Source organism: Elephas maximus, chromosome 13 (genome assembly GCF_024166365.1).
Source record: "Elephas maximus indicus isolate mEleMax1 chromosome 13, mEleMax1 primary haplotype, whole genome shotgun sequence".
Classification (NCBI taxonomy): Eukaryota; Metazoa; Chordata; class Mammalia; order Proboscidea; family Elephantidae; genus Elephas; species Elephas maximus.
The window spans coordinates 76,356,329-76,478,224 of record NC_064831.1 but is presented as its reverse complement, the minus strand read 5'-3'; the positions used below and the strand labels follow the sequence as shown (position 1 = coordinate 76,478,224).

Below are 121,896 nucleotides of genomic sequence, written 5' to 3'. Positions count from 1 at the left end.
GTTTCTGGGGTTGTAAATCTTTATGGAAGCAGATTGCCACATCTTTCTCCCACGGAGCAGCTGGTGAGTTTGAACCTCCGACCTTTTTGGTTAGCAGCCAGCGCTTTAAAAACTGAACTACCAGGGCTCCTAAAGGAAGACAAATCCAAACCAAGCCCGTTTGCTGTCAAGTGGATTTCCACATATAGCGACCCTATAAGACAGAGTACAACTGCCCCATAGAGTTTCCAAGGAGCGCCTGGCGGATTCGGACGGGTAACCTTTCGGCTAGTAGCTGAGCTCTTAATCACTGCACCACCAATGGGGAGATAACCCACTGCCCTCGAGTCCATTACGACTCAGCGACCCTACAGAACAGAGTACAACTGCCGCATAGAGTTTCCAAGGAGCGCCTGGTGGATTCGAACTGCCGAGCTTTTAGTCACCAGCCGTAGCTCTTAACCACTACGCCAGCAGGGCAGGGAAGGAGCTCGATCTAGCAAGACAGGGCGTGGGGAGAACCGTGCACGTCACCCGGCGTGTGCGGACTCTGTGGTCCAGAACGCGAGTCCCACCAGGTCTCACCTCCCTCCGACTGAGTGGGAACGTCCGCGAACTCCCGACAGCTCCCCCCGCGCCATTAGCCTTAATGGTACACCCCGACAGCGGAAGCGAGACACAGGGGTGGGACCTGTTGTCCAGGGCGACGGAAGTTCGGCGGCGTTGCGTTGAGCGGGCTGTTTGGAAGTTGGTGGCGGCGGTGAGGTAGAGGTGACCGTGCAGAGGGGCTTGGTGCGTCACCCCGGCGGGGGGACTGGGCGCCGGGGAGGGAGTGGGTCTGTGGGAACCAGAGAGCTCCTGTTCTGACCTGACATTCTGGTATTTTCCGTGGTCTGGAAGGGTAGCCATGCCCCACTGTCTCCCGCCGCGCGCGCCTTGACTTTCACGGGTCCCTCCTCCCGGGGCGTGTTGCCACATCGGCACGTCCTCTTCGGTTTCCCGCCTCCAGCAAGGTTCAGCTCTTAAGCCTAAGACGTTTCTTTCAACCCGGTTTCGCGTTCGTAGCTCGCCCCTAGTCCGCATCATAGGCTGCCTTGTTTTGTAATTTCTGTAATTGTGTTCCCTTCTTGATCTCCGACAGGCATTTCACTTCAGTGGTGCCTCGCTATTCTCAGGTTTTACGGAGCTTGCGCTCTGGGGCCTCTTGACAAATAATCTGGGCGCACGGGAACGTCGCAGCCACCTAACCCATTGCCCATTGCCACCTACCTGCTTGTTAATCACCTCTGGCTTTAGGACGAATATAGCAAATGAATGATGAATTGATTTCAGCATATACCCTTCCGAAACTGTCCCTTCTGGCTGGCGTCTCTCTTTTGGTCAGTATGCCCCGTCTGCATTCTCTCTTGCCACCCGGGGCCCTAACCTGCGGGTAGTAGATGAAACCAAAAACCAAACCCAGTGCCATTGAGTTGATTCCGACTCATAGCGACCCTATAGGGTAGAACTGCCCCATAGAGTTTCCAAGGAGCGCCTGGCGGATTTGAACTGCTGACCCTTTGGTTAGCAGCCATAGCACTTAACCACTGTGCCACCAGGGTTTCCTGCGGGTAGTAGATAAAAGCATGGAGTCTGGAGCTGGACAGATTTCGATTTCAGTCCTGTGTCTGCTACTTACTAGTCTAACCTTGAGAAAGTTTCTTAATCTCTCTAAATCCCAAAAGTTCTTCATCAGAAATGGGGCTTAATAATACCTACCTTTTGAGGTTGGTGTGAGGATTAAATTAATGAATGTGAAGTGCCAGACTCAGGGTCTTGCCCCTTGTAGGGGTCCAACAGTTCATTTGTCCAACAAGTATTTATTGGACCCCTGTTGTGAACTAGATACTGTGCTGAGTGCTGAGGACTCAGTGGTGAACAAAATCAGACATGCCCCTGCCCTCATGGAGTTTTTAGTCTAGAGGGAGATATTAGTCATTAATAATCGCAAGTAAATGGAATCTTAAAAGTGTAGTGACAGTATGTGAGGGAGCACCAGTAAGGCTCACAATATGCCATTAGAGAATGTGATGGGGGGAGGGTTTAACCTAGACTGAGCAGCTTCTAAAGAAGTGTGGATTGAACTGAGCTCTGAAGGATTTGTAGGAATTAACAATAAAAGATTGGGGGCAGAAGATGGAAGGAAGAACATCTATTTAAATTTCAGAGAGGAAATCATGTGAAAGGGCCTGTGGCAGGAGGAACATAAGTTTGAAAGACTGAAGACAATTCAGTGTGGTTGGAGTATAGAGTGATAAAGGGGAGCCGGAAGCAAGATGAAACTGGGGAGCTGGCATGGGACAGCCCCTGCAGCATGTTTTTAACCTGACTTCAGGATTTTGGATTGATAAGAGAGCAATAGAAAGGCATTGAAGAGTTTTAAGATGAGAATGAGGGTGGATGGAGGGCCTATCACATAACCTGGTTTGTGTTTCAAAGAGATCACTAGTTACTGTCTAGAGGGAGGCAAGCAGGGCCTCCAACCAGCTCTTCTGGTTGGAACCCCTGCTGAGAATTTGCATTTCTTACAAAATCCCTGCTGAGAATTTGCGGTTCCACCCCAGATATACTGAATCAGAGTCTACCTTTTAACAAGATAGACAGGTGACTCTGACATATAACTTCCAGGGAACTTACTAGAAATGCAAATTCTCAGTAGGGGTTTGAACTGGGATGAGCTGGTTTGAAGCCCTGGAGACAAGCTAGGAAGCTGTTGCAGTCGTTCAGGTGAGAGATGGTGGTGGATTTGGAATGTTGTGGCTGGCAGTAGTGGAGATGGCGAGAGGTATACAGATTGAGAGATGTTTAGGGGGTAGCATTGACAGGCCTGGGAGGAGTGGATGTGGAGGATGAAGGCGAAGCATATTGCCCAGCTTTCTGACCTGAGCAGCCAGGTGGGGAGCACAGGAGAAGGTGGAGGAGCAGGAGCACGTTCTTTTCCACCGGTTTGCATTTCCCCCTCCTATTCCCATAGCTAGTAAATTAATAAATCCTGTTTGTCTAATATGCCTTTGGTTCATTCCTTCCTTCCCATTCCCCAGTCACCACAGGCCTGTCACTACCACTAAAATAGCCCTCTAATTGGTCTCACAGTCTAGGCTCTTTCTCCTTACCCCTTCCTGCTTTAATCGGCACAATGATGCCAGATTCATTTTCCACAAACACTGTTTCAGTCTTGTCGGATTCTCTTTTGCTTAAAAAAGTTCTGGTGGCTCTTTATTATTTACAGAATAAAATATTAATTCCTTAGCATGACATTTAAGATCGTTACATTTATCCCCAGCCTATTTGTCTTTCCTAGTCTCTCTGCTCCTACTTGAACTCCCTACCTCAGCCAATCTACTCATGTTCCTCAAATAAGTTTTTTTTTTTAGTTAAATCATGTTTTTGACCAGTTTTAGGTTTAAAGAAAAAGTGTGCAGAAATCTCAGAGTTCCCACATGCCCCCCTCTGCACATTGTTTCTCCTGTTAACATCTTGTATTCCTATGGTATATTTGTTACAGTTAATAAACCAATATTGATATATGATTAACTAAAGTCCATAGTTTACATTAGGTGCGCTCTGTGCTGTATATGGTCCTATAGATTTTAACAAATGCTTAATGTCGTTTGTTCACCATTACAGTATCATACAGAATAGTTTCACTGTCCAAGAAAATGCACTGTCCACCTATTCATCCCTTCCTTGGCCCCATGACATCCCCCTAACCACTGATATTTTCACCGTCTGTATCGTTTCGCCTTTTCCAGAATGTCATATCATTGGACTTGTACAGTCTGTAGCTTTTTTGCGTGGGCTTCTTTCACATTGTTGTTAGTTGCCGTCCAGTCCATTCAGACTCATGGTGGCCCCATGTGTGCAGAGTGAAACTGTTCCATAGGGTTTTCAAGGATGTGAGCTTTCAGAAGCAGATCGACAGGCCTGTCTTCCGAGACTCCCCTGAGTGGGTTTGAACTGCCACCTTTTTGGCTAGGAGTCAAGCTCTTAACTGTTTGTGCCATTCAGGGACTCCTTTCCCTTAGCAGTATGCATTTAAGGTTCCTCCCTGTCTTTTCATGGCTTCAGAACTCATTTCTTTTAATTGATGAATAATACTCCATTGTATGGATATACCACTGTTTGTTTATCCCCCAAGTAAATTTTTCAGATTCTCTTATGATTGCCTTTGTTCCTTTACAATAATGTATAATATATACCATCTGGTTGGTTGTCTTGACTGGCTAAATTTAATCTCTAAATTCTAGTTCAAGCTTTCCTCTGTGGGAATCCTTTTGTGACATTTGAGCATACAATTATTTCTTTATTCATATGAACTTCTCTCCTTTTTTAACCCATTTAATTGGCACTTAGCCTTTACTAGGCTGTTGATTCATTCATTTGTCAAATATTACTTTGTTGTATGTTTTTAATAAAGGACATATTCTTGTATATATGTTTATAATAATTGCATTATAATGTATATTTGATCTACTGTTAAATGACTACCTTCTTCTAGGCATTGTGTTGGATAGATGCTAAAAAAACCAACCCAAACCAAAAACCCCATTTCTGTCCAGTTGATTCCCACTCATAGTGACCCTATAAGACAGAGTAGAACTGCCCCCATAGGGTTTCCAAAGCTATAATCTTTATGGAAGCAGACTGCCAGCCACATCTTTCTCCCGCAGGGTGGCTGGTGGATTCAAACCCCCAAACTTTTTGCTTAGCAGTGGAGCACTTAACCAGTGTGCCACCAGGGCTCCTTAAAAAAAACAAATATGATAAAAATGTGGACCAAATTAAGAAATCACTTGATTAGAATACAGGTTCATAATAAGATGAGTAACCAGGTAATTCTTGAGGTTGTTCTGGTTAGGATAAAAATTACCTACTCATACTTGTTAGTACTCTTTAACCTTTTGAGCATCCACTGTTTACCTTGTCTATAACCTGTTGCCATTGAGTCCGTTTTGATTCATTGTGACCCTGTGGGTCAGGATAGAACTGCCCCATAGGGTTTCCAAGGCTATAATCTTTGCAGAAGCAGATTGCCACATCTTTCTCCTGTGGAGCAGCTGGTGGGTTCAAACCACTGACCGTTTGGTTAGCGGCTGAGCACTTTAACCACTGCACCACCATGGCTCTTTAACCTTGCCTATACTAGGTGTGAAATAAATACTCAGTGAACAGATAGGGGAGGAAAAAATATCAACCTGTTGACTTCTGAAGTTTCATTCAGCTCTGACCTTTTTGCCTTACAGTTCCCTGAAATGAGCAACAATGGATCAGAAAATTATATCTCTAGCTGCAGAAAAAACAGCAGACAAACTGCAGAAATTTCTTCAAAGCCTGAAAGAAGATGATGTGAGTACTAGGAAGCATGTTCTGCTAAAAGGAAATGTAGACACTTGTGCCTACCTAGTTATCTCCGTGACATCTCTACTGGGATCTTGAGCAGTGGTTCTTGGCCCCAAGCAAAACCTGAATCAGTAACTAGAGGTGAATGAAACCCAGCAATCTGTTTTAACAAGTCCTCTGGGTGATTTACATGTTGCTTAATCCCAGATTTTCCGCATGTTAATAGATGGTGCTGCCATCTACCCAGTTAATTGCGTAAGCCAGAAATTTGGGAGTCCTTGATTTTTTCTTTTCCTTCATCACCACTTCCCCTTCTCTTCCAAACCATTAGGAAGTCCTGTTGATTCTACCTCTGAAATATATCTTGAATCTTTCTAGTTTTCTTTATTTGTCTTGCTCTCACTTTGACCTAGGCCACCAGACTCTAATTTGAACACTGCATCAGTCTAACAGATATCTTTGTTTCACTCTTAAAACCCCCACAACCCATTCTCTACACAGGAGCAAATGTGACTTTTTTTTTTTTTATGATGTTTTACTGTGTTTTTTTGGTGAAGGTTTACATAGCAGTTTAGGCTCCCATTCAACAATTTCTACACAGATTGTTCAGTGACATTGTTTACAGTCTTCACAATGCATGAACGTTCTCGTTATTTCTGCTCCGGTTGTTCTGTTTACATTAATCTGGTTTCCTTGTCCCCTTATCTTCTTATCTGTGTTTTGAAGTAATCATTGGTCATTGGAAACCCTGGTGGCGTAGTGGATAAGAGCTACAGCTGCTAACCAAAAGGTTGGCATTTCAAATCCACCAGGCGCTCATTGAAACTATGGGGTAGTTCTGCCCTGTCCTATAGGGTCGGTGTAGGTTGGAATTGACTCAACTACAATGGGTTTGGTTTTTTGGTTTGGTTTATTGTCCATTTGGTATTATATAGATGATTTTTTAAAAGGAGCATGGTACTCACAGGTGATATTTTTTATTTTGTGAGCCAATGTGTTATTTAGCTAAAAGGTGACCTCAGGGTTTGGATCATGGTTTAAAGAATATCTCAGAGCACTAATCTTGGAGAGTCCTCCAGTTTCAACCAGTTTAGTAAGTCTGTATTTTATAAGAATTTGAGGTTCAGGTCTACATTTTTCTCCCATTCTATCAGAATCCATCTGTTGTGGTCCTGATCAGAACAGTCATTAGTGGTAGCCGGGTACCATCTAGTTCTGGTCTCAGGGTACATGAGGCTGTGGTTCCTGAAGACTATTAGTCTGGTAGACGAGTTTCTGCTTTGAGTCCTTGGGTTCATTTTTTTATTTCAGGGGATTAGAGACCAATAGTTGTGTCTTAAATGGCCTCTCCCAAGCTTTGAAGACCTCAGACGCTACTCACCAGCAAGAACGACTTTTAAAAAAAGACACACACCTAGTGTATCACTCCCTTGCTTTTCTCTTTAATAACTCCTGTTGCACTTAGACTAAACTCCAAACTTCCTGTCACGGCCTACAAGATTCTTTATAATCTGGTCCTTGCCCATCTCTCCAAACTCATCTTGTGCTGCTTTTTTGCTTACAGCTGCCTAGTCATATTGGTCTTTTTTTTCAGGCCCTCAAACATGGTGAGCTTTTTGCCCTCTCTTGGCCTTTGATGATAACTCTATCTGGAATGTCCTTCCCTCCTCCCTTTTATATAACTAGCTCTTTCACATTCTCCATAAATGTCTCTGTTTAAATGTCACCTACCTCAGAGAAGCTTTCCCTGACTACCTTAGCTGAAGTTGTTTCCCTTTCCTCAGTTGTCTATCTCAGCCTCTTTCTTTTCTTTACAAATATTTCTTTTCAGATTTTTTGTTCTGTCACTCTTTCCCTTCCTGCCCTGTTGTAGACTCTGTGAGTTAAATTGCCGTGTTTACCTTGTTCACCCGTGTATCCCTCCCTGGTGCGTAGGAAAAAGAACAGGCTCAAAAAATATTTGTTGAATGAGTGTGTAGACTCAAGAACATAGCACAATGCCCAGTGCTGATTAAGTGCTCAGTAAATGTTTGTAAAATGAATATATGCATAGATTTCAGTCCCAAGAACGCAGCATCAGATTAAGACCTACCCTGCTTTATCTAAAAGAGCTTTATGCTATTTGTGATACTTGGAGTCTGAGTGATATGAACCTGAGAGATGAATGCTTTTTCACGTTGGGAGCTTAGGGTCATCAGGGTAGAGGAGATGGGGCTGGTTGTTGGCAGAGACTTACAGCTTTTACTTTCTTTAATCACAGCTGACTAATCTTCTTCAGAATCAAGCAGTGAAAGGAAAAGCTGCTGGAGCACTCCTGAGAGGCATCTTCAAAGGTAATAATAATTAATGCCACTGCTGTGTCCCTAGGTTCCTTGGTAGATTTGTTTAGTGTTGGCACATATTGCTACTTTTCTTACTATTTGAAGCTGCACAGGGACATTTTTGTGGGATTCTACAGAATGAACAAAAGCAGCAATCTCTTGTCTTGTGGACTTAAATGATTTTGCTAAAGGGAGTTGAAGTGGCTCTCTGAGATTGTACTGCTGGTTTGGGGGCTTGTAAAGGCTGCACTTTTGGTAAAACTCACTTTGGTTTACTTGTGCTTTTAAAACTGTGGAGAAGAGGACATCAATGTTTAGTACTTAAATCTGTGCTTAACAAGTGGCTAGGGAGCTGTAGAGTTTAATGAAATAGAATATCTTGGGCTCCTTATATAGAGATTCTTAGTACCAGGCAGGGCATATTTGCTTCCATATCTTGAATAAGGGCCAGCTCCACATCATTACGGATTGTGACTCACAGTGATTTTATAAACTGGTGGGATAAAATTCTACAAAGCAAAAATTAAAAGTGATTTCAGATGCTTAGGTTATTTTAACATGGTTTATTTTTCTTCCGCCAAGTAAATTGGGTCTCTGCTGCAAGCAAGGCTACAAAAACACATCTATCTCACTATTTCTGAAAGAATGTTCAAAACTGGTTGTGTCAACTTTTATGAAAACTTATTAGTAAATGGCTTTTGTGTAGAAATATCAAACAAAAAAGAAAATGAAAGGAAATCAGAAGCAGCTGCCTATCCTACCAGTTGAAAGAAGGGTACTTTCTTTCTTGGACAGACAAACCTGGGACAAATTATCATGGCGCCCACTTCTACGACTAACCTTATTTTTACCTTATTAAAAAACATAGACATGCAAAGCCTGCTTTAAAAGTAGCATCTTTTAAGTATATATGTCATCAAGTACTTGTGGAAATTATTTCCTAATCATTTTAATCCTTTTAAATTGTGGATGTATATGACCAATAGTTAACTAATGATGACAATTTAAAAATTTTTGAGATATAATTCATATACCATAAAATTCACCCTCTGAAAGTATACAATTGTTTTTAATAATTTATTTAAAATCATTTAATAATTTATGTACCATAATAGTCACACTTTTTACAACAGCATTATTGAGCTTTAATTGACATACCATACAGCACCCACTTAAAATGTGCAAGTCAGTCTCTTTTAGTATATTCACAGAGTTGTTCATTCATCAACACAATAAATGTTAGAACATTTTTCATTACCCTCAAAAGAAATCCCTTGTCCCTTAGCCATTACCTCCAGCCCCTCAGCTGCCCCAGCCCTAGGAAACCACTAACCTGCTTTCTGGCTCTATAGATTTGCCTGCTTTGGACATTTCATAAGAGCAGAATCATAAGACATGGAATCAGCTATTCCTTTATGACTGACTTCTTTCACATAGCATACCGTTATCAGAGTTCATCCATGTTGTAGCGTGTATCAATACTTAGTTTTTTTATTGTTGAATAACACTTCATTTTATGAATATGTTGTTGCTGTTGTTAGGTGTCATTGAGCTAGTTCTGACTCAGCGACCCTGTGTACAACAGAACAAAACACTGTCCGGTCCTGTGCCATCCTCACAATCGAATTGTTGGTATGTTTCAGCCCATTGTTGCAGCCACTGTGTCAGTCCATCTCGTTGAAGGGCTTCCTCTTCTTCAAGGACCCTCTACTTTACGAAGCATGATGTCCTTCTCCAGGGACTGGTCCCTCCTGATAACATGTCCAAAGTACATGAGACAAAATCTCACCATTCTGGTTTCCGAGAAGCACCCTGGCTGTACTTCTTCCAAGACAAGACTTGTACGTTCTTCTGGCAGTCTGTGGTATATTCGCTATTCTCTGCCAACACCATAATTCAAAGGCAGTGGTTCTTCAGTCGTCCTTATTCATTGTCCAGCTTTCACATGCATATGAGGTGATTGAAAATATCACGGCTTGGGTCAGGCACACTTCAGTCCTCAGAGTGACATCTTTGCTTTGCAAAACTTTAAGTACATCTCTGCAGCAGATTTGCTTAACACATGCATCGCTTGATTTCTTGACTGCTGCTTCCATGGGCGTTGATTGTGGATTCAAGTCAAATGAAATCCTTTACAATGTCATTCTTTGCTCCGTTTGTCATGATGTTGCTTATTGGTCCAGTTTTGAGGATTTTTGTTTTCTTTATGTTGAACTGTAAGTTATAGTGAAGGCTGTAGTCTTTGACCTTCATCAGTAAGTACTTCAGGTCCCCTTCACTTTCAGGAAGCAAGGTCGTTTCATCTGCATAACGCAGGTTGTTAATGAGCCTTTCTCCAGTCCTGATTCTGAGTTGTTCACATAGTGGAGCTTCTTGGATTATTTGCTCAGCATTCAGATTGAATAAGTATGGTAAAAGAATAAAACCCTGACGCACACCTTTCCTGATTTTAAACCCTTGTTCTGTTCGAACAACTGCGTGTTGGTCTATGTACAGGTTCCACAGGAGTACAATCAAGTTTCTGGAATTCCTATTTCTTTGCAGTGTTCCCCATAATTTGTTAGTATCCACACAGTCGAATGCCTTTGCACAGTCAATAATACACAGGTAAACATCTTTCTGGTATTCTCTGCTTTCAGCCGTGATCCATCTGACATCAGTAATGATATCGCTCATTTCATGTCCTCTCTGAATCCAGCTCGAATTTCTGGCAGTTCCTTGTCGATGCAACCGTTTTTTATTTATCTTCAGCAAAATTTTACTCGCGTGTGGTATTGATGATATTGTTCAATAGTTTCTTCATTGTTTTGGATCACCTTTCTTTGGAATGGGCACAAATGTGGATCTCTTCCAGTCAGTTGGAGCTGTCTTCCATATTTCTTGGCATAGACAAGTGACAATCTCCTGTGCTGCATCCATTTTTTGAAACATCTCTATTGGTATTCTGTTAATTCCTGGGTCCTTGTTTTTCACCAGTGCCTTCAGTGCAGCTTGGCCTTCTTTTTTTGGTACCATTGGTTCTAGATCATATGCTGCCTCCTGAAATGGTTGAATGTCAGCTGATTCTTCTCGGTACAGCGACTCTATTCTCTCCATCTTCTGTTGATGCCTCGTGTGTCGTTCAGTATCTTGCCCATAGGATCCTTCAGTATTGCAGCTCAAGGTTTGAATTTTTTCTTCAGTTCTTTCAGCTTGAGAAATGCCGAGCTTGTTCTTCCCTTTTGGTTTTCTCACTCCAGGTCTTTGCACATGTAATAGTTTACTTTGTCTTCAGAAGCCGCCCTTTGAAGTCTTCCGTTGAGACCTCTTACTACATCATTTCGTCCATTTGCTTTAGCTACTCTATGATGAAGAGCAAGTTTCAGAGTCTCTTCTGACATCCATTTTGGTCTTTGCTTTACTGTCTTTTTAATGACTTTTTGCCTTCTTCGTGTATGATGTCCTGATGTCATCCCACAACTTGTCTGGTCTTCTTCGGTCGTTAGTGTTCAATTTATGAATATACCACATTTTATTTATTCATTCATGAGTTTATGGACATTTAGGTTTTTCCTACTTTTTGACTATTATGAATAATGCTTCTAGGAGCATCATTTTTTTTTCCATGGATAAGGTTTTATGTAGTCGTACGTTTTTATTTTTCTTGGGTACATACTTAGAACTAGAATTGTTGACTGAATGATGTGACTCTGTTTAACTGTTGAGGAACTGCTAGACTGTTTTCCAAAGCAGTTGCACCATTTTACATTTCCATCAACATTGTATGAGGATTCCAATTTTTCCACACATTCACTTACGCTTGTTACCATCTGTCCTTCTGATTCTAGCCATGCTAGTTGATGCGAAGTCCTATCTTGTTGCAACTTTAATTTACATTTCCCTGATGGCTAATGATGTTGAACATTTTTTCGTGTGCTTACCGGCTATTTCTGTGGCTTCTTCAGAGAAGTACCATTCAGATCTTTTGCCCTTTTAAAAAAATTGTGTTATCTTTTTATTGTTGAGTTGTAATAGTTCCTTATATATCCTAGATGTTGTTGTTGTTTGTTGTTAGGTGCTGTCGAGTTGACTCCGACTCATAGCTACCCTGCGTACGACAGAACGAAACACTGCCTGGTCCTGTGCCATCCTCACAGTCATTGTTATGCTTGAGACCGTTGTTGCAGCCACTGTGTCAATCATCTTGTTGAGGGTCTTCCTCTTTTGCGCAGGCCCTCTGCTTTACCAAGCATGATGTCCTTCTCCAGGGACTGATCCCTCCTGATAATATGTCCAAAGTATGTGAGACAAGGTCTTGCAGTCCTTGCTTCTAAGGAGCGTTCTGACTGTACTTCTCTCGAGACAGATCTGTTCGTTCTTTTAGCAGTCTGTGGTATATTTGATATTCTTTGCCAACACCATGATTTAAAGGCATCAGTTTTTCTCTGGTCTTCCTTATTCATTGTCCAGCTTTTCCATGCATATGAGGCAATTGAAAATACTGTGGTTTGAGTCACCTGCACTTTAGTTTTCAAGGTGGTATCTTTGCTTTTTAATACTTTAAAGAGGTCCTTTGCAGCAGATTTACCCAATGCAATGCGTCTTTTGATTTCTTGACTGCTGCTTCCATGAGTGTTGATTGTGGATCCAAGTAAAATGAAATCCTTTACAACTTCAATCTTTTCTCCCTTTATCATGGTGTTGCTCATTGGACCAGTTGTGAGGATTTTTGTTTTCTTTATGTTGAGATGCAGTCCATACTGAAGGCTGTGGTCTTTGATCTTCTTCAGTAAGTGCTTCAAGTCCTCTTCACTTTCAGCAAGCAACATTGTGTCATCTGCATAACTCAGGTTGTTAATGAGTCTTCCTCCAATGTTGATGCCCCTTTCTTCTTCCCGAATTACCTGCTTAGCATACAGATTGAATAAGTATGGTGAAAGGATATAACACTGACGTACACCTTCCCTGACTTTAAACCATGCAGTATCCCTTTGTTCTGTTCGAACAACTGCCTCTTGATCTATGTACAGGTTCCTCGTGAGAGCAATTAAGTGTTCTGGAATTCCAGTTCTTTGGGATGTTATTCATATAAACCACTTATTAGGGATATGATTCGTAAATATTTTCTTCCATTCTGTGGGTTAACTTTTCGCTTTTTTAATGATGTCCTTTGAAGCACAAAACTTTTTATTATGTCTAATTTATCTGTTACTTCCTTTGTTGCTTGTGCTTTTGGTGTCATATCTAAGAAACCTTTGCCGAATCAAAGGTTGTGAGGATTTACACTTAGGTTTTCTTCTAAAATTTTTATAGCTTTAGCTCTTACGTTTAGGTTTTTAATCCATGTTTCAGTTACTTTTATATATGATATGAGGTAAAGGCCTAACTTCATTCTTTCCCCATTGAATTGGCTTTTTGTACCCTTGTTGGAAATCAGTTGACCATAGATGTATAGGTTTATTTCTGGACTCTCAGTTCCATATCCTTAATCTGTGTATCTATCCTTATGCTAGTACCATACAGTCTTAATTACTGTAGCTTCGTAGTAAGTTTTGAAACAGAGAAATGTGAGTCCTCCAACTTTTTTTTTTTAACTTTGTTTTGGATACTCTGGGTCCCTGGTGTTTTGCTGAGTCACAATCAACTCAGTGGCAACAAGGTTCCTTTTTTTTTTTCCGTATGAAGTTTAAGATCGGCTTGGCAGTTTCTGTAAAGAAGTCAGCTGGGATTTTGATAAGGATTGCGCTGAATTTGTATATCAATTTGAGAAGTATTGCTATCTTAATATAAATTGTCCAACCCATGAACATGGGTTGTCTTTCTGTTTATTTAGGCATCTTTAATTTCAACAATGTTTATAATTTTTGGATTATAAGTCTTACACTTCTTTTGTTAAGTTTATTCCTAAATATTTTTTTCTTTTTGATGCTATCATAAATGGAATTGTTTTCTTAATTTCATTTTCATATTGTTCACTGCTAGTGTATAGAAATACAATAGATTTTTTTATATTGCTTTTGTATCCTGCAACCTTGCTGTATCTGACATTAGCTCTAATAGTTTGTGTATATGGGTTTCTTTGGATTTTCTATGTGCAAGATTATGCCATCTATCTTAGTTATTTAGTGCTGCTATAACAAAAGTACCACAAGTGGATGGCTTTAACAAACAAATTTATTGTCTCACTTCAATTCTAGAAGTCTGAATTCAGGATCCTAGCTCCAGGGGAAGGCTTTCTCTCTCTGTCAGCTCTGGGGAAGGTCCTTGTCAAGGTCTTTGTCATCAGTTTTCCCCTGATCGAGGAGCTTCTCATTGCAGGGACCCTGGTCCATAGGACATGCTCTGCTCCTGGTACTTCTTTCTTAGTGTCATGAGGCCCTTCTTTATGCTCAAAACTCTCTTTTATATCTCAGAAGAGATTGACTCATGATACACCCTAATCCTGTAGATTGAGTACTGCCTCAGTAACATAACTACCTCTAATCCTGCTCTTTAACATCATGGAGGTTAGGATTTACAATACATAGGATAATCACATCAGATCACAAAATGGAGGACAATTGCACAATAGTGGAAATCGTAGCCTAGCCAAGTTGACACACATTTTTGGAGGACACAATTCAATCCATAATACCATCTGTGAATAGATACTGTTTTCTTGCCTAATTGCTCTGGCTAGGACTTCCAGTACAATACTTAGTACCAGTAGTGAGAGTGGGCATCTTTGTCTTGGCTCTAATCCTAAGAGGAAAGCTTTTAGTCTTTCTCCATTGAATATGATGGTAGTTGTTGGGTGTTTCCTAAGTGTGTTTTATCATATTGAGGAATTTCCCTTTCTAGTCCTACTTTGTTGAGTGTTTTTATCATGAAAGGTGTTGGATTTTGTCAGCTTTTGTCAGATGCCTTTTTTTGCATTGATTGTGGTTCTTTTCCTTTGTTCTATTAATATAGTGTATTACATTGATTGATTTTTTAATACTGGACCATTCCTGGAATAAATCCCACTTGATCATGATGTATAATCCTTTTAATATACTGTTGGATTTGGATTGCTAGTGTTTTGTTGAGGATTTTTGCATTTATATTCAGGAGGGATGGAAACGTTGGTGGCGTAGTGGCTAAGTGCTACAGCTGCTAACCAAAGGGTTGGCAGTTCAAATCCGCCAGGTGCTCCTTGGAAACTCTATAGGGCAGTTCTGCTCTGTCCTATAGGGTCGCTATGAGTCGGAATTGACTCGACGGCACTGGGTTGTTTTTTTTTTTTTTTGTATTCAGAAGGGTTATCAGTCTGTAGTTTTCTTGTGGTGTCTTTGTCTGGCTTTGGTATCAGGGTAATGCTAACCTCATAGCATCAGTTAGGAAGTATTCCCTCCACTTCTATTTTTTTTTTTGGAAGAGTTTAAGAAGGATTGGTGTCACTTCTATAAATGTTTGATAGCATTCTCATGAATCCTTCTGGTCCAGGACTTTTTTGCTAGGAGGTTTTTGATTATGGATTCAGTTTTTCACTTGTTACGTGTCTGTTGAGATTTTCTGTTTCTTCTTGAGTCAGTGTAGATTATGTTGTATGTTTTGAGGAATTTCCATATGGCATATAGTTGTTCATGGTATTCTCTCTTGATCCTTTTTATTTCTGTAGGGTCAGCTGTAATGTTCCTACTTCCATTTCTGATTTTAGATATTTACATCTTCTCTCTCTTTTTCTTTGCAATCTAGTTAAAGATTTGTCCATTTTATTTATCTTTGCAAAAAACCAACTTCTGGTTTTATTGATTTCTGCTCTAATCTTTGTTATTTCCTTCCTTTTGATAGCTTTGGACATAGTTTGCTCTTCCTTTTCTAGTTCTTCAAATTCTGCAGTTATTGATCTGAGATCTTCTTTTTTAATGTAGGTTTTTACTGCTGTAAATTTCTGAGCACTGCCTTTGTCACATGCCATAAGGTTCGAGATGTTGTGCTTTTATTTTCATTTGACTCTAAGTGTTTTCTGATTTCTTTCTTGATCACTTCTTTGATACATTGGTTATTTAATAGTGTGTTTAATTTCCACATATTTGTTTATTTTGCAGTTTAACTTTTATCATCGATTTCTAGTTTCATTCTGTTGTGGTCAGAGAAGATACTTTATATCTTCTAATCTTTTACAATTTCCAATGTTTTAAAGTTTATTAAGACTTGTTTTGTGACCTAGCACATGGTCTGTCTTGGAATGATTCATATGCACTGAAGAAGAGTGAGTATTTGTTGTTGGATGGAGTATTCTAAATACATTTGTTAGGTCTAGTTGGTTTATAGTGTTCAAATCCTCTACTTCTTTTTTGGTCTTCTTTGTATATGTTCAGTCTGTTATCCTTTATAGGTGACATTTCCCTTCTGTCTTGCTGTTTCAAGATTCTGTCATTATCTTTGATTTTCAAGAGTTTGATTATAATATGTCTCAGTTTGAATCTCTTTGGGTTTGTTCTACTCTGAGTTCATTGAGCTTCTTGTATGTGTAGATTCATGTCCTTCATCAAATTTTGAAAGTTTTCTGCCATTATTCCTTTAAATATTCTTTCCCTTCCTCTCTCTCTTTTCCTCCTGGGAGTCCCATGATGAGCATGTTAGTTCGCATGGTGGTATACCACATACCATTAGGCTTTGCTCAGCTTTCTTGATCCTTTTCTCTTTTTGCTCTTCAGACTCAGCAGTTTCAATTGCCTTACCTTTTTTTTAATGGCTTAAAACAACACATGGTTCGGTTACCTTATCTTCTAATTTGCTGATTTCTTTCTTCTGCCAGCTCAAATCTGCTGTTGAACACCCCCAGAAAGTTTTGTATTTAAATTATTTTACTTTTCAACTCCAGTATTTCTGTTTGGTTCATTTTTATAGTGTCCGTCTCTTTATTAATATTCTCATTTTGCTCATGTGTCATTTTCCTGATTTCCTTCAGTTTTCTTTGTCCACCTTTTCCTTTAGATGTTTGAGCATATTTAATATTATTGTTTTAAAATCTTCTAAGCTATTAGGAGCTGTGGTGGCTCAGTGGTTAAGCACTCAGCTGCTAACTGAAAGGTCAGCAGTTGTAACCCACCAGCTGCTCCACCAGAGAAAGACATGGCACTCTTCTTCCATAAAGATTACAACCACAGAAGCCCTATGGGGCAGTGCTACTCTGTCCTGTAGAGTCAGTGTGAGTTGGAGTTGACTAGACAGCAACAGTTTTTAATCTGTCTGTTATCCAGATTTCCATAAAGGTAATTTCTCTTCCCTCGACTTGTTCTTTTGAATGGGCCATCGTTTCCAGTTTCTTTGCATGCCTTGTGTTTTTTTTTCCCTTGAAGCCGTAATACTAGAATTTTCCAATGTGTTAGCTTTCTTAATTGCCTGTATACATTTTTATTTTAGAGACCACTGATTCCTGCAAAACAATTTCAGACAGGCACAACACAGCCTTTAGTCTTTGGTCACTATTCCCTCCCCTGCTCTGTGAGCACTCTGATTCAGGCCAGGGGAAGGTTTAGGCCTTTGGGCAGCCCCCAGACAGGTCAGAACCGACACACTGTACAGTCTGCCACCAAAATCTGCCCTATTCACTCCAAAGCCAGAGATCAGGGCCTCTTCTTTGTGAATGTGTAAGCTGTGGTTCGCTTCTGCTGCAGCCACCTGGCTGCCCTGTCAGGAGGAAGTCGGGGGGGTAGAGTAGGGAAATGAGTTTTTCTGTTATTTAAAAGTTGTTTTTTTCTTGTTTCAGAGTGCAGTTAATTTCTGTAATCCTCCACCTACTTTTCAGAGTTCTTACAGAATTGAGATTACAGATTTCTTGGTGCTCATGTGGGATGATTGGGATCTTAAACCTGCTCATAATGCCATTTTTCCCAGAATCTAAGTTTTACTTCTTTTTCAATCTCAGTAACTTTTATTTATTTTCCTAATCCTCTGGCTGGAACCTCTAGTACAATGTTGAATAGAAGTGGCTAGGGGGACATCCTTGTCTTATTCCTGATTTTACAGGCAAAAAGCTAAGTACCATGCTAGTTGTGTGTGTTTTACCTTCTATTCCTAGTTTCTTGAGTGTTTTTATCATGAAAGAGTATTGAATTTTATGAAATGTTTTATTCTGCATCTACTGAGATGATTGGAAACGCTGGTGGTGTAGTGGTTAAGTGCTACGGCTGCTAACCAAAGGGTCAGCAGTTCGAATCCGCCAGGCGCTCCCTGGAAACTCTGTGGGGCAGTTCTATAGGGTCGCTATTCCGACTTGAGGGCAGCGGGTTTGTTTTTTTTGGTACTGAGATGATCATGTGGTTTGTTTTGCATTTTTTCTATTTATATTATGTATTACCTTGATTGATTGCATACATTGAATCAACTTTGTACTCCTGGCATAAATCCCACTTGGACATGGCATATAGTCATTTTTGTATGTTGCTGGATTCGGTTTAAGGAGCCCTGGTGGTGCAGTGGTTAAAGCACTCAGCTGCTAACCAAAAGGTTGGCAGTTCAAACCCACCAGCCCTTGACGGGAGAAAGATGTGGGAGTCTGCTTCCATGAAGAGTTATAGCCTTGGAAACCTTACGGGGAAGTTCTACTCTGCCTTCTAGGGTTGTTGTGAGTCAGAATTGACTCGATGGCAGTGGGTTTTAGCTCTTGGGATTCGGTTTGCTAGTATTTTGTTGAGAATTTTTGCATTTATATTCACGAGGGATATTGGTTTGTAGTTTTCTTATGATATCTTTATCTAGTTTTGGTATGAGGGTAACACTGGTCTCATGGAATGAGTTGGGAAGTATTGCTTCCTCTTCTATATTTTGGAAGATTTTGTGAAACACTGACATTGACTCTTCTTGAAATGTTCGGTGAATTCACCAGTGAAGACATCAGGTCCTGGGCTTTTCTTTATACGAAGCGTTTTAATTACTAATCAGTCTCTTTACTTCTTTTTATTTTATTTAGTTATTTATTTTTAATAATTTTTATTGTGCTTTAAGTGAAAGTTTACAAATCAAGTCAGTCTGTCACATATAAGCTTATATACACGTTACTCCATACTCCACTTATTCTCCCCCTAATGAGTCAGCCCACTCCCTCCTTCCAGTCTCTCCTTTTGTGACCCTTTTGCCAGTTTCTAACCCTCTCTACACTCCCATCTCCCTTCAGACAGGAGATGCCAACACAGTCTCAAGTGTCCACCTGATACAAGTAGCTCACTCTTCGTCAGCATCTCTCTCCAACCCATTGTCCAGTCCCTTCCAAGTCTGATGAGTTGTCTTCGGGAATGGTTCCTGTCCTGGGCCAACAGAAGGCTTGGGGACCATGACCGCCGGGATTCTTCTAGTCTCAGTCAGACCATTAAGTCTGGTCTTTTCATGAGAATTTGGGGTCTGCATCCCACCGTTCTCCTGCTCCCTCAGGGGTTCTCTGTTGTGCACTAATCAGTCTCTTTACTTCTTATAGGTTTGTTCAGATATTTCTTCCTGAGTCAGTTTTTTTTTTTTAATTAACTTTTATTGAGCTTCAAGTGAACGTTTACAAATCAAGTCAGACTGTCACATATAAGTTTATATACACCTTACTCCATTCTCCCACTTGCTCTCCCCCTAATGAGTCAGCCCTTCCAGTCTCTCCTTTTGTGACAATTTTGCCAGCTTCCAACTCTCTCTATCCTCCCATCCTCCCTCCGGACAGGAGTTGCCAACACAGTCTCAAGTGTCCACCTGATATCATTAGCTCACTCTTCATCAGCATCTCTCTCCTACCCACTATCCACTCCCTTTCATGACTGCCGCGTTGTCTTCGGGAATGGTTCCTGTCCTGTGCCGACAGAAGGTTTGGGGACAATGACTGCCGGGATTCCTCTAGTCTCAGTCAGACCATTAAGTATGGTCTTTTTGTGAGAATTTGGGGTCTGCATCCCACTGATCTCCTGCTCCCTCAGGGGTTCTCTGATGTGCTCCCTGCCAGGGCAGTCATCGGTTGTAGCCGGGCACCATCTAGTTCTTCTGGTCTCAGGATGATGTAAGTCTCTAGTTCATGCGGCCCTTTCTGTCTCTTGGGCTCTTAGTTATCGTGTGACCTTGGTATTCTTCATTCTGCTTTGATCCAGGTGGGTTGAGACCAATTGATGCACCTTAGATGGCCGCTTGTTAGCATTTAAGACCCCAGACGCCACATTTCAAAGTGGGATGCAGAATGTTTTCATAATAGAATTATTTTGCCAATTGACTTAGAAGTCCCCTTAAGCCATGTCCCCCAAACCCCCGCCCTTGCTCCGTTGACCTTTGAAGTATTCATTTTATCCCGGAAACTTCTTTGCTTTTGGTCCAGTCCATTTGAGCTGACCTTCTGTGTATTGAGTATTGTCCTTCCCTTCACCTAAAGCAGTTCTTATCTACTAATTAATCAGTAAAAAACCCTCTCCCACCCACCCTCCCTCCCCCCTCGTAACCACAAAAGTATGTGTTCTTCTCAGTTTATACTGTTTCTCAAGATCTTATAATAGTGGTCTTATACAATATTTGTCCTTTTACCTCTGACTCATTTCGCTCAGCATAATGCCTTCCAGGTTCCTCCATGTTATGAAATGTTTCACAGATTCGTCACTGTTCTTTATCGATGCGTAGTATTCCGTTGTGTGAATATACCACAATTTATTTAACCATTCATCCGTTGTTGGACACCTTGGTTGCTTCCAGCTTTTTGCTATTGTAAACAGAGCTGCAATAAACATGGGTGTGCATATATCTGTTTGTGTGAAGGCTCTTGTTTCTCTAGGGTATATTCCGAGGAGTGGGATTTCTGGGTTGTATGGTAGTTCTATTTCTAACTGTTTAAGATAACGCCAGATAGATTTCCAGAGTGGTTGTACCATTTACATTCCCACCAGCAGTGTATAAGAGTTCCAATCTCTCCGCAGCCTCTCCAACATTTATTATTTTGTGTTTTTTGGATTAATGCCAGCCTTGTTGGAGTGAGATGGAATCTCATCGTAGTTTTAATCTGCATTTCTCTGATGGCTAATGATCGAGAGCATGTTAGCTGCCTGAATATCTTCTTTAGTGAAGTGTGTGTTCATATCCTTTGTCCACTTCTTGATTGGGTTGTTTGTCTTTTTGTGGTTGAGTTTTGACAGAATCGTATAGATTTTAGAGATCAGGCGCTGGTCGGAGATGTCATAGCTGAAAATTCTTTCCCAGTCTGTAGGTGTTCTTTTTACTCTTTTGGTGTAGTCTTTAGATGAGCATAGGTGTTTGATTTTTAGGAGCTCCCAGTTATCTGGTTTCTCTTTGTCATTTTTGGTAATGTTTTGTATTCTGTTTATGCCTTGTATTAGGGCTCCTAACGTTGTCCCTATTTTTTCTTCCATGATCTTTCTCGTTTTAGTCTTTATGTTTAGGTCTTTGATCCACTTGGAGTTAGTTTTTGTGCATGGTGTGAGGTATGGGTCCTGTTTCATTTTTCTGCAAATGGATATCCAGTTATGCCAGCACCATTTGTTAAAAAGACTGTCTTTTCCCCAGTTAACTGACACTGGGCCTTTGTCAAATATCAGCTGCTCATATGTGGATGGATTTATATCTGGGTTCTCAATTCTGTTCCACTGGTCTATGTGTCTGTTGTTGTACCAGTACCAGGCTGTTTTGACTACTGTGGCTGTATAATAGGTTCTGAAATCAGGTAGAGTGAGGCCTCCCACTTTGTTCTTCTTTTTCAGTAATGCTTTGCTTATCCGGGGGTTCTTTCCCTTCCATATGAAATTGGTGATTTGTTTCTCTATCACCTTAAAAAATGACATTGGAATTTGGATCGGAAGTGCATTGTATGTATAGATGGCTTTTGGTAGAATAGACATTTTTACTATGTTAAGTCTTCCTATCCATGAGCAAGGTATGTTTTTCCACTTAAGTATGTCCTTTTTAATTTCTTGTAGTAGTGCTTTGTAGACTTCTTTGTATAGGTCTTTTACATCCTTGGTAAGATTTATTCCTAAGTATTTTATCTTCTTGGGGGCTACTGTGAATGGTATTCATTTGGTTATTTCCTCTTTGATGTTCTTTTTGTTGATGTAGAGGAATCCAAGTGATTTTTGTATGTTTATCTTATAACCTGAGACTCTGCCGAACTCTTCTATTAGTTTCAGTAGTTTTCTGGAGGATTCGTTGGGGTTTTCTGTGTATAAGATTATGTCATCTGCAAATAGAGATCATTTTACTTCCTCTTTGCCAATCCGGATGCCCTTTATTTCTTTGTCTTGCCTAATTGCTCTGGCTAGGACTTCTAGCACGATGTTGAATAAGAGCAGTGATAAAGGGCACCTTTGTCTGGTTCCCGTTCTCAAGGGAAATGCTTTCAGGTTCTCTCCATCTAGAGTGATGCTGGCTGTTGGCTTTGCATAGATGCCCTTTATTATGTTGAGGAATTTTCCTTCAATTCCTATTTTGGTGAGAGTTTTTATCATAAATGGGTGTTGGACTTTGTCAAATGCCTTTTCTGCATCAATTGATAAGATCATGTGGTTTTTGTCTTTTGTTTTATTAATATGGTAGATTACATTAATGGTTTTTCTAATAAACCAGCCTTGCATACCTGGTATAAACCGCACTTGGTCATGGTGAATTATTTTTTTGATATGTTGTTGAATTCTATTGGCTAGAATTTTGTTGAGGATTTTTGCATCTATGTTCATGAGGGATTTAGGTCTGTAATTTTCTTTCTTTGTGATGTCTTTACCTGGTTTTGGTATCAGGGAGTTGGTGGCTTCATAGAATGAGTTGGGTAGTATTCCCTCATTTTCTATGCTTTGAAGTGCCTTTAGTAGTAGTGGTGTTAACTCTTCTCTGAAAGTTTGGTAGAACTCTGCAGTGAAGCCGTCCGGGCCAGGGCTTTTTTTTGTTGGGAGTTTTTTGATTACTGTTTCAATCTCTTTTTTTGTTATGGGTCTATTTAGTTGTTCTACTTCTGATTGTGTTAGTTTAGGTAGGTAGTGTTTTTCCAGGAATTCATCCATTTCTTCGAGGTTTGCAAATTTGTTAGAGTACAATTTTTCGTAATAATCTGATATGATTATTTTAATTTCAGTTGGGTCTGTTGTGATGTGGCCCTTCTCGTTTCTTATTCGGGTTATTTGTTTCCTTTCCTGTATTTCTTTAGTCAGTCTAGCCAATGGTTTATCAATTTTGTTAATTTTTTCAAAGAACCAGCTTTTGGCTTTGTTAATTCTTTCAATTGTTTTTCTGTTCTCTAATTCATTTAGTTCAGCTCTAATTTTTATTATTTGTTTTCTTCTAGTGTCTGATGGATTCTTTTGTTGCTCACTTTCTATTTGTTCAAGTTGTAGGGACAGTTCTCTGATTTTGGCTCTTTCTTCTTTTTGTATGTGTGCATTTATCGATATAAATTGGCCTCTGAGCACTGCTTTTGCTGTGTCCCAGAGGTTTTGATAGGAGGTATTTTCATTCTCGTTGCATTCTATGAATTTCCTTATTCCCTCCTTGATGTCTTCTATAACCCAGTCTTTTTTCAGGAGGGTATTGTTCAGTTTCCAAGTATTTGATTTCTTTTCCCTAGTTTTTCTGTTATTAATTTCTAGTTTTATTACCTTGTGGTCTGAGAAGATGCTTTGTAATATTTCGATGTTTTGGATTCTGCAAAGGTTTATTTTATGACCTAATTTGTGGTCTGTTCTAGAGAATGTTCCATGTGCGCTAGAAAAAAAAGTATACTTTGCAGCAGTTGGGTGGAAAGTTCTGTATAAATCAATGAGGTCAAGTTGGTTGATTGTTGTAGTTAGGTCTTCCGTGTCTCTGTTGAGCTTCTTACTGGATGTCCTGTCCTTCTCCGAAAGTGGTGTGTTGAAGTCTCCTACTATAATTGTGGAGGTGTCTATCTCACTTTTCAGTTCTGTTAAAATTTGATTTATGTATCTTGCAGCCCTGTCATTGGATGCATAAATATTCAATGTGGTTATATCTTCCTGGTCAATTGTCCCTTTTATCATTGTGTAGTGTCCTTCTTTATCCTTTGTGGTGGATTTAAGTTTAAAGTCTATTCTGTCAGAAATTAATATTGCTACTCCTCTTCTTTTTTGCTTATTGTTTGCTTGATGTATTTTTTTCCATCCTTTGAGTTTTAGTTTGTTTGTGTCTCTAAGTCTAAGGTGTGTCTCTTGTAGGCAGCATATAGACGGATCGTGTTTCTTTATCCAGTCCGAGACTCTCTGTCTCTTTATTGGTGCATTTAGTCCATGTACATTCAGCGTAATTATAGATAAGTAAGTGTTTAATGTTGTCATTTTGATGCCTTTTTATCTGTGTTGTTGACAGTTTCATTTTTCCAGTTACTGTTTTGTGCTGAGATGTTTTTCTTTGTAAATTTTCATAGTATTTGACTTTATGTTTGCTAAGTCGTTACGTTTTTCTTGGTTTTTATTTTGAGTTATGGAGTTGTTATACCTCTTTGTGGTTACCTTAATATTTACCCCTATTTTTCTAAGTAAAAACCTAACTTGTATTGTCCTATATCACCTTGCATCCCTCTCCATATGGCAGTTCTATGCCACCTGTATTTAGTCCCTCTTTTTGATTATTGTGATCTTTTACATATTGACTTCAATGATTCCCTATTTTGAGCTTTTTTTTTTTTTTTACTTAATCTAAATTTGTTTTTGCTATTTCCCTATTTGAGTTGATATCAGGATATTCTGTTTTGTGACCTTGTGTTGTGCTGGTATCTGATATTATTGGTGTTCTGACCAAACAATATCCTTTAGTATTTCTTGTAGCTTTGGTTTGGTTTTGGCAAATTCTCTAAGCTTGTGTTTATCTGTAAATATCTTAATTTCGCCTTCATAGTTCAGAGAGAGTTTTGCTGGATATATGATCCTTGGCTGGCAGTTTTTCTCCTTCAGTGCTCTGTATATGTCATCCCATTGCCTTCTTGCCTGCATGGTTTCTGCTGAGTAGTCTGAACTTATTGATTCTCCCTTGAAGGAGACCTTTCTTTTATCCCTGGCAGCTTTTAAAATTTTCTCTTTATCTTTGGTTTTGGCAAGTTTGATGATAATATGTCTTGGTGTTTTTCTTTTTGGATCATTCTTAAATTGGGTTCGATGAGCATCTTGGATAGATATCCTTTCGTCTTTCATGACGTCAGGGGAGTTTTCTGTCAGCAGATCTTCGACTATTTTCTCTGTTTTCTGTCCTCCCTCCCTGTTCTGGGACTCCAATCACATGCAAATTATCCTTCTTGATAGAGTCCCACATGATTCTTAGGGTTTCTTCATTTTTTTAAATTCTTTTATCTGATTTTTTGGTGGTGTTAATTACCTGGTCCTCCAGATGTCCCAGTCTGCATTCTAATTGCTCGAGTCTGCTCCTCTGACTTCCTATTGCGTTGTCTAATTCTGTAATTTTATTGTTAATCTTTTGGATTTCTGCATGCTGTCTCTCTGTGGATTCTTGCAACTTATTAATTTTTCCACTATGTTCTTGAATAATCTTTTTGAGTTCTTCAACTGTTTTATCAGTGTGTTCCTTGGCTTTTTCTGCATTTTGCCTTATTTCATTTCTGAGGTCATCCCTGATGTCTTGAAGCATTCTGTAAATTCGTTTTTTATATTCTGTATCTGATAATTTCAGGATTGTATCTTCATTTGGGAAAGATTTTGATTCTTTTGTTTCGGGGGTTGTAGAAGCTGCCATGGTCTGCTTTTTTATGTGGTTTGATATCGACTGCTGTCTGCGAGCCATCACTAAGATATTGTTGTGATTTATTCTATATTTGCTCACTGAGTCTTACCTTGTTTTGTTTTCTTTCAATATACGTGGATGGGCTACTAGATTGTGCTGTCTTGATTGTTGTAGCCCTTGACTTACTTATGACCTATTACCAGCTGGTTTGGGCTGTTGCCAGATATATATGCCTGAGTCTATTCGCTATTCTTGTGTAGAATCTGATTTTGGGTCATCAAGTGTGTGCTGCACCCTAACACCTATCCACCTTGAGAAGTAGTGGTGATAGTTGTGTGCACCAGATTCTATTAGCAGCTAGGGTTCACACTCCAAGGCGGGCAGGATGCTGACAGGCTTCCCCCAAGTGTCAGTGAGGTAGGTGTGTCTCTGTTCCTAAAGCATCTTGATGAGAGGTCTCTGCAGCTGTACCTTAGGCCCCCAATGCAAGTACCTCTACAGATTGGTAGGTGTCACCCTCCTTAGACCCCTAAGGCAAGAGGCTAGGTGGTCTGGGGGGAGCTTCAGCCCTCAGTTCCCTGTTGTGGGTCAGTTAGGGCTCTGTTGAATAAGCAGAGATATCAGACCTGGGAAACTTGCTTTTCCAGTAAATCCACTAAAAAAAATGCAGTCAGATCCCTGTCAGAAATGCCTTTGCATTATAATAGCCACCTTGTTCCCTGTAGGGATGAAAGTCCGAGATATGGATCATATATGCTTGGCTGGAGCTGGTTCTGTGTTTTTAGTCCAATTAGGGAAGGATTTTTGGTTCCTGGGTTTTTTGTGGTTGCTTCTCTCAGGCTGGAAGAATGGGTTAGGAAAAGACCCAAAAAAAGAAAAAAAAAAAGGGAAAAGAAAAGCCGCGGAGCCGGAGCCGTTCTCCCTCTGGCTCAGGAAATTCCAATGTTAATGAAGCCGCCTGGGAAGGGAAGGGGAGGGTTCAGAAAAACAGGAGAGAGTAGCACCCCGGGATATAGCCAAAGTTGTTTATCTTGCTTGGGATGACTATTTTATCTGAGATTCCTGAGGGGCGTGTCGCCTATGTGTGCTGGCTGGGTAGAGTTTGCCCCCGAGGGTCTGGCCCACAGAAGCCGCGGTCAGTTCCTCTGCTGCCAGTCCAAAGCCCAGCGTCAAGGTTCCCCTGCTGGAACGCTGCATTCCCGGCTCCAAAATCAGTCACTGCCTCCCGGGGAGTTCTCATCCCGCCAGCTGCGTCGCCACGCAGCCTCCGCGGACGGGCTGGGCCCCCTCCCGGGGTTAGTTCAGGGGAGTAGGGCTGCGCCCCGTGTTTGCACCGTGAGAGGATGCCGTGCTCAGCTCTCCCCTGCGCCCAGTCCTAAGCCCGGCGCCAAGGTTACCTGACTGGGACGCTGGCTCCAGGCTCTGAAAACAATCGCTGCTTCCCCGTAGTTGTTCGTTCTCCGTCTCTGTCACTCAGGTCAACTCTTTAAATCTGTGTTTGTTGTTCAGGGTTCGTAGATTGCCGTTTATGTGATCGATTCACTTGTTTTTCAGAGTCTTTGTTGCAAGAGGGATCCGAGGTAGTGTCTACCTAGTCAGCCATCTTGGCCCGCCAATCCTGAGTCAGTTTTTTATAGTTTGTATCTTTCTAGAAACTTGTCAATTTTATCTAGGTTGTCTGATTTACTGACATACAGTTGTCTATAGTATTCTCTTATAATCCTTTTTATTTGTCCAAGGTTGATAGTAAGGTCCTTCTTTTATATCTGGTTTTAGTAACTTAAGTCTTCTCTCTTGTACATCAGATATGAGAAAAAAGAGTAACAAACCAAAAGTACATGTACTGTCTTTTATATTTTCGTATGTAGTTATCTTTCCTGGCACTCTTTTTTTTTTCTTATCTGAATTCAAGTTATTGTGTAGTGTCTTTTCATTTCAGTTTGAAGGAGTCTCTTTAGTGTTAGGGATGCACTCTCTCAGTTTTTGTTCATCTAGGAGTGCCTTAATGTCTCCTTCATTTTTGAAGGATGGTTTTGCTAGAATTCTTTGACTGTGTCATCCTGTTTCCTTCTGGCCTCCATGGTTTTTGCTAAGAAATAAACTGTTTTGAGAATCCCTTGTGTGTGACAAGTTGCTTCTCTCATGCTGCATTCAAGATTCTCTCTTTGTGTTTGTGTTTTGACAGTTTGATTACGGTGTAGGATCTTTTTGAGTTTATCCTACTTGGAGTTCATTGAACTTCTTGAATGTGTAGATTCATGAAATATAGAAAATTTTAGGCCATTATTTCTTCAAATATTTTTTCTGCTGCCTTTTCTCTTTCCTACTAGGACTCCCTTCACGTGTATGTTGGTATGTGTGATGGTATCCCACATGTCTCTGAGGCTCTGTTTATTTTTCCTTACTCTTTTCTTTCTTTCCCTCACACTAGATAATCTCAATTGACCTATCATGTTTGCTCATTCTTTTTTCTTCCAGGCCAAATCTGCTGTTGAGTTCTTCTTGTGAGGTTTTCAGTTATTATACTTTTCAACTCCAGAATTTCTATTTTTTTTAATTGTGATAAAATATATAACAAAAAGTTAACATTGTAACTTTTTTTATAATTTTTATTGTGCTTTAAGTGAAAGTTTACAAATCAAGTCAGTCTCTCACATAAAAACTTATATACGCCTTGCTACATACTCCCAATTACTCTCCCCCCCCCTTTTTTTTTTAATGAGACAGCCCACTCTCTCCCTCCACTCTGTCTTTTCGTGTCCATTTCACCAGCTTCTAACCCACTCTACCTTCTCATCTACCCTCCAAGCAGGAGATGCCAACATAGTCTCAAGTGTCCACCTGATCCAAGAAGCTCACTCCTCACCAGCATCCCTCTCCAACCCATTGTCCAATCCAATCCATGTCTGAAGAGTTGGCTTCGGGAATGGTTCCTGTCCTGGGGCAACAGAAGGCCTGGGGGCCATGATCACCGGGGTCCTTCCAGCCTCAGTCAGACCATTAAGTCTGGTCTTTTTATGAGAATTTGGGGTCTGCATCCCACTGTTCTCCTTCTCCCTCTGGGGTTCTATGTTGTGTTCCCTGTCAGGGCAGTCATCGGTTATAGCCAGGCACCATCTAGTTCTTCTGGTCTCAGGATGATGTAGTCTCTGGTTCATGTGGCCCTTTCTGTCTCTTGGGCCCGTAATCGCCTTGTGTCCTTGGTGTTCTTCATTCTCCTTTGATCCAGGTGGGTTGAGACCAATTGATGCATCTTATTAGATGGCTGCTTGCTAGCGTTTAAGACCCCAGACGCCACTCTTCAAAGTGGGATGCAGAGTGTTTTCTTAATAGATTTTATTATGCCAATTGACTTAGATGTCCCCTGAAATCATAGTTCCCAAGCCCCTGACCCTGCTTCACTGGCCTTCGAAGGATTCAGTTTATTCAGGAAACTTCTTTGCTTTTGGTTTAGTCCAGTTGTGCTGACCTCCCTTGTGTTGTGTTGTCTTTCCCTTCACCTAAAGTAGTTCTAATCCACCATCTAATTAGTGAATACCCCTCTCCCACCCTCCCTCCTCTCGTAACCACAAAAGAATGTTTTCTTCTCAGTTTAAACTGTTTCTCAAGTTCTTATAATAGTGGTCTTATACAATATTTGTCCTTTTGCAACTGACTAATTTCACTCAGCGTAATGCCTTCCAGGTTCCTCCATGTTATGAAACGTTTCACAGATTCCTCACTGTTCTTTATTGATGCGTAGTATTCCATTGTGTGAATATACCATAATTTATTTATCCATTCATCCGTTGATGGGCACCTTGGTTGCTTCCATCTTTTTGCTATTGTAAGCAGTGCTGCAGTAAACATGGGTGTGCATATGTATGTTCGTGTAAAGGCTCTTATTTCTCTAGGATATATTCAGAGGAGTGGGATTGCTGGATCGTATGGTAGTTCTATTTCTAGCTTTTTAAGGAAGCACCAAATCGATTTCCAAAGTGCTTGTACCATTTGACATTCCCACCAGCAGTGTATAAGTGTTCCAATCTCTCCACAGCCTCTCCAACATTTATTATTTTGTGTGTTTTGGATTAATGCCAGCCTCGTTGGAGTGAGATGAAATCTCATTGTAGTTTTGATCTGCATTTCTCTAATGGCTAATGATGGTGACCATTTCCTCATGTCTCTGTTAGCTACCTGAATGTCTTCTTTATTGAAGTGTCTATTCATCTCTTTTGCCCATTTTTTATTTGGGTTATTTGTATTTTTGTAGTTGAGTTTTTGCAGTATCATGTAGATTTTAGAGATCAGGTGCTGATCAGAAATGTCATAGCTAAAAACTTTTTCCCAGTCTGTAGGTAGTCTTTTTACTCTTTTGGTGAAGTCTTTGGATGCGCATAGGTGTTTGATTTTTAGGAGCTCCCAGTTATCTAGTTTTTCTTCTGCATTCTTAATAATGTTTTGTATACTGTTTATGCCATGTATTAGGGCTCCTAACGTTGTCCCTATTTTTTCTTCCTTGACCCTTATCGTTTTAGATTTTATATTTAGGTCTTTGATCCATTTTGAGTTAGTTTTTGTGCATGGGGCGAGGTATCGGTCCTTTTTCATTTTTTTGCAGATGGATATCCGGTTATGCCAGCACCATTTGTTAAAAAGACTTATCTTTTCCCCATTTAACTGTTTTGGGGCCTTTGTCAAATATCAACTGCTCATATGTGGATGAATTTATGTCTGGGTTCTCAATTCTGTTCCATTGGTCTATGTATCTGTTGTTGTACCAGTACCAGGCTGTTTTGACTACAGTAGTGGAATAATATGTTCTAAAATAAGGTAGTGTGAGGCCTCCTACTTTGTTCTTCTTTTTCTGTAATGCTTTACTTATTCAGGGCCTCTTTCCCTTCCATATGAAGTTGGTGATTTGTTTCTCATCTCATTAAAGAATGTCGTTGGGATTTGGATCAGAATTGCATTAAATGTATAGATCGCTTTTGGTAGAATAGACATTTTTATAATGTTAAGTTTTCCTATGAGTAAGGTATGTTTTTCCACTTATATAAGACTCTTTTGGTTTCTTGCAGAAGTGTACTGTAGTTTTCTTTGTATAAGTCTTTTACATCTGTGGTAAGATTTATTCCTAAGTATTTTATCTTCTTGGGGGCTACTGTAAATGGCATTGATTTGGTGATTTCCTCTTCGATGTTCTTTTTGTTGGTGTAGAGGAATTCAACTGATTTTTGTATGTTCATCTTGTATCGTGATACCCTGCTGAACTTTTCTATTAGTTTCAGTAGTTTTCTGGAGGATTCCTTAGGGTTTTCTGTGTATAAGATCATGTCATCTGCAAATAGAGATAATTTTACTTCTTCGTTGCCAATCTGGATGCCCTTTATTTCTTTATCTAGCCTAATTGCTCTGGCTAGGACTTCCAGCACAATGTTGAATGAGAGTGGTGATAAAGGGCATCCTTGTCTGGTTCCCGATCTCAATGGGAATGCTTTCAGACTCTCTCCATTTAGGGTGATGTTGGCTGTTGGCTTTAATAAATGCCCTCTATTATGTTGAGGAATTTTCCTTCTATTCCTGTTTTGCTGAGAGTTTTTATCATGAATGGGTGTTGAACTTTGTCAAATGCCTTTTCTGCATCAATTGATAAAATCTTGTGATTCTTGTCTTTTGTTTTATTTATGTGGTGGGGTACATTAATTGTTTTTCTAATGTTGAACCATCCCTGCATACCTGGTATGAATCCCACTTGGTCATGGTGAATTATTTTTTTGATATGTTGTTGAATTCTATTGGCTAGAATTTGTTGAGGATATTTGCATGTAAGTTCATGAGGGATATGGGTCTGTGATTTTCTTTTCTTGTGGTGTCTTTACCTGGTTTTGGTATCGGGGATATGGTGGCTTCGTAGAATAAGTTTGGTAGTATTCCGTCCTTTTCTGTGCTCTGAAATACCTTTAGTAGTAGTGGTGTTAACTCTTCCCTGAAAGTTTGGTAGAGCTCTGTGGTGAAGCCTTCCGGACCAGGGCTTTTTTTTGTTGGGAGTTTTTGATTACCTTTTAATCTCTTTTTTTGTTATGGGTCTATTTAGTTGTTCTACCTCTGTTTGTGTTAGTTTAGGTAGGTAGTGTGTTTCTAGGAATTCATCCATTTCTTCTAGATTTTCAAATTTGTTAGAGTACAATTTTTCATAGCAATCTGATATGATTCTTTTAATTTCAGTTGGGTCTGTTGTAATATCGCCCATCTCATTTCTTATTCAGGTTATTTGCTTCCTCTCTTGTTTTTCTTTTGTCAGTTTGGCCAGTGGTTTATCAATTTTGTTGATTTTTTTAAAAAACCAGGTTTTGGTCTTGTTAATTCTTACAATTGTTTTTCTGTTTTCTATTTCATTTAGTTCAGGTCTAATTTTTATTATTTGTTTTCTTCTGGTGCCTGTGGGTTTCTTTTGTTGCTCTCTTTCTATTTGTTCAAGTTGTAGGGATAATTCTTTGATTTTGGCCCTTTCTTTTTGGATGTCTGCATTTATTGATATAAATTGGCCTTTGAGTACCGCTTTTGCTGTGTCCCAGAGGTTCTGATACGAAGTGTTTTCATTCTCATTGGATTCTCTGAATTTCTTTATTCCATCATTAATGTCTTCTATAATCCAGCCTTTTTTGAGCAGGGTATTATTCAGCTTCCAAGTGTTTGATTTCTTTTCCCTGTTTTTCCTGTTATTGATTTCCACTTTTATGGCCTTATGGTCAGAGAAGATGCTTTGTAATATTTCAATGTTTCAGATTTTGCTAAGGCTTGCTTTATGACCTAATATGTGGTCTGTTCTAGAGAATGTTCCATGTGCACTAGAAAAGAAAGTATACTTGGTTGCTGTTGGGTGGAGTGTTCTGTATATGTCTACGAGGTCAAGTTGGTTGACTGTGGCATTTAGATCTTATGTGTCTTTATTGAGCTTCTTTCTGGATGTCCTGTCCTTCCATGAAAGTGGTGTGTTGAAGTCTCCTACTATTATTGTGGAGCTGTCTATCTCACTTTTCAATGCTGATAGAGTTTGTTTTATGTATCTTGCAGCCCTGTCTTTGGGTGCATAAATATTTAATATGGTTATATCTTCTTGGTGTACTGTCCCTTTAATCATTATATAGTGTCCTTCCTTATCCTTTCTGATGGATTTAACTTTAAAGTCTATTTTGTCAGAAATTAATATTGCCACTCCTGCTCTTTTTTGCTTGTTGTTTGCTTGATATATTTTTTCCATCCTTTGAGTTTTTGTTTGTTTGTGTCTCTAAGTCTAAGGTGTGTTTCTTTTAGGCAGCATATAGACGGATCTTGTTTTTTTAATCCATTCTGCCACTCTCTGTCTCTTTATTGGTGCATTTAGTCCATTTACATTCAGGGTAATTGTGGATAGGTATGAATTTAGTGCTATCATTTTGATGTCTTTTTTTGTGTGTTGTTGGCAGTTTCTTTTTCCCACTTAATTTTATGTGCTGAGTGGATTATATATTGTCCTTTCCTCATATTTGTTGTTGATTTTGTTTCTGTTGAGTCTCTATTTTTTTTTCTTGTATTTTATTTTGATGAGTAGGATAGTTTGTCTCCTTTGTGGTTACCTTATTATTTACCCCTATTTTTCTAAATTTAAAACTAACTTTTATTTCCTTGTATTGCTGTATCTTCCTCTTCATATGGAAGGTGTATGATTACATTTCTTAGTCCCTCTTTATTATTCTAATGTTGTCTTCTTTTATATAATAACATTGCTGTTACCCTGTTTTGAGCTTTTTTTAAAATAATCTTGCTTTGTTTTTTTGGATTTCCCTGTCTGGGTTGAGTTCTGGTTGCTCTGCCCAGTGCTCTACTCTTGGGTTGATACCTGATATTATTGATTTTCTAACCAAAGAACTCCCTTTAGTATTTCTTGTAGTTTTGGTTTGGTTTTTACGAATTCCCTAAACATGTGTTCATCTGGAAATGTCTTAATTTCACCTTCATATTTAAGAGACAGTTTTGCTTCATACATGATTCTTGGCAGGCAGTTTTTTTCCTTCAGTTTTTTAAATATGTCATCCCATTCCCTTCTTGCCTGCATAGTTTCTGCCGAGTAGTCCGAGCTTATTCTTATTGGCTCTACTTTGTAGGTGACTTTTCATTTATCCCTCGCTGCTCTCTTTATCTTTGGTTTTGGCATGTTTGATTATAATACGTCTTGGTGACTTTCTTTTAAGATCTACCTTATGTGGAGTTCGATGAGCATCTTGGATAGATATCTTCTCATCTTTCATGACACCAGGGAAGTTTTCTGCCAACATCTTCAACAATTCTCTCTGTATTTTCTGTTATCCCTCCCTGTTCTGGTACTCCAATCACTCATAGGTTATTTCTCTTGATAGAGTCCCACATGATTCTTAAGGTTTCTTCATTTTTTTTAATTCTTTTCTCTGATTTTTCTTCAAGTATATTAGTGCCAAGTGATTTATTTTCGAGTTGAGAAATTCTAGCTTCCACTTGCTCAGTTCTGCTCCTCTGACTTTCTATTTTGTCTAATTCTGTAATTTTATTGTTAATCTTCTGAATTTCTGATTGCTGTCTATGGATTTTTCCAGCTTATTAAACTTTTCATTAGGTTCCTGAATAGTCTTTCTAATTTCTTCAGTTTCTTAATATGTGTGTTCCTTGGCTTGTTCTGTGTATTGTCTCATTTCCTTCCTGATGTCTTGAAGGGATCTGTATGTTAAACTTTTGTATTCTGCATCTGGTAATTCCAGGAATGCACTTTCATCTAGAAGATCCCTGGATTCTTTGTTTTGAGAGCCTGTTGAGGTGATCATTGTCTGTTTGTTTATGTGACTCAGTACTGACTGTTGTCTCCGAGCCATCTATAAGTTATTGTATTAGTTTATGCTTGCTTACTGTGTCGTAGCTTCTTTCTTTGTTTTGGTTTGGTATACCCCATGGGTTGCTTGAATGAGCTAGCTTGATTATTTTCGCCTTTGGAGCTCTGATGTCCTGTCCCCAGATGGCTAGAGCTGTTATCAGGTATATCAGTCTAGGAGCCCATTCAGTTTTCTTGTATGAACTCAGCTCATGTTTCCAGGTGGCTGATCATCAAGTGTGTGGTACAGGCTCTGTCCTGTAGTCTTAGAGGAGTAGGGGTGATTGGCATATATACCGGTATCTGATCGCAGCAGAGGGTTATGCTCTGAACAAGGCAGGGGACTGAGAACCAATCCCCAAATGTCTCTGAGGAAAGCTCGTCCCTGTTCCCTAGGGCGTGCAGGTGGGTGGGTTCTGCAGATGGACTATGGGCACCCAAAGTTTTTGGTTGTAAGGACTGGGAGATACTAGTTATCTTTGCACCCCTGTCGTGGGTGGCTGGGTGACCTGAGTGGAGCTACCAGTCCTTAGGTCCCTGATGTGGGTAGGTGAGGACCTTGTTTAATAGGCAAAGCAATGTCAAACATCAAACACCCACCTCTCCACTGCACAACTGAAATGGTTGGAGTCTGCCAACAAGGGCCTGTTCTCCCGAAATAGGCCCACACAGGTCCATGCAGAAGGGAAAGGTGCTCAAAGTCCACGGACGGTTTATGCCTGGACAGGAGCTGCTTCTGTCCTGAGCTCCCACGGTAAAAGGAGCTAGCAAATTATCTTTTCCCCCAAATGCAAGTTTTTTCTCTCCCCAAGGCCAAGAGGATGGCTCTAGGTGCTCAACAGTGCCTATTTCAGGCCCAGGGAATTCGGCCGCTGAAGCCGGTTTGTGGGTAGGGGGGGCGCATGAAAATATACACAAGCACTTAGCTTTTTCCGTGAGCGCCCTTCTCCTCAGGTTCCAGCGGTGTGAGTAGGCTGTGTGGCTGGCTTCTGCTGGAGGAGACTGCGGCCGAATGCTAGTACCAGCCCGCCGCCGCAGCCACTCCAGGAATGGTGCCTGAGGCCTCCTCGCGATTCAGGTCCGGTAACTCCTTTCAGCTTCTGAACGGTCTCTTCCTCCCCCGCCCTTCAGTTCGTTTTCTGAGATTGCCTTTGAAGGTCAGGGCTCCCAGCTTGTCACAAATATACTTGTTGCACTTGTTTTTTCAGGTCTTTGTTGTAAAGAGGGCTCGCCGGAAGCGTCTTGTCTATTCCGCCATCTTGGCTCCGACTCCTGTAACTGCTTTGAAGTGTACAATTCAGTGACATTAATTACATTCACCATGTTGTGCCATCATCACCATTATCTATTTTCAAATTTTTTTCATCTCCCTAAACAGAAACTCAGTACCCTTTAAGCATTAACTCCCCATTTTTCTTTCTCTCCAGTTCCTGATAATCACAAATAGACTTTTCTTTCTATGTATTTGCCTATGCCAGATATTTTATGTAAGTGAAATCATACTATGTTTGTCTTCTTGTGTTTGACCAGTTGCACACATCATGTTTTCAAGATTCATCCGTGTTGTAGCATGTATAACTTCATTTTTCTTAATAGTTGAATAATATTCCATTGTATTGACATGTCAAATTTTATTTACTCATTCAGTTGTTACTGGTCACTTGGGTTGTTGCCACCTTTTGGGTATTGTGAATAGTGCTGCAGTGAACACTGGTGTATGGGTATCTATTTAAGTCCCTACTTTCAAGTCTTTTTGGGCATATACTTAGGAGTGGAATTGCTGGGTCATATGTTAGTTCTAGGAGCCCTGGTAACACAGTGGTTAAGAGCTGTGGCTGCTAACCAAAAGGTTAGCAGTTTGACTCCACCAGCCACTCCTTGGAAACCCTATGGGGCAGTTCTGCTTTGTCCTGTAGGGTTGCTATGAGTTGGAATAGACTTGACAGTAGTGGTTTTTTTTTTGGTTTTGGAATGTTAGTTCTATGTTTCACTCTTTGAGGAGCCACGAAATGTTTTCTACAGTAGCTACACCATTTTACATTCCTACAGCAATAGATGAGTGTTCTCATTTTTTCATATGCTCATCAACACTTGTTATTTTCTGTTGTTTTTTTTTTTTTTGGTAATAGTCATCCTAGTAGGTGTGAAGTAGTATCTTACTGTGATTTTGATTTGCATTGTTCTAACGACATTGAGTATCTTTCATGTACTTATACCCGTTTGTGTGACTTTGGAGGAAGGGCTATCCAAGTCCTTTGTCCATTTTTTTAATTGCGTTGTCTGTCTTGTTGTTGATTTGTAAAAGTTGTTTATATTTTCTAGATACTAGACCCATATTCAATATATGCTCATCAAATATTTTCTTCTATTCTGTAGGTTATCACTTTCTTGGTAAAGTCCTTTGATGGACAGAAGTTTTTAATTTTGATGAAATTCAGTTTATTTGTTTTTAGTTTTGTTGCTCATGCTTTTCCTATCTAAGAACCCATTACCAAAAATTAAGTGCCAAAATTTACCACTGTGTCACTTTCTGAGAGTTTTGTGGTTTTAGCTCTTATATTTAGGTCATTGATCTGTTTTGAGTTAATTTTCGTACATGGTGTGATGTATCAGTCCAACTTCATTCTTTTGCACATGGAGATCCAGTTGTCCCAGTGCCATTTATTGAAGAGATTATTCTATTTGTATATTTTTAATAATTTCTCTTTATTTGGTGAGACATCAATCTCATGCTTTCCTTTAGTTCATCAGACATGGTGCTCTTTTGTTCTTTGAACGTATTTAAAATAGCCAATTTAATGTCCTTCTTTAGTGCGCCAATGTCTGGGCTTCCTCAGGAACAGTTTCTATTGACTGCTTTTTTTTTTTTTTTTTTCTATGTGTGAGCTGTAGTCTTGTTTCTACAGATCTTGTGATTTTCTTAAATATTGGACATTTTAAATGATATAATGTTGTAACTCTGGAAATTAGATCTCTCTCATGGTTTGTTGTTATTATTCCGTTGTTATTGCTGTTGGTTTTTGTGGTGATAGTCCTAAACTAATTTTGTAAAGTCTATTGTTTTGTTGCATGTGGCCACTGATTCTCTACTTAGATTAGTGATCAGCTAATAATTGGACAGAGAGTTCCTTAAATGCCTGGAACTAATAAGCTTCCCAGCATTTGCTAAGGGGCTCTTGTGTGTTGGGGACTCTTTTAGTTGTCTAGTGCTGCTGTACAGAAATACCACAAGTGAATGGCTTTAACAAACAAATGTATTCTCTCACAGTTTAGAAGGCTAGAAGTCCGAATTCAGGGTGCTAGCTGTAGGGAAGGGCTTTCTTTCTCTGTCACTGCTGGAGGAAGGTTCTTGTCTCCTTTCAACATCTGTGAGCCTGGTGTTCCTTGGAAATCTGTGTGTATCTTGGCATCAACCCTTCCCTGGGTCTAGGAGGTTTTCAGCACAGGGACCCCAGGTTTAAAGGACACCCTCTACTCCTGGCTCTTCTTTCTTGGTGGTAGTAGGTCCCTCTCTTCTCCTTTCTCCTTTTATCTCTTACAAGATAAAAGGTATGATTCAAACAAAGGTATGACTTGAATAAGGGTGGGAACTTAAGATATACCTCATCCTAATCCCACCTCATAGAGGTTCCAGGATTTATAGCACGTAATTACATCAGATCACAAAATGGAGGATGACTACATCATTGCATAACCACCAACGTATATCATTACATAACTGCCAAATCAGTGAGAATCATGACCTAACCAAGTTGACACATATTTTAAAAATTCAGCCCGTAACAGGGACACAACTTTAGTACTCCGGCACAGTTTACAATTCTGCTTTAGCCTTCGCTTCCTGCTGATGCAGTTTTAAGGTCAACCCAAGGTGAAAGCTTAGAGTCTTCTCAGTTCTTTCCTGGGCACACACAGGCCTAAGTGTGTACGTGGCTTTCTAGATTACCAGGAGTAAGTTGGAGCTTTTCAAAGTCCCCTATGCACATATTCCCCAGTTTTTCCTTTTAAGTTTTTTGGTTTAGTCTGTTGTTTGCCCCGTTGTTTATTGCCACCTCAGGCAGCTGCAGTATTAATCATTTGCAGCTGATTCTTTAGACAACTGCCGCTGGGGAAAAGGATATTAGCATTGGCCAAGTTCTGAGTGATGACAAATAGAAACAAGCCTTACAAGTGAGTTTCAAGGGAACAGCCAGACAGGTCAAATAATGACAGCTACCTGAGAATTGTACTTTGGAGGAGCTCCAATCCTATTTTATTCCCTGCAAAGGCTCCTAGGCTTCTGGTTTTCAGTGTGATTGTAGGGCTACTGATTTTCAAGACTACCGCTGGGGTGTAGAGAAAGGTTAGACTAGCGCAAGTTAAAATCCCCCGAAGCTCACTGTTCTTAACCAAGATTCATTTGTTTTAGTTGTTTATTTCTTTTTTGAAAAAAACTCCCTGGATTGTTGCAAGTTTTTAGTTAATTTCCAGAGTTATGAAAAAGTTGATTTTGACTATTTTTACCATTTTTCTCATCGCCTTTATAGAGGAGAGGGTTTTCGGAGGTCCTCACTCTGCAATTCATGCTGACTTCACTCAGTGATGACATTTTGAAATGACTGTATGTTAAAGAAATTTAATTTGGGTTGTTGTTGTGTGCCATCAAGTCAATTTTGACTCAGCAACCCCATGTGACAGAGTAGAGCTGCCCTATAGGGTTTTCTTGTCTGTGATCTTTATGGAAACAGATTGCCAGGCCTTTTGCCCGCAGAGCCGCTGAGTGGGTTCAAATTGCCAACCTTTTGGTCAGCAGCCAGACGCTTAACCATTTGTGCCACCAGGCTTTTCCTCCTCTTGCACTATGTAATTCTTAAAACAAAGTAATGAATTAGGAGTAAAAAGAAAACATTTCGGTGCCTTTACTCTCACTAAATTAGGTACTTTTTCAAAGCGCGTAGACACTGCTGTGATAAATAACTATAAAAAAACCAAACTCACTTTGAGTCCATGCCGGCTCATAGTGATCCTGTAGGGCAGAATAGAACTGCCCCATAGGGTTTCCAAGGCTGTAAATCTTTATGGAAGCGATTGCCACATCTTTCTCCTGCAGAGCAGCTGGTGGGTTAGAACTGCTGACCTTTCGGTTAGCAGCCGAGTGCTTTAACCACTGTGCCACCAGGGCTCCTTGATAAACACTATAAACTAAATCAAATACAAACCCGTTGCCGTTGAGTCAATTCTGACTTGTAGCAACCCTACAGAACAGAGTAGAACTGCCCCACAGGGTTTCCAAGAAGCGCCTGGTGGATTTGAACTGCTGACCTTTTGGTTAGCAGCTTTAGCACTTAACCACTTCGCCACCACTATAGTAATTAGTAATTTGAGAATTCTGTTTCTATATTATCCAGATCCCTGGTGCTGCAGTGGTTAAGAGCTACAGCTGCTAACCAAAAGGTCAGCAGTTTGAATCCACTAGCTGCCCCTTGGAAACCCTGTGAGGCAGTTTTACTCTGTCCTGTAGAGTCGCTATGAGTCGATATTGACTCGACGGCAATGGGTTTGGTTTCTATATTAAACTACAAACGTATTTGTTTTTCCTAATTGCCCTTCAACCTTATAAGACTTCTTTTTTTCTGTACCACCTGTTTAAAACAATAAGGTTCCCCCTGCTCTGAGGAAGCTGGAGCCCTTAGGAGACATAAGATATACACATTTTGTATCCAGTTGGTGGAATCAGGGGATTTGCAGAAAGAAGTAGCATCTGAGATCATAGGATTACTGATGCTGGAGGTAAGATAGAAGAGAAAAATTTGGGAAAGTGGATTTTTGGGGTTTATAATTTGTTGAGGAAAGGAAAACTTACCTGTGCAAAGCCTAGTATAGTTTGAGTAAGAACTATTATTTAAAAACAAAAACTTGATGGATGGACCATAAACCACCTAGATGTTACATTAGGTTTCTGGTATCATGGACATAAATCTCTTTGAAGAGTTGGCATATTTGAAAACATTAAGAAACCAGTGGAGGCTTATGACCTTTAAGTCCTTTACAGTTTGAGTATGTACCAGCAGAATGATTCCATGAGTCCCTTAAAGGACCAGTTCTGGGTTTCAACATTAATTCTGTTAATTCAGGAAGAGAGCTTATTTCTTGGGAAGAGATATCAAATGTCTGGATTTCTGCTTAACATTTTTTCCATGAACTTTCAGGCTCACAATTTTCCGGGACCATTTTTGGTTGAATTAGTCAATGAGTTTATTGATGCTGTCAGAGAGGGCAGCCTAGTGAATGGAAAATCTTTGGAGTTGTTACCCATTATTCTCACTGCCCTTGCTGCCAAAAAGGAAAATCTGACTGATGGGAAAGGTAATTTTCTTATAATTTTCAGATACTTTCACTATTCACTTAATCAAATTTATTTCTCAGTTTATTTTGCATTTTTAGGTGAACTGAGTGGGGAAGAATATAAGAAGCAGTTGATTAACACCCTCTGTTCTGGCAGGTGAGTCTTTCTCATTCACGTATAGAGCTTTCTCAGGACCACAAGTGGCCAAAGACAGAGCTACCATTTATTTCAGGAATTTATATCTGTGAAATTTTTTCAGTCTGTTTTATTGTTTGTAATGTGCCACTATAAGACCATTTAATCTGTGATGAATTTTGAGGGATACCCTGGTGGCGTGGTGGTTAAGAGCTTTGACTGCTAACCAAAAGGCTGGCAGTTGGAATCCACCAGGTGCTCCTTGGAAACTCTATGGGGCAGTTCCGCTCTGTCGTATAGGGGTACTATGAATTGGAATTGACTCGACGGCAAGGTTTTTTTTTTTTTTTTTTTTTTAATTTTTGAGAAAGAGGGTATTTACTATATTCTGTGATCTAAGACATAGAGTTTCTGTTTACCTGACTCTGTCCATCTTAACAAAGCAATTTAGTCCTTTAAGCATTATTTGGAGTCCCAATATCCTTAATTTTCCAGGTCAGGAAAGTCACCCTTTTATATGTATGCATATCTATCTCTCTACCTCTCCCTCTCTCTGGATATGCATATATATTTTTTTAACTGGAGTGGTGTGGTGGTAGATATGCAAGTGGTTTTGGTATCCTTTAACCAATAATTGTATTTCTGGGAATCTACCCTAAGAAAAACATACATGAACATGTTCCACCCAGAAATTTGTAAGCAACTTAAGCATATAATGATAAACGCAAAACCAAACCCACTGCCGTCTAGTCGATTCCGCCTCGTAGTGACCCTATAGGACAGAGTAGAACTGCCCTATAGAGTTTCCAAGGAGCGCCTGGCAGATTTGAACTGCCAGCCTCTTGGTTAGCAGCTGTAGCACTTAACCACTATGCAACCAGGGTTTCCCATATAATGATAGAAACATGTAAATTATAGTATATAAGCTATGTAAGTTAAGGTAGAGCCACTCCATGAAATTTGTAGCCATTAAAAATGAAAAGCATTAAGACATACATAGATGAAATATCCTTATTATATAGTCAGTGAAATAGAGAATACTGAATTATAAAATTCTTTTTTAACTTAGTATTCCTATTTCACTGCCTATATAATGAGAATGTTTCATCTTCCATATATGTCTTCATACATATCATTTTTAAGGTTACACTTGGGTATATTTCAAAGAATACTCAAGATTATCTAAACCAGAGATTACCTCTGTTTATGGTTTTGAGATTTCTCCCATCAGTAATTTTAGGAAAAAAAAAAAAATTTTTTTTTTTATCAGCATGTGTATATTTATCCATTTATTTGTTTTTAATTACACAAAAGGGTTTATTCAGTATTCAATACACATTGCAGTGTACTTTCTATTTTTTATTTAACACATCCGTTCATACCTGTTGGCATCAAGTTGATTCCAACTCATAGTGACTCTATAGGAAAGAGTAGAACTGCCCCATAGGGTTTCCAAAGCTCTAATCTTTATGCAGGCAAACTGCTACATCTTTTTCCCGTGAATTGACTGGTGGGTTCAAACCGCTGACCTTTCGGTTAGCGGCTGAGCACTTAAACCACTGCACCACCAGGGCTCCTTCATCTGTTCATATCAGCATATAAAACTCTACATCATTCTTTTTAATGCTTCTGTAGTAGACTGTTGTATTACTTGGCTAATCTTCAGTTGTTGGATTCTTTGGTTGTTTCCAATTCTTGCTATTACAAAAAATGTTGTAGTGAACATCCTTACATATCTAGATCCTTGTACAAACACGTACATGGGGTCTGTTTCTAGTAGTGAGTTGGGCGGGTCTGTGGTTATGTACATTTTTAAAGTTGATAGATATTGCCAGCTTGTCTCTCCAGAAGGGTTAGCCCAGTGTGCAGTCCCTGCGGTAGTATGTGAAGGGTATTTGTTTCCCCACAATTTCACCAGCATTGGGTATCATCAGACTGTTTTATTTTGCCAGTCTGATAGGTAAAAACTGCTATTTTTTTTGTTTGTTTTAAATGCCAATCCTTTTATTTTATTTCCTACTGATGCAAAATCAGTAGCCTATATTTTTAAATTTATTAAAATTTGATTTATTTTTAAACAAATGAAAATGAAATAAACTTCCATATTTTTTGTCATTTTCTTTAACCAGATGGGATCAGCAATATGTGATCCAGCTCACGTCCATGTTCAAGTAAGCATCATTATTCCTTTTACTGTTTATATCCTGCTTTGCGAACTTGCCTGTTCAAAATTGAAACATAGCAAGCTCAGCCCCACACTTCCATAAGTAAGAGTATTGCTGCCTTGTTCTGCTACAGGCTTTCCCCCCCTTTTTGGCTTTAGTTATTTAAAGTGTAACTTTATGGTTTGTTTCCATCGTCACTTTCTTGAGGTAAGGTTATTTGTCCCCTTAAAGGGCCTTTGTTAGAAATCAAAAGGGACAGTTTTCATATGCTAGTATCTCCTTTATTCATTGCTCCCAAATTTTATTTCTGTAAAAAATTTTAATGAAATATTAACCATTGTGAATCCCAAGTTATATTTCTAAAAACAGGACAATTACGCTCTGACTATAGCCTTTATAATCTTTGGTCCGCAGGGATGTCCCTCTGTCTGCAGAAGAGGTGGAATTTGTGACGGAGAAAGTGTTGAAGATGTTCCCCAAATTGAACCTTCAAGAAATACCACCTTTGGTCTACCAGCTTCTGATTCTGTCCTCAAAGGTATAAATAGAAAATTATTTCTCTTTAATTGTAGAGGAATGACCAGTTAGGGCCTTTCAGCTTATTCATACCCTTGGTTTACATACTAGGGTATAGGTGCTTTATAGATGGATAGTAAGATGATCTAGTGAAAAGGTCATGCTCCTCAGCCAAGGAAAATAAACATTTTCTCTTGTGCTACCACGTCTTCTTCTGGTAGCAAAAGGGATAAAGATCTCAGAAAAGGTGGAATGTAGGCCCTTTGAAGTCTGACACGAAGATTTTTAAACCCCAGTTTGAACATGAAAGCATTCTGTACATTCTTAGTGTGACTCTAGGCGATAGTTGTTTATCTATTTAAATTTGTACTTGAGAATCTTTTAAGCTGAAAGTACTTTAAATTCTATTTGGTTATCTTGCCGTTCTTGGAGAGACTTTACCTATTTTGTATTTTTTTCAGGGAAGCAGAAAGAGGGTTTTGGAAGGAATCATAGCCTTCTTCAACGAGCTAGATAAACAGCACAATGAAGAACAGAGTGGTGATGAGTGAGTAATAGAGTGTAAAAATAAAGATGACCTTTACAAATTCATCTTATCATTGCATGTTTTAGTTATTTTGTTGTTATCTTCCTTTTCACCTCCTACCTTCATTTCAGCACAGAACTCCCTACTTATTTCCTAACTACTCAGGTATAAAGTTAACAGTATAACCTCTTCAGCTCTTTTATCTGCCCCTTTCTGGGTATATAACAATAACTGTTCCGGAAATTGCAAGCTAAAAAGCTGTTTATTAAGTGTCTATTCTGTACCAAAATTACGGTGTTGGCAAAGGTTATTGAATATACCATGGACTGCCAGAAGAATGAACAAATCAGCCTTGGAAGAAGTACAGCCAGAACACTCATTAGAAACAAGGATAGTGAGACTCTATCTCACATACTTTGGACATGTTATCAGGAGGGACCAGTTCCTGGAGAAGGACATCGTGCTTGGTAGAGGGTCAGCGAAAAAGAGGAAGACCCTCAACGAGATGGATTGACACAGTGGCTGCAACAATGGGCTCAAGCATAACAACGATTATGAGGGTGGCACAGGACAGGGCAGTGTTTCGTTCTGTCACACATGGGGTCACTGTGAGTCCGAATTGACTTGACGGCGCCTAACAACAACAGCTCTCTGCCAGGAACTATTTGGCCTTGAGGAAACAGTGATGAACCGGTCAGACAAGGTCCCTGCTCTCATGGAGCTTAAATTAGTGAGAAGACCAAACCAAAAACCAAACCCACTGCCGTCGAGTCGATTCCAACTCATAGCGACCCTATAGGACAGAGTAGAACTGCCCCATAGAGTGTCCAAGGAGCTCCTGGCAGATTCGAACTGCTGTCTCTTGGTTAGCAGCTGTAGCGCTTAACCACTACACCACCAGGGTTTTCTTAGTGAGAAGAGAACAGAAAAATAAAGAAATAACAAAGTATTACAGCGGAAGGTGCTATGCAAATAATTTAAATGGATTATGTGGTAGTGACAGCATAGTTACTTTAGATTGAGTGATCAGGGGAAACCGCTCTGAGAAGATGCTATTTTAACTGAGATGAGGATGAAAAGAAAGAGCCACAATACATAGATGAGAGGTCATTCCAGGTTAGGGAACAGTATAAAGGCAGGACACAAGTACGACATGTCTGAGAAAGGAAGAAGACTGTAGCTGGAGTGTAGTAGGAGAGAGTATGGTAGTCCAAGACAAAAACAGACATGTATGTAGGGCTAGATCACCTAGGACTTTATAAATGAGGTTAAAGATATGGAAAGCTAATGGCAGTCTGTAAACAATCTTGTGAAACCTGATTGATGTGTAAAGGTTATTTTGCCTGTTGTATGGCCAATGAATTGGGAGGGGGAAGCAAGAGTAGGAGAGGGAGACCAGTTACAAGGATATTCTAATAATCCAAGTTATAGGTGATGCTGACTTGGATTAGGGTGGCAGTAGGAAAATGAAGAGAAGTGGGTAATCTGGAATATCTTTCGGAGATAGAGACAACAGGATCTGCTGACAGAGTGGAAATGGTGGGGGTGGGCTAGTAAAAGCAAGCATTTGTAGTAGTGTTTACTTGTGCCAGGTGCTATTCTAAGCACTTTAAACCTCAGAGCAACCCTATTTTATCTGTATGTATGGGTAAGGGAACCGAGGCACAGAGAGGTTAAGGACTCTCCCAAGGTTGTACAGCCAGTCTGAATCCAGGGAATCCAGGCCATTTGACTGCAGAAGCTATTAACCCTGGTGAAACCTACTGCGTCTACTCTAGAATGGCTCCTACTTACTTGGCTTGAGCAGTTAAGAAGGTGGTCCCGTATAATGAGGTAGGAAAGACTGAGAGAGTAGCAGATTTTGGGGGGAAATAATAAGCTCAATTTTGAGCACGTTAAGTTTGAGATGTATGTTGACATCCCATATGGAGGTGTTGAGCAGGCAATCTGTAATTGTGATTGGATGGGGACACCAGGGAGGAGTGTGGAGAGAAGAGAAAGGCGCCAAAGAGCGAGTTCAGAGGCATTCCACATTTAAAGGTTGAGCAGTGGAAGAGGACAAGCCATTAGGAAAAACCGAGAAGAGGCCAGTGACACCCCTGGGAGCCCAAAGAAGAAAGTATTTCAAGAAAGAAGTGGTCATCTCTGTTGAATCTGCTGAGACATTAATTAAAATGGGCCTTGATTATTGGTTTTGGCAACATAGAGGTTGACCCTTACAAGAACAGTCTTAGTGACTTGGGAGTTAGGGAGGGACGGAGCCTGATTGAATTGGATTGGACTGGGAAGAGAGTATGAGGTAAAGTAGTGAAAATAATGACTATAGAATATCTCCTTGCTGCCTGCCTTCAATGGTTATGTGAGTTCAGCCTGACTTGGTCTATTTGTTCACCTGAGCACCCTCACTGTTGTCTCTTGACCAAAACTACAGCGCATATTTTTCTGTTGAATTGTTTAGGCTATTGGATCTTCTTACCGTACCATCAGGTGAACTTCGTCATGTGGAAGGCACCATTATTCTACATATTGTGTTTGCCATCAAATTGGACCGGGACTTAGGCAGAGAACTCCTGAAACACTTAAAGGTAGCACTAAGCTCTTAAGGTCATCCAGCATCTTTTTGTGAAACATGGGAATGTTGGACTTCTATATGCCAGTTAATGACAAGAGGGGGACTGTTCAACAGGAAACTTCAAAATCGAATCTTATCTGTCACTATTTTACGTAGCCTTGAACCTTGACCTCTACTTTCCCATTTACGAATTGAGGATATTGCTTATTTCTAATAGTATGTCATGGGGTTTTGTGAAGCTAAGTCATTCATCATTGAACATTTGTGAGGTCGTTAAATAAAAATCAGAAGTATTTTGAACACTTTTAAAGAAAAGTAGTGTACAGATAAAGGACCTGTTTTTTCCCCTAACTTCTTATTTAGAAATTTTAAATCACAGAAAAGTTAAAATACAAGCACAGTGAATACTTGTATACCCCTCACCTAGATTCATGAATTATTAACACTTTGCTACATTTATTTATCTCACTTTCTCTCTCACATACACGTTTTTTCACCTGCCCTTTTTCTTCCCTGAAAGTTGCAGAAATCATGACATTTCAACTCCTGAATGTCGACATGCATCTCCTAAAAATAAGGATGTATTACCATAATACCTTTATCATCCTTAGGAAAATTAATAATTCCACAATACTACCTAATTTATAGTCCATACTCAAATCTCCCCAGTTGTCCCCAAAATGTCTTTTATTGCTGTTTTTTCTCCTGGTCCAGGATCTAATCAGACTTCATGCATTACATTTGGTTATTATCTCTCACTAGTATCTTTTAATTGGTTTTTTTTAATTGAATTTTTTGAAGGGTCCAGGCAAGTTGTCTTGTGAAACGTCCCATACCCTTGGATTTGTCCGATTGTTTCCTCGTGATTAGATTCAGGTTAAACCTTTCTGGCATGTTACTTGATAAGTGATGGGTACTTTCTAACATAGAGGTCGGCAAACTTTCTGTAAAGGGCCAGATACTAAATATTTTAGACTTTGCAGATCATACAGTCTGTCACAAGAACTCAACTCTACGGTTGTGGCAAGAGAACAGCCACAGACAGGATGTAAACAGATGAGCGTAGCTGTGTTCCAATAAGAGTCTATTTGTGGTGCAAACTGTTAATGTGCTCGGCAGGTAACCAGAAGGTTGGAGGTTAGAGTCCACCCAGAAGTGCCTTGGAAGAAAGGCCTGGTGATCCACATCTAAAAAATCAGCTATCAATAACCCTGTGGAGCGCAGTTCTACTCTGACACACATGGGGTGCCCATGAGTCAGAACCAGCTGTAACTGGTTTGGTATTCCAGTAAAACTATGTTTATAATCATTGAGATTTGAATTTTATGTAGTTTTCATGGGTTGCGAAGTATTTTTATTTCAATTTTTTTCCCAACAACTTAAAAATGTGGAAACTAGGCAATGGGCTGGATTTGGAGCGTGGACTATAATAGTTTGCCAAGTCCTGTTCTAGTGCATTACACCAGGAGGAGCATAATATCAGGCTACCCTATACTTCCATTGATTTGTAAAGATGTTTGTAAATAATTAGAAAATAATCCATGGGATCATAATTTGAGGTCACGTGGGAGTCCTTTTCCCCAGCAGCCTTTCACTCAGTGGTTTTCCCCATCTGTTAATGATTCTTGCCTAAATCAGTAATTATGATCAGAGTTGCAAAATGATAGGATTAAAATTATAGTTTTTAAATTCTATCATTTCTTCTACATTTATCTGGAATTCTCTAAAAAGTGCTCCCCTTCCCTCTATTTTTTTGAATATCATTATATACCCATGGACCCCCTTCTCCCCCCACCCATGTGGACCTTTATGAATTCAATGTACTTATTATTTATTACTGTCATTATTTGTTTTGAGGCTCAAAGTGACCCCAATTTGGCCAGTTGTATCCTTCAAGTTGGCTTGTGTGTCCTTTTGGCTGACACAATTTGTCTCTGAGCACATTCGTGGCAGAAGCTGTCTGAGACCTCGTACTCTCCTTGTCCCATCCTGGGAACAGCCATTTCTCCAAGGAGCCCTGGTCCCTTTTGTGGGAAAGATCATGATCTGGGAGCTCCTCTGTCTTCTGTGTTTCTGTTCATTCTTCTTTTTCCTTAGGTTCCTAGTAACTATTTTATTGGTCTTTTCAGAGAATCAACTTTGAATTTTTTGATCCACGCTAATATTTTGTTTCTGTTTGTTGGTTTCCTTTTTCATTAATTTTTAAATTTTATATTTATTTACTTGTTACTCTGGCGTCATTTCCTCTAGACCTCAAGGACATATGTTACAATTTACATACCAAAAACTTCACCCATTCTAAGTGTACAAGTCGGTGATTTTTCATATGTTTTACCTAGTTGTGCAGCCATCACCACGATCAAGTTTTACAACATCTTCTTCGCCCTGTAGCATCCTTCTTGCCCTTTTACTGTTAAACTCTATTCCCACCCCACGCCCAAACAATCACTCATCTGTTTTCTGTGCATAGATTTACCTTTTCTAGACATTTTATATAAGTGAAATTGTATGATATATGGTCTTTTGTATATGGCTTCTCTCACTTAGCATAATGTTTTTGAGAAATTCAGCTATGTTGTAGCATGTAGTATTTCATTCTTTTTTATTGTTCAGTAGTAGCTATTGTATGGATCCATCAATTTTATTTGAGTATTCATCAGTTAATGGATAGTTGTTTCTACTTTTTGGCTATTACCATGCAGGTCTTTGTATGGACATATGTTTCTCATTTCTCTTGGTTAGATACCTACAGTGGAATTGCTGGGCCATGTGTAAATTTCTGTTTAAGTTTTGAAGAAACTGCCAAACTTTTCCAAAGTGGCTATGTCATTTTACACTTCCACCAGCAATGGATGAGAGTTCCTGTTTCTCCACATCCTTGTTCGCATTTGCTATCGTCTGTCTTTTTTATTATAAACCATTCTAACCCAAGCCCATTGCCACTGAGTCGATTCTGACTCATGGTGACCCTGTAGAACAAAGTAGAACCGCCCTGTAGTGTTTCCAAGGGTATAATCTTTATGGAAGCAGACTACCACGTCGTTCTCCTGTGAAGCAGCTGGTGGGTTCAAACCACCAACCTTTCGGTCAGCAGCTGAGCACCTAACCCCTGTGCCACCAGGGCTCCTTATATCCATTCTATTGAGTGTGAAATAGTACCTCATTGAGGTTTTAATTTGCATTCCTCTAACGACTAATGGTAATTGAATATCTTTTTATGTGCTTATTATTATTTGACTCTCTTCTTTGATGAAATGATCTATTCAAATCTTTTGCCCATTTTTTGATTGTGTTGTTTGTCTTATTGAATTGACTTGTCAGAATTTTTTTGTATATTCTGGCACGTCATTTATTAGGTATGTAATTAGCAAATAAATATTTTTTCCCAGTCTGTGGATTGTTAATTTTTTTAATAGTATCTTTTGAAGCACAAGTTTTCAATTTTGATGAGGTTCAATTTATCGATTTTTTTTCCTTTTATATATTATGCTTTTGATGTTATATCTAAGAAATCTTTGCCTAACCCATGGTCTTGAAGGTTTTCTACTGTATTTTCTTCTGAAAGTTTTATAATTTTAGCTCTTACATTTAGGTCTCTTATCCATTCTCCAGGACCTATTTTTCAGTAGGCTATATTATACTTTTAAGATGTAAGTAATGACTCTTTTCTGTTTTATCTACTCTAGACAGGGCAGCAAGATCCCAATAAGAACTTATGTCCCTTCACCATTGCCCTCCTGCTCTCTGTAACAAGAATACGAAGATTTGAGGAACAGGTATTTATTAAGGACTTTTTGGTTCCTTCTGTAGTTGGTAAAAAGGAGTTCAAGAACCTCTTTCTGTTATTATCCTTTCCTAAACAACTCTACCCCGTCCTGTCAGCAGCAAGTTCTTCTGTAAACATATAGCCGCACACTCTTCCCTGGGGGCTGCTGGAAGACTTCTTCAGGTACTTGGTTTATGCCTCCATTTCCTACTCCCTGTAAGCCGGCTATGTGGTGGCGATAAGTGCTTAAAGCACGTCACGCAGCCAAAGTAGCAAGAACGGGAAGTTCAGCTGTCTCTTCACCAGCAGATAACAAAGTTTAGCTGGATAAAACTGCAACAGTGTTACTATATTTAGCTGTCTAAAAAATACGTCCCCTGAGCAAGTTGAAATTAATTAATGAGAATAAGTTAGTGGCAAGGATGAAAATATAAAAATCTTTGCCCTTTTTTCTCATGTGTTTCCTGGTTGTGGGTTGTTTTCTCTTTTAAAGAAGGCTTGTCTTCAGCACAACTTTTAAGTTCCCATTGAAAGTCATAATTTTAGAAACATACTTATTTAGTGAAACAGTTGTCATAGGAATATGAGTGAGTGGCAGTAAGTGGGAACAGTTATAGGATTAAAATACAATAGCATGAGCTATCATTTTTGCTTCATTCTACTATTTCTCTAATTATCGTAGGTGTTTGACCTCTTAAAGACTTCAGTTGTGAAGAGCTTTAAGGATCTTCACCTGCTCCAAGGCTCAAAATTTCTTCAGAATCTAGTCTCTCATAAATCTTGTGTTTCAGCCATGATCCTGGAAGTGGTAAAGAATAGGTGAGTTGGTGAACCATACCCCTGTAGATTTGTAAGGTATTTACTGTTAGAAAATGCAGTGGGGTACCAGATTTACGGCCTGTTCTGGATTGAATTATGTCCCCCACAAATGTGTTGTAAATCCTAACCTCTGTGCCTGCGGTTATAATCCCATTTGTGAATGGGTTGTCTTTGTTATGTTAACGAGGCGGGATTAGTATAGTATCTTGAGTCAGTCTCTTTTGAGATATGAAAGAGATTAGGACAAACAAGCAAGCTGAGATGAGGGAAGAGAGATGCCAAGTCACGTGAAGATTGCCCAGGAGCAGAAGCTCAGAAGAGACAAGGACCTTCCTCCAGAGCCAACAGAGTAAAAAATCCTTCCTCTAGAGCCAGCACTCTGACTTTGGACTTCTAGCCTCCTGACTGTGAGAAAGTAAATTTCTGTTTGTTAAAGCCTTCTACTTGTGGTATTTCTGTTATAGAAGCACTGAGTAACTAAGACATGGCCCATCTGAGAAAATTGATGACTACAGATTTTGGCTTCACTTATCAAGGTTTAATCCCTTAAAACTTTACAAGCAAGCTTTTCTTGTGTGGAAAGATCCTTGAATCTTAGGGCCTGATTTCTCAGCCACCTCCATGACAAGAATACAAAACCGAAGTAGGTACCTTTGCTCCTCCCATGATATGACAACTCTTTATTGGCCCAAGTAATTGGCATTGTTTAGGTGAGTAAAAGACATTAAGGGTTTTGTATACTTTAACTACTGGAGTTTGAGGCTGATGTTGGAATTGAACTATTTAGTCAGCAGTTATAGTCAAATACTCCTAATGGTTATATTTTAGACAAATCCAGTTATAACCACTTGGAAAAAACTGATAACCATCCTGTATAATTATAATTACAGGATACACATTAGCTGTTGTAACAATCTTTACTCTGTCATGTTTTGTCTGTGGACTAAATATATTTTAATGTATTGTAATTTAAGTCATAAATTAAGATGGGCCTCATTTCAGATCTGGGCATTCTGGTAAGATTTGAATTTACATGAGTTTAGCACATATGGCAAATTTGAAACTAGAACTGATTATTTCTGGGTTTCTTACCCTTTGATTGGCTTTGAAAGCCCCTTATCTTCTCTGTATCTGGTTAATCTTTTTTCCTAAGAGTTCTTAAAGGGAATAAGGGACTGTTGAGGCTGCTGAATTAGGGAGACGAGGACAAAATGCACAAATATTGGCAAGAACCACACTAAATAAGCACTTCAACAGTAGTGCTTGTGGCCTAAGCCTAAGCAAAAAGGCAGACCATGGGCTCATGGGCATCATGAACAATACTGTATTTTTCCATGGTGTGCTGCATTCAGCTATACTGATGTACTTTCTGTTTACCTACAGGTGCTTGGTAGGACAAAGCATTAATGTACTCAGAAAAATACCACCCATGAACCAGTGCAGCTTCCAAGCTACAGTAACTTCATATATGAGCTTTTTCATGTTATGCATAGACATAAAAAAAAAAAAGACATATGCCCTCCAAAATGAGAACCTTGGCACACACTTTAGTTTTCTTCTTTCTTGCCTCCTTCTGTGATAAGAATGTTATTAATAGACAACACTTATTTAGACTTCATAATAAGTTATGCTGATTTCTTTGCTCACCTCTATCTTTTGAACCCCATGTTTTTCTCTTGGAAATACGCCACAAATTAATAATGTTATATTTTTTTCAGTAGTTCTTTCTGATGTGGTTTGTGGCTAGTAAACTTTCTGAGTCTTTGATATCCACAAATGTCTTTAGTTTGCCCTTCTACCTGAATAATAGTTTGACTGGATTATGAAATTTTAAGTTCATAATCGTTTTTTCTTGTCATTTTTTCCCCCACTGTCTTTTGCATCTAGAATTGTTGATAAGAATTTGATGGTTCTCTGATTCTTTGCATTGTTGTAGATGATCTGTTACTTTATCCTGGAAGCTTTCTAAGATTTTCATTTTATCCTTGGTGTTCTGAAATTTAACACAGTTCATAAAAATTTTTTTTTTATAGTTATGTAAATTCTTCTTGCATTCATCCAGTCTGGCACTTGGTAGGCCCTTTCACTGCAAGAATTCATGTCTTTCCTAAGTTCTGAAATGTCTTTCTTCCGTTGATTTCTTTGAATAATCCCTCCCTTTTTTCTTTCTGTTCTTCCTTATTAGATGTTGTGTTTTTTGATCTGTATGCCGTGTCTTAATTTTTCTTTGAAGCTTTTTATATTTTTGCCTTTTTGTGAAAAGTTCTATGCAAATCCCTTAACTCTTTCAAATTTTTCATTTACTCTCCAGCTGTGTTCATTTTGTTCTTAACACTGATCCACTGTTTTTCATTTCAGCAATCAGGTTTTTCATTTCTAAAATTTCCAATTGTTCTTTTATAACAACAACAAAAAAAATGTGTTTTTGTTTCATGCTATATATCTTCTCTTATCCCTCTGAGGTTATTCATTGTTGTTGTTAGGTGCTGTCGAGTCAGTTCCAACTCATAGCTACCCTACATACCACAGAATGAAACCTTGCCCGGTCCTGCACTGTCCTTACAATGGTTGAGTCCACTGTTGCAGGTACTGTGTCAGTCTGTCTCCTTGAGAGTTTTGCTCTTTTTCGCTGACCCTCTACTTTACCAAGCGCATTGTCTTTCTCCAGGGACTGATCCCTCCTGATAACATGTCGAAAGTCTATGAGACAAAGTTTGCCATTCTTCCTTCTAAGGAACATTCTGGCTGTACTTCTTCCAAGACAGATTTGTTCTTCTGGTAGTCCATAATGCATTCAATATTCTTTGCCAGCACCACAGTTCAAAGGTGTCAGTTCTTCTTCAGTCTTCTTTATTCATTGTCTAGCTTTCGCATGCATGTGAGGCATTTGAAAACACCGCGGGCTTGGGTTAGGCGCACCTTAGTCCTCAAAGTAATATCTTTGCTTTTTAACACTTTAAAGAGGTCTTTTGCAGCAGATTTGCCCAGTGCAATACATCTTTTGATTTCTTGACTGCTGCTTCCATGGGTTTTGACTGTGGATCCAAGTAAGATGAAATCCTTGACAACTTCAGCCTTTTCTTTGTTTATCGTGATGTTGCTTATTGGTCCAATTGTGAGGATTTTTGTTTTCTTTATGTTGCGGTGTAACCCATATTGAAGGCTGTAGTGTTTGATCTTCATCCCCTCTTCGCTTTCAGCAAGCAAGGTCGTGTCATTTACATAATGCAGGTTGTTAATGAGTCTTCCTCCAATCCTGATGTCATGTTCTTCTTCATATAGTCTAGCTTCTCAGATTATCTGCTCAGCATACAGATTGAATAAGTGTTGTGAAAGGATACAACCCTGACTCACACCTTTTCTGATTTTAAACCACACAGTATCACTTTGTTGTGTTTGAATGACTGCCTCTTGGTCTATGTACAGATTCCACTTGAGCACAATTAAGTGTTCTGGAATTCTCATTCTTCATAATGTTATTCAAAATTTTTATAATCCACACAGCCGAATGCCTTTGCATAGTCAATAAAACACAGGTAAACATCTTTCTGGTATTCTCAGCTTTCAGCCAAGATCCATCTGATGTCAGCAATGATATCCCTCATTCTACATCTGAATCATCTCATTCTGAATTCCACTCATTGTGACTCCTTCAATTTCTGGCAGTTCCCTGTCAATGTACAGCTACAAACATTTTTTAATGATCTTCAGCAAAATTTTACTTATGTGTCATGTTAATGATATTGTTCAATAATTTCCACATTCTGTTGGATTGCCTTTCTTTGGAACGGACACAAATATGGCTCTCTTCTAGTCATTTGGCCAGGTAGTTGTCTTTCAAGTTTCTTGGCATAGACTAGTGAACACTTCCAGTGCTGCATCTGTTTGTTGAAACATTTCAGTTGGTAGTCTGTCGTTTCCTGGAGCCTTGTTTTTCACCAATGCCTTCAGTGCAGTTTGGACTTCCTTTTTTCAGTACCAGTGGTTCTTAATCATATGCTACCTCCTGAAATGGTTGAACATCGACCAGTTCTTCTTGGTACGGTGACTCTTTGTATTCCTTCCATCTTCTTTTGATACTTCGTACGTCATTCAATATTTTGCCCGTAGAATCCTTCAGTATTACAACGCGAGGCTTGAATTTTTTCTTCAGTTCTTCTAGCTTGAGATATGTTGAGCATGTTCTCCCCTTTTGGCTTTCTAACTCCAGGTCTTTGCACATTTGATTATAATGCTTTGTCTTCTCAAGTCACCCTTTAAAATCTTGTGGTCAGCTCTTTTATTTCATAATTTCTTCCATTCACTTTAGCTACTCTACTTTCAAGAGCAAGTTTCAGAGTCTCTTCTGACATCCATTTTGCTCTTTCTTTCCTGTTTTTTTAATGACCTTTTGCTTCCTTTATGTATGATGTCCTTGATATTATCCCACAACTTTTCTGGTTTTCAGTCATTAGTATTCAATGTGTCAAATCTGTTCTTGAGATGGTTTCTAAATTCAGGTGGGAAATACTCAAGGTACATCCTTTGGCTCTCATGGATTTGTTTTAATTTTCTTCAGCTTCAACTTGAACTTCCATTTGAACAACTGATGGTCTGTTTTGCAGTCAGCCACTGGCCTTGTTCTGACTGATGGCATTGAGCTTCTCCATTGTCTCTTTCCACAGATGTAGTCGATTCAATTCCTGTGTATGCCACTATAGTGGGTAATATTAAGTGACATAAAATTCTCCAGGCTTTCACTACTTAACAGAAGGTTATTGGCAGTTTCAGCCCAGGCTGTTGAAACCAGATCATTCATCCATACATGCCATAAATATGTACTGGTGTCTTCTACATGCTCACCTTGTGTGAGGTTATATGAGTAAAAATCTGACTGCGGACTCCTTGAGAATCTCAGCCTAGGAAGGGAGGCAAACCACATAATTTAAGTGTTGTTAGTATCATGGAGGAATAGAAGAAGCAATTATAGTCATGAAATCTTGAATGGAAGTCTCAAATGGTCATTAAGTTGCAACATTTCGTTTCTTCTGTATATATTTTTAACATTCTCTAAGTTCTGGATTTTTCTGCCAGTGGAGCCTACTTGCCCATCACACCCATTACTATGTATCTAGAAACTCGGAATTCTGTTAGATAAGGATGTAAGAAAAGAAAAGGGGTGAGGGTAAATGAATAATTTTTTTTTATAAGGGTCAACACAAAGCTGGTTCCTATGAGGCAGAGGTTAAAGATGTCCCAAATATTCAGCTTTTCCAAACTGCTCTACTACTCACCCTCTTCTTAGCACTTTACCTCCCTTCTTTGGGTTCTGTAATTCACTGCAACATCTCACAGAACTCACGGACCGTGTCAAGAAAATGGCTCACACAGTTCTGAAGGCTGCCAAGTCCCAAATTCTTGGGTCAGGGTTAGGCTTCTCCTGACTCACGTGGCCGTGGGATTGGATGAACCGAAATCAGCAGGCCAGATGACAGACTGCTGGCCCATGTGGTTGCAGACGCTGGCGAATTCCAGAATCAGTAGGTCCAATCACAGGCCGCTAGCTGAAGTCCCAAGAACCGGAAGTCAGACAGCGATGCAGGATCCAGGTGCAGAGAGAGCCCTGCCAAAAAAGCACCCACATATATATCTTGAATGCAAGCCACACCCCAGGAAAGGGCGTAACTTGAGTAAGGGTGGGACTTGAGTCACATCCTCCTGCAAGGTTGTGACTCAAGATACACTCCATACTAATCCTGCCTCACTAACATATAGGGTTAGAATTTATAACACACAAAATGGAGGATAATTAGATCATAGAATGGAGGCCAGCCATTCAATACTGGGACTCATGGCCTAACCAAGTTGACACATAACTCCAACCATCACAGGTTCCATATGCCTTATTTGCATAGTCCCACTCAATCATTGTGTGTGAGTCACAAAGGCAATGGCTGTAAGGGCCATGTTAAGCAATTCATTGCACTGCAGAGGAGTATCTTGGTTTTCCAGATCAAGTTCAGAAAATATGTAACGTGGCAGTGAGTATCAAGGTAAGGTATCTTCCTAAGGTTTTTTTTTTTTTTAACTAAGCTTTGCTTTCTTGCAGTGTTCATAGTTGGGATCATGTTACTCAGGGCCTAGTGGAACTTGGTTTCATTTTAATGGATTCATATGGGCCAAAGAAGATTCTTGAAGGAAAAGCTGTTGAAATCAGCTCGAGTCTTTCTAGAATGCCAGTTCATCAAGCATGTAAGCTGGGAGCTAGTATCCTATTGGAAACTTTTAAGGTGAGATTCTAGTTCGGCAACCATTGCCTGATTATGCTTAATCATACTGTGAGTACAGTATGGCATTTGCCTGGGAGTTTGGGGACAAGGAAATCTAACTATTTAGCAGTTGCAGGGGGCAGGGATTTGGGATGGTATTGAGACATTACTGATACAGTTTGATGTAGTACTTATTTTCTCATCCTTTCTTTATAGTTTTTCATTTATTTCACTAAGTTCTATCATTTCTGGTCACTTCTTAAAAGTTTGAACATACGATAGTTTTTCTATGGTTTTTTTCTTCAGCAGTAAATTATTTCTGGAGTTTTTTTTTTTAATGCTACTCCCTTACTCAAAAAATAATCCTTTTGGTCACTGGAGAATATCATAGCTCAAAGAATCATGTTTGTTGATTGTTTTTGAAGAACCCAAAATGGGCAGTTGACATTTTTTTGACATCCTTACCAAATTATAAAGAGCCCTGGTGGTGCAGTGGTTAAAGCATTTGGCTGTTAAGCACAAGTCAGCGGTTCAAACATACCAGCCACTTCTTGGAAGAAAGATGTGACAGTCTGCTTTGTTAAAGATTTACAGCCTTGGAAACCCTATGGGGCAGTTCTACTCTGTCCTATAGGGTCACTATGAATTGGAATTGGCTTGACAACACTGGGTTTGGTTTTGGTTTACCAAATTAAGACTATCATTCCAATCTTAATTTTTGTAATAGCTTTCAAAAATTCATTTCCTTTCAAATAATAATAAAAAACCCAAGTTAGATCATAGCTGAGGCTAAAACAGCTTTGCTAGTGATTCCTTTAAGTTGTCTCTTTGACATTCAATTGTTTATGGCTACACATCAAAAGCATCTGCTGAAAATGTATTTGGAGGCTAATCTAAATGTAAATCTGGTGTTCTGACCCAGAACTGTGAGGTGAACGCCACAGAGTAGTCCTTGAGAGTTTTAAGTGGATTAGATGATATAAATGATCCTTTTTAAGAGCAGCCTGAATAAAAAACATTCCCAGAATAAGAGACTTCAGTAGTTTTTGTTTTTTAAATTCATATTCTTCAAAATTTGAGAGGTTCAATTTGATTTCACACAGATGTTGGCTTTGTCAGGGCACCTGTAGAGCATATAATTTACTTTTACTAATCTAACCATCAGCCTAAGGCCTGAAAGAAGTTAGTCTGTACTCAAAATAATCAAGTTCAAGTAAGAATTTTGACTAATATTTACATGAAAATTCCGAACTGGCTAGGCACCTGCTGTGATTCTAGAAACAGACAGAGGATAGTGAAGATTTTCTAGGTTTCCCAAAATTTCCATGGGCTTTTAAATTCTAAGGTAAAGGTTATTTGTCAGAAATACGGATGTTAGCAGGTAGTGGATGCCTGAGTAGAATTATTCGTATTTGAAGCTGGGCCTTAAATGTAGCATTATTTTCACGTGATCTGTTCTTTTAGGCTAATAAACTTGGTAGTTTGCCCTGCTAACGAGTCATCTGAGCACAGAATGAGGCTAGATTTGAGTGATTCCGTCTTTGCAGATGATTCACATTGTACCCTGGTTTGTCTTTGAAGTAACCAGTCAAGGCTTACTCACAGCCAAACTCCCTTCAGCATCAGTGGTACTGTAAGCCGAAGGTCACCAAGAAGTATTCCGTTGGTCATTTTATTGGTTCTTCTGTTCTTTTTAGATCCATGAGATGGTCAGACAAGAAATTCTGGAGCAAGTCCTCAACAGGGTTGTTACCAAGGCATCCTCTCCCATCAGTCATTTCTTAGGTACGAACTTTGAAAAGGTGGATAAAGTTCTCAGGAGTCTTTTCATTTAAATGGCATAATGACTTGGTCCTGGAAAAACATTCAGAATTTAGTGCAGTGTCTTTGATTATAATGCCAGTAAAACGTAAGTCCACTCATGTCTGTGGTTTTAGGAAGGCAGTGGTTGTCAGGAAGGAAAGGCGCGTATAACTAATGAGTGAAAGTTCCATTTTATATCAACTCTCTCTCCCTCTTTTAGTACTTTTCAGGTGTGTGGTTTCCTTCTGTTACCTCTCATTGGCCTCTCATTCTCTTAACCCAGGACCATCTGATTTCCGTGCTTTTCTTTTTGGTGACTTCTGAATTTGCTGTTTTAACACATATCTCCTAATATCTAAATCTACTGGCCTTTTCTTTGTCAGCATAATTCAGCACTGTTCACACTTCCCATAAAACTTTCTTAGATAGGTTCACTGGTTAATTTTGCTTTTTATCCCACCTATGACCTTTTTTTTTTTTTTTATGACCAGTTTTCTTCTTTCTCATTTAGTGCTTCCTTTTCTTCTACCCTTAAATGTCAGGATTCTACAAAGTTCAGTCCTTGACAATTTACTTTTTTTCTTTCTTTACAGCTTTATTGAGGTATAATCGAAGTCCAATAATCTGTGTATATTTAATGTATAACAGTTTGATGAGAAGTGTATATATCTGTGAAACCATCATCATAGTCAAGATAATGAACATATCCATCACTCACAAACATTTCCTGGTGCTTCTGTTGTCTGCTTCTCTATCCCTCTTTCACTCTGTACCTCCCATCTCCAGGGTAGTCTGCTTTCTGTCACTATAAATTAAATGTTTGAATTATAAAGAAAATTCACTCTTCTTTTTTATCTGCTTATTTCTCTCAGAATAATTCTTTTGAGATTTATCCGTGGTTGTTGCATATATTAATAGTTGCTTCTTTTTTATTGTTAGTAGTATCCCATGATATGGATATAACCACAGTTTGTTTTTCCACTCACTGGTTGATAGATTTTTAGGTTGTTTCCAGTTTTAGCTGTTATAAATAAAGCTGCTATGAACGTTGATGTATAAGTCTTTGTGTAGACATATGCTTTCATTTCTCTTGGGAAAATACCTACTAGTGGATTGGGTGGATCATATGGTAGGTTTATCATCAACATTTTAAGAAATTGATAAACTTTTTCTGAAGTGTTTGTACCATTTCATGTTCCCACCAGCAGTGTTTCCAATTGCTCCTCTCTGTCACCAGCACTTGATATGGTCAGTCTTTTCAATTTTAGGCTTTCTAGTAGATTTGTAGTATATCTCATTGTGGTTTTAATTTACATTCCTCTAATGAGTCGACATTGACTCGAAAACAATGAGTTTGGTTGTTTTTTTAACACCTAATGATGTTAAACATTTTTTTATGTGCTTATGTGCTGTCTGCATATCTTCTTTGGTGAGGTGTCTGTTCAAATCTTTTGCCCTTTTTAAAAGTTCAGTTGTTTGCCTTATTATTATTGAGTCATGAGAGTTTTTTGTATGTTCTGAATACAGGTCCTTTGTTAGATATACATCTTGCAAATGTTTTCTCACAGTCTGTGGTTTAGCTTTTAATTTTTGTAACAGTGTCTTTTTAAGAGCAAACATTTTTAACTTGATGAAATCCAATTTATCAATTTCTTTTTATAGTTCTTATTTTTGCTTTTTGTGTCATATAAAAGAAGTCTTTGCCAAACTCAAGGTCATTAAAATATTCTCCCAGAAGCTTTATAGTTTTAGCCCTTCTATTTAGATCTATGATATGTTTTTATTAAATTTGTGTATGGTGTGAAGTAAGAGTCAGGATTTTTTTTTTTTTTGCATATGGCTCTCCAATTATTTCAGCACAACCCACGCAGTGCCATCGAATCGAATTTCAGCACAGTTCGTTGAAAATATTATCCTTTCTTCATTGAGTTGCCTTGACATGTTTGTTGAAATTAATTAAAAGAGGAAGACCTTCAACAAGATGTATTGACACAGTGGCTGCAACAATGGGCTCAAGCGTAACAACGATTATGGCGTAGGACCAGGCAGTGTTTTGTTCTGTTGTACATGGGGTTGCTGTGAGTTGGAACTGACTCCACAGCACCTCACAACAAGAGCATGTGGGTTTATTTTAGGACCGTATTCTGTTCCTATGACCTGTGTGTCTGTATTTACTCTGAGACTGTACATACAGCAGTTTAAGCTGCATATTGCCACCAGTCCTGTATTTCTAAAATACCACTCTATCACTCAAAATCATCAATTCCTTCGTTAAATTATCAGCTCTCTACCCTGGCACTAAAGGTTCTTGACAGTTTGATCCTAACCTACCTTTCCAACATTAACTTCAGTTATTTACTGTTCTGAATCTTTCACCCCTGCCCCACTGATTTCCCCACCAACCTGTAAAGATATCTTACATTTACCTTTCCTGAACTTTTACTCATACTTTCCCTTGACATATAGAAGACCTTTATGGTTCTTTGTACATCTAAATGTTACCCACCTTTCAGAACCTAGCTCAAGTTTCTTCTTTTTTTTTCATGAAATGCACCAGCTCATAATGACCTCCTCTTCCTTTGAACTTCTGTTTAAATTCTCCCTTTACCATTTGCTAGGCAATAAACTATATTCGGAATTATTAGATATTTGGTATCTGTCATTTGGAAACCCTGGTGGTGTAGTGGTTAAGAGCTACGGCTGCGAACCAAAAGGTCAGCAGTTCAAATCCACCAGGCACTCCTTGGAAACCCTCTTGGGCAGTTCTACTCTGTCCTTTAGGGTTGCTGTAAGTCAGAATCGACTTGGTGGCAACGAGTTTGGTATGGGTTTGGTTCTGTTATTTACCTCTTCGTTTCTTTAAAATAAAAGACTGCAGACTTCAGTATGGATTACACCTCAAATAAAGAAAACAAAATCCTCACAACTGGACTGATAAGCAACATCACAATAAACGAAGAAAAGATTGACGCTGTCAAGGATTTCATTTTACTTGGATCTACAATCAACGTCCATGGAAGCAGCAGTCAAGAAATCAAATGATACATTGCGTTGAGCAAATCTGCTGCAAAAGACCTCTTTAAAGTGTTAAAAAGCAAAGATGTAAACTGGCAAAATTGTCACGAAAGGAGAGACTGGAAGGGCTGACTCATTGGGGGAGAGTAAGTGGGAGTATGGAGTAAGGTGTATATAAGCTTATATGTGACAGACTGACTTGATTTGTAAACGTTCACTTAAAGCTCAGTAAAAATTATTTAAAAAAAAAAAAAAAGCAAAGATGTCACTTTGAGGACTAAGGTGCACCTGATCTAAGCCATGATATTTTCAGTTGCCTCATATGCATGTGAAAGCTGGACAATGAATAAGGAAGACTGAAGAACTGATACCTTTGAATTATAGTGTTGGCAAAGAATATTGAATATACCATGGACTGCCAGAAGAATGAAGAAATTTATCTTGGAAGAAGTATAGCCAGAGTGCTAGGAGCGAGGATGGCAAGACTTTGTCCCATGTACTTTGAACATGTTATCAGAAGGGACCAGTCCTTAGAGAAGGACATCTTGCTTGGTAAAGTAGAGGGTTAGTGAGAAAGGGGAAGACCCTCATTGAGACGAACTGACACAGTGGCTGCAACAGTGGGCTCAAACATAACAACGATTGTGAGGATGGTGCAGGACCAAGAGCAGTATCTCATTCTGTTGTGCATAGGGTCACTATGAGTCGGAATTGACTTGGCATCTAGCAACCACAATTTCTTTAAAATATTTTTTCTTGACTTTAAGCAGATTGTTGAAATTCTTGAAGGAAGATGTATTGTGCTTTTATATAGTCCTGATAGGGCCATATTATGCTTATACATGATAAAAATTTATAGATATTTATTGATTTCATTTTAGCTTGGAAATGGGAATACACTGTGTGCTATTTATCTAGGCAGTGTAATGAGTTACTTCCTTTCTTCAGACAGTTTAATTTTTATACTCTTATATTTAAAAAAGCTCAAGAATCCTGGTTACATTGACCATAGAAAAAGTATATAGGATCAGTAGAAATTTATATTGCCATATACTTGACTTGGAGCCCTGGCGGTGCAGTGGTTAAGCATTTAGTGCCTGCTAACTAAAAGGTTGGTGGTTTGAATCCACCAGTGACTCCTTGGAAACCCTATGGGGCAATTCTACACTGTCCTATAGAGTCGCTATGAGTCGGAGTCAACTCAACGGCAGTGGATTTGGTTTTTGGATACATGTTTTATTATGAGAAAAGAAATGAAAGACTTTTTACCATTTCTTCATGTTTTTTTCCTTTTATTTGAAATATCTTTGGTTATCTGAGACAACTGATTAGAGGTTCTTTTTTTTTCAGAGCTGCTTTCAAGTATCATCGTGTATGCACCCTTAGTTCTTCAGAGTTGTTCTTCTAAAATCACAGAAACCTTTGACTATCTGTCCTTTCTGCCTTTTCAAACTGTACAAGGACTGCTTAAGGCAGTGCAGGTAAGTCCATTGACTCATAAGTAGCTTGCCAGAACTGAGGTTTAACTGTCTAATGAAAGCCTGATGCGTTTCATTATAAATACATGTCTAAGAAATCCTATTCCCCTTGATTCTGAAACATAAAACTTGGTGGCAAGAGGGCAGGAGCACTGCACTAGATAGACTCTGTTTTCCTAGTTCATTCCTCTTTCTGTCACTATTCTCCCTCCTTTGACTCATTTTCAAATCAGTAATTGAAAGCCTCTTAGAAAATTATTAATTGAGGATAATAAGTTTACAAAGGCATTCACAACTAGTTTCAGTCTAGTATCTCAAAGTATACTATTGTCCTTACTATGAAGGGCAGTAAATATTGAAACATGTTCCAAAGTTCCTTACATAAGCCAAGTGGTAACATTATTGAGTAGAAATAAGCTAAGGCTAATAAACAGGCTTGTTGTGTTTTTACCCACTGATATATCTTCTTTCAGCCCCTTCTCAAAGTCAGCATGTCAATGAGAGACTCCCTGATACTTGTCCTTCGGAAAGCTATGTTTGCCAGGTATGTAGCATCCCTTGAGGTCATAGAAATTGATGCCTTCTAATGCTGGGAATGAAAGTTAACTCAGCCATCTATCTCCCAGTGCAACCTGTTCTCGGAAGTCATGCGAATTTACTTAACAGAACACTTTTTGTGTTAAGTGCCTTATGTGCTTTATCTCATTTAATCCTCAGAGCAACCCTGTGAGGTGAGAACTATTATATTTACTATTTACAGATAAGAAAATCTGGGCTTAGAGAAGATAAGTGACTTTGCAGAGGTCACACAGTGATGGAGCCAGGATTTGAACACAGGTCTATCTAACATCAGAGCTTTTGATCTGAAGTACTCTGCTGTACTACTCCTACTTAACCATCAAAATAAGGTTCCAGTGCCACATACTCTGAAACTCGAGCTGGAAACCCAGTTCAGCAGGGGAAAACACCTTAGTTAAGAAGAATATATTCAAGAAACTCAGTTTAGCGAACGAACATCGGAATTGTGGTCTAGTGGCTAGTAGTCTGAATAAATTGTTAAGGGACCTGAGTTCCGTTTGGGGCTCAGCCAATGCTTCCTGACCTCTCGCTTTATTTCTTAGTATATAATATAAACGAGTGATGATAATACCATCTCCTAAAAATACTAAAACTTGGTGGTTTTGAGGATAAGATGCCCAATTAATATCACATTGGGCATATCATTACCATTGCTGTTGAGTCAATTATGACTCATAGCAACTCTATAGGACAGAGTAGAACTGCCCCATGGGATTTCCAAGGAGCAGCTGGTGGATTCAAACCACCAACCTTTTGGTTAGCAGCCAAGTTCTTAACCACTGCAGCACTAGGGTGCTCCTTGGAAACCCCATGGGGCAGTTCTACTCCATCCTGTAGGGTTGCTATGAGTGGCAATTGCCTTCGTGGCAACAGGTTTGGTTTTTTGGTTTTGGGCATATTGTAATACACACATGAGAATCCTAAGGAACAACGCATAAGTAGCCATGTGCTAGTATCACTGTTCTAGAATTGTCGATTTTTTGTTACTCCTCACTTCATGACTATAGGCCAAAGACAATATATACATGTTTCTAAATGTTGTATTATCTGTAACTCGAATTTATCATTGAGCCTCAGTGAGAAGTCGGGTATGTCATTTTTCTGGATGGAGGGTCTACAAAGCACCAAGCACTGCATTCTTCTATGAAGAAATGGAACACAGGAGGGAAGCTGTCTTTCAGACAGTGAAAATCAGCAATCTTCTTTGCTATTCAGTACTGATATTTGTGTTTCTAGCCCATCGTACAGTCTCTCAACACTCTTATTCCCCATATAGACTTATCAACAGGATAGAAGAAAGTACAGATAGTGTCATGAGGTTAAGTAGATGATGAAAAAATCAGCTGAACTCCTGTACTGCTAACTGCTTTGAAAGCTGATGCCTTATTTTGAGTATGTAGATTTAGTTAGGTTTGCTCTCTGCTTCATTGCTTATACATATCCCTTCTTTGTATAGAACTAACTGGATTTTCTCACCCAGGAACCTAGTCCTGTGAAATCAGCAGTGTTTGTTTATTTCCTCTCTGTCTGTTCCTGAGCTAGCCAGCTCGATGCCCGAAAATCTGCAGTTGCCGGGTTTTTGCTGCTCCTGAAGAACTTTAAAGTCTTAGGCAGCTTGTCATCCTCTCAGTGCAGTCAGTCTATCGGTGTCACTCAGGTAAGGATGGCTCACACTAACTTGTCCCATGTACGTTGATGCAGGAGTTGATGATGTGCAAACTTTTATTTTACTTCTCTTCTGGCTATAAAAATGATTCTGAAACTGAGGGTCTGATGATGATGATGAATATAGCAGCTAATATTTATTATAGCAGATTTTCTATATGCTAGACCTGTGTTCTCCAGTATGTTAGCTATTAATCTCATATGGCTATTGAACTGAACACTTGATTGAAATGTGGCTAGTCTCAGTTGAGTTGTATCATAAGTGTAAAATGCACACTGGATTTTGAAAACTTAGTGTGAAGTAAAAGAATGTAAAATGTCTTATTAAAAATTTTATATTGATTACATGTTGAAATGATAATACTTTAGATATGTTGGGTTAAATAAAATACATTTTTAAAAAATTAATTTCCACGTATTTATACTTTTTTTTAACGTGGCTACTAGAGACTTAAATTGTACATGTGGCTTGCATTTGTGGTTCCTATTATATTTCTATTGGACAGCAATATGTAATATACAATGCTAAGTGCTTTACATTGATTATTTCATTGAATCTTCACAGGGATTGAGGGTAGATACTATTATTATCCTCATTTTAAGGATGAGGAAACTGACGGTAAGAGAGGTTAAATAACTCGCCCAAGGTCATATAACCAGTAAGTGATAGAATAGGACTTGACCCCGGGCAGTCTTAACTACGTTACTCTGCTGGTGTAAGGAGTTGGTGATCTTATTAGGTAAATCATACAGTGGATGGCAATTCTTTATCAGGTCCATTTCTAAACTAAAAGCTATATACCTAGCTACCCCTTTACCTCTCAGGAACTTGCGGAACCTTATGCTTTTTATAGAGCCAGACTCTTCTAGCTACTGAAGACACTTAAGGAAGTCATTTAGGCCTTTTGGGTAAAATTCAGTTTAATATGACTACTGGATGCAAGTGGGGTGAAATAATATGTGTGCCTTCCTAGGCAGCTGACATTGAGGAAGAACTAATTTTGTTAAAGTGCTTGCAAATTCTGTAATTCTAGAGCAGACTAAGGGACACTTACCACAGCATGGTGATTATAATGTCTGCCTAGATCCTGGGTTTTGGCATATGGGAAAAGCTAAATCTAAATTTTTTGATCAAGAACATAGGCTCATGTTACCGCCTTAACGGAAACTACTTCGGTAAAGTAGACACGGCCCAGCCTGTCTTTCTTTCAGGTCCACGTGGATGTTCATAGCCGTTACGGTTCTGTCGCCAATGAAACGTTGTGCCTTGAGATTATTGATAGTTTGAGGAGGTGCTTAGGACAGCAGGCTGATGTTCGAATTATGCTTTACGAGGTAAGAATGGAAGGGCTGTAATCCTTTTCTTTTAATCTTTTTTTTTTTTTTTTTTTCTGATTATAAAGTGTAGTAGAAACACCCTTAATTGATGCAGTTAGGACTAGTAGAGAGTAATGGTTAACTAGGGTTATTTAAGGCAGGGAATTATAAAGAAGAGTTGAAGAAACATCTTACATGTTTTATTTTAACTTGGAATATTTAAATGTACTGTGAATTTGCTGGGAAACCCTGGTGGTGTAGTGGTTAAGGGCTACAGCTGCTGACCAAAGGGTCGGCAGTTCAAATCCACCAGGCGCTCCTTGGAAACTCTATGGGGCAGTTCTCCTCTGTCCTATAGGGTCACTATGGGTCGGAATCGACTCAACGGCACTGGGTTTGGTTTTTTGGTTTTATGAGTTTGCTAGTCTTTTAATTTAAGGCCAAGTCCTTTGGGTTTTTTTTTTTTTTTTTAATTTTTTTTGGTGGTTTTGTTTTTCACTATGTGTCTTAGAATTTCCTGTCATCTCTCTAAAACAACCATACCCTGAATTTTTGCCTGTAATTTCAAATTTTTGTTTACCTAAAGCAGTATAAAAATTTAAAGACACTTCAGGTACAGTCCTAGTACAGAAACCTTCTAGATGTGTTCAGTTTTTTTCCCTAATTTTCTACAACTGTTTTACCCCAAATGCATCAGAAATTGGCTTTAGAGGCTTACCTTTATTAACTCTTTCCAAAACATTTGACTTAGTTTTTATAAAAACTTTTTTTTTTTCTTTTTTGCACTTGGTTTTTGACTGTTTACAGAATGTCTGATTAAATCACATAATTATAATGACAGTACAATTAGCAAAAAGAGGTTTGGAACAAATACCCCTGACTTGCAGTTAGCTTATAATTCAGTTAGTGGGAATCAAGCTTGCAATTACGGAGGGTAGCCTACTAATTTCCAGCACTTAGCATGCTGTGAATTTGAGCATACATGTTTTATAGAAAGAATGGAGAGTATTAGTTAATCTAGGGGGGCTGTTGTAATACCTTCATTTCACATTCTTAAAATAACATTTACTGAGGTATACTAGTTGCCAGGCACTGTACCAGGCACTGGATTTTTCAGACTTATTAAAGAAAATTTGGAAAATACAGAAAAATATGTTTTAAAATATCAATAATCCTACCACACCACAAAAATACATATATATGTAATGTTGGAATCATAAGCTTTGTATAGTTTTAATCTCTTAACATATACTGTGTTTTCCCATTTGATTAAGCATTTTTTGGCAATGTGCCATATAATAATCTTTATGAACATATAGTAATTTAATGGTTTTCACTTCAGTTTCAGTTCATTTCATTTCAGTTGTTCACAGTTTTTCACTATGAACATTGTTGTACCTGTGTTTTTGGCCACAATGCTAGGTCAAAGATTGTTGTGTTGTTGTTAGTTGCTGTCCAATGGATTCCAACTCATGGTGACCCCATGTGTTAGAACAATTTAAAATCTTGTGGCACACCCTGGCAAGCACTGAATTTTTTTTAATCATTAAAAAATGTTTGCTCAACATCCATTCGTGATAAAAACTTTCAGTAATTCTTAGTAAACCAGGATTAGAAGGCAGCTTCCTCACCCCGAAAAAGGGCATCTGTGAAAAACGCACAGCTAACAAATGGTGTAAGACAGTGCCTTTCCCTGTAGTTGGAACAAGGCAGTGATGTCTATTCTCAACACTTCTATTCAACATTGAAGTGAAAGTCTTACCCAGGATAATAAGCAAAAAAAAAGAAATACAGCATACAGATTTGAAAGGAAGAAGTAAATCTGTCTTCATTCTCATGGTGTACATACACAATCCCAATGAATCTGTAAGAAAAACTGTTACAACTAATAAGTGAGTTTAGGAATGCTGTGGAATACAATATCAATAACCATGCAAAAATTCATTAAATTTCTATATACTAAAAAAAAAAAAAAAATTACTAGCAGCGAACAATTGGAAATTGAAATACAATAATATTACAATAAATAAAAAATGAAATAGGGATATATTTAGCAAAATATGTATAAGATAGGTACACCGAAAACCTCAAAATATTGCTGAGACAGATTGAAGGAAAGCTAAATAAATGTAGAGATACACCACGTTCACACATTGGAATGCTCAATATTATTAATATTTTAAGTCTCAAACTGATCTAAAGATTCAGTGCAGTCCCGTTGGAAATCTCAGCAGGCTTTTTTTGTAGACATTTAAAAGGTGATTCTAAAAAGTACAGTTGGTCAGTAGAGCTTTGACAAAGATTTCCAGGATAACTTATTGCAGAAAGGCTGGCCTTTTCAATAAATGATCCTGGAACCACTTCCAGGTTTGATGATCTCACTGGAAGGACTCGCAGAATTCAGCATATATTTGGACTCATGGCTAAGATTTATTACAGTTAAAGGACACAAAGCAAAATCAGCAAAGGGATGAGGTGTATAGGGTGAGGTCGAGAGGAAGCCAGGTACAAGCTTCTGAGAGCCCTCTCCAGGTAGAATTGCACAGAATGCATTTAATTCCTCCAGCAATGAGTTGTGACAACACATGCAACGTTTCGTCTTCTAGGCAAGTACATCAGAGAATCAGCACCTAAGATTTTTTTGTTTTTTAATTTTTATTGTGCTTTAAGTGAAAGTTTACAAATCAAGTCAGTCTCTCACACAAAAACTTATATACATCTTGCTACATAGTCCCAGTTGCCCTCCGCCTAATAAGACAACCCGCTCCCTCCCTCCACTCTCTCTTTTCATGTCCATTTCGTCAGCTTCTAACCCCCTCTGCCCTCTCATCTCCCCTCCAGGGAGGACATGCCAACATAGTCTCAAGTGTCCACCTGATCCAAGAAGCTTACTCCTCACCAGCGTCCCTCTCCAACCCATTGTCCAATCCAATCCCTGTCTGAAGAGTTGGCTTTGGGAATGGTTCCTGTCCTGGGCCAGCAGAAGGCCTGGGGGCCATGACCACCGGGGTCCTTCTAGTCTCAGACCATTAAGTCTGGTCTTTTTACGAGAATTTGGCGTCTGCGTCTCACTGCTCTCCTGCTCCCTCAGGGGTTCTCTGTTGTGTTCCCTGTCAGGGCAGTCATGGGTTGTAGCCAGGCACCATCTAGCTCTTCTGGTCTCAGGCTGATGTAGTCTCTGGTTTATGTGGCCCTTTCTGTCTCTTGGGCTCATAATTACCTTGTGTCCTTGGTGTTCTTCATTCTCCTTTCATCCAGGTAGGTTGAGACCAATTGATGCATCTTAGATGGCCGCTTGCTCTCGTTTAAGACCCCAGACGCCTCTCTCCAAGGTGGGATGCAGAATGTTTTCTTAATAGATTTTATTATGCCAATTGACTCAGATGTCCCCTGAAACCATGGTCCCCAGACCCCCACCCCTGCTATGCTGGCCTTCGAAGCATTCAGTTTATTCCAGAAACTTCTTTGCTTTTAGTTTGGTCCAGTTGCAGCACCAAGATTTTTATTGGAACTGGTCATGTCAGCACCCCAGCACATACCAAAATTCTCTACTCCCTGAAGGAAAGCAGATGTTGAGCATAAACCACATTGTTCATGTTAACAGTTTAGGCACAGTGAGCCAGTCTTATCATTTAGGGAAAGTTTTGTATCCGTAAGGAGAGTTGTTGACTAGCCAGAGTTCCTAGATGCCTACTTTACAAGCAGGTCTTTCAAAGGATAGGGAGTCTCAGGCCTGCTCTGTTAATTCTTTTCTGCACAGTCATCCATATGCAAAAAAAAAAAAAAACCCAGGATCTCAACCCTTGTCTGGGTCCAATTAAAAAATTAACTTGAAATGGATCACAGACCTAAACCTATTAGGATGTTGGTGTTAATTTATTCATCAAAGACTTACTCAGGACCTCACTGGTTTGTAAGAGCTGTTTGTTATTTTTATTGATACAAACACCTTTGTCATATTTGTTGTGAGTTTATGCCAAACTGCCATTTGCTTTTTTTTCTCATGATATTTTTAGACCTATAGAAATAATTTTTGGTTGTTAAGCATATTGATCTTTTCCTTTGAGACATCTTCTATTATTTTTGTGTATAGAGAGTTTATCTCCTTTGCGTAGTCACTTTCATTTTCTTCTTTTTTTTTTTTATGCTTGTGTTTTTTATGTTTAGTTATTTAATTCATCTAGAATTTGTTTTCATATGATATGTAAGGAGCTAACTTTTCCTTCCAGGTTAACCAGTTCTTCAGACATTATTGCCTTTATGTGTATTAAGTCAATTTCTATTTGTATGCTTCTCCTTTATTTTCATCTGTAGATTTTTGCAGAAAGCCAAGTGTTTGTTGTTGTTGTTTATTTATAAAATATTTTAATACCTGGTAGAACTCATTTCCTTTTGTTTCAATTTTTTTTTTTTTTTTTTAATTTTTATCAATTCTTATTTGCTTTTTCTCATAGATGAGCAGTACAGTATTTTTTCTGGATTTCAAAAAGTTCTCCCCAGGATTTTGACCTAATGTTTAACTAAGACTGGGAGATTTCAGTTGGATAGAAATATGGTCATTCATACTAGGCTTCATAGGGACAGTGTGCACTTTCTGAAGCACTGAAAATAAGTGGAAATATCCTAAAAGAATAGGCTGCTGGCATAGGATGAGAGAAAAGCATGGGAATCTAGGACATCCTTAACTCTAAAGGGAGAAAATACTCCAAAGCCAGAAGTGACCAGTTGCTTAAAAATTGTGAGGATTATGGTCAGGTGGTTAATCTTGTTCTCAGTGATCAGAGGTCTCTTTTTAGCTTAAACAAATAACCTAAACTTTCTAAATTGTTTTTCCTTCTAGCAAATATAGTCTGTTTTTTTTTTTTTTTCCAAAGAACTGAAAATAGGGTAAAGAAATACAGTGTTTTTTAAAGTTATGATTGTCCAAAACACTGATATCTCTATTAAAGAGCTTATTTGTTTTCTATTTGATTCCTCTTAGGGGTTCTATGATGTCCTTCGAAGGAACTCCCAGCTGTCTAATTCAGTCATGCAGACGCTGCTCTCACAGGTAAAATATGTCTTTAAGGATAAAGGGAAAACAGTGAGGTATTGAGCGGTAACTGATCTGCAGACTTTTCAAAATAAAAAACAATAACTCCCAACTTGTACAGTGTATACCGTGAGCACGCCTGGGTGGTTGTATTTTAGCCACCGCTTACCTATCTGCCGTATCGCCGTCATCTAACAGTCACCTCTGAGCTGGCAGTCTGTATCCTAAGTCAAAAGGATATTTTGAAGAATGATTTGTAAAAGGGCTATCAGAAGCTGTATCTGTTATGTTTTATTTCTGGAAGAAAAAAGAGGAAGAGAGAGATCTGAAGCAAATTACGGACATTTGTTAAATCTGGATAACAGACACCCCTGTGTCTGTTATTTTCTGTATTTTTCAGTTTTAAAATAATGTTTTTAAATTGTGAAATACTTCAAAGGAATCAGAATTAGAAGAATTCAGATGGAGAATATGTGGTGCGAATCAGACCTTTTACACTCAACATTTATTCATTAAGCATTTATTTGAATCTTTTTTTTCTTTTTTTTGGTAACAGCTTTATCAAGATATAATTCACATATGTTGCAGCTCATCCACTCCAAGCGTCCAGCTCCGTGGTGTGTAGTATATTCACAGAATGATGCAGCCATCACCACAGTCAGTCTTAGAACATTTTGTCACCTCAGAAAGAGACCCATGCCATTTAGCTATCATGCCCTAGTCCCCCGTCTGCCCCGGATCCCCACCCAGCCCTAAGCAACCACTAATCTACTTTCTGTCTCTATTTATTTGACTATTTGTGACATTTCATATAAATGGAGTTGTACGTGGTTTTTTGTCTGACTGGCGTCTGTCTTTTACCACATACTTTGAAGGTTCATCCATGTTGTAGCATGTATGAGAACTTCATTCTTTTTTTTTGTTATGGCTGAGTAATATTCCATTGTATGGTATTTGAATCTTTTTTATATTTCAAGATGCTATTATCACTACTAGTAATAACAGTAATAGCTAATGTTTAGCACTTACTGAGGGCCAAGCATTGTGTCACAATGTAAGGAAGCCCTCATGTGGATCATCTCATTTAATCCTCACAGAAACCCTGTGAAATAACAACTGCTATGTCCATTTTTCAGATTTATATTTTAAGGCTTTGAGAAGTTAAGTAATTTAATTTGCCCAAGGTTGCACAGTTAATAAGTGCCAGAGCTGGGATCTGCGCTCAGGCCGTTCTGACTCAGGAACCCAAGCTTAACCAGTGTGCTGTAATGCTGGGCACTAACATGAAAACCTTCATGCCAAGAGCAATGGATTAAAAAGTAAGAAGAGCTGGGTTCTTTAGTGGCCTTCCACAAATGTCCTGAGTAACCTGGGCAACTAATTAACTTCTCTTGGCCTCAGTTTTCTCCTCTATAAAATCAAAGAGTAGAACCAGAACATTTTAGCGATCTCTTCCTCTTTTTAACATACCATAAGCTTCAGTGGTCCAAGGTAATTCTCAAACATATAAGAACCATGAAAAGCATTCATGGACCATGGTGTCTTCTATCTTTATGATACACAGTTAAAACAGTTCTATGAGCCGAAACCTGATCTGCTGCCTCCTCTGAAACTAGAAGCTTGTCTTGTGGCCCAAGGAGACCAGAGCTTTCTACAGGAACCACTGGTGAGACTCTTTCCTGCTGTAACCGTTAGTTTTCCTGTTAAGGATAGGGTTGATCTTCAGAAGAGATACCTTTTCCCTATGAAGCTGTCTTTCTGATACTACCCATGTATTTTCGCTCTGAAATCTTCCCTGCCTGTCTTTCCAGGCCCATCACCACCTTGGGTCTATGGATGTCTCCACATCAGCACTTTAAAAAATCAAGGCATCCACCACTTCCCCCAAAGAGCATCATTTATCTCATTTATAGATCTTTGAATGTATGTACTAAATAAATATGCTTTACAAGGAGGGAGCAATGTCATCTAGGAGCAAACGAACCCAGGGAACCTGCTTCATCAGTCTGGAGGGGGAGTATATGGTTCAGGCTGGGTTAGTACTGGCACTTGCTGAACCTTTATAGAAGATAGCACAGGGCAGTTTTCTTTTCTGATTATCTAACCTCAGAAAGAGACAATAGAGGGGAGAGGATGAAAACTGAAACTCTCTACCTCAAATGACTTAGAACTCATGACAAGGGAAGTGAGGAACCTTTCAGTTGTCATATCCTGCCTTCACATGTGCCTTCTATGCCATAAGATGTCTTCGGCTTAGGTCTAAGAAGTCAATGTGCTGGTCTCCCAGAATTCCCTTGATATAAACCGCTATCTTTAGAATGGCCTCTGAGACTCAAAGGAACTAGAAAGGATATAACTCCACAATCTGGCTCCAGGGCTGTTTGTACCAGACCAGAGAAAGCACTTCTGATGTTGCAGTCTGAGGTGTCAGCTGTTTGTAAGGCCGCTTCTCCTTGGGAAAGGTTCAGAAAACAATACCTCTGTTAGTTCAGTTAATTTTTCCCAGTTTTATTCATTCAGATTGCGTTTATGATGCTAATGAATAGCTTACTTTAGCTTTATAGACAAGAATTTGCTGGTTATGAACAGCTTCATAGGTTATCCCTTAACAGTGGAGAACAGTGCATTGTTTTCTTCTGCAGGCTCACCTGCTGTGTTGTATTCAGCACTGTTTGGCGTGGTATAAGAGGAGAGTGATGCCTCTACAGCAGGAAGAAGAGGAGGAGGAAGAAGAGGGATTCTACCAAGACCTAAATGATATGCTGGACTCTATCACTAATAGAATGATTAAGAGTGAGCTAGAAGACTTTGAACTGGTAATTGCTAGGTCCTCAGCTACACTGAATAACAGAAGTTTTTGGTAGCTTATTAATTTTTTCCTCATGTCTTTTAGGATAAATCATCAGATTTTTCTCAGACTACCGATACTGGCATCAGAAATAATCTCTGTGCTCTTCTTGTGATGGGAGTTTATGAGACTTTAATAGAATATAATTTTTCCATAAGTAATTTCAGGTAAGGTATTGCTGTGACTCCATTTTTGGTGTAATGACTATTCCATTTTATGTTTGGGTTTTTTTTTTTTTTTTTTAACTCTAGCAATATTCTGAACAGAGCACAGACCAGGACGTTATTTCTTAGATGGACATCTGGTCTGAGACTAGACTGTTTTCTCTCCACCAGTGAACACAAAAGTATATGTCAAGTAGACCTGTGAGTGTTTAGCCTCCAGCAGGCTTTTATTAAAAATTCCCCAGACTCTGAACTCAAGAAGTCCTAGTTTTAATGGAGAGATTTTGGTTGGTAGTGTTCTGCAATGACTGGTATAAATAAGGGAGGGGGAAAAAATAACCCAGATAGATCGGTATGTTAATGAAGATCCATTTGTTAATGTTGTTTGTGCTGAAGCTATGACATCTCAAGAAGCATTGTAATGTTCTTATTACTGTATGTCACAGTAAACCAGGATATGCTGATGCTTGCCCTTCATGGTCTCTTTCCTTTTACACAGTAAGAATAAGTTTGAGGAAGTTCTAAGCTTGTTTATGTGTTACAAGAAACTCTCTGACGTCCTTAAAGAAAAAGCTAGTAAAGGCAAAACCAAAATGGCCAGCAAAACAAATGACAGTCTCTTGTCTATGAAATTTGTGTCTGATCTTCTTACCGCGCTTTTCAGGTAAGATTCTAATATATTACTTAAAGGACTTCTACACAGGTTCACTTGTATTACCTAATTTGGATTCATAGCCAAGCAGAAGTTTTGTCGTTTCCTTGAAATGAAAGCTGGAAAATCCTAGATAGGCATTTTAAACTAGTATCTCAAATTATTAAAGAGAAAATCAGAAACAATAGACTAATGAATGACAGATAGTGAAGAATTCCAACAAGGTATTGTAAGAAAATCTACTTAACGTCGCATGAACACAGTAACAGATAAAAAGGGAAGAAAGAAAAGTGCTAAACTAAAAAAACAAAGGAACAAAAAAAAAACAACAACTAGAGAAAGACTAAGACTGATATTTAATTTTTATCAAACTCAAAGGATAGAGTGGAAGAGGAGAAACTGAGGCAACACTGGGGAGGATGATGATAGAAGGGTGGCCACGGCAGTGACCCTGGCATGGGCTGGCTAGAGAGACTGCTCTTCAGAGTTTGCTGGTTGCGGATAACTCTGAAGTCTTTTAAAAAGCCTAACTCCAGATCCCAATAGCAATAAGGAAATCTCTTTTTCGGTCTAGGGATAGTACCCCAAGCCACGAAGAGAGCCTGTCTGTCCTGAGGTCCAGCAGTGAATTTATGCGCTACACGGTGAGTGTGGCTCTGCAGAAGGTGCAGCAGCTAAAGGAAACAGGGCACGTCAGTGGCCCCGACGGCCAGAACCCAGACAAGGTCTTTCAGAACCTCTGTGACATAACACGGTAAGCCGCTCCCGCCCTCAGAAACCGTTCCGCTTGTTGTAGGTTCCTCAAGAGAGGAGATCGGGGCTGGGGATAGAGGCAGTTGAGGCCTGCACTACGAGTGAAGGTATAGTCACTGATATTGGGTCTCCTCTGTGGTCCTGCTTTGATGTGGGCTGTTTAGTCACATATAAAATGTTATTATTTTTTCCAGGAATAAAGAAGGATATTGTATAATTATTATATGATTCATTGAGCAGATGTAACAATCCTAAATGTGCGTGCCCCTTCAAAATCCTTGAAGCAAAAACTAACAGAACTGAAAGGAGAAATAGACAAATCCACAGTTTTAACTGGAGATAGTACTCCTCTCTCAGTGATCAGTAGAACTTGTTGTGGGCCCTCCAGTCAGTTCTGACTCAGCAATCCTATATGACAGAGTAGAACTGCTTCCATAAAGTTTCATAAGCTGTGATCTTCACAGGTGCAGATTGCTAGGTTTTTTTCTCCCGTGGAGCTGCTAGTGGGTTCGAACCACCGACCTTTCAGTTGGCAGAGAACCATATTTTTAAGCAAATAACATGTGTTATATGTTTTTTTGCCACGTGCTCCCCCCCGATTTACTTTCTTTAGTACACTATGCTAATATTTTTTACATGTTGCTGTAAAAAAAAAATAAGCATAGCATGCTTATGAAAATACTTTGTGGGGAGGGGCGGTGTTGGCAAAAAATATATAACACTCACGTTATTTGTGTAAAAATATGGTCACTATTGTGCTACCAGGGCTCCTTATCAATAGAACTAGTAGACAGAAAATAAGGAAAGAGATAGAAGACCTGAACAACACTATCACCCAGCTTAATTGACATTTCAAAACAGTTTCAAAATAGACATGGTACATTCACCAAAACAACCATATTCTGGGCCATAAAACAAACTCAACAAATTAAAAGGATAAACAGCAGTATATTCTCTGACCGTAACAGAATTTAAGAAGAAAGCAGTAACAAAGTTATCTAGACAATACCCAAATATTTGGAAGTTAAACAATACACTTCTGAATAACCCATAGGTCAAAAAAAAAAAAAAAAAGTCACAGGATAAATTAGAAAATATCTTGAATAGAATAAAAATGATAAAATCTGTACGGTCCAGCTAAAGAAGTGTTTAGATAGAAAAATAAAAAATAGAAATTTATAGTATTCACTGATTATAATGAAGAACAAAGATCTCAAATCAATTATCTAAGCTGCCAAACCTTAAGAATTTAGAAAAAGAAGAGCAAATTAAAGTAAAAATAAGCAAAAGGAAATAAATAGTAAAGAAAAAGCAGAAATCAATGAAAATAGGAAAACAGTAGAGAAAATGAATGAGACCAAAAGCTAGTTCTTTGAGAAGATCAATAAATTTAATAAATCTTAGCCAGACTGATCATGAAAAAGAGAAGACATAAATTACAAATACCAGGAATGAGGGAGTAGAGACATCACCACTGATCTTAAAGACATTTAAAAAATTGATAATAATGAACTCTTATAAATAACTTTATGCCAGTAAATTTGATAAATGGATGTTTCTCAGCTGATAAAATTTTTTAAAAGCTCACTCAAGAAGAAATAGTCAACCTGAGTAATCCTGTTTCTATTAAAGAAATTGAGTTCATGATTCAGATTTTCCCTTTGAGGAAACTCTGGACCTAGGTGTCTTCACTGATGAATTCTACCAAACATTTAAAGAAGTAATACCAGTTCTCTGTCAACTCTTCCAGAAAGTAGAAGAGGGAACACATCCTAACTCATGAGGCCAGCATTACCCTAATATCAAACCCAGACAAAGACATTATAAAAAAACTACAAAGCAGTTTTCCTCATGAACATAGAAACAAAAAATACTGGCCAAAAAATTTTTTTCAATACTTTTTTTTTAGAATAAAAAATGCCATTTGATTATTAGCTGTGTTAGTGGTAGACACTCAAATCCAGAACCTGGTGAAAGGATGATTGTATTTGAGCAAGGTCCCCCACTTCCTCTTCTCTTGTAGGCACATATGCCAAGGGAGTAAGGGAGTGAGCAGGCCCCAGCTTAACTTTAAAAAAAAAAAAATACTAGCAAATTTAGTCTAAAAATTTATGAAAACGGTAATAGATCATGATTAAGTGGGATTTTTCATAGAAATGCAAGGTTGGCTCCAAACTTGTAAGTCAGTCAATGGAATTCATCATATCAACAGACTAGATGAGAAAAACTATATGATCTTCTCAAAAGATGCAGAAAATCAGAATTTAACATTTGTGATAAAAAGTCTTAACAAACCAGGAATAAAAGAGAACTTTCTCAAACTAATAAAGGAGATCTACAAGAAAACCTACAGTTGAACCCATACTTAAGGCTGAAATACTGAATGCTTTTCCCCCACCCCCGTGTCCTCTCCGACACTATTCAGCATGGTGCTGGAAGTCCTCGCCAGTGCGGTAAGGCAGGTAAACAAAATTAAAGACATTCAGATTGGAAGGACAGAAATCAAACTTTTTTTATGTGTGTGGTAAATATGTATGTACCAAAACATTTACCATTTCAACATTCTCCCCGTGGACACTTCTGTGGCATTGTTCTTCACGTTGCATAACCAGCACCATTCATTATCGATTTCCAAAAATTTTTCCATCACCCTTAACAGAATAAAACTGTCTTTATTCACAGATAATATGACCGTCTATGAAAAAAAAGGCCAAAGAATTAAAAAAAAACTACTCGATCTGTTAAGTAAGTTTAGCAAGGTTGCAGGATACAAAGTTAATATTAAAAAATCGGTTGTATTTATATATATATATATATATAATATATAATATGTATATATTATATATATATATATATATACTGGCAGCGAACAGGTAGAAGTTGAGATTTAAAAACAGTAGCACCAGAAAACATGAACCACTTAGGGATAAATCTCACATCCATGTACCAGATTTCTATGATGAAAACTATAAAACATTAATGAGAAGAAATCACAGAAGACTCAGATAAACGGGAGGACACGCAGTGTTGACTGACTGAAGGGGCTCCATAGTGTCAAGATGTGGATCCTTCCCAAACTGATCACATAGATTCAGCACAATCCAAGTCCAAATTCTAATAGACGTGTTTGTAGAAATGGACAAGCTGATTCTAAAAGTTATGTGGAAGAGCAAAGGACCTAGAATAGCTAAAAGCAAGTTCGAAGCAAAAGAACAAAGAGGACCCACACTTCATGATTTCAAACCTTGCTATGTAGCTGTTGTATTTAAGACAGTGTGGTATTGGTGAAATCAGTGGAACAGAATAAATAGATCAGAAATAGACCCACACAAATAGGGTTTTTTTGTCTTTTGTTTTTTTACGAAGGCACCAAGGTAATTCAGTGGATAAAGTGAATTCTTCAGTAAATGATTCTGGAACAATTGGACCTTCATATGTGATAACAAAGAACCCCATCAGCATTCCTTGCACAATATACAAAAAAAAAAAAAAATCTCAAAATGGATTATAGATGGAAATGGAAAACCTAACCTATAAAACTTTAAGAAAAAGACATAAGGAAAATTTTGGGGATCTTGTGTTAGACAAAGATATTTTTAGATACAACACCAAAAGCACAATCCATAAAGAAAATATTTAAAACTGCTCTTTGAAAAATACCCTTCAGATAATGAAAAGACAAGTGACAGATGAGGAGAAAATACTTGCAAAACACATATCTGATGAAAGACTGGTAACCCAAGTATATAAAGAACTATCAAAACTTACTAAGAAAACAAACTTATAAGAGCTAAAACCATAAAACTCTTTAAGAAGTCATAGGGATAAAGCTTTAGGACCTTATTTTCAGTGATGAGTTTGTAGATGTGACTAAAAGTATGAGTGATCAAAGAAAAAAATAGGTAAGTTGGACTTGATCAATATTAAAAAGACTTTGGTGCATCAAGGGACATTACCAAGAAAGTGAAAAAACAACCTAGAGCATGGGAGAAAAAATTTGGAAACCATATATCAGATAACACCTTAATACCCAGCATATACAAAGAGCTCCTACAATTCATCAATAAAAAGACAGCCCACTTAAAAAATGGGCAAAGGACTTGAATAGACATTTCTCCAAAGATTATATACAGATGGTCAGTAAGCACTTGAAAAGATGCTCAACATCATTAGTCATTAGGGAAATGCAAATCACAACCACGATGAGATACAACTTCACACCCACCAGGACAACTATGATCAGAAAATAACAAGTATTGGCAAGGACATGGAGAAATGGGAATACTCTTCTGTTGCTGGTGGGAATGTAAACTGGTACTGCTCTTGTGAAAAACAGTTTGGTGGTTCCTCAAAAGGTGAAACCTAGAATTCCCATAAAAGACTTGAAAGCAGGGGCTGAAACAGATGATCGTACACCAGTGTTCATAGCAGCGTTATTTACAATAGTCAAAAGATGGAAATAATCCACGTGTCCCATCAGCAGATGAATGGATAAACAAAAGAGTGTGTGTGTGCAGTGGAATATTATTCAGTCATGAAGAGAAAGTTCTGATACATGCTATGACACGGATGAACCTTGAAAACATGCTGTGAAATAAGCCAGACACAAAAGGACAAATATTGTATGATTCCATTTATATGAGGTATTTAGGATAGGCAAATGTATAGAGACAAAAATAGATCCGTAGTTACCAGGGGCTGGGGAGTAGGGAAAATGGGCGGGTAAAAAAAATGTACCTCAATGAACCTGACTTTAAAACTAAAATCACTTCTCTCATCTTCAGGGTCTTGCTATGGAGATATACTTCAATTCCTACTTCAGTGGAAGAGTCAGGGAAAAAAGAGAAAGGGAAGAGCATCTCACTGCTGTGCTTGGAGGGTTTGCAGAAGATCTTCGATGTGGTGCAGCAGTTCTATCAGCCCAGGATTCGGCAGTTTCTCAGGGCTCTGGGTAGGTATTTGAATATTGATAAATTGGCTTCGTCTGGATTTCTCCTTCTTTACCAAACCTCTTTGTTCTGTTTGTTAACCTACCAGGGGACACCTGAGAACTGTCCTAATGTTGCAAAGGGGTGAAGGGGTGACATCTAGTGGATTTAGAATCAGTCCTTACTGGACTACATTTAACCACAAATAGTGGCCAAAAAATGGAATATAGTATTAAGAAATTGCAGAATTTTACAAATTCATTTAAATCTGCCTCCAGACATTGCGGTTTTATAAAATTTTAGCCATTAAAAGGCCAAAAAAGCATAAGTCCATAAAAAAAACTATGGCGTTCTTTTCCTTTCCTAGATGTCACAGATAACGAGGGAGAAGAGGCAGAAGTTAGTGTCACTCAAAGAGCGACATTCCAGACCCGGCAGTTTCAGGTGAGACACCTTGGGAAGCTGCTCTTCTTGCCTGAGGCTCCTTGCAAAGTGGGTGCCTACAGGGGCAGCTGGTGAGACTGGGCAGACGGTGAGCAAGGAGGGCAGGAATCTTTTTTCTGGGTCATCACCCAAGCAACAGGATACAGCTCTTAGAATAGGAAGTAACGCATTTAGAAGGATTCAAAGGAGGATTTGTGTTAAGCCACTCCAACCTGAAGAACTCGTTGCCTCTGAGACCACAGATTGACTTAAAAAGTTGACATAAGGAGAGAGCCAGGAGTTTGTTTTTATTTTTGAGTCCACAGTATAATTTGGTTTTGTCTGTTAGATTGCTTAAAAGACTAAACAGTGGAGCCTATCATTTCTAATCAATAGTTGTCAAAATAGCAGCGTCTTCTATCACAGAGAATTTGTTTTATTTGACAAATAATTTTAAAGTTTTTGCTATGTGCTAGGGACTGCTGTAGGTGCTGAAGATTTAGCAGGGAACAAAGGAGACAGAAATCGCCATCTTCGTGGAGCTTACATTGTAGGGGGGAGAGACTGTCAAATAATAAAATGTACAATATTTCAGTGGTGAGAAGAGTAAATCAGGGAAGATGAATAGGGAATGCTGGGGTGTTGGGGTGGTCTGAACCTGACATCAGTAGGAGGGCTCCAGGGTGTTGAGAGCCACCAAAAACAGGGTGCATGGCTCATTCCTAATGTGCATTTGTCAAAGGGGGGTGGGTTGGAGGAACAAAAGCCAAGAGAATCCTCAGAGAGGTTTCTGGGCTAAAGCAGGTTAAGAAACAACTGTTCAGTCCAGATTCATTTTCAGATGTTATCCTTTTATAATTCTGGCAGCGTTTGAGTTCTTTCTTTCCCTGCCTTAGGAATCTCTTCTTCCTGCTAATGTTTCTGTGTACACTTTCCTTTATCAGCGGTGCTTGTTGAATTTGCTAAGCAGCCAAGAGGAAGACTTCAATAGCAAAGAAGCCCTTCTTGTAATCAGTGTTCTCTCCAGCTTGTCCAAGCTGCTGGAGCCCTCCTCCCAGCAGGTACTGGTACCACTCATTCTACCCCATTTAGCATCAATCAGAAAGCAAAGATTAGTGCATCTTAAAAGTATATGTCTAAATGTCTCCTTGAAGTGTAGTTTATTTAAAATAATATATTTACTTATCCTCCTGAGTCAAGATCAGACCCATAAGTTGTATTCTTTCATATGTAGTGTTTCTGTCATGTCATACTTCTGTGCATCCATTATAGGATAAAAACATAATGCTTCTGTTTGGCCACTATCAAGGGTAAACAGTAAACACTACAGAAGAAAATCTTCATTTTGTCTTTGCTGTCTCCAGCCTTGTTCATCTGTGTTCTTCCTCACTTCGGGTGCTTCCCTCCTTTTCTAAGGGGAAAGTATGGACAAGCATAGAATGTTAATGATGAAGAAGGCAGCTGACACATTGAGCATAGACTCTCTCAGCAAGGTTACCTGTTACCGAGATGGGGAGCAGGGGCGATTCAGCAAAGAATGCTGACGTTGCAAAGTGACCACAGCTCCAGAGCAGAAACAACTCTGCCAAGATAGGTGATACATGCGTGTGTAGGTGTGTGCACACATGTAAGGTTGGGCACCCACATGGGCGTTTACACACACGGATGAGTAAGAGAAGGCCCCCTTTTTGTCAATCTGTTCCCTTCAGGAGTCCTTTTCTTCTGGAATGATCAAGAGCATCTCTGGGAGCCCAGGGCTGTGTGCTCCTACCACACCTGCCTCCTGATCTTGGGGAAGACGAGGCTGCTTGTGTGCGCCCTCGTCTTGGGAAGAGTTAGATTTGGAAGACTGCAGCCAGGGAACGTTATGGTGTTTAAGTGTTGGAAGGCAGACTTGATTTTCCTGTTGTCCTAATTTCTGGCTGCACAAAGAAAATCCCTTTTTTTACTCACTCCATCCTAGCACCAAACAACCCTTCCCCACTTTGCTTTCAGCTTCATTCCTTCATACTGTTACTTTTGCTGCAGGGAGCAAGGACTGGGAACGAAGCACAGGAACGGCATGAGAGAATTGGGGCTGGGGGACGTTTGGAGGAAAATAAATGGATTTGGAAAGGCTAATACTGGAAAAACTTTTCATTTACTTTTAGCCTCCCTCCCTCCAATAATTTCAAATAGTGTCTTTAAAAAAAAAAAAAAAAACTTTTTAAATTTAATTTTGAATAGGTAATAAAGTCATATGATTTGAAAACCAGAAATTATAAAAAGATGTATAGTAAATGGTCTCCCTCCTATCCATGTCCTATATCTCCTCAGATCCCCCTCCCCAAATAAGTAACCACTTTTTTTTAGTTTCTTATGTATCTTTCAAGAATTCCTTTATTCCTATACTAGCAAATGTGAATATAGATCCTTATTCCTAACCCTATTCTTCACATAAAAGCTTATTCTGCAGCTTGCATATTTTGTTTTCCTGGAGATCTTTTATATCACTTTATAGAGAGCTGTCAGTTAGCCTCTTAATTTACCTTTTTTCCCAACTGATCTCTTGTTAGTCACTTTGCACTGAAGTATAACTGCATTTCAGTACCTTTATAGCTGAAAGCCTATTCCAAAGAACTGCTGAAGCAGAAGGTTGACTCTGTCTGAACATCCTGTCTAGTTTTTGCCTCTTCTGTTTCTCTTTTTCTCTCATTTGGCCTCTTGGCTCCCAAAAGCTAATTTTGCTGTCTTTATGGCCAAGATCTTACACTCCCACACCTCTCCATTAGGCTGATATCCTCATGTGTGGAGAGTGTGGGGCAGAGGAAGGAGAACACAGAGCTTTAGCCATACATAGGCCATGGTGGTAGGGGCAAAGGAAGCTTAGGTGATAAGGACCCAGACCTCAGGACCTTTGGCCCTTAATAAGGGTACTGAGGTTGAGAATTAAATCATATGCTGTGGAAGAGTACAGTAATTGTTCTCATAACCCTGGACTGACTTTAATGCTGTTCCTAGTGATTACCACTTTAGCTCCAGGAACATGTTTTGGCAGGTGATTTGCTTAAACTTGGAAAGGTCGAGGGCTCTTCTATTCTGACAGCACCTAGATCTGTCTTTTGGCATGTTTCTTTAATATCTAAATCACCTTCAATTCAGTTTTTGCAGATGTTATCCTGGACATCTAAGATTTGCAAGGAAAACAGCCTGGGTAAGGTTCCTACCATGTTTCCTTTTAGACTCCGTTAAAAATCATCCTCACCAAATGGCATTTAGAAACAAAGAGATATTCACCATCACACATTCTGGTGATATTCCCTATTACACATTCACCAGAACAACCAAAATGAAAAAGATACACAGTACGAGTACTGAGTGTTGGCGAGACTGTAGAGCACTGCTGGGGTGACCACTCTGGAAAATTGTGCGGCAGTATCTAATTGCTAAAACTCAACATAGGCCTATGACCTAACAGTTGTACTCCCAACAGAAACACATCGAAGAATTCTCATAGCAGCACTATTCTAATAGCCAAAAAACTCGATGGGAAACCCCAAATGTTCAATAGCAGAATGGATAAATAAGATGTGATATACTCACATGATAGAATACTGTACAGTAATGGGAATAAACAAACTGTATCTAGGTACAACAACATAGAGAAATCTCATAAACATGTTGAGCAAGACAAGCCAGACGCAGAATCTTCACTGTATGATTCCATTTGGATAGTTCATAATCAGACAGAACTAATCTGTGATGTTAGAAGTCAGGGTACCAATTTCCCTTGGTGGGAGAAGCAGGGCAGGAAGGGGCTTTCTAGGGTGCTGGTAGTGTTTTATTTTTTGATTTGGATGATAGTGACTGACTGACAATGAAAAACATCTGCTTTCTTTGGGTTGTTACGTGGATAAAAGTGCACACTGTGGGAGTTACCGTGCCTGGAGTTTGTGCAATACTGGGATGTTGTGCCCAGGACACAACAAGCTGTGTGTTCTGGTTAGCACCCCCTCCACGTCCCCACCAAAGGACCTGTCTGGGTCATAACTTACCTTTTAACTTCCTGTTCTTCCTACTTCTAGAGGATGCCTCATTTTGTAAGGGCGTGATGAACTTGCTCTTCAGCCTCCATGTTTTGTATAAGAGTCCTGTCTCCCTGCTGCGTGACTTGTCCCAGGATATCCATGGGGAGCTCGGAGACATAGACGAGGTACTGCAGTAGGCCTTCAGCACAACAAACATACCGCATGGGGATGGAGCTCAGGGGAACAGCCTTACTACCAGTGTCTCACCTCTCTTTCCTTCCCCAGGACATAGAGGTGGAGAAAACAAACCACTTTGCAATGGTGAATTTGAGGACAGCTGCTCCCACTGTCTGTGTAAGTCCAGATCCCCGAGCCATAGAAAATAGCCTTGTCATTCCTTCCATTGGACTCCATGTGAAGAGTAAATTATAGTGGCCATGGTTACTGTATTACTCCAGCAGCTGTGTGCAGTAAGCTAGGCCAGACATTTCTTTTCTTTCACAGTTGGTTGCTCTGAGTCAGGCTGAGAAGGTTCTTGAAGAAGTAGACTGGCTCATCACCAAGCTTAAGGGACAAGTGAGCCAAGAAATCATATCAGGTAAGATGAGTTCAGGATGGGGTTCCAAGAAATGTGATGAGAGCAGAGTCACCCTAAATCCGTACTGGACTGCTGCATGAAATGGGCCCCTGAGCTAGATTTCTGATGGGATGGAAGAAATGGAGGGTCATGTGGCTTAGGGCAGCAGTCACTGCATGATGAATTACATACTCATTTTCCCTACAGATTTCCTAGTTAATGGTATTTCGTTGATTTTAGATTTCCTTCAGTCTTAACTAGAAAATAAGGCCACTTGGGTGTGAATGTGCCAATTTTGTTTCCTTTTTCAGAAGAGGCCTCTTCTCAGGCAGCCCTACCAAATCAGCCCATTGAGAAAGCCATCATCATTCAACTGGGAACTCTGCTTACATTTTTCCATGAGCTGGTGCAGACAGCCCTGCCATCAGGCAGCTGTGTGGACACCTTGCTAAAGGACCTGTGCAAGATGTACACCATACTGACAGCACTTGTCAAATATGTGAGTATCTGAGAGACGGTGAAGTTCACCCCCGCCGCCCCATCCCAGCCAGCGGGAGATGAGGCCAGGGCCGCAGCCCGCTGAGCTGCATGCAGTGCATCCGAATGGAGCTCTCACCTACATCTTTGCGAGTCATGGTTTGGTTTGGTCGGTAAGTAGCAGGCTCCCCCACAGGCCGGAGACTAACAGGTAATGGCATAACTCTAAACTTGCTTCAGAGGCCCTTACTTCCTTGGCGTAGGAGCATCTGATTAAGAGTGCATGCATCTTGCTAGCTCTAAAGCTTAATCTACACTTGTAGCTATAGAATAAAATCTGATTCCATGTTACACAAAAAAAATTAGGCCAGTTCCAGCCAGTCTGGGCACTGGGAATAAAGAGAGGTTTATTACTTCTTCCATTCCTTTAACAAAACCAGTTGCCATCAAGTCAGTTCTGACTCACGGCAGCCCTGTGTGAGCAGAACTGTGCTCCAGGAGGGTTTTAATGACTGATTTTTCAGAAGCAGATCACCAGGTCTTTTTTCCAAGGAGCCTCTGGGCATCTGCTATCTGATCTCAGCCTTTCTTCACGTGCTTGCTGCTACCCTACCCGCAGGCCCAAAGGACACCAACCTTTCTGTTTGCAGCCTAGCATGTTAATCTTTGCACCACCCAGGGACTCCATTTCTTTACCAAGTAGTGTTAAATGCCAAATCAGGCATTAGGGTGGAGAGGAAGATTATTTAAAAAAAAAAAAATTTACAAAGCATACTCTTTGCCTTATTGAGTTTAAGTTCTACCTTATTGAGCTTAAATTAATGCTTCTTAGTTATCTCTTAACAAGAAACTCTTCTTGTAATATTTTGGTCCTCAACAGACATTCAGAGAGTGATGGGAACCAGGTAGCTTACTTCTGATTCTGGCAATGAACTATATTAAATACTTAGACAGGGATAGACAACCCAAGAAAAACACAGACCACCCCACAGGGTACCCAAACAGCACTGTGGCCGTCTCTGAGAACATGCGGCTCCAGCTACATGATGTGGCTGCTGAGCTGTAGGTAAAATACAGACCACCTCTCCTCTTTATTGCCATTTCTGAAAGGAAAAACAGCAAAATCATTGGTTTTCTAGATGCAGCGACGATCAGCTTGAAAGGTTTTTAAAGCAATGAGCTGAGCAAGTCAGAAGGAAATCCTTCATTGCCTTGTTGTCTAGAGAGCTCGGGAGTATTGGAGGAGGGGGAAAAGGCAGCCTTGTGTCTTGGATTCTCCATAAATACAGTAGCTTGTTTTCTTTTCCCTCTGTAGTCAGTGATGAGTCATACTCCGTAAGCACACTGCACGAGGTGACTAGTTTCATAGGACATCTATGTAGCGTGGTATGCTAAATCTAAGAATCTTTTGTCTATTAGTATCTCCAGGTGTGTCGGAGCTCCAGAGGAATTCCAAAAAATATGGAAAAGCTGGTGAGTTGAGAGTGCCTTTCCTAGGAATGGGGAGGGGATTTTGTTTCTGCTGTTACATTGGCCTCCCTCTTTGCTGCAGGTGAAGCTGTCTGGTTCCCATCTGACGCCCCTGTGTTATTCTTTCATTTGTTATGTGCAGGTAAGTGATCCAGAGTCAGTAACAAAATAGATCTTTAAGTAAGAAAGGACTTTCTACATTCCCAGGGGACCGCTTAGTCTTCTGAGCTGAGTGTGTATCCAGTTTCTTCCCAACTTACCATAAGCCAGAGGTGCCCATCAGAGACCAAACCAAGGCCTGAAGGCTTTGCGGCAAGAAAGTCTGCCCATTCAAAGAAAACCATTTAATGTGGAGAAAGAAAGCGCTTGACATGCTTGCATTTAGAGTAGGAAAAGAAGAGCAGGCTTGGGCTCAAAGACCTGGTTTATTTCCGGGTGACTGCAGACGCATGCCACCAGGTGTCCTTTGGGCCTGCGGGTAGGGTAGCAGCAAGCACGTGAAGAAAGGCTGAGATCAGATAGCAGAGTATTGTGTGAGAGCAGCAGCACTTTCAGTGAGTTAGAATACGGGCTGCTTTTGTCTTTGGCCCAGAGCCCTTTTCTTCTCCCTCTAAATTAATACAGTAATAGGCTTCTCCAGGGTTTGAAGAAATTTGAAATCTCTCTTGGTCACAAATACCATCAGAGTTTTGAAATATTTAGTCCTCTTTCTTGTTTGTTTAAACCAGGGTTTCTCAACCTCAGCACTGTAGGCATTTGGGGCCAGGTAATTCTGTTTGGGGGCTTGTCCTGTGCATTGTAGGATATTTAGCATCATCCCTGGCATCTGCTCACCAGATGCCAATAGCAGCCCCCGAATTGTGACAACCAAAAGTGTCTCCAGACATTGCCAAATGTCCATGAGAGGCAAAATCACCCACAGTTGAGAACCACTGGCTAAAACACATGAAGTGACAGGAAACTACATTTACCCAGGCCACTTCGTAACTGCAGTGAGAGCTTTGCAGAGCTGTTATTTGATTTTTGAAGAATCAAAGAGGATGGGTCTCCTAAGTGTCAGTCCTGGCCAAGATTCTAGAACCAATTATTAAAGCAATGGGTTGAGACCACTTTAACAGTGATAACTCCGCTTGCTTTCTGCCTCTCCACCACCTGCAGGTGCGACATCCCCCTGTGGTGTCTTCCCTCATTATGTGGGTTAGGTACTTCTTCCCTCCCCCTAAGAATCGGTGACCAGGTGGCCTGTCAGCTTGTGTCAGCTGGAGGTTCTCAGTTGTGTGCTGGTAGTTGAGGTTCTCCCCTGCCTTTGTACCAGTTTTGTGATCTGAGGTGGGAGCACATCATGTGTTTTCTGTGTCTGGCCAGGCACAGTCTATAGCCTGCTCCCATCAAGCTGTTACTCCTGGTTCTCTCCTTTTATCTCACTCAGACGCTTGCAGGCATGCTTTCTCAACCCTCGTGCTCAGGAATTTCCATGTGAGTTCCATTCTGTCATACAAATCTGTTGTCTGTATATACATATATATATATTACTACTCTACCTCTACTCCTGAACTTGGGTTTTAAGTTCCGTATCTCCAAGTCTTACTGCGTATAAGGCCTCATTTCACAAAGAATCCTTTGTAGACTGAGTCTTCAAAAAAAGGATTCTGTGAGAAATACTCGTACCATATTCCTTGTCTTAGACATTCATGATGCCCATTAGCATATTAAATATGCTTAGAAGTCCAACCATAATACGTTCAACAGTAGTTCTAAACCTATTCAAGAACTTTTGTTTTTTTCAGTAACGCGTATTATTATTTGGCAGAATAGTGTTCCATAGGGTACACCTGGGGAAACACTGTTCTGAAAGCCTATTTACTACCCTTTTTCTCTTAAAGTCACTTGTCTATTCATTTTATTAGGAGCAGCTCACATTTAGAGCCCCCTACCTTGCACCAGGTGTGGTGCCAAGCACTTCTCATGCATCACCTCATTCGTCCTCACTGCAGCACTTAGTGACAGGCCCGTATAAATGATGAGAAAAGATTAGAGATATGAATGGGAAGGTCCAGGAACAGACAGCTATAGGAGGAAGAGGTGAGATCTGAATCTAGTAGCTAATGTTTCTAAGGACCCCTACTAAGTTAAGTGCTCGGCTACTAACTGAGAGGTTGGTGGTTCAAACCCACCCAGCAGCTCCGTGGGAGAAAGAACTGGTGATCTGTCCCCATAAAGATTATAGCCAAGAAAACCCCATGGGGCGCTTCTACTCTGTCACATGAGGTCCCTCTGAGTTGGAATTGACTCGATGGCACACAACAGCGGCAAATGTTTTAGGCTTTGTGGCCCATGTAGTCTGTCTGACAATTACTCAACTCTGGCACTGTAGCACAAAAACAGCCACAGATAATATACAAAATAAAACTTTACTTTCAGGAACAGACATCGGGCTGGATTTGGCCAGTAAGCTGTAGTTTGCTGACCCCTGCTCTAGAATTACACTTGATATTGACATGTAAAACATCAGAGGATTTGGGGTTTGTTTCTGACCCCATTTGCAACCATTTTCTTCTGTGAATCATCAGACATCTCCTAGACTACTATTCCTTATTCCACACTGTGCGTGCTCTTCACAGAAGCCAGTTTCATATGTTCCCTCCTAATTCTTCCCCTTCTTCATCCGTATTTGACTTATAACCTACTGACAAGTCCACTGACTCACAGGCAAACAGGTTTTTCCCTGTTTGATACCCTTGGTGAGCAACCCTGGGCAAGAGCCCATGGTTCCATTAGCTCCAACTCTTAATCTAGAAATCAGGATTGCAATTGCCCACATTCTTCAGAGAGCTACTCTCTTATAGCCCTTTTGTTTTTCCACAGCCTTATATCTCAGTGAAAACACTGCCATTGCTCCAAAACCCTTAGCATTCTGCCCCAAACTGCATACCTTTAAAAGGTACTTCTTGTCTGGCTAAAACTATAGTTTTAGTCCTACTTGTATCAGCAGGGAAATCCTGGTGGGATAATGGTTAAGAGATATGGCTGCTAACCAGAAAGTCAGCAGTTTGAATCCACCAGGCACTTTGGAAACCCTATGGGGGTAGTTCTACTCTGTCCTGTAGGGTCTCTGTCAAGTCGGAATCGACTCAACAGCAGTGGGTTTTTGTATCAGCAGGAATGGGCAATAGGTTGATTTAGGGATACATCCTCAATGGGGCAGTTCTACTCTGTCCTATAGGGTCGCTATGAGTCGGAATCGACTCGATGGCACTGGGTTTTTTGTTTTTTCCTCTAGAAAAATGTCTCACTTCCCACTTGTCCATGTGAGCTCTATTTATAGCTGCTTCCCTGCCCCTCCCATAACAAGGCGTCACCCTCCACCACCCTTATCCTGCCTTCTGAGCCAAAAATATATTTCTTCATACCAGCCCCTCTGGAATCCCTACTGTTCCTTATTTTCCAGAACATGCCACATGGAAACAGCCTCCTGCTTCTCACGTGGCTCTAGTGGTAGTTTCTCTCCATTCTCCGATCTCTGTTTTATTCCCTTACTTGTCCCACAGAGCATGTGTGTTCCGTTCCTAGAAGGTAAAAACTCCCTACTTGTGTATTTCAAGCTTGGGAGGTTCTCAGTCTCTCCTGACTCAGGTCTTGTTTCTCTTCCTGGTTCCCTTCATTAGTTCTTTCTCTCCAGGAACTCTTTATACTCCGATATCTACAACATCAGGAAGCGTTCCTATGCCCCTTTTAAACCCGCTAACCAAACTACGCATTAGATACATCTGGTGATTACCTCTGTTGGCCCCTGAAACAGCCTCCTTGTCTTCCTCTTCCTTTGGGGGCCCTTTCAGGCAACTTCCCAATTTGGAAATGCCTTTCCCTGCTACCACCTTGATGATCCCCATTTTAACCATTCTTTTGTACCTCACTAGTCCATTGGCTGGCAAGGCACAATGGCTTGGTTGATTCTACCCTCAACCTCCGTGTACTAGAGTACAAACTGTAAACCTCTCAACAAAACAAAGTAGGAATACACCTGAGGATTGTAAAGCATCACAATTTTTTCCACCTGCCAGCACCTGCTGCACAGGTAATCCTGCTCATCCACACTTGCTCCCCTTAGAGCGCTATACGCTGTTGCAATTACTTTTTAGGGAAATGTTCACACTGCACAGGTAATCCCTTTCATCCATATTTGCTTCCTGTGGAGTTCCTATACTCTGTTGTAATTACCTTTTAGGGAGATTTCCACTAACCTGTTAGCTCTGTGGGGAAGTCTTTAGGAATGAATTTGTTTCTGTTTCTTTAGAACAAGAAGAGTGACAACCTGAAATCTGCAGGAGAGAAGAAAAAGGAGAAAACTGCTGCTGTTGCCACAGCCATGGTAAGCTGCTGACACTCATCATTAAAATATGGCTGCTGGTGAACCGTGAGAACATTTATGCTAAGTGAAAGGAGCCAGTCCCAAAAGACTGCATATTGTATGATTCCACTTATATCAAATGCCCAGTATAGGCAAATCTAGAGACAAAAGGTAGATTAGTGGTTGCCAGAGCTGGTGGGAATGGGGAGACGGGGGTGTCTACTTAAGGGTACGGGATTCCTTTTTAGGGTGATGAAAATGTTCTAAAATCGATTGTAGTGATAGTTGCAGAACTCTAAAAGCCATTATACATTGTCAATGAGTGAACTAATGGTATGTGAATTATATCTTAAAGCTGTTAAAACCAAACCAAAAACCAAACCCAGTGCCATCGTATCGATTTGAACTCATAGCAACCCTATAGGACAGAGGAGAACTGCCCGATAGTCTCCAAGGAGCGCCTGGTGGATTCAAACCACCGACCTCTTGGTTAGCAGCTGTAGCACTTAACCACTACACCACCAGCTGTTATCAACCATTTATATACATACATATATACTGTATTTTTACACAGATAATGTGCACCTTGTGCATTTCTTTGCTGGTTGCACCCTTCCCCTGCAAGGTATTTTTGTGAGCGTGCTAGTTTTGTTTTTTTTTACAACATGGGGAAGAGGATTGGCATAGTGGTGCTTGTGAGGGTGCCTCGCAGGGGAAGGGCACAGCTGGCAAACACAGAAGGTGTGCATTATTTGTGTGAAAATACGGCGTGTGTGTATATATACGCACACATATATATATGGCTGCTTCTCGATTCAGATTATGTTCAGATGGAACATCTTAATTTTCTCAGAACTGAAAACATGTTTTATAAAGGAAACGCCTGAAAATCCTGATCTCCCTTTGTAATTAGCTTAAAAAAAAAAAAAAAGTTGCCACTGAGTCAATTCCAACTCATAGTGACCCCGTAGGACAGAGTAGAACTGCCCCATAGGGTTTTCCAAGGCGCCTGATGGATTCAAACTGCCAGCCTTTTGGTTAGCAGCTGTAGCCCTTAACCACTGTACCACCAGGGCTGGAATTGTTCTTAGAAAAGGTGGTGAGTACAAAAGGTGTTCTCTAAAGGATCTATAAGAGTAGGTGAGGGCGCAGGTGAATTGGCACTGTAGTACATGGTTAGCAAAGGTGAAAATTAGCACACCCTCTCGGGGGCAGTTTGTCAATAGCTACCAAATTTTAGGATCCTCTCTGATGCAACAATTCCACTTTTAGAATACAGAAATTACGCGAAGACCTGTGTACAAGGATGGTCCCGCCAACAGTTTGTAAAAGTGAACTACTGCAAACAACCAAAATATCCATTAATAGAGGACTGGCTTAAATATAGTACACGTATACTTTTTTTCATGCAGGCATGAAAGAAATCATATAAACCCAAATGTTTGGCTATGATAATGTGGGAGAAAAATTAGAACAACGTGTGCAGTGTCCCCATTTGTGAGCTTTTAAAAAGATATAAACACACATATGCACAAGAAATGTCTGGAAGGAGTTATAATTCAAATTAGGGGAAAAGATGATCCCAGCAGTATAAATTCTTGCAGAGTAGAAAAAAGAGCTGGAGCTAGCTGCCAGAGTGGGCTTGTTTTAAAAATATCGGGTCAAAGAGGGAGCCAGATTTCTGCTCATGGTCCTACCCTCATCCAGTCTCTAAATAATAACGAATACTTCAGAACTGTAAATGGAAGATTCAGTGGAATCTCTACTGGAATTTAGGCCCTTTGAACTGCCATAAAAAAATCTTACACTGTTGTTAGGTGCTGTTGAATCGATTCCAACTCATAGCGACCTTATGTGGCAGAATAGAACTGCCCCATAGGGTTTCCTTGGCTGTAATCTTTACAAGAGCAGATCACCAGGTCTGTATCCCACGGAGTTGCTGGGTGGGTTCAAGCCACCTACCTTTTGGTCTGCAGAGCACTTAACTGTTGCATCACCAGGGCTCCTTAAATCTTAGATTATGGTATATAAATAAAACTGCATTTACTTGAGAGAGACTAGTTTTCAAAAAAAAACATGAGCAGTAACAATTAGTTACTCTGCTAGTGACAAGTTGGAGATCTACAGTCTTCAAAAGCCCCTCAAGCCCTGACATTTAGGTCTTAATGCTCCTCTTTTGCCCTGTAGGCCAAAGTCCTTCGGGAAACCAAGCCAATCCCTAACCTCATCTTTGCCATTGAACAGTATGAAAAATTCCTCATCCACCTTTCTAAGAGGTCCAAGGTAAACACACTGTCTTCTGTTTCTGTGTACCCTGTTGAGAGAACCTGACAAACTGAAGTAGCACAACTGCAGCGGGGGAAAAAAATCAAACCCTGAACCTTTCCCACTCCTTTGCTATTTGTGATTTGATGGCCTGAATCCAAACGTTTGTGGGAAACTGAGGGGAAAACAGGTCAAGTGGGTGTGTGCTTACTGCAGGTAGGCACTGAAGGGTTTGTCAGAGGTAGAGTATGCTTTGTGCAGACCCGGGCAGGACAAGGTAGAGCCCCGAGCAGGAAAGTGTTCCCATGCTTACAATCCTGTCACAGGTGAACCTGATGCAGCACATGAAGCTCAGCACCTCACGGGACTTCAAGATCAAAGGAAACATCCTGGATATGGTTCTCCAAGAGGAGGAGGAGGAGGAAAACCAAGAGGTCAGTGCCGGCTTCTACTTGGAGGGCAGCAAGCCCCAGCCACCCTTCCTAGCCAGTGGTTCAGTCTATCTGGGAGCAGCCCCAGATTAGTGAAGGAGCAAGAACCAACAGACGAAAGGGCTTCAAAGGAGGCCCGGCAAAAACAGAACTAAGGAACTCTTAGGGAAGGGCTGCCCACTTTTGAGCCTATGTCTCACCACGTTGCTCAGACTCACATGATTTCTGATGGACATTTTCAGGGAATGGACAGTGACAGAACAAGGTCTTGCTGTGTGTCTTCTTCCCATGACCTTTTGAACCACTGAAATATGATTAACCACAGCATTTGACTCAGAAACCAATCTACTTCCTCTTCAAAGTAGGGCCACTCTTTGATAAGTTTTCGTAAGGCTTCCTTCAGTTCATGTCAAATGGAGTTTCTTAAGCCCCTTTTCCCTCTGGTTGGTTCCTGTTCTTCATTCTACCAGCTACGGCATTCCACCCCATCCCTGCAGCATCTCTGGGACACAGACCAATGTTTTCTTACCTCTAGCCCCTAAAGTGTGCATTTTAGGTTTGTCTAGAAAGAAGTAGCAAACTTGTGGCCCATGCTTATTTCAAAATTAGAAGTTTACACAAAACACTAGATTTCCGGCTTTTCCAAACGATTGAACCTGCATTCTTCAGATGATGATGCTCCAGGCCACAGTGTACCTGGCCCCATCCACTCTCTCTACCTCATGTACTGGGCACATGAGCTCAGGAGGGACGTGTAGCATTCTGACACTGAGGCTCTCATTCAGCTCCGTCTCTCTCATCTTGTGGCCCCTGAATGTCCACAGATACAAAAGTCCAAAGGAATGCAGTTAGCACATCCCTACTCTACTTTAGAGGCCTTTCCCTTCTTCAGCAGTTTCCTCCCATGAGTAGGGAAGGGGGGAAGCACAACTAACACAGGCTTTGATGAGAAGATAAAGGGTTTTTTGTTTGTTTATTTTCACTGCCTCAGAGCAGGCTTCTGACGTTAGAGCATCACTTCTCTCCCCCGTCCAGGGTACTGCTTCAGAGCACGGGGGACAGAACGAAGAACCAGCCAAGAAGAAAAGGAAAAAAGAAATGAAATGCCTGAGTTAATGTGAACTTAGGGGCCTCTGCTTTCTTTTTGCCCAACAAGCAACAGTGCCCCCTTGCCTGCACCAGTGTTGGCATCTTGGTTCTGAATCTATTCAACTCAACTGCAGTGTCAGTTAATCGTTCTTGACAGGTCCTGCTACTGAAAATGGCTAGCCTTAGGCAAGCCGTTTTGCAAAAAGCACAGCTGAAAGCCTGAGTTTGGGAGCCTGCACCACCCTGATGAAGCTCCACGGGAGCAAATACAGAGCCTCCAGGCAGAGCTAGGGTCCAGGCTGGCTTCGTTTTTCCAAGGAGCCTTTGGTGAGTTCAATTATCTGGTAAATGTCCAGCGCTTCACCTGAAAGATAGTGCAAACTGGTTAGGATGCCTCCTCAGGAACTAGCTCAGAGCTCAGAAGGGAAAAAGGGGCTTAATGTTATGGTCAAAAAAGGAGGTTGAGAATAAGTGCCAGGAATAGTAATGTTACATTTAGGAGCGTCTGTTTTCTTCTGTATAAAATAAAAAGAAGCCTCCTTCACTTGTTTGACATTGAAAACACTTTCTTTTCATCTAAGAACGCACTTTGACTTTACCCAATAAATTTTCTTTGAAGAACTTTGGTGGCGTTGACGAGGGGACACTTACGAATAGAATTATTTGAAGCTCTGGTTTCTTCCTTCATTTACTATGAACAGCTTTCTAGAAACAAACATCCCTTTGTAATTTGAACATTGAGTTCATTTTGGACCCAAGGCACCTTATGAACTGAAATGGCCTGGAATACAGCACGTCAGGAATGATTTCTCTGGGGACCAGACTTCCTATTGGCCAAGATTGTGTTCTAGTCTACCACACAGCCTGTGCGTAATGAAGAATAAATGTACTGTGCTCACCCTGGGGAATCCTGTATCTCCTTTCCATCCCAGTTGGGTTGGAGGGGGTTTTACAATCCATGGTCACTTCCTTCCTGAGGCACTGGTCAATATCGACTGCACTGAAAAAGGCGACTGACTGCGGCAGGTCGTTCAGACCCAGCTTGTAGGCAAACATGCACCTGAAAGAGACCCGATCTCCTCTCACAGGCATGCCCCTGCTGGGAGCAAAGGGACATCACTCCAGGAGAAATGACCAAGTAGCCCTGAGCGCAGGGGTCTCCCTGAGCCCACCCCTCTGTGCACTCAGCTAAGCCAAGAAAGCCAAGGCCCAGCATCGAGAACCGTAACAGACACCTCCCACTGAGATACTGAAATGCAGTTATGGACTCCACACCTTTTTTTTTTTCTTCCAGTTTGGTTCACTTTATTGATGTAGAAAATTTTCTTTCAATTACCGGGCCAAGGGTCAATGTCTGAGGGAGATAGGAGGCCACCTTCTTAGCTTTGTTCTGCATAACCCCCACAAGATAATTAAGAGGGCAGTGAAGACAGTGCTGAGAGTTGTAAACATTAGCTTTTTACCTATTAATCAGGAGAGATCATGGTTCCCCAACTGGTTCTGAATGGCAGATCGACATGGAACTGTAATAATTTAATTCAGCCGTATGAACTAGAAATTTTACTATGAAAAAATACAACTCAGTATCTAAAACATTTTTAACTCACATCTGAGTTTTCCCATTCACAATGTCTTCTGTTAGAATAACAAAATTTTGGCACTTAGACATTTAGGGAAGAAAAATACCTCAATTTTCAATGAATTGAGAAAAGCCTTCTGCCACCTGCTTTCAAAGCAAAAAGGTGTGCTCCTTGGAAGCATTTGCAAACTACTCTCTGGAAGAACTCCCCCGGCCCTGCCACCACCTCAGTGACCTGGTCTCGGAGTATGTCATTTTCAAAGGTAAGAAATCTAAGCCCCACACATGAGCACGTGGCCTGTCAGAGAGGCCATGGGCCCCGCGTACCTGGTCAGGAGGTTGGTGACCTGCAGGGCCAGGGCAGCGCGGTAGCGGTCCTCCTCCCGCACCAGGTAGCGAACCTCATCGTGGATGCTGATGCAGAAACGCCCGTCGATGCCAAACTCCTCAAACAGCCACTTCATGGCCACGAGCATGAGGTGTAGGTAGTCCACAGCAGAGCTCTGCACCACCCAGTTCACACGGCTGGTCATAAACTGGGGAAGGGAGGCAGGCACCAGTGAGAGGGGGCATTGCCACAGCCCACCGAGCTTCGGCGAGGGGATGGCACAGGAGCCCCAGGAAAAGCTCTACTTTGGCCCCATCTGCACACATCAGGGAGGGCCTTGGGTGCCCTGCCCTCCCTGGGGACCTCTCCCCATGCTCCAAGAGTGGCAAGATACCTCCCCCTGGACAGCCGAGGGCTCCAGGGCCCGGCTGATGCGGCAGCCCAACACGGGGGTACGCGGCGTGTCAGATGTGGCAATGCTCTCCAGCTTATTGAACATTTCTGACTCTGTGCCGCCCGTCCATGCTCGTTCAGCAACCACCTCCCACTTCTTCCTGCGTGACCTGGGGGACCAAGAACAAAGAGAGGGCAAAGCTTTTGTCTTTTAGCATCTCAGCTAAAAAAAAGCATCCCAGCTCTTGTAGGCCAACCCAGACCCCTCCCTCCATCCTTAACACACAGAAGCTTCTCACTTCCTCGAAGCCTCTCTCTGGATCTTGCGCAGATCCTGCAGGGAAACCCAGCCATCCTCAGTCCTGTCCACAGGGAGGTCCAACTCCCTCACCAGCCACTCGCCCTCATCCGTCAGCCGATACCTAGAGGCAGTGACACCACCATCATTCCCACGGGAAAGCCGCCTCTGTGCCGAGCCCTCACACACTACTTCATTCCAGTTCTCCAGCCACCCCGCGGCCCTTGCCTATTCCCCACAGGATCTACTTCAGAGGAGGAAGCAAAGGCACAGAGAGGCTGAAGTGACTTGCTAGGATCGCACAGCTAGGAAGAGGTGGAGCCCAGACAGAAACCCAGGCCTTTCTGACCCCAAAACCCAGACTCCAGCATGGCAGCCTCCAGCACAAGAGCCATCGTGTTCTTACTGTCCTAATGCCTCAGAGACTGAGCTGCCCAAGGACCAGCAGGTGACAGGACACAATAAAGGCCGTCACGCCAGATTCTGGGGGGAAGAATGGGCTGCTCCTTAAAGGGAACAGGGCACGTGGAGAAGCAGAGAATAGGAGCGTGTGCAGCCAGGCCTGGGGTACCCTTCCTCTCCCATCCCACTCCCAAGTCTCTCAGCTTCAGTCCAACCTTCGGGTCATCAAACAGGCCTGTGCCCTGGTGTTCCTGACCCAGGTCACTCACCTCAAAAGCTCCCCCACCTCCTGTGCCACCCGTCCAGACTCCTCTGTGAGACCTTCAAGATCTTCACAGCTAAGGCTCAACCTCATTTCTCAACACTGTGGTGAGAGCCACACCCAACCCCACCTCGCTCCCCGCTGAGGCACCTCCCATCCTCTCTGGACAATATTTGGGCTCCTCTCCTCTACATCTTGGTTGTCACCACTACACCACTTATCACTTATTTACCTTTTATTCTTTCACTACGTGAGTTTCCACAACGAGAGAGCCAACTAATTAAATGTGGACTCGATCTTATACCTGAGGAAGCTGTAAAGGACCTCCTCCCTCACACATCTCCCCTCAGAAGAGCCAGGTAAGGCCCTGGGCACATAGGCTGTATTACTACCACGGCCTCACCCTGTCAGAGGAAACACAAATTCTAGAGCTAGGCTAGTAAATTGGAAGCCTGGAAAGACTTCTCCTAGATGAAAATCAGCTTAAACGTTGCAGCTTTGCATAAGCCTTCCCGTCAACTACTGTCTTAACACCTGCCGGCTTCATTCGCTCTCACTACCTGTAGGTGTTTGAGTTTGCAATCCCTACGTTACTGTTTATACTGCATGACCAGAGCTGCTGACCCACTGTCTCTTGGTGAAACCATACCAAAAGTACAGTTTTAATCCTATGAGTTTAGGGTTGGCTAGGAAACAAACAAACGTCGCAACACCAAGGACAAACCATCCTGGAGCCAGGTCACAGAGGTCTGGAGGAGAGGAGCCAGGTGAAGGCTCGGGTAATAAGCAAGAGGTAGAAAAGATGGAAAAGATGGAGACAGTGAAGTGTGGTAAAGCAGACCTGAGGTCATGAAGGTGAACGTGGATGGGGAGGGGCTCTCACCTGCGGAGGCCCTTGGTGACAGCATACATCTGCTGGGCCTTCTCAGCAGCCTCCTCCTGTGTGAGCCGGTGGTTGAACTGCATCAGTAGGCGCTCGGCAAAGGGCTGCCCCGCCCCATAGATACGACCGTAGTTGAAGATCTTGGCGTGCTCGCGGCTGATGCCGACTGTGGCGGCTGTCTTACTGTGCAGATCAGTGCCCCTGCTCTTTCTGCCCTGCAGCGTCATCCACCCGAAGGCCGTGCAGCCTGGGGGACAAGGCAGGAGTGAGAAAGGAGGCTCGCACATGCTCTGCCCACCCACTTGGACCCCAAGAGGCCAGGCTGCCTCCACCCAGGCTCCTGCTCACCGTGCATGCCAGCAAAGTGGGCGTCTCCAAGCACAGCTGCAATCCACAGCTCCTGTGAGTCCACATCAGCACCCACGAGGACGTAGCCGGGTGGGGCCTGCACCATGGCCTTCAACTCACTACCTACTCGGTCAGGCTGCACGAAGAGCAAGGTCAGACCCTGCCTACACACCCAAATGAGATTCCCCCCACACTCCGTTCCTGGAGCCAGAGTTGACTGAGAGAATACTGGGGCCTTTCCTGAGGGATGGCCTCAGGGAGCGCCAGACACCAAACCCAACCCAAACCAAACCCATCTTTCTTGAGTCAATTCGGACTCACAGTGACCCTACAGGACAGAACAGAACCACCCCGTAGGGTTTCCAAGGAGCGGCTGATGGATTTCAACTTGCAACCTTTTGGTTAGCAGCCAAGCTCTTAACCATTGCGCTACCTGGGCTCCATGCCAAAAATCACTGCTTCCAAATTCCACATTTCCAGGGGTGACCACAGATCAGCCACAGGGATGACAGGTAAGCATGCCCTACTCTATGCCTGGCCCCACACCAGGCAGGCCCCTCACCTACAGGGACTCATCTCCACAGGAGCTCTGCAATTGTGCCTGAAGTGTCGGGTAAACGGCAGGCACCTAGAGCACATGTGCTGAGTAAGGGCCGTGAAGCCACATTTAAATTTTGAGTCCTGCCTGACCCAGTTCTTAGGTTCCTCTTCATGCTCCTCACTAAGTCCCTGAAGGCCTGCCTAGTAGATCCCCGTTTCTAGAGACAGGTAAGAGAAAAAGAGCAGGGGCCAGAGGTGCAGAGGCCACATACCCGGGCATTGCTGGCAGTGAGCCACGTGGGCTCCACGGCCCGGCGGGTGATGGTGCCGGCAGTCACCACCTGGGGCAGGATGGCCCCATAGTGGCCTTCCTCATCATAGTCAGGGTGCCTGTGGGGGAGGGGAGAGGATGAATCCCATCAGCATCTGGCCACAGCCCCTAGGGCCTGTCCCACTCACTTTGCCTATCCCCACAACCACTCAACAGGCCATACCTGGTCACAGCACGGGGCAGAGCTGACCGGGGCAGCCACACTACCATCTGGGAGCTGTGGGGACAGACAGGCTGAGGCTCAGCACAGCTGTGGGGAGGAGACTCCACCTCCCAGCCCACCATGGCCCTCACCTGCCCAGCTTCAGGGCTGCTGTGCCCCCTCCTTGCCCGGCCTCAACCCTCTTCCTACTGACTTGACTCAGGGTGGACCCTGGCTCAGCCAAGGCCTGGGGCCCTAGAATACACCAACCAGGAATATCAGAGATCTGGGAACAGCCAGGCCTCCTAGGCAGCTTCTGCCCCCTCCCTGGGTATCCACAACGTGTCCAACATCAGCCACTGCCACCGCTGCCTCTTTCCACACTCAGGGCAGACCTTGCCAGCCCATCACAGCACTCCTCCTTCTCACAACTGTGTGCAGGCAGCCACAACCTTGGAACTGACTTCCAAGACGAATCCATTTGCCATTCCCAACCCACAGGACCTGCTCCCAGCCCCTAACAGGACTACAGGCCACCAGCCCTCCATGGTCCTCAGCCATATCCCATGGCTCCAGCAGGGGCTCATTTAGAGTTGGCAGGGCCCGCTGAGGTCCTAGAATACAACTCTTTTTGCATAAACACAGAAGCTGAAGCTAGAGAGTGAGAGACTTGCCCAAGGTCACGTGGAACCAGGACAAGCAGCCAGGCCTCTAGACCACAGCTAGGCTGTCCCTCTGTTGCTTCCCAGGCCAAGTCAGAGGCCCCTGGAGGGGAGGTGGAGGAAGGGAGTCCCAGGGCTGCAGAAACCTGGCCAGGGACACAGGCCTGTCTCTGCCCTCCCATGGTGGCCCACCTGATGCGTTTATGGGCGTTCCTCCAGAAAGAAATCATTTTGTTGATTTCCAGGGCGCGGGGCCCACTGGCACCTCCTGGGCCAGCCTGCAGGGTGCCATCTTCCATCATGGGCAGGAAGTCCTTGGCAAAGGGGCTGCCTACGTTGCAGCTGTTACCATCCTGGAGAGGGCAAAGGCAACAGGGAATGGAGGCAGGTGGCAGACCCCTGGCTGGGGAAACACGTCCTGTGTACCTGGGTTGCTCTCAACACCTGGCCCAGGACCTCAAGTCATCTGGGGCAGATCCCTGATTGAATCCCCACACACAAACTAGGCAGCCACTAAGACACAGACACGACATAGCTGGCTCCCCTCACCGTAACAGCTACCAGTCAGAAGAACCTACCACATGTTGAATGTGGTGCCACTACCCGGCCTCTCACCACCCAATTTACAGAAAAAGAAAAACAAGGGCTTGAAGAGATCGAGGTATTTGCCTAAGATCATTTCCCGTCCCACTATATTGCCATTCCTCCAAAAAGGGCAGACACCTGCTATAGGCCTTGAACACAGCGAGGACACCACGGGACAGGGTGTGAACCAGGACACACCTTGTGAGGCAGCTTGAAAAACCAGCAACCAGGGACATCCACATCGTTGTAGGGTCCATTGCCATGGTGAAAGGTGGGCTGGCTCACTGTGGAGGGGGCAGTCTGTGGGGGCCACACACCTATATCAGGCCCTGATCCAGCACCTGCATTCAGCGAGGGCCATGGGGTAGGAGATAGGACATGGGCCTGAAACTGTGACCCGGTGAGCTAGGAGAGGATAGCATGGCCATGAGCCCTTAAGCCCCTCCTTGGCCTCCAAGTGATGTGGGGCCACGCAGGGGCAAGGGAACATCTCCAAACCCAAAACTCGGGGAGCCCTCCAGTAGGAATAGCTACCTGGGCAAAAGCAGGCCCCTGCTGCCCAGCACCCACACAGAGAGCCCCAGAGCAGACACCCTGCTCACCAGAACTGAAGGTTGACCCGGCACTGCTGCTTGACAGTTCTCCATCTTGGCCTCAGCCTCCAGCTCTAAGCAGCCCAGTTCTTCCACCTGGATAAGCTCAGGAACCAAGGGTGTGATGCAGGGGTTGGGACGCCCAAATCCACCAGCCCCCTCCTCGTAGGACACTCAGACAGCCCAAGCCAGCCTGGAGTGAGCAACTCCTTAGCACACCCAGTGCCCCATCCCTCACCCCAAAGGCCATCTCTTCCCTGGGAGTGGGGAAGACCCTGCCCCAGAGCTCAGGTTGGAGCCCGCCCTCACCGTCTCCCACATGGTGCTGTTGTCGGTGAGCAGAAACTCCTCGGCCAGGCCTGCCTCCTGGGGCTCCGGCTGCTGCTTCCCCTGTTCGAGACAGTGCTTCCTGTACAGGGACTCGATGGCTCTGGGCAGAGAATAGCAGCAGCAGCCTCTGATTACTGGATGCCTGCCCGGGGCCAGGCAGCTGGCTGGAGGCCTTCCAGAATCTCTTTGTTTAATCCTCAGAATCAGCTCTGAGGCAGAACTGGGCAGTGTTTGCCCTGCTTTTTAGGCCAGGATCAACAAACCCAAAGTGACACAGCACACTGGTGGCCAGCAGGGGTCCCAGGCCTGGTCTGATTAAGCTCCTCAAATCAGTACACCAGAGCTGCCACCACCCCAAGATAAGCTTTGCAAGCAGAGCAGCTGGCAAGTCAGGGCCCAGTGCTGTCCTAGGCTGGTTCCTGCCCACCCTTTGGCTTAAAGGACCAAGACCACCCCCAACCCCTTTTGTTCAAAGACCTCATAATATCTCAGGCTGCCTGTAGAGCCAGGACTCTCGATTCTGGGCCACTTCAAGTGCCATGCCTTCTCCCCAACACCTGCCTCTCAAAAGCTCAGGGTCTGTGTTCTCAGACGAGTCAATTAACTTCCCTAGGCCTTTGTCTTGTCGACTGTAAAACGAGAATAACCATCCTACTTCATGCGGCTGCTTAAGGAACTAACGAGGTAAACACTGGAAAATGCTTATGAACAGTGCCTGGCATAAAACTGTTGTTGTTGTTAGGTGCTGTACAGCTAGTTCTGACTCATAGAACAACACAGGCTCGTAAGACAACATAGACATAGAACTCACAGATAGAACACAGCAAAACACTGCCCAGTCCTGAGCCACCCTCACAATCTTTGCTATAATCAAGCCCATGGTTGCAGCCACTGTGGCAATCCATCTCACTGAGGGTCTTCCTCTTTTTCATGGACCCTCTACCAAGCACAATGTCCTTCTCCAGGGACTGGTCCCTTCTGGTAACATATGCAAAGTACACGAGACGAAGTCTTGCCACCCTCACTTCTAAGAAGCACTCTGGCTGTACTTCTTCCGAGACAGATTTGTTCATTCTTCCAGTAGTTCACGGTATATTCAACATTCTTCACCAACGCTGTAACTCAAATGCATCAATTCTTCTTCAGTCCTCCTCATTCACTGTCCAGCTTTCACGTGCATATGAGGCAGTTGAAAACATGATGGCTTGGGTCAGGCACACTTAGTCTTCAAGGTGACATCTTTGCTTTTCATCACTTCAAAGAGGTCTTTTGCAGCAGATTCACCCAATGCAATGCGTCGTTTGACTTCTTGACTGCTGCTTCCATGGGTGGTGATTGTGGATCCAAGAAAAATGAAATCCTTGACAACTTCAATCTTTTCTGTGTTTATCATGATGTAGCTTACTGGTCCAGGTGTGAGGATTTGTGTTTTCTTTATGTTGAGGTGTAATCCATACTGAAGGCTGTGGTCTTTGATCTTCATTAGTAGGTGCTTCAAGCTCACTTCATTTTCGGCAAGCAAGGTTGTGTTATCTGCATGTCACAGGTTATTAATGAGTCTGCCTTGAATACTGACCCCACGTTCTTCTTCATATAATCCAGCTTCTCGGATTAGTTGCTCAGCATACAGATTAAGTGTGGTGAAAGGATACAACCCTGACGCACACCTTTCCTGATTTTAAACCACACAGTATTCCTTTGCTCTATTTGAACAACTGCACATAATTAGTGCTCGATAAATTATACTCAAAAAAGAGAAAAAAAGCCCCATCTGCCCTGCCACTTCCATGGGCCCTCCTTCTGCATGGTCCTGGGAACACAGCTGTGCTGCTGGGCCCAGGAGCAGGGCCCTAGTTCTCCTGCCTCAGAGTGCCACACCCCCAGACCCCCTCTACCCCTGGACTCTGTGGCTCAGAAGAAAGGGGAGCCATGGGAAAGGAAAGAGAGCCCAAACTCTCAGACCCAATCTCTTCCCACTGGCTTGTGCTGGCCTTGGTTTCTCTGGCAAGGGGAATGGGTCCTTGGGCTCTAGCCCCTCGCTCCCCTGAACCTGACTGAGCCTTACCTGTAGGGGCAGGCCACCCCAGCTGATGCTAGGGCAGTGCCCACTGGCACCTTGGCCAGGTTGTCCCGCCGCCCGGGCACCAGGTAGCCCCAGCCATGCTGCTCTGAGTAGTGCAGAGGAAAGCCATCCCAGGTCAGTGCCATGAGTTTGGGTGTGACCCGCATCTGCAAGCTGAGGAGGCTGGGGCCTGGGGTCCACGCAGGATCGTCTAGCCGGGGGCAGAGCTTCCGGTACCACCTATGCCCCACCAGGAAGAAAGAAGTGTCACAGTGATGGGGGGGCAGTGTGTGGCTGCAAGGAAGGTTCCTTTCCCATGGTGTGGCCCACCCAAGGGCCCAAGGCTTTCTGAGGACCCCAGCCTACAGTCACTGTCCCCTTCTCTGGGGCGCTTTGGTCAGGGTTCCCATGGAAACCACAAAGAACAACACAAATGATTTCAAAAGGAAAAGACCCCACGTTAGCCCCACAGGGATATTCCGAAGCCAGGACCCATGGGCACAGCCCAGCACATGGCCAAGCTCCCTTCTCAAGCTCCACACTTGCATCCAGGACAACTGTGGCCTGAGGAGGCAGCACACCTGCCTCCCAGCATCAGAGCTCCCTACCACTCCAGAGACACACCAGGGCCTTCAGAGCTCCATCTCTCACATGCCATTCTCCAGGGCCAGGACCAGGGTGAGGTAGGCAAGGTGCCCGGGGCACAACATTTAAGGAGGAGCTCGCTCAGAGACTCGTGTAAGCAGCAAAGTCAACTTCTGCTGTTCACTCTGACTACCCTAATGTCATCTGCCCACCCTAGCGGCTCAAGGGAAGGGTCACCTCCTCAACAAAGCCTTCCCCAGTTTCCCCAGGCAGCACTTGGCACTGCCCCCACACCTCTCAGTCTCGTGTCTCACCATGAACATAAACACTAGCTGCACTGGCTGGTCTACACATCGCTCCTCCTTGGGAGGAGCCACTTAAAAGAAGAGATTATGTTCCTATCTGTGTCCCCAGTGCTGCAGTGGGAGCCGGCACATGGACAGTGCTTGGTGCACTGAGTAAAGGAAGCCATGGACTAGAGAGTGAGTGCATGCTGGAAGCTAGGTGAACAAAGGCAGCAGGGAGTAACTGCACCCATGCACGCCACCTGAGCTGGAGGAACACTGTAAGGAAAGCCCAGACCAGGGCAGCCAGAGAGCAGGGGCACGAGGGGCTCACCCAGGGTGTCCAGGCAGGTGCTGGGGCCGCTTAGGCAGGAGCTCTATGGTCCCCTTCAGTTGCTGCAGGCAGGCACGGGCTGCAGCATCTCGCTCAGACTCCTCCTCCTCACTGGGGGGGCCAGGGTCTGCCCAAGGTTGGGGAGGACAGTCAGAAACAGAGGGAGTCTCAAGAAAGACCTACCCTCGGCCCGTTCATCTCCAGAAGGGTGGTGCAACCCCTGGGTCCTGGGACCTCCCCCTCCCCAAGGATCATCCCTGCCCCACCTCCCACCCATGCTCCCCACCTTCCTGATCCTTGGGATCCCCAGGGGCCCCGGCCCCCGTGGTGGGCAACTTGCTGGCTGTGGCCGGCTCCTTCTTCTTCACCTTCTTTGCCTTCTTCTGCTTAAATTCTTGCAGATCCCACTCCAGGTCCCACAGCCAAGGGTCCTCTTTGTACCTACAGAGCCAGTCCCCCAGGGCAGGGCTCAGGCCGAGCTGAGGGCCAGGCCATCCTCTGCCTAGACACCCCCTTCCCAGGTCTGGCTACCTCTCTCCTGAGAGCAGCTGGCAGGCATCGTTGGCCAGGTCCATCAGTGACTTCTTCATCTCTCGCTGGAGTTCCTCATAGGTGCTATGGGCCTCTGCTAAGTAACGCTCCCAGTTCTGGTTGACAGGCAGGTAGGGGACACCCATCTCCAGCATGCCGGCCAGAGTCACTGGGTGGGGACACCTGCAGGCAAACCCCAAGGGCTGCTGTGAATGATCACAGGAGGCAAGGTTTTGGCTCAATCCCTGAGCCAGTTTGGCAAGCCTCAACCCAACCACTCCATGGCACATCTCTAAAGCCAGCCAGCCAGGGGTTTAAATCCCAGCTCTACCACATCCTAGCATGGACCCTGAGCAAGTTACTTCATCTCTCTGAATCTCAGTTCTTCCATTTATAAAACGGAAGTTAACTCCCTCCGTGTCTTAGTTTCTTAGTGGTGCTATAATAGAAATACCACAAGGGGGTGGCTTTAATGAACAGAAATTTATTTTCTCACAGTTCAGGAGGCTAGAAGTCTGAATTCAGGGCACCAGCTCTAGGGGAAGGTTCTGTCAGCTCTGGGGGAAAATCCTTGTCTCAGTTTCTGTAGCATCCTTCTCAGAGTTCTTTGGAGATCTCCACATGGCATTTATCTTTCCCCCACTCATGCTTACTTGTTTCTGTGCCTAAACTGCCTTTTCTATCTCAAAAGTGGTTAGATTTTAAGACATATCCTATACTGCTATGGCCTTATTAACGTAACAAAGAAAACCCTATGCCCAAATGGAATTACATCCACAGATATAGGGTTTAAGATTAAAAACGTATTTTTGGAGGACACAATTCAATCACTCCACTTAGGGGTAATGTGGGAATTACTGTTGGGAAAGATGAAAATGGCTGCCACCTGCTGAGTAATGACTGTGCAGGGCACTGTGCTAGCATACACACAAAAGATCAAAACTGGGGTAGTAATATTTGTGTATGTTTCACAGATGACAACACTGAGGCTTGGAGAAACCAAGTAACTTGCCCAAGGTCGAACAAGATGTGAACTAGGTCTGGCTGATACTTATGTCTCTGACCCCTGGTGAGACTGATTCACTAATAGACCTAACAGGATGGATGTGAAACCCTTGGCTCAGGGTCTGGGTACAGAGAACGTGCTTAATAAGTCAGAACCATGCATGTAAAACGCAGGCACAAGCCCTCAGCCCCCTCCTGCAAAGCCTTGGTAGAAACCCAGAGCCCAGGGCCCAGGTGGACACCACTGGATGGAGTGTGGCTCCATTCTTTCAGCTCAGAAAAGCTAACATCCCCAGCCTGAGCCAGAACCACTGCTACCTGATGACATGGGCCCAGGCACGGGAACCCACTGGTCCTCAGGGGTTCCCACACAGGTTTCCCTCACCTCTCCAAGAAAAGTGGTAGCTGCTGCTGGAAAACCTCATAGGTGGCCCATACATCCTGGGCACAGTACTGCATCAGGTCCTGGCACAGGGTGACAAAAAGGCGCTGGGTGGGCAGCCATCCCACTACCACCGCCAGGTCCCAGGGTCAGGCCAACAGCTGTACCTCCCAAGGTTCAGCTAGGGTTTGCCACAGCCCACCTCCCCACACCCCACCTCCCCACAGCCCTGCCCTCCAGCATCATACCTGGAAGTTCTCACGGATGTCCTTCATGCTGCCCTTGACGAACAGCTCTCGCGGCTCCTTCTCTAGGGGAGGCCCTCCCACATAAAGGCTATGCACATCCGCCAGGTTGTTGACACTACTGATGCCCAGCCAATCCCAGGATGCGATCTGGGGGCCAGAGCAAGTGACACAGCAGATCAGCATGTGCAGATCTGTGCAGCATGTGCAGACAGGCAGGCTGGCGTGGTGGTCCCAAGTGCCCATTCCTGCCCACCCACAGTGTGCTCTCACCGCCGGGCCCCTGCCTTTGTTCTGAGAATTCTGGCCTTTCTGTGTGAGGTGCCGGGCCTTGCGCTTGCCCTGCTTGGCAGCCATCCACAGGCTGCGCTGGAAGCCGCTTAGCCCTGAGATGGCCATGTGCATGCTCATGGTGTCCAGGAAGCGCATGCGGGAGCCCTGAAGAAGAGGAGAGAGGCAGCAGCTGAGCGGCAGCCTTGCTTCAGTGGTGTGAGCCCCAGCCCCAGCTCAGCTCCTCCCAGAGCCTCCACACCCACCACCCAGCCTTCCACAATTAAGTGTAGAATCTTCCTGCTTATTCACACTTGTCCCTCAATCTGTGAGGGGTCTGTCCTCTCAAAGTGCGGCCACCCCTGAAGGTGCAGGCCTGGCTCAATCTCAACACGTTAGGTGCTCCCCGGCATCCCGAAATAACAGCTCAGAGGGGCAAGCTGGGTGCAGAGTGGCCCAAACAAGGCCTTCGGAGATATCGGGTCTGGCCTCCAGCCCCAGCCCTACCACTCACCAGCTCTGTGGCCCAGGGCAAGTCAACAAGGCTGTCAGAGCCTCACCATCATCAGGTACAGTCTAAAGGGCTCTCACCTGCCCCACCTGACTCATAGGGCTGTTGTGAAGACACAATGAAAAGGCACTCTTCATAAAGAGTTGCCGTTACCATATACCAGACACAGTTCTGAGCATTTCACAAAGATGCATTGTTCAAATCCTAACAATTCTGAAGTAGCTTCTGCTGTAACTCTTTTTACAAATAAAAAAGGCAAAGATGTCACTTTGAGGACTAAGGCACACCTGACCAAGCCATGGTATTTTCAGTCACCTCATATACATGCGAAAGCTAGACATGAATAAGGAAGACCAAAGAAAAATTAATGCATTTGAATTATGGTGTTGACAAAGAATACTGAATAAACCATGGGACTATCAGAAGAATGAACAAATCTGTCTTGGAAGTACAGGCAGAATACTCCTTAGAAGGGAGAATAGTGAGACTTTGTCTCACATACTTTGAACATGTTATCAGGAGAAACCAGTCCCTGGAGAAGAACATCATGCTTGGTAAAGCTGACGGTCAGCAAAAAAGAGGAAGACCCTCAACGAGATGGACTGCCACAGTGACAGCAACAACAGGCTCAAACATAGCAAGGACTGTGAGCATGGAGCAAGACCTGGCAGTGTTTTGTTCCGTTGTTCACTGTGAATCGGACCCAACTCACCAGCACCTAACACCACTACCCAATAAGGAAAGTGAGGCTCAGGGATGTTAAGGTACTCACACTGCTTTTCAGTGGCTGGGGCAGGATGTGAGCCCAGACTATGTGGCTCAGAGCCTCCAAGGACCTGTGTAAAGCTATAAAATGCCACTGGAAGATAAGGACCCTTATCACTCTGAGACAACTCAGGTCTCCTGTACCAGGCAGGCTCCAGAGGTAGATCAGCTGGTCACAGAGACCAGAGGCAGGCCTGGTCAACAGGAGGACCTAGAGCTGCTGCAAGGGGATGAGGCAATGTCTTCCCTAGCCACTGAGATCAGGGCTCCTAGCCTACCCTACGCCAGACCTGCAGATGGTTCCAGGAGACTTACCTGGATCAGGTACTGCTCCCTGATGTGGGCTCTGTCAAAGCAAACATTGTGCCCCACCACTAGCTGCTCCTGCCAATCCCGCTGGGTGGGACTTCCAGCATTGGCAGGGATCTCCAGGGGGATGAGGTCAGCCGGCGATAGCTGGCTGGTCCAAGAGTAACGCTCTTCCACCAGCCGCTGGCTGCACCAAGAATACCTGAGAGAGACCAGAGGCAGGCAAGTTCACCTGGAGGTAGTAAACTTCCGCTCCACCACACCCACCGCACACCTACCACTACATGCCAGCACCTACACTAGCAGCTGAGGACAAAGTGAGGCCAAGGGATGCTCCTAACTCTGACAGAGCTAAGTGGGGAGGTGTGGGGAAAAAGGGAGTTATCAAAGCTTCTTTACTTTCCAGCTTCCACAGACAAAAATGGAATTAAATGCTACAGTGCTGGGTGTCCCGTGTAGGCATGTTAGCCTGGGCCATCGAGCTGTCTGTTAGGCCCTATGTTCACCCAGCCTGTGCTTGGTTCTGAGGTGTACATCAACGTCACCAATCCCTCACATCTGTAAGCACAGAACACCTAATGTACAAAGTGGTAGTTGAGATTTTTTTTAATTTAAAATGGCAAAAAAAAAAAAAAGGCAAATACTGCATAAACGTACAGGATGGGTCATCTGACGCTGAAAAGATTATGAAGGACAAAAAACAGGTCACACACTTTGTGGTAGGTGCTGTAGCCTCTCCAAGCAATCATCCTGAGTGAGACCAAGGAAAGCGCCGGAATGGAAACAATGTACGAGAACGTGCTAGGGGTGGCGTGGTAGAGTGCTGCCTGTTGGGGGCCCAGCACTGACTCAGGAAAAGGCTGGGAGTTTGCTCAAGGTTCACAGGCTAAGCACGGGGAAACGGCCCCTGAGGAAACGCCTGTTGCAAGCCAGTTTGTTCCAAAAGGTCAAGGCCCACTCAGCATCAAAGTGAGTGACGAGGCCACGTGTGTGGCCACCACAGCTGCAAAGGCGCTCCCTATAGCCCTTATGGAGGGGACGGGGTCAGCTGCCTCAACACAGTTTCAACAAACTAGTTTCTTTCAGGGGAGGGAAAAAAAAAAAAAGCAAAAAAGAAGTTCCTGGTTTTAAAACTGGCAAAATCTAATCCACACTCTGACTCGTGGGAATACACCCAGGGACCCAAACTGAGGCGCCCCCCACCCCCACTTTTAATCCAACATGTCAAAAAGCCCAAAGTCCTTAAAAGCAGCAAAGAAAAAAAGGCTGAAGAATACTAAATATCTGAGGATACAGTGATGACAGGAATTTAGCTGCAATAAAAAAAGCCACAGTGGTGTCAAGACGTAAGTCTGCAGCTATGCACGAAGCCATCTTACTATAAACTTATTTGTGATAAAAAGAAGAAAGCCAGAATGTAAATACCTTTGGTAAATTTAAGACAAGTCGGAATCAATGCCATTAACACCTTCAGCTCTCTTGTGAATCTCAGATAAATGTTGATGGCCTGTGTAATGTCCCTCTGGCCTGATGACCAAAAGCCCTTACCAACAGCCTTTGGAAGTTTCCCCTTCCCATTGCAAAGTGTGGACTGGACCAGGTACCTAGCATTACACTGCCACGTGGCAGGGATGTGCCCGGGTAAAAGTGGACTGCTCTAAGGTCACCATCTGGCACCCACCACCACTCATCATAGACTCCCAGGAGGCAGGTCTCAGTGTGAGCTTATGCCTTGAAAATGACTGCTGTCACCAGGCAAACTAAGCGATGTCCCCCGTACCACTGGCCAGGATGGAATGAAAATGAGAGGAGGATGGCAAGGATGGGGAGACAAAGGAAAGAGTAGTAAAAAGTTACGACAGGAAGGAAGAGAAAAGAGGACTTCAGGTAAATTGGCCAAAAATGACCCATCGGTCAAAAAACAAGTCTTTTCTTTGACTGGTTTCCTCATTTTCTTGCAGCCACCAAGACCTATTTCACCTTCTCAAACGATGGCCCTTTACTTTGACCATCAAGTCACAACAAAAGTACTGTGATTCTCATCGTAACTGGAACTAAATCAATGAGGAATCATCTAGTTTTACTCTGTTCAGCCATCAGTGCCTACCTTATCTATTTAGCCATGTTTTCACCATTTTCAACTGCATATTTAATATTTCGCAGCTTTCTTTACAAAGATGTAGCTTCCAATAGGAATAAAGAAACTGCCAACTTTTTGCTGGCCATGCCTGAAAGCATTAAGGTTGTAAATAGTATTTTAGTCCTGGAATGAAGAATAAAAAAGGGGAGAAATGGTTTAGGACTCTGTTGAAACCGGGCCTTACTGCATCTTTTATAGAACGGCTGGACAGTACTGCTGTCACTGTAAAAGAAACTCGTGCAGCACTTAGAAAGTTGTTTAAAAAGAAGAGAGACTGGATATATCTGCTTGGGACCAAAACACCTGCTTGGGAAGCTGGGGGGAGGAAGCACAGTTTCTCCTCCTCCAGGAGGCATTTGGAAATGTTGAGGGGACTGGGTCTGGCATTTAGGGCTGAGGCTGGGGACGCTAAATGTCTTGAGTTGCCTGGGGCATCCCACGAAAAGATTTCTCCAGCCCAAAATAACCAACAGCATCCCCAAATAGAAATTGTTCATATGTCTGTTCAGAGTAAGGGGGTTGGGGCGTGGTGTCGGAAATAAAGGCACCAAATCATGGTGATCTCAGATGACCTCCCCATTAGTCTCAAGTACGACACTCTACTGTGATTGTCCACAAAGCTCTTACCACTACATTTTCTTGGGTTATCTGTTTCCTGCCTGTTTTCTAGTGCCTTCCACTAGAAAGTGAACTCCATGAAAGTAGGGGCCAAGCCTGTTTGGTTCACCACTACATCTCAGTGCCTAGATGAGCACCTGGCACACGGCAGGAGCACAGTAAATGTGCAATGAACCGGACTATAAAGCTGGGCCCTGCGCACATGCTAAAGTCCCCCGCCCCCGGCCCCAGCCCCCACTTACCAGGCCGAGGGGGATATGGCCACCGCCAATGTGGGGCAAGTTCCCTCTGCCAAGCAGACCTCCACGTCGAACACCAGGGCCCGCTCCTCTGGGATGGCCACGGGTTCGGCCTCCCCCCCGGGGCCGTACCGGGTCCAGCCCTCCGCCCATGCCCAGCTCGGGGGCTGCGGGGGCAGCTGGGCCTGCAATAGCAAGTTGGCCGCCTCCAAGTAGGGCAGGCTCTGCTTCTGGGCCAGGAGGCGGAAGTGCTGGTCCAGGTTGCCCCCGTAGAGGGGCGGCAGGCACAGCTCCACGTCGGGCAAGGACGCGGCTGGCTGCCCCCAAAGCCCGTGCCTCTGCAGGTGCTCGACGCTGCGGCGCACCGCGGCCTCGTCGGGCATCTCCCCGCCGTGGCCGAAGATCTGGTCGTGGAGCCCTCTCGAGAGCATCTGGATGCGCAGCGGGTTGTAGCGCGGCTGCCCGCCCTCGGAGGATGGCATTTGCTGCTGCAGCGGCTGCGGCTGCCCGTCGCTGGGGTCGGGGACGGGGGCGGAGCTGGAGACCCAGCGCCCGAGAGCTGGAACCGGCCCTGGCACCACGGCGCCGGCCACCTTCTTCCAGAGCAAGCGGCTCATGATTGGTGCAGGGAGCCCCCCGCTGGGAGTCAGGACACCTGGCTTTTGGCTCCAGCTTGGCTGCTTTCACTGGCTGGATGACTTGGCGAGAGACACGTCCTGTCTCTGTCTTCCTGTCAGTGAAATGGGTCTGACCATGCCTGCCTTCTGCCCCCAAATCCTAAAGGAGATGATATAAAGTGTTATTTGTCACGTAAGTGCTACGTGTTATATTAACAGCCATCATTCCTTGAGCACTTACTGCGTGCCAGGCAGTGACAGAAGCTTAGGTACATTTTTTCAGTTAAGCCTCAAACAACCCTGGGAAACAGCAATACCCCTCCTGAGGACACTGCGGTTCACGGAAGTTTTTGAACTTGGGGGAGCTGAATGCAGTGGTTAAGAGCACACTTCGGAGTAGGAGAGCGCGGGTTTGAATCCCCGTCCTGGCTCTTACAAGTTGTGTGACCTTGGGCAAGCTCCTCAGGCTCCAATTTCTTAGTCTGTAAAATGGGGTTATGAATTCTACTCATCATATAGGACTGCTGTTTGGATGACACATGGCGAATACGTCGCGCGGCCCGGCGCTCGGCAAAGGGTGGCTACCATTACCGCGACCGCCGCGGCCCGAGGGCCTAATGCTGCCAAGTGCCAGCGCCCGGACTCGAACCCACCGGGTGGGCCTGCCGTCCCCCAGGGCCCCCACCCACACCCGGCCGGCTCAGCAGGCCAAGCGCGCGCGGCATGAGGCGGGGGCGGCCGCCCCACATGTCCGCCCGCCTGTGCCCGGCGGCGGCGCCGCGGTGCGCCCTGGGACGAGCCGCCGCCCTGCTCCGGGCCTCGCTCCCCGACTAGAGAGGGAGGGGCCGCGCCGCCGCGGAGCGACCCGGCCTCCCCACGCCGAACCCGCCGGAAACCTCGGTCCGCCCGGTGCTTCCCGGTCTCCGGCTCCCCCGACCCCAGGCCGGCGACGCGGCGTCCCCCTCCGTGCGGCCTATGCAGCCTCGGGGTGGCGTGTGGCCTCCCACCGACCAGTCCGCCTCGCTGGCAGCCGCAACTTCCCGTCTGCGCCCCGCGCGGTCCCGCGGCTACCCGAGAGGCAGACGGGGGACTCCCGGTGCGACCAATAGGAGGACCGCAAATGGACCGATCTGCCCGCGGGGGGACGAGGGAGACTTCCGGGTGAGTCCTCCCTGCGGCGCGCCGAGAACCAAGGTCCAACCTCCCCGCCTCAAGAAGAAAGTGGGCTGGTCCCAACCAAGCAGGTGGGCGGTAACAATACTTTTTAGTCTGTCGAAGGGGGCCCGTGTGTCGAGCGGCCGCGTGGCCTAATGGATAAGGCGTCTGACTTCGGATCAGAAGATTGCAGGTTCGAGTCCTGCCGCGGTCGTGGGGTGGCGTTTTGAATTTTTTGTTTATCCCTTAGGCGTAAAGTACCACGATAGTACAAAGGGTGTCGCCAATTTCTTTCCCACTGAAATCTGGGAGCGCCCGAATCTGCGGAAGTAAAGGACCTACACACCACGCCCAACAACAGCCTGTGAAATTGCTCTCCCACGTTGTACCAGGCGTGGGCACTCAGTTCCAAAATGTACAAGCCGCCAGTTCCTGCACGCTGGTGGAGAGTGGACAGCAAGGAGCCCCATGTGGGAACACTGGGTGTTAATCAATTGATACCTGGAACTCGTGGGGTCTCACTGCTGAAAGGAAGCCACTCTCTCGCCAGTCCAGCCCGCCTCTCCCCATCTCTGGCAATTTTGATGGATAAAAACGCTGCCTTTCGTTGAACCCGAGGCTGCCCACCATCCTAACTGCCGCCCGCGAGCCTACCCACGTGCGTCTGGCCCCCTCTGGCCCTGGGAGCAGCCGGAGCGCGTACCTCTTCCCCCGCCTTCCAGTCTCTAGTTGTCTCCAGTTCCCGCCTCCAAGTCCTGTTGCTCCAGGTGCCTCTACTGTCGAACAGCTCTGCCCTCGGCGCTCGGCGATCAGGCACAGCGCGGGGGAAGGCCTCGGTGAATAACGAGAGTCTAGGCGGTTGGAACCCGGAGACCCAGCTGCACAGATGAGGGAAGGGAAGCTCAGAGACTGGGGACCGACCCGAGGTCACACAGCTGATTAGGGACGAAAATCAGCCCTTACGGAAAATCAGTTCGCCTAGAGACACTTTGGAAGAAAAGCCTGGTGATCTATTTCCCAAAAATCAGCCACTGAAAACCCCATGGAGCACGTTCTGCTCTGACACGAATGGGGGTTGTGATGAGTTGGAATAGACTTAACAGCTTTTTTTGATCCTAATCAAAACACTGTGCTTTCTTTAAAGCATTTAATCTCAGTTATAGCTAAATACTGATCTTTTTTTTTTTTAATTTCCTCCACATGTCTTATTACATTAATCCTCACATCAACCTTAGGATAGAGGTACTGTTATTATCCCCTTTTACTGATAAGGAAACTGAGCCAAAAAGAGGCAAAGTAAACTGCCTAAAGTTGTATAGCTGATAAGTGGTAGAGCTGGGATTTGAACGCAGGAAGACCAGATCAAGGCTCTCAATAATTACACCAAAAAAACAAACCCCAAATCAGCTGCAGCTGAGTCAGCTGTGACTCTTGGCAGCCCATGTGCATCAGAGTAGAACTGTGCTCCTACAGTTTTTTGAAAGTAGATCACCAAGGCTTTCTTCCGTGGAGCCTCTGGGTGAACTCAAATCACCAACTTTTCAGTTAGCAGCCAAGCACAATTAACTGTTTGCACAACCCAGGGAGCGTCAATAACTATAAAAAAAAAAAACTATACTACCCAGCAACTTCTGACAGACCCTGAAGGCTGAGAGCCCCAGCTCCCGGTTGCCTATCAGGCAGCACACTGGGTGCTGACGATGAAGGCAGATGTGGGCCCTGTCTACTGTGTGAAAGAAAGGCCTGCTGATCTACTTCCCAAAAATGAGCCATTGAGGGACCCTCCGGTCACAGCCTGTTCCTACAGGCTTCCTCTCATGAGCTCAATTCTTGGTGACCATTTTCTGTTGTGTTTACCAAGCCCAGCTTCATCTATTTCAGCCACAAAGAGGAAATATTGCCGCTCTGCCTTTATTTATCAAGAGCTCCCACTCCCACATGAGCCAGGCTAACTGCTTCAGAGTACCATCTCATTCAATCCTCTCAGTAGCCCCATGAGATAGGCACAATTACTTTTCCATTTTACAGAGGAGAAGAGAAAGGCTTCAGTAAGAAAATGAGGTTGACTGACATCCAGAATCACACACTAAATCCTGGGCCTGGATTTGAACCCAAGTACTGTAAAGCCACCAGAAATTTCCGCAAGCCCACTGCAGACTCCCTAGGCAAGAATGTAAATTCAGGAAAACAGAAAGCCATCCCTGATAAGTGGCGAGCCATGGATCCACAGCAGAGTGGTGGGCCTAAGATCGCAGGAGCACACTGATGTCTGCCCCTCCAATAATTGTCAGAGACCAATATGCAAGTTTAATCTCTTTTTTTTTAATGAGACTTCCTCCTTTGTGTTTGATCAATGGGACCCAGGATGAGGAGATAGGGAGGGATCTTCTAACCAAATATTAGTTACTGTGCAGTTCTTAGTTTCCTCATCTGTAAAATGGGGCGGTAATAGTACCAACATCATGGAGTTGCTGTATAAGTGATATGAGTTGTGTGTAAAGCACTTAGAACTGTTCCTGGCATAGAGTAACTGCTTAAAAAAAAAAACTAAAAAAACTAAGGTATTATTTTTATGTAACTGCCTCCATAAATGCTGTGTCTGGGGCTACGAACAATGCTGCTACAACAGAAATACCACAAGCAGGTGGCTTTAAGAGTCAGAAATTTCTTTTCTCACAGTTAAGGAGACCAGAAGTCCGTACTCAGGGTGCTGGCTCTAGGGGAAGGCTTTTGATCTCTCTCTGTCAGCTCTGGGGAAAGTCCTTGTTCCTTGGTTCCTTGGTGATCTTCTTGTGGCGTGGCATCTGCCTTCCTCCATCTCTGCTTGCTTCTCTGTGCCTAATCCACTCTTTTTATATCTCAAAGGTGATTGGCTTAAAATACATCCTACACTGACGTTGTTGTTGTTAGGTTCCGACTCATAGCGACCCTGTACACAACAGAACGAAACACTGCCCAGTCCTGAGCCATCCTTATAATTGTTGTTATGCTTGAGCTCATTGTTGCAGCCACTGTGTCAATCCACCTCATTGAGGGTCTTCCTCTTTTCTGCTGATCCTGTACTCTGCCAAGCATGATGTCTTTCTCCAGGGACTGATCCCTCCTGACAACATGTCCAAAGTATGTAGGACGCAGTCTCGCCATCCTTACCTCTAAGGAGCATTCTGGCCATACTTCTTTCTTCCAAGACAGACTTGTTCGTTCTTTTGGCAGTCCATAGTATATTCAATATTCTTCGCCAACACCACAATTCAAAGCCAACAACTCTTCTTCAGTCTTCCTTATTCATTGTCCAACTTTCACATGCATATGAGGTGACTGAAAATACCATGGCTTGGGTCAGACGCACCTTAGTCCTCAGGGTGACATCTTTGCTCTTCAACACTTTGAAGAGGTCCTTTGCAGCAGATTTGCCCAATGAAATGTGTCTTTTGATTTCTTGACTGCTGTTTCCGTGGCTGTTGATTGTGGACCCAAGTAAAATGAAATCCTTGACAACCTCAATCTTTTCTCCATTTGTCATGATGTCGCTCCTTGGTCCAGTTGTGAGGATTTTTGTTTTCTTTATGTTGAGGTGTAATCCATACTGAAGACTGTGGTCTTTGATCTTCATTAGTAAGTGCTTCAAGTCCTCTTCACTTTCAGCAAGAAAGGTTGTGTCATCTGCATAATGCAGGTTGTTAATGAGTCTTCCTCCAATCCTGATGCCCTGTTCTTCTTCATATAGTCCAGCTTCTCATATTATTTGTTCAGCATACAGATTAAATAGGTATGGTGAAAAATACAACCCTGACGCACACCTTTCCTGACTTTAAACCAATCAGTATCCCCTTGTTCTGTCCGAACAACTGCCTCTTGATCTATGTAAAGTTTCGTCATGACCACAATTAAGTGTTCTGGAATTCCCATTCTTCTCACTGTTATCCATAGTTTGTTATGATCCACACAGTCAAATGCCTTTGCATAGTCAATAAAACACAGGTAAACATCCTTCTGGTATTCTCTGCTTTCAGCCAGGATCCATCTGACATCAGCAATGATATCCCTGGTTCCATGTCCTCTTCTGAAACCGGCTTGAATTTCTGGCAGTTCCCTGTTGATATACTGCTACAGCCATTTTTGAATGATCTTCAGCAAAATTTTTCTTGTGTGTGATATTAATGATATTGTTCTATAATTTCCACATTCGGTTGGATCACCTTTCTTGGGAATAGGCATAAATATGGATCTCTTCCAGTCAGTTGGCCAGGAAACTGTCTGCCATGTTTCTTGGCATAGACGAGCAAGCACCTCCAGTGCTGCATCTGTTTGTTGAAACATCTCGATATTCCATCAATTCCTGGAGCCTTATTTTTCGCCAATGCCTTCAGAGCAGCTTGGACTTCTTCCTTCAGTACCATCAGTTCCCGATCATATGCCACCTCTTGAAATAGTTGAATATCGACTAATTCTTTTTGGTATAATGACTCTGTGTATTCCTCCCACCTTCTTTTGATGCTTCCTGAGTCATTTAATATTTTCCTCTTGGAATCCTTCACTATTGCAACTCGAGGCTTGAATTTTTTCTTCAGTTCTTTCAGCTTGAGAAATGCCGAGCATGTTCTTCCCTTTTGGTTTTCCATCTCCAGCTCTTTGCACATGTCATTATAATACTTCACTTTGTCTTCTCAAGAGGCCCTTTGAAATCTTCTGTTCAGTTCTTTTACTTCATCAATTCTTCCTTTTGCTTTAGCTGCTCAACGCTCAAGAGCAAGTTTCAGAGTCTCCTCTGACGTCCATCTTGGTCTTTTCTTTCTTTCCTGTCTTTTCAGTGACCTCTTGCTGTGTTCATGGATGATGTCCTTGATGTCATTCCACAATTCGTCTGGTCTTCGGTCACTAGTGTTCAATGCATCAAATCTATTCTTGAGATGGTCTCTAAATTCAGGTGGGATATACTCAAGGTCATATTTTGGCTCTCATGGACTTGCTCTGACTTTCTTCAGTTTCAGCTTGAACTTGCTTATGAGCAATTGATGGTCTGTTCCACAGTCAGCCCCTGGCCTTGTTCTGACTGATGTTATTGAGCTTTTCCATCGTCTCTTTCCACAGATGTAGTCAATTTGATTTCTTTGTGTTCCATCTGGCAAGGTCCATGTGTATAGTCACCGTTTATGTTGGTGAAAGAAGGTATTTGCAATGAAGAAGTCATTGGTCTTGCAAAATTCTATCATTCGATCTCCACCATTGTTTCTATCACCAAGGCCATATTTTCCAACTACTGATCCTTCTTCTTTGTTTCCAACTTTTGCATTCCAATCGCCAGTAATTATCAATGCATCTTGATTGCATGTTCGATCAATTTCAGACTGCAGCAGCTGATAAAAATCTTCTGTTTCTTCATCTTTGGCCCTAGTGGTTGGTGCATAAATTTGAATAATAGTCGTATTAACTGGTTGTAGGCGTGTGGATATTATCCTATAACTGACAGTGCTGTACTTCAGGATAGATCTTGAAAAGTTCTTTTTGATGATGAATGCAACACCATTCCTCTTCGGGTTGTCATTCCCAGCATAGTAGACTGTATGTTTGTCTGATTCAAAATGGC

General features: G+C 42.1%; 2 protein-coding genes and 1 non-coding gene across 6 annotated transcripts; 2 read left to right on the top strand and 1 right to left on the bottom strand.

The window, feature by feature from the left end:
* Window positions 1-684: 684 nt before the first annotated feature.
* On the top strand, window positions 685-96,615 carry FANCI (FA complementation group I). Of its 4 annotated transcripts, none has more exons than XM_049905459.1 (38): window positions 685-771; window positions 5,262-5,364; window positions 7,619-7,691; window positions 39,827-39,957; window positions 40,377-40,533; window positions 40,612-40,669; window positions 42,778-42,819; window positions 43,228-43,351; window positions 43,791-43,876; window positions 46,314-46,440; window positions 50,114-50,203; window positions 50,876-51,012; window positions 57,101-57,281; window positions 58,958-59,045; window positions 63,429-63,559; window positions 64,030-64,100; window positions 65,678-65,792; window positions 67,013-67,135; window positions 72,099-72,167; window positions 73,714-73,815; window positions 74,792-74,965; window positions 75,043-75,164; window positions 75,661-75,825; window positions 76,388-76,567; window positions 81,351-81,517; window positions 81,862-81,938; window positions 82,862-82,978; window positions 85,059-85,110; window positions 85,982-86,109; window positions 86,210-86,278; window positions 86,429-86,522; window positions 86,813-87,000; window positions 88,398-88,451; window positions 88,531-88,590; window positions 92,743-92,817; window positions 94,984-95,079; window positions 95,388-95,495; window positions 96,528-96,615. In XM_049905459.1, exons 2-38 carry the CDS (start codon window positions 5,281-5,283, stop codon window positions 96,606-96,608), a joined length of 3,996 nt encoding a protein of 1,331 aa, XP_049761416.1. In that variant the 5' UTR covers window positions 685-771; window positions 5,262-5,280; the 3' UTR covers window positions 96,609-96,615. The 4 variants fall into 4 exon arrangements, with proteins under 4 accessions (XP_049761416.1, XP_049761415.1, XP_049761418.1 ...); XM_049905458.1 differs by having other exon boundaries at window positions 701-750; XM_049905461.1 differs by having other exon boundaries at window positions 719-744.
* Window positions 96,616-96,855: 240 nt separating this feature from the next.
* On the bottom strand, window positions 96,856-115,836 carry POLG (DNA polymerase gamma, catalytic subunit). Its single transcript, XM_049905462.1, has 22 exons — window positions 114,541-115,836; window positions 111,547-111,742; window positions 109,959-110,123; window positions 109,689-109,835; window positions 109,444-109,523; window positions 108,054-108,236; window positions 107,809-107,963; window positions 107,523-107,649; window positions 106,323-106,559; window positions 104,237-104,357; window positions 103,937-104,023; window positions 103,533-103,634; window positions 102,942-103,102; window positions 102,109-102,162; window positions 101,887-102,004; window positions 101,075-101,210; window positions 100,727-100,973; window positions 99,181-99,303; window positions 98,883-99,051; window positions 98,488-98,696; window positions 97,481-97,641; window positions 96,856-96,945 (listed from the first exon to the last, which is right to left on the bottom strand). The coding sequence occupies exons 1-22, from the start codon at window positions 115,152-115,154 to the stop codon at window positions 96,869-96,871; spliced, it is 3,669 nt and encodes a 1,222-aa protein (XP_049761419.1). The 5' UTR covers window positions 115,155-115,836; the 3' UTR covers window positions 96,856-96,868.
* Window positions 115,837-116,450: 614 nt separating this feature from the next.
* TRNAR-UCG (transfer RNA arginine (anticodon UCG)) lies at window positions 116,451-116,523 on the top strand. The gene has a single exon. It is a non-coding gene; the product is annotated as a tRNA-Arg (tRNA).
* Window positions 116,524-121,896: the final 5,373 nt, after the last annotated feature.

Bases quoted from the DNA above. Each gene is read 5' to 3' on its own strand.
- FANCI (XM_049905459.1), top strand. From the start codon at position 5,281: ATGGATCAGAAAATTATATCTCTAGCTGCAGAAAAAACAGCAGACAAA. The intron at 64,101-65,677 runs GTATGTAGCATC...TTCCTGAGCTAG, and splicing joins CGGAAAGCTATGTTTGCCAG to CCAGCTCGATGCCCGAAAAT. The intron at 95,496-96,527 runs GTCAGTGCCGGC...TCCCCCGTCCAG, and splicing joins AGGAGGAGGAAAACCAAGAG to GGTACTGCTTCAGAGCACGG.
- POLG (XM_049905462.1), bottom strand. From the start codon at position 115,154: ATGAGCCGCTTGCTCTGGAAGAAGGTGGCCGGCGCCGTGGTGCCAGGG. The intron at 103,635-103,936 runs GTGAGCAGGGTG...TGGCCCCCACAG, and splicing joins CGGGTCAACCTTCAGTTCTG to ACTGCCCCCTCCACAGTGAG. The intron at 99,304-100,726 runs GTGAGAGCCCCT...CACTGCCTCTAG, and splicing joins GTCACCAAGGGCCTCCGCAG to GTATCGGCTGACGGATGAGG.